At 36.3% G+C, this 144,179-nt stretch overlaps 1 protein-coding gene across 2 annotated transcripts; it reads left to right on the top strand.

The window, feature by feature from the left end:
• Window positions 1-73,681: 73,681 nt before the first annotated feature.
• CDH9 (cadherin 9) lies at window positions 73,682-142,815 on the top strand. Of its 2 annotated transcripts, XM_072851359.1 has the most exons (11): window positions 73,682-73,912; window positions 97,475-97,769; window positions 118,629-118,748; window positions 121,026-121,193; window positions 125,099-125,286; window positions 126,622-126,875; window positions 128,205-128,341; window positions 129,733-129,854; window positions 139,410-139,527; window positions 139,616-139,867; window positions 142,328-142,815. In XM_072851359.1, the coding sequence occupies exons 1-11, from the start codon at window positions 73,682-73,684 to the stop codon at window positions 142,813-142,815; spliced, it is 2,373 nt and encodes a 790-aa protein (XP_072707460.1). The 2 variants fall into 2 exon arrangements, with proteins under 2 accessions (XP_072707460.1, XP_072707461.1); XM_072851360.1 differs by lacking the exon at window positions 118,629-118,748 and having other exon boundaries at window positions 73,844-73,912.
• Window positions 142,816-144,179: the final 1,364 nt, after the last annotated feature.

The raw sequence follows: 144,179 nt of genomic DNA, 5'->3' as shown, positions 1-144,179 counted from the left end.
TGACAAATACTGTCATGCAACTGCCAAAATTCTGATAGCTCCTCTCACTTAAACAGATGTAGCAATTGCTAGAAATTTCCTGAGAGAGACAATTCTCCTGAGATTTTCTACCCTTTTGCCAATTAATATAGATAGTTGGAGAACCAGCCAAATTTTTGTGATGTTTATCTGAAGCAAATCACTGAGCATGTGGTGGTTCATCCATTGCTAATGAGAGAATTAAATTTAAGCTTGTGTATGTATACTGTTGAGAATATTATGCATAAAATCTGTACCCCTCAGAAGTCAGGGTCCAATTTATCTTTGATTTCAATGGGACCAGAATTTAATCCATTGTACAAAAGCACTGTATAAAGGAAGTGGTTCAAAATGACACTACAGTCTGTTGCCTGTACTAGAATTCTGCAATTATGCAAGAAGATAAAGTACACAAAAGGAACACAGCAGTAAAGTATATGGAATTCTATATTCCCTTACACATTGGGGAAGTTGTATATAACATGTAGAGTTGACAACTGGAGAGAAATTCTGTTCTACTCAAATAATGTCAACAGCAGGTATAAAGAAAACCCAGATTTGGACCTGCCAAGTAATAAATTATAAGCAAAGTTTTTTCTTTATTCTTCCCCCATCAGTAATTTTTTATCATTTGTCATAAAGATACAAGCCCCATTATCCAAGTCTTTGGCATTTTGATCCACTTGTCCTTATTCAGCTTCTACATATTAATTAATGTAACCAGCTGCTATCCAGGTTTTCCTAAACTTCCCAAAATTTCATCTGGGGCATTTAAGCTATTTCATTAACTTGGCCTTGGAGATTTTTTGGTCCTATTTTTGCTCATATAAATTTATATTCACTATACTGCAGATTCATATAGCCTATTCTCATTATGTAGTGATAATGTTGCTTCGTCTTCAAATCTCTTCCTCCTAACCAGCTTGATTCCACTAGTTCAAAGACTTTCAACTACCGCTTGCCTTTGCAATGTCCTTCCACACGAGATCATGAGCAGTGGGTAGACTGTATTTTCCAGTCAAAATTAAAAACCCATTCGTTCAGCTTGACTTATGCTTAGTGACAGCTCTGTGTATTTCTCCCTGTGATGTGAATACATGAAGGACACAGTATAAAGATGCACTGAATTATATTGCATTGTGTGGTAAATGTGATTGGAGTAATTACCAGTGTCCAAGTTTCTATCCTTTTATTAAAGTCACTATTATGCCAATGACAGAGATAAATAATAAAACTGTTTTGTTAGTGTCTGTCTTGCCTAAAATGTGAATGACAAAAAATCAATAAAGAAGACAGTAAAAATATAACATTAAAAAAATATCACTTCTTAACAATGCAAGTGTAAATGTCACTAATGAAGTAAGATGTCACTAATTGCACTTACTCAAGTGCAAATCAGAATATAAAAAGTGGAAGATGCTTGTAAAAAAGATAATCAGACAAGTTAACCATTATATTATATCATGCACTCTGTTGAATACTACATTCATTTTCCTCTACAGTGTAGCAATTTAAAGCATGTTACACTGCATGGACCAACTTTGACTAAAACATTCCAAATCTATGTGGGATTTTTTTTTTCCTATGGTGTTTACAGAAGGTATGTTTTCAAACCAACCTGTCTGAACCAGTCCCAGAGAAACTATGGGTATTCTTAGGTTGTATATCACATTGCAACAATCATTATTATTATTATTTACTATTCATTACCATTATTTTTAGTATCGTTAATATTTTTTCCCAATAATATTTTATTGGTGTAACATTATTTCTGGTTTACTCCTTGCATCTCTGGAGGAACTATAACATTATCGTGTACTCGTCATTGACCATAGTACTTCTCCAGCTGTTGGGTGAATCTCAAAGTTTGGACTATAATTTCAACTATAGACTCATTATTCCAGTCTGGGAATGTAATGTTCTTTTAAGGGGGATGCAACTATAGTTCATAACCAAGCACAGATCACAAAGCTTCATTAAATGCTCTGTCCACTGATGGGCTGGGTCACCTTGTTATTTATGAATGTAGCTATTTCGACATCTTCTACATGTCATGTTTGAAAAATTGTAATTCCTGAATTTTTTCTTTACACAGAAGTCATGATTCAATAGTTTGTTCTGATTCAACAAAATGTTTAAATGCGTTCTTTTAGACTTTTTGAAATTTAGACTAGTGTGAAGTTTAAGTTAGTTTTTAACTGGTCTACCTCTATGGAAGTGAGTGGAGCTAGGCTAATTTACACCAGCTCAGAACATGTCCATAATACTTATGGTCTCATTCACTAAATTATCATCATAGCTTGTTGATTTTGAGAGTGATTAAAATTACATGTTAAGAAATTTTGACAAGAAAGGGAGAAAAGAAGCTTTTGAAAGTTTGAAATCATCATTTTACTTAAAAAAAAACTCAGCAAGGACCACCTGCTGCAAGAAATCACCAAGAGCAGCTCTTATATAAACTCATTTTCTGAGATGCACAAAGAGTCAATATTTAAAGTCTATTGTTCGTTACTGTCATTGTTTAATGAAGGTGGCAATAATGACCCATGTGGAACGCCCTTCACACTGAATGGCAGGAGTGATAGAAGAGTCACAGCACAAAATACTAATACTATCAAAATACTCAGGTTCTTATCTAACTGGAAATAACACTGGCAGAGATGTTATTAGAACATTGTGCTCTGGGAGTGCTGTATTTGGAAATAAACATTTCTTAGACCAATATCACAGCATAATTGATTCATTTTTTCCCTATGTCCAAAATAAGTTTAATTTCTAAGGAAAATAATTATATTTTAAAAGTAGGAAAGCAATGATTTAATACTGCTATATTTAGTTAACATTCTTTGGCTTATTTCTCACTACCTTTGTAGAAAAAAAATCTTCAATTTAATATCTCTCAACTATTTCATGGAATCACCTAACAGGATTTCAATAGCCACATTTAAGCAACTGTTCACATAGGTTGATTTGCATAGGTGTGAAACATTCAAAAGCGCCCTTAGAGTGGTGCAATCATTCAATAACACGACTCCAAGATCATTCATATAGGTTAAATACAGACTTAATTGCCAAATTAAGCATTGGTCATACAGAACTCCAAGACACTGACAATGAAGTGCCAAAACAGTCAGAAATTACTTGCTTATGCTCCCAGTGTTCTAAAAATAATATCCCAGCTGTTTAAATTGTAAAATATCAATAACATTTTTCCATTAACACTTTTTTTTTGATGGGAAGAAACACTCATGAAAACAAACTAAAAGCATTCTTTTCATTTCATAGGAAATGCATGAAAAAGTAAAAAGAACACAATTCTCAGAAATAATAAACAATGTAGAACAATATTTTAAATATATCTAAATTATGCTAAAATAAAAAAGGTAAATTATTTATAATCACTCCAGTGAGTGGGGTGAGTATTGAGACACTCAGAAGCTTTAATCCCTTGAGCCTTTGAGAGTTTCATAGCTTCTTAGGTGTCTAAATCACATCTGCAAACTTCCCTTACCTTTAAGTCTGTTAATGAAGGTGAAAGTTGGTTTCATTTCTAAATCATTTAGGTGTGTTTGAAAATGTTACCTCTGGCTAAAGAAATTACTGGAGCTGTTTCATTACAAGGAATTCTTCTTTAACTGTTTCTTTTTTATGGTGTTCTCAGGTAGTAACAAAAGAGCAGAGGGAAGATGTAAGTCTCCAAGGTCATTTCAATGTTAAAAGGTAGATTTTCTTTCTGTTCCTTATCAGCCAGACACAAAAATTTCTGCTGATCTTTGACAATGTGTTTCTTTGAAGTATATTGTCTGTTATTGTCTTCATTCATAGTAAAAACAGAAAAGTACATTAACTGGTGCTTTCATTTTCAGTATGTGATTCTGAGTGCAGAACTCAGCCTTAAAAAGACCTGTAGTTGCTGACAAGAAATAACAGTGTGAAAGATATTCTTGGCCTACAGTTACATAGCCTTTTATATTTCATATAACAGACAAGAATATACATCTATTTCATATATATATTTCATAATATATATACTATATATGTATAACATATGTATATATAATATATGTTTAATATACATATTTCATATACAGACAAGAATGCTGAATGTTCATTTAAGTATTTGATTGCTAGGCTGAAAAGCTGTTTACTTTAATATGGAAGGTAAATGATAAGATTCAGACCTTCACAGTGAACAGAGGAAAAGGATGAATCAAAACAAACAGAAGGCTGCACATTTCTCCAAATGGAACCAAAAGGAAAAAAAGTCACATCTATGTTAATCCAAATACAATGTAGGCTGATAAACATGTAACCCCAGTAGACAAGATATAACCTTTATTTTAGGGTTAAGGATGCAGAGGAGGGAAGAAAATAACAATAACATAGATTAGGTGGTGTTTATCATCTTTAGATATACATAGCTGGAGTTAAGCAAAGCAAATGTGGCTAAAAGCTATTCTTTCTTTTGTGGCAGGCATATTTTCTTTGCTGATTTCAGACAAGGGAATCTTGTACTATCTGAAACTGCAAAAACTACTCCAGAAATTCAGTTCACCAGAGCCTAGACGATTAAGTAGGACTGAAATGTGATCGCCAAAAGGAAGGTCTGAAGAAAGATTAAAAAAAAAAAAAAAAAAAAGACAAAATAAATTGGTTGATGTTTAAAACATAATTAAGTTGATTCCTCTCTTCTTTTCCCAGAAAGTAAAAACAACCTCTGCCCAAACATTGTAAAATACTTTTTTAAGTGACTCAATCCCTTTGAATGTTAGAATTTATTTTCTTTCCCACTGATCTGCATGGAAGACCAGATTTAAATGATAGATAATCACAGAACTACTAGTAGGCCAGTACACATGACGATGTACTGTCCAGCTCTCAGCCCCTTCCCAGGCATACCATTGGACTGAACACATGCTCAGTGTTACTGTAAAAACCTTAATCTGGTACAATTTCCTACTTTCTGAAAGCCGGGGCTGTGTCTCCAGAAAGTAAACACAGTGTCATTCCTGCAGTTGAACAGTTGAGGCAATGGAAAGAGGAAGGTCATATATATGGCTGTCTTGACTAGTTATAGAAAAGATGATGCCCCAAAGGAAAGCTGCAAAGTTTCTCAGGTGCTTCTTGTCTGGAGAAGCCAAACTGATTAGAAATTTTGGGCCATAGGGAGAAGGTCAATACTGGAAGACAACTTAATCAAATCTGGACAGGTAGCTGACAAGGGCATAGTTCTCTTGTTTCAGAAGAACATCAAACAAGCGCCGAAGGAAAGATAAATGGAAAAGTTTGAGATATGTAAGGAAGTCTTATATTCTTCTGTGTTTGTATTAATAACCTGCCTTAATCTTAAGATTTTCCCTCCCAATTTCCAAAGCTTTTCTATGTATTCAAGACAAACAGGTGTGCTGTGGCTTGGCAGCTCATGCTTTCCAATGACAAATGGAGTGGAGGTGGAGAAACATGTTTTGTAATTAAATAAAGTTCTGACATATGGTCAAACATACTTGCACACAGGCACATAAAGTACAAAAGAGAAAATCATAGAATTATAGAATAGTTTGGGTTGGAAGGGACCGTTAAAGGTCATCTAGTCAAACTCCCCTGCAATGAGCAGAGACATCTTTAACTAGATCAGGTTGCTCAGAGCCCTGACCAACCTGACCTTGAATGTTTCCAGGGATGGGGCATCTCCCACGTCTCTGGGCAACCTGTTCCAGTGTTTCACCACCCTCATCGTAAAAAAAGTCTTCCTTATATCTAGGCTGAATCTACCCTCTTTTAGTTTAAAACTCTTACCCTATTACCCCTTGGCCTGTCGCAACAAGCCCTGCTAAAAAGTTTGTCCACATGTTTCTTATAAACCCCCTTTAAGCACTGAAATGCCACAATAAGGTCTCCCCGGAGCCTTCTCTTCTCCAGGGTGAACAACCCCAACTCTCTCAGCCTGTCCTCATAGGAGAGGTGCTCGAGCCCTCTGATCATTTTTGTGGTCCTCCTCTGGACCTGCTCCAACAGGTCCATGTCTTTCCTGTGCTGAGGGCTCCAGAGCTGGATGCAGTACTCCAGGTGAGGTCTCTCCAGAGCAGAGTAGAGGGGCAGAATCACCTCCCTCAACCTGTTGGCCACGCTTCTTTTGATGCAGCCCAGGATATGGTTGGCTTTCTGGGCTGCAAGTGCACATTGTTGGCTCATGTCCAGCTTTTCGTCCATCAGTACCCCCAAGTCCTTTTCCGCAGGGCTGCTCTCAATCACATCATCCCCCAGCCTGTATTGAAACCAAGGATTGCCCTGACCCAGGTGTAGGACCCTGCACTTGGCCTTGTTGAACCTCATGAGGTTCACACAGGCCCACTTCTCGAGCTTGTCCAGGTCCCTCTGGATGGCATCCCATCCCTCAGGCGTGTCAACCACAGCACTCAACTTGGTGTCATCTGCAAACTTGCTGATGGTGCACTCAATCCCACTGTCTATGTTGTTGATGAAGATATTAAAGCACTGGTCCCAGTACAGACCCCTGAGAAAGACCACTTGTCACTGATCTCTATCTGGACATTGAGCCTTTGACCACTACCCTCTCGATGTGACCATCCAACCAATTCCTTATCCACCAAACAGTCCACCCATCAGATCCATATCTCTCCAATTTAGAGAGAAGGATGTTGTGGGGGACTGTGTCAATGGCCTTACAGAAGTCCAGATAGATGACATCTGTAATTCTTCCCTTGTACACTGATGCAGTTGCTCCATCATAGAAGGCCACTAGGTTGGTCAGGCAGGACTTGCCCTTGGTGAAGCCATGCTGGCTGTCTCAAATCACCTCCCTGTCCTCCATGTGCCTTAGCATAGCTTCTAGGAGGATCCGTTCCATGATCTTCCCAGGCACAGAGGTGAGGCTGACAGGTCGGTAGTTCCCAGGCTGCTCCTTTCTACCCTTTTTAAAAATGGGTGCAATGTTTCCCTTTTTCCAGTCACCAGGGACTTCACCTGACTGCCATGACTTTTCAAATATCATGGAGAGTGGCTTGGCAGCTACATCAGCCAATTCCCTCAGGACTCTGGGATGCATCTCCTCAGGTCCCATAGACTCATGTATGTTCAGGTTCCTCAGGTGGTCATGAACTTGATCTTCTCTTACAGTGGGAGGGACTTTGCTCCCCCAGTCCCCATCTTGCAGTCCATCCACTCAAGAGGTGTGCGAAGAGAGGTTGCCAGTGAAGACTGAGGCAAAAAAGTTGTTGAGTACCTCAGCCTTTTCCTCATCCGTTGCTACCAGTTTGCCAGTCTTGCTCATCAGGGTGGGTATGCTTTCTTTGACCTTCCTTTTCTGGCTGACATACCTGTAGACGCTCTTATTATTATTCTTTGCATCCCTTGCCAAGTTCAGCTCCAGCCACGCCTTGGCCTTCCTGACCCCATCCCTACACAACCAGGCAGTGTCCCTATACTCTTCCCAGGATACCTGTCCCTGCTTCCACTGCCTGTGCAGTTCCTTCTTGCCCTTTAGTTTGACCAGCAGCTCTTGACTCATCTATGCCAGTCTCCTGCCTTCCTTTCCTGATTTCTTACACATGGGGATCGAGAGCTCTTGTGCTTTATGGAAAACATCATTAAAGATCGGTCTTTTCTGTTCCCTTGTCCCTGAGGGCAGTTTCCCAGGGGGTCCCATTAACTAACTACTTGAAGAGCTGGAATTTTGCTTTCCTAAAATTCAGGGTGCTGACTTTACTCTTCACCTGACCCACATCCTTCAGGACTGCGAACTCCACCAGTGCATGATCACTGCAGTCCAGGCTGCCTCCAATCTTGATGTCACCTATTACCTCACTTGCGTTGGTGACCATCAGGTCCAGTATCACATCCCCTCTGGTAGGGCTGTCTATTACCTGGCCTAAGAAGTTATCCTCAATGCATTCCAGGAGTCTCCTGGATTGCCTATAGCTCGCTGTGTTACTTTTCCAGCAGATGTCAGGGTAGCTGAAGTTCCCCAGCAGGATGAGAGCCTGCAAGCATGATGCCTCCTGTAACTGGAGTAAGAAGGCTTCATCAGTAGGCTCCCCTTGATCAGACAGCCTGTAGGAGACACCAGACTGAATTTGCCTTCACCTTCTGTCAGTGTTGGAGGATTTTTGACACATTAGGGATCCAAGAAAACCTTCCTCTGGACTGCAGTCATGGCTTAGAACATACATCACAGGAACTCAGTCCTCAATACAGAGGAACTGACTCCTCAATAAAGACCTACAATAGGCCTGTTCATTGCATGAAGCATTCTGTCAGTAGTTTCTGAGGTGCAGATCAAAGGTTTCAAAGCTAATCAGTGAGTGACCAGCCCCTCAAGGTGATGACTTTGAGATACCTGAAAAATCAGATTTTCAGCAGGTGGCAAGCACTCTCCTTTAAAATTCTGGATCCTTCAAGGCTTCTATTTCCTTTCCTTTAAACTAGAAAACCACAAAGAGAGACACACACCATAAATCATTGTCTTAAGTTTGGGGAGATGTGAAAGCTTTGCGGTGGGGTATGACTGGAATAATTTTATTGCTGCATTTTGATATAGAATGTCGTGTCTACATTAGAAAATGAAGCTCAGGAAGGACAAGTATCTTACAAAGTAAGAAAACTGTTGATTAATAGATTGCTAGTGCCTTCCCCACTCCCTCAGCTTTAAACATTATACCGCGTTTCTTTTATGGCTAAAGCAAAGCAATGAAATCATTACGTATTGGAAAAGTAGGAGCCAGCTGTTCATAATTGTTTATGACTGTTATAACCAGAAAAAAAATCCCTGTTGTACTTCTGATTCATTTTCATGATCCATTGACCAGCTGGTATGAGAAGCATCATTAATGAAGCATGAGATTTCATGCAGTTTGGCCACCCAGCAGGAGATATGCTTCACCTTATGCTGATTCTCTTTTTACTAGCTCCTACAACCAGGAAAGTCAACGTGTTAAGGACATATTAAAAGTAAGATATGTATATATTATTCAGTCTTCTTTGGATATCACTGACAACTATCATACTGTTTCTTAGAGTGACAGCTTTCAACAGAGCATTGCCCTGTGAAATAGAGTACAGAGCCGCACACTGTGAAAGGAAAATGTAAAATCAAAGGAGTTTTGTAACAGCTATTATTCAGTAAGGTTTTAGATATTTGTAACAAAAGCAAACCAGGAGTTTTACCCTCTCATAAGAACTCAATACTGGAAACAAATTAGATTTTATGTATCAAGTCAGTAACACCATTAAAAACACATAGAAATATTTTTAAAAGAACAGTATCATATGTATATGACATGAATGCATGGGCATACGTGTAGAGTTTTTTAGGCATGCCATTGTACATACTACTTACCTATATTTTCTTCCTAAACCAATCTCATTATAGGAAAAAAAATCTTTTTGATGTCTTTTTACAAGTATAAAATAATGACCAAGATCCTAAATCTAGTTCAGCCCCCAAGACTCTTTTTAAAGCATGTCACTACTGCCTTCTGTGTATCCTGGTCACTTAAGATGAAGGATGGACCAAGAGTTTTGTTGAACTACATATGAAAATTAACAAATGGTGTCAAAGTAAATTCTTACTTAATTTTGGTATTCATTTCTATTTTAACATCCCAAACTTGAATTTTCAAAATGCTGCTGAATTACTGTACTGAAACTGAAGTAGAAAAATTGACAGAGGAAATCAATGAGATGGGATCAGGCATCTGGAGGACATGGGGCAACAGTTATACCTCCCTAAGCTTACATGTCAGATTGCAAAGTCAGGATGGCATAATTTTATACTCTCTTCATTGCAATGAGAAGAGAGGATGTTCACCACTTTGTAGGATGGGTTTTTAGTGGTTCAAAGAGGAACAGAAAAGTATAATTTGGTTACAAAAAGAGGTACTAAATATAACTTACATTATTAGAGAGATTCTTGTAAATACCTTATGTTATTACAGAGATTCATGTATGAGGGCTTTGGGTGAGCCAAAAGGAATTCAAACAGTAAGCAGCAAGAAACTTTGTAAAATGGTGTTAATAAATAATATGGGAAGATATGCATGGCCTAATAAAAAGTAAATGTATTCTTTATGTTACCGTATGGATATCTGTTATTCTCTGGACTCAGTTTGCTCACTTTATACAAAAAAAAGACCAATCTATTCCTACAGAAACTTTAACTGCTGGAGATAATTTATGCAGGGTCAGATGGTCTAAGGAAAAAAAAAAGACTAAAATTCAAAATAACTCTCCTTTTTCTTTGAGATGCCGAAATTGTGCATATTATGTTCACCTCTTTCAGCTCTGCTGTGAGATACAGAAGAAGCTTAAGGCAAAAGAAAAAGTTGGAAAAAATTTAACATCCCAAATTCTGGCTAGACAGGACAGAAAGACACGAGAAATTTAAAACAACAAAACCAAACCAAACTCAAAAAACAACAACAAAGTTTAATTCACTGAATAACTGAAAACAGAAAAATCTAATCTATTTCCAGAAATTGTTGTATGTGCCTTCTAAAGAATGTTTAACATATTTGAAGCATATGGACTAAATATTACATTAAACCACAGCTGTGTCGTAAGGAAATTATGAGGTCGTATTACCCAAGTAGAATCACAAATGTATGTTACTGAACCACAGAAAATGATGATGGCAATTTATGTCATAATCTCAGCTAAAGATTTCTGAACAGTTTAGTGTTAGTGACAGTACTCCTGTCCCTGATGCAGGTTTGCATTTCTTCCAGTTCCTCTTCCTGCCTAAAAATGCAATGGTGCCAGAAGACTTCTGAGTTCACTACCTTCTGAGTGCAACCCACTCACAGGCTGGCTACAACTTGTCTATTTGTAGGTGTCACTCAGCACTCTAATGTGTTAAACAAACTACTGAATCAGCAGGTATAAAAAGAAAAGTAGTAACTTCTTTTTTTCCACACTGAAATACCAGGGGGAATAAAATGTAGCTTGGAATCTATAAGTGAAATTGGAATTTTCCAGTGTTAGCCTACCTGAACACCCCCATTTTCCTAAAAAGTTTTCTGAGACTTTAAATGACCACAAGTAACCAGTGGCTTGGTTTTCTCATCACTAAAATATGCTAGTTATAGTCTACCCTATATTAGAGTTACCACATTAATTGGTGGATAGTGATTGTTTGGGGTTATTTAAATTTTTTTCAGTAAACCAAAAAAGATCCATCACAGCTATTAGGGTTAAGAAACACCTGCAAGAAACTATATTTTAAGTGCATTGAAATAACTTTATAATAAGAAGACATTAATAGGATATTAGAAAGGAATTCCCTTGGGATTCCAACATTTGTTGGAACAAAAAAAATGCTAAAAGAAAGATGAATAAAACAATTATTAATATGAAATTAAATAATTATGAGATGCCACTTGCTTAACTTGAGATATTAAGTGGGTGTTAAGAAAAAATTATACTATATGGATTTACACATCTAAATAGTAATTAATTTTCCAATAAAAAAGTTAAAAAATAAGAAGAACACAGCATTAATGAATTCAGAGACTTTCTTTGGGACAGCAATGAATGAAACTATCTTCTGCAGTGCTGAAGTGAAGCAATAGCTTTAAAAGTGTGTATAATTATAAAAATAAACTGGACATCTGCAAAAAACTCTTATTTTAAATATCTAATCCTTAAAAATCTACCTCAGTACGTTTTTCAGAACATCTGGCATAAAGCCAAGCATATCAAGTTTAGTGTCATATTGAAAATTATCAAAATTCAGAACTCAATTAATGTAGAAAACTTCTAAACATAAGATTCACTACAGTGCTATTTAGATAACAAAGGCAGGTGTAACAGCTCTGCAAGGTGATGGAATGAGCTATGGAAACTAATTGTGAGTCTGCAAACATAATAAAAAGAGTTCTGTGATTTACAAAATACCCCAGGCAACTCCCTGGAATCTTGAAGTAATCAGGAGAATATTCTGGTTTGTCCTTTTAATTTCAAATGTTTATATTCTGCAGAGAGAATGGAGTTCCACAAATGACATTTTTTAAATGGAACACTCTTTTATCTGAAAAATTTTCAACTAATTCAGTTAATATCTTCATGCAAGGCCACCTTAAAAGACATCTCTGACTGAATCAGGTAAGGAGGAATGAAGGTTGCCCAGTCTATTACTAATCCAGACACAAGTGAAATAATAATGAGACAAACAGTGGAAAATGTTCTGATTCTTTCTTCTGTAAATACAGACAATAAAGAAAAGGAATTTTGGTCTGGTTATTCTTTGAAGGAATAAATGTTTGGGGTGGGGACAGGAGAGAGAAAGGATGCACACTGCTACCAAAGAGCAACAGGGAACTACTCCTAATAAGGATATCTAGACTGACCTTACCATGGAAAAAGAAAAAGGAGAAAGAAATTAGCAGTAGGTAAAAATAGCCAATTATCCCTCTGCATGAAGTTATCCTAGTACATCCGTGACAGATCCTGGAGGAATCCAAATTTTAAAGAGTGCCTTCCCTCCTGTGTGTTCATGCAAGGCTCACTGTTTTGTAGTGACAGAAAGTATTCCACAGCAGCAGTGGGTGCTGTTTAGAAGTTAGCCAAGAGGAAATAACAGTTATATTGTATATTTTCCTAAAATATTCACAGACATTGAGCTGCAGAACATGGAAAGATATTACGGAGATACCCACGTTCCAAATGCCTCTAAAACTTGGCATGTGGAAATGAATGTGTGCCTCTTCAGTGAAACTGCTTTGGCTGCCTATAACAAAGACCCTTGCTTACATCTGAACACAACTCTTTGTTTTTTAGTGACGTGACAAAAGGACAATTAGCTCTACTTGTGTAGCCAAAGCTGGTCAAAACCTTGGGCTCCTGTTTCACTACAAACGTAATTATTATTGGTATTTTTCTAATTTCTGGTAAATGAAAGGCTCCTAGAACTCTCTTCATTGATGACATGAGCATTTTTTCTGTGCTAAGGAAAAATATCTATTTCATTAAACTCTAGGTAAAGGGCTGTAGATCTTCATTTGCTACTATGCCAGAAAACTTTCAGAGGCCTCCTTAAGGGTTGAGAAAAAGTCATCAGATGCAAAACCAGTCAAATAGAAGATTACAAGTTTAATAGACCCACATTGTTTGAACCAAATGTTGTTCCAGTGGATAATTTACAGTCACCTCTATTAATTGAAGACTGAACATCTCAGCCATCACAGATTTAATTTAAAAAAAAAAAAAAGAAGAAAACTTATTGAACAAAAAGTGAATGTAGAAATTTTACATCGTTTTTGTATGATATTTTTCTTGAGAGCTTAGACTAGACACAATATTCAGATGGGATCTCACAAGTGACAAGCAGAGGGCAATAATTCCTCCCTTTGATGTCCTGTCTGTGCCCCTCTGAATATCTCCCAGGGTGCTTTCTGTCTCTGCAGCCACGGCACACTGCTGGCTTATGATGCACTTGTGTCTGCCAAGGCTCCCAGGTCCCCTCACGCAGAGCTGCTCCCAGCCAGGCAGTCCCCAGCCTGTCTCCTTGCACCAGTGCTTCCTGCGCCAGGGGCAGTGCTTGGCTTTATCCTGGTTGAAATTCATGAGGTTCCTGTTGGACTCTTCCTCCAGTCTGTCTAGGTCCCTCTGGATTGCAGCACTGCCCTTGAGTGTCCTCAATGGTGCCTGCCCTCCACTTTGGTGTCATCTCCAAACTTTATCAGAGTACTCTCCCTCACCTTCTTCTCCAGGCCATTGATAGAGATGCTAAACCAAACAGGTTCCAGGCAGACCCTTGCAATAGCTGCTTGCCACAGATCTCCATGTAGAGTAAGAACAATTAACAACTACTCTCTGAGCCTGATCATCCAATCCATTATTTAGCAATCTAGTTCTCTACTCATCCAGAACACAAAGTCTCAACTTGGATACAAGAATATTTGGGAAACAGGTTGCCTTTCAGCTACTAATGGATGGAGACCATTGCATGCTATTTATTTTGACTTTAGCAAGGATTTCAATGCTATTTCATGCTCTGGGATTAGGGAATTTCGGAGTTAACTAATAAGAAATTCAACTTTATTTAAACAATATTCCTTAATCTCTTTGAAAACAAAACTTCAAAGCAAGCTTGTACTGTATCTATTTCAGTGGCACCTCAGTTTAGGAGCAAAGATCTCATAAGAGAGATTTTGAGATCCTTATTTAATATATAACAGTGAGTAAGAACATTGTTTGTAGCAGTTACTAACTTTTCTAGAATGTATTAGTTTCAAACACTCAAAGTTTAGTGACTTTAAATGACAAAACCTTGTTCCCTCTCTTTTTATTTATGCATTATGATGCAATTTTTAAGACTGGATCACAGATTATTTTTTTCCATAGGTAGCTTCCTTACTTCATTCAGAAGGCATGTGTTGGTCACAAGCTATTTGATACTGCTTCACATAGATCAGTAGGTGACCTTAGATCTGTTTGCTAATCAAACCATGCTGGAAGAAATGTCCATGTCTTTCTCTCTGATGTTCATCACAACAGTTAAATAAGTGCTTTCTGAACACACATAAATTTATTTTATTGTGACTCTCATCAGATTACTCATTTTACAAACAGAAAACTGAAAGATTAAGGCCAAATGCAGTCTTTAATTCAAAGTACCCAATCTGAGATGCTTACACTTAGCTTCCGAGGGCAGGTAGCACAATACAGCTTTTTATATGTTCTTACTGATTTTAGCTGCTGTTCGAAGAGTTCTGCTTTTTTGCATGCTAGACTGGAAGGTTTTAAGCATGACAGCTAGAGAAAAAAGGTGCCCTGTGATTCCTCAAAATATTTTGATTTAAATCACTGGTGCAGCTTAATGTATAATCTACACTGTACGGATAAAAACAGAGTTTTTTATGCTGATTTCCATTTACTTGTTCTGTGAGATAATTTTTTATTATTATTTTTAAAATTTTTTCTTTAACCTCATTCAACATACATCTTACATATTAAAGACATGCAAATATGTGAACACACGAAAAAGGCCAATTTGTGTAGTAGTATCAGATAGGAACTGTCTGGATTCTGTCTGGTTTAGCCTACTCTGCTCAGCAATATCATTTCTCCTCTCCTGCTACAGGGCCTCATCACATTTGTCTCACAAACGCCTCTTCCTCTTTTTGTTTCCACTGAGTCATGCTGATGTTTTCGCCCAGGCAGCTTGTGTCATTCCCCACTCAGCTCATACTTGGTCCCTACATTTTCTTCTTCCCCGTTCCCTTTTTCAGTCACAGTCCTGGTCTGCTTTAAAACCCTCATGGACAGTTACAGTGCTTGCTTCCTTTTCTCATGAGCCTCCAGTCAACATAATTTATTTTTATGTCCTCAGGCTTTTTATTGCAATGTAGCTCAATTTTTTCTGCACTCTTCTAAGATTGGCCTTTTTCCTCCATTTGCTTTAGCGGTGGTGCATTCAGCCACAGGAAATATAGTTTTTCTGGCATCACTGAGAGTCTACATCCCAGCAAACAAACAAAACTCAGACATAGGTGCTAAGGAGAACAGACATGTCTGTTGAAAGAGGTGGTTGTGGTTCTACTTAAGTTATATCTCCTCCACCTCCTAAAAAGAATATTACGTCCCTGAAGCAAGAAGGTGATCCAAGAAACCATAGAGAGCTGGCCACGAGAAGACCACACTATTTGTCAAATTATTAAGGCAGGACAGGTCAATTATGTTTTAGAAATGCTTTCTTACCTGTACTAGTTTTACAGGAGAATCTAAGTGACTACACTGACAACATTTACCTGAAAGATGCATCTCCCCTGTAAGGCCACTCTTAGTTCTGGAGAAATGTCTGCATAATTTTAACAGTGTGAGGTTATGTTGCTCTTAACCCTGGGAAGACATGGCATAATCAAACCTTCCTTTGTGCCCTGTGCTTTGAGAAGATTTATTTAGAAGATGTGAGTCAACTTAAACATTTTACATGATGACATAGTGATAGCAACATATGCCACTGTGACCTCAAAGCTTGTTTACTAAGATTTTTTTTTACTGAAGTATTACCAAGACTCATTTGCTGTTTGCAGCTTGTTCAGGATATAGCATCATGATTGCCTATGAGCTTGAAACACTGTGATAATATCCTCTCCAACCTTGAAACAAGTAGTTTTATGAATATTGGAACTAATGTATAAAATTTATGTCTTGAAGTTAATTGACTTTAGTGTCTGAGTTGCAAGTCCTGGTTGAACCTTTTCCTGCTGCTGAGGTGAGCAGAAACATTCACTCTAACAAATACTAAAAATGTTTATAAAACGTGGAAAATTTGGAAGTTGTGTTCTAAAATTCCTTTTTTGAATCTCTGGCTATGTCAGCTGCATTGTCTCTCTACTTAATTTCCTCAAGGATTCACACATCTGAAATTTCTTTCCTTCGGGGATCTGATAGGATGCTGCACTTGTTTTGAGAGTTACACTGTGACACTGATTTATGAAATATTTCAAGGTTTCCTAAACATTTATGCTTATAATTTCTTTCCTCCTGACTTGAATTCATGATATTAAGAACATTTTAGAAACAAAAGAAAACAAACAAAAGAACCTTACCTCTTAACAATTGATTTTAATTTTTTATGTGTTTGTTTGTTATGTGGGCTCTGTGTACTGGGTCTGGTTGGGTTGGAAGTAACTTTCTTCATAGCAGACTGTATGGTCCTGTGTTTAGATCTGTGAGTAACACAGTGTTAATAACACACCTGTGTTTTAGTTATTGCTGAACAGTGCTTGCACAGCATCAAGGCCTTCTCTGTCTCCCACTCTGCCCCCACAGTGAGTAGGCTGGGGGTCAGCAAGAGTTTAGGTCAGAAGACACAGGTGGGACGGTGGACCCAAACTGACCAAAGGGATATTCCATATCATATGACATCATGCTCACTAATAAAACTTGTGGGGAAATTTTTCCAACGTAGCCATTGCTCAGAGACTGGCTGGGCATCGGTCTGTTGGCAAGAGGTGGTGTGTGATTGCCTTTGCATAACTTCTTGGTTTGTTTGTTTGTTTGTTTTCATTCACTCATTAAACTGTCTTTTTCTCAATCCATGAGTTTTTCTTGTATTTGCTTTTCTGATTTTCTCCCCCATCCTGCTGGGAGTGGGGAGTGAGCAAGTGGCTGGTGAGTACTGGTGGGTGCAAGTTGCTAGCAGGGGTCAATCCACCACACTCTGGGATTGAACAAGTTCTGCTTCTGTAAGATGAGATGCGTATTCAAAACAGCAGATGTTATAATTCCACACACAAATATTTTTATGATGCAGCTAGCTTGACTTCTTCTGGATAATTTTGAATGTCGCTTCATTTTTCAGATATAGTCTCATTTTTTTCCATAGTCATAGAGAATATTTTTTGTGTTTCCTAAAGTATCTATGTATTACTTTCAATCACCTATGTAGTCAGAAAAAAATGTACCCTTGATGTCCCAAGTACCATAGTAATTTCTACAAATAGGAGTTATGCTTCAATATCTTGTAGATGTTTTGAAAAGTACTCCAACTATGTAGAAAATGAGTCAATATGTATGACTCTTGATTATGAACTTCTTTCAGCTTCTGGAGAATGGAGTTAACTTTTAAAATAAGACTAAACTTGAAGCCAGAGACCTTTTATAGTTTTATGGTCATTTGAATGGGAAATGAGAAATATTTATTTTCTAGCTTGGAAAAGGTGTCTCACGAGGACATGTACATTTATAAGTGTTCTGAACTTTAGAGGTTTGAAATGTCATGAAAGTAATGGCTATCATAAGCTTTCCACTGGTGGAGAAAATAAGCCTTATGATATTTATTGACATGGGATCTAGCTGTCAGGCAGGATTGAAGTCAGATAAGAACAATTCTCCACATCTAAGTCTTAATCATGCTTTCCATTTGGATTCAAATTTTCTCTGAAGTTTCACATCCCTGACCACAGCTACATGACTGAAATTTAATGATAGATCAAATTATAGAGCTTTCAAAATGAGATTTAAAAAAACTCATGGAACAGTCAAAACACTTTTTGAATGTTTTCCAAGGCTATTGATTACACAAAAGTGACAGATCCCTAGAACACATTTTCAGATCAACCAAATTTTTTAAGACAGCTTGACTTTTGCTTCAGCAATAAGAAGAACAGAAGTTATATGGTAATCTTGTCCATCCTTCTTACCAATGGAATACCCACTTGATCTAAATGCAGGCTAATTTATTCCTCTGTAAACACAATATCCAAATAAATTATATATATATGTCTTCAGACTAGGTTCTTCTCTGTTTAAATTTTGATCTACTTGAATGTTCATTTACATAATTTGCACAGATTTTTGGCAGTTCACTGAATCATCCTGTCTACTTAGCACCATAGTGCAGAGACGTTCCACAGGAAGAGGAATTTTCTTCAAACTCATGCTTTAACATTTAACAACTTCAAGTATGAAACAGTAAGTTGGATCGTTTATCATGAAACTATGTAGTTTTATGAATTAAACAATAACTACCACAAAGCCAAACTAACAGAAGAATTTAACACAGGCTAAAAAAAAAAAGCAAAATTCATCACCCATTTTTTCATGCACATGGCCAAAATCCCAACCTTTTTGAAACCCAGAATTAATCTGTCCTTCAACTGACCCAAATATGGTGCAGAAATATACATTTACAGGAAAAACAAGCAAACAAAGAAATAAATAAAACACTTGTTATTGCATTTTATCATAACAATGTAGCTGCAGGCTTATGCGATTTGTACATGTATGTGTGAGGTTTGCATGCACATCTGTACAAGTGCAGTGAAATCATCCACACTGGGTGCTCTGGGGCTAGAAATGCAAGGGAGAGGAAAGATATAGTATTTCAGCTAGAATCAAAATCTGTTGGTGCATCTACAGATGACAGTTGTGGCCTGGAATCCATTATTGTTAACCTTAGTTAGGGTCACAGAAACAAAGCTAGCTTCTGGGAAGCTGGCTGAAATTACTCCCACGATTTGTTTTTGTCTATTCAGGTGGTATCTTGCTGATACCACCTGACAGAGGAATAATGTTTGTCCAAGTGAGAAGTATTACAGTTTAAAAGACCATATATATCAGCACCAGACTTTTAGGATGATATTGGGAAGTCTTCTCTTCAGAAAGAGGCCATTTTCATAACAACAGATACAGTGTAAAGGAAGGAGACCTCCTGGGCTGAACGGACTGTATCAGAAGGCTTCATCTCACCTGCTAGCAGGTGTTATTGTGGGTTTCAGAGAGGACTGATCCTTCTGAAGATAACCAGGGAAGTGCCTGAAAATAATCCTCACTGACATCTAGAATTCAGAAGATAAAACTGTGAAGCAGTAACAAGCTGGAGTGTGGTGAAGTTCCTATTGATGAAAAGAAATGCATACTGCAGCAGAGTGATGCAATTTGTGCAAGGTAGTCCAGAAGTTGTAAGACATCAGTATCCAGAAGGTAGTTCACAGGAGGCCTTATTAATAAAGACAGAAATAGAACCTCCCCAAAGAAAATAATAACTTTCGTGTTTTAGAGAAAAACATTGTACTGATCTTCCTGAAAACAGTCTAGAACACTATGTATGAAGGGAACAGAACATTTTTGGGTTTGTGTCAAGACAATGGAGAGACGTAAAGATTTCATAACAAATGTGAATCAAAGAAAGCCTAAAGTTTTGGGACCTTTCACCTTCTCCATGCAGAAGGGAATCCTGTTAGCCCTCTCCCCAGTTGGAGAAAAGATAGTGGATTAGATGACCTTTTGGTCTGACCTGTTAGGACTGTTCTAAGGTTCTTATTCTAGGAACTAAAGTCTCTGGGGTTTTGACTTCCTAACAGGTTGGCTACCATAAAGGTCCACCAAGCCTGTTGGTGAGTATAATGCTGTTTTTTTCTGCAGAAAAAATAACTTTGATTTCTGTTGACTGTTTATAATTGTTAATATTACTTTAATGTCACAGTTCTGAACCAGCATCAAGGGATGCAGTGCTGCACAGGTATAAAATAATTAAAAACTTGTGTACCATACAGCTTGCACTCCAGTTATAAAACAAGAAGTATGAGATGAATAAGGCAAAAATTATGGATACGTGTTGCTCTGGAAGGCAGTGCTTTTGAAATATTAACAGCCTAAATGCTGCCAAATTTCCTGTAGAAATTTTTGACAAAAAAAAAGAAAAACAGGGTTTTGATAAGTAAGAATGCAGTACCTGGACTGGTACTTCTCTGAAGTTAGAGGACAAGCATTATAAAGAATTCTGAAGCTGTTTATTTCAATGTTTAGCAAAATAACAATGGGGGATAATGCTTGATCTTATCAGGGGTTCCAGGTAACTTTTCAGTAGAGAATAAAGAATGATAAGCAGAGTGAGAAATTGTGATTGATGGCCTTAAAAGCAATGCCTTTTTAGACAAGATATAGAAAGGTAAGCCAGAGGAAGGAGACAAAAACAAGGAAGCATTTATGGCCTTGACAACAGAGAGTATAAATAAACTTTGCAGCAGGATTTTATATGAATCCCAGAAAAAAGATTTGTTATTTATTTATTTATTTATCAAGGGTAGGTAGTTTGATGCTGTAGTACCTGAGACAGGAGTTTAGCTTTGCTGGCAGCCATCAAAGGAGTTGCCTTAGAGGCATTATACAGAACAAACTGAACAATTTAATATCTAGTAAATTTCTGAATTAATAATGATATCCAGATGGAACTGAGTGCCATTCAGGATGATGATGTTGTCAACAAAAAATAAAAACAGTTGGTAGATAAGAACTCTTGGTAGACAAGAACAGATCAGGGAAACCTTCTGGATAAAGAGGAATGTGAGAAAGTAAGCTCTGAAAAATTCTATGTATCCACTGACTTTAATGGTGGAAGAGCAAATGGAGATGAGAGGGTTATTGGAGAAGCAAAATGATCGCTGGAGGACTTTTAGAGGAGGAAGAATGCATGCTTTTATCATGAAGGAAAAAAGCCAGAAAAGAACTGACTATCAAGAAAATTTAGAGAGCAAAACAAAATGGTCATGAGAGAGATCAGGGGAAGAAAGAGGATGAGGTAAAAGGAGTAAATGAAGGAATTAGAGCAAAGAACAGATGAGTATTAGATGGCTGGATGAATCAGGCTGTACGAGCATTGCAGCAAAAATGATAAAGGCAAAAAAAACCCCTAAGTAAAAAAAAAATTAAATGTGTAAGAGGGTGACTCAATAGATGAATTAGCATTTTTCAAGTGAAAACCTTTCCCAAAACACCTTCCAATTCATTCTATACAAATATGCAACATAAAAACCCCTATTCAGTTTTGGACTCTTACGAAATTTTCCGAATCATGACCTTGAAATTGTGTGATGGGCAATGCTGCCCATTAAATCACTTCCCACAGCACCAAAACATTCCTTTGATGACTCTGTCTGCATAGCTGACCAAACCCTTACTTTTAAGATCATTTTAATAGAGTGGCATTGCTGCTGAAGAGAAGTAAAATTAAAATTCTGGAGGGTAAAGTCCAGCTACAATGAGACCTTAATTAGTCAGGTTCCTAGCCAAGGCTTACTTCAGCTTTCACTGAAGTCAAAAGAAAGCCTGCTACTGATTATAGTGGAATTGGATCAAAGGTGCATGACAAGATGAAGACTCTGCGAGAGTTCTTTGTCCTCAACTCTTTTTTAATAGAGAAGTCAAAAATCATAATTTTTCTTTGAAAGATATATTAAGGTTTGGATTTATGTGCATATATTTTATAAAGCAAAAAATATAAGTAAAATGCAAAATGGTTTGGTTTTCTTTCCTCTGCTTTGTCAATTTTTTCCTTCTTGTTTTTCCAGTAGACTAGAAAAGGCAGAAAGAAAACAATTTAGAGGAGTCTTCAGCAAAGTGATACTTAAATGCCCTTTTTAAAAAATGTTTCCCTCTCCCTTTTATATTTCTCTCCCTCCAGTGAATATTTTTCTGCTCTATCTGCTAGGAAGTTGGTTTAAATTGTTGCAGTACCTTCCCTGCATGTAAAGAATCATGGATATTGTGACCTCCCTGCCCTCCTTGTTGGGTTGAGGAAAAGGAAAAGTCCTCTATTCTCTGCCTATTACTATTTCCTAAAACAGCCTGCTTCTGTAGGTAATTGGATATAAATGAGAGCAGCCTTTTCAATAAATTAGTGTTAACCAGAAAATTAACAGTTACTTGGCAATGTCAGAACTGGTGGCCAGAAAATTTGCCATTTAGGTAGATATACTCCCTGTTCAGCTGTACTAATCTCAGAACCTCAGAAGCCAGTCATATATATCAAGGAACACTTGATTTAAATACAGCTATAGAGAGATGAAATTTAAAGGCTGATACAATAATTGCTGTGTGAAGAAACCACAGCTGCACTACAAGGCTACACATATCTCTAAGGAAATAATTATAAAGAAAAATATCCAGTATTTATGAAATAAAACTTACCTTTAAGTAATACACATTTTATATTTCACAACATTTAAATGAAATCAGGCTGGAAATATTTTTCCACTCCCTAATAAATGAATAGTGTTTCAAATTTCAAAAAAAGATCAACTCCAAGTTTGGAAAATATTTTAAAAACTTAAATTTTTTATTAATTAATCTATTCATTTAAATTTTTCTTCAACTCTGTGAAAAAAAAAGAAAGGAAATATTCTGTTTTGATTTTCAAAATATTCAGTTTCAGATCAATAATTTAATCATGTTTTTTGTTTTGACTAACCTTCAAATCACACTCAAAAGGAAAAATACTGTTCAATCCTAAAAAATATTTTGAAATCATTACAATAGGATTCTTTTGGGCAATTTGTAAAAATATCTTTGTTTCTTCAAAATGGGAAATCCATTTACACGATCCCTTTTACCTATAAATTTCAGTTTCCACAATCATAATTTTGTGGAAAAAAAAATAAATTGAACTCTAGGTTTGACTAAATTTATGAACCACACGTTTGTCAGATGGTCAATCATATCTGTACAGCATTCCAGCTTTCACTTTGTTCTAACATTCCAAAATTTATTTAACATATTCCTTGAATTTATTCCCATAAAACTGATCTTGTACTTATTGAGTTGAAGACAATCTTCTGAAAACACCTCCACTGCCAGCAGAGGATGAATTAAGAATCTCAGTCACCTGAAAGAGAAATATTCTCTAGAAAACACTGTGCATAATAATTAGCAATATGAGGCATAAGTAAACTTTTAACTTTCTTTAGTGGTTTGATAAATAATCATAACAGAATAAGAAGGCACCTGATGTGCCTTTTATCATTAACTTATGTGAGAGACTGAAAGAGTTAATGTCTCAAACCTTGTGGCGAGGCGGGGCGGAGGCGGGGATTAGCTTATAAAATACATGCCCCCCCCCCCCCCCAGGGAAGCGTGCGCGCCCACCACTGGGGGATTGCCACGTCTGTCATCGTCATCGCGGAATCCAAGGGTGGTGATACTTTTTCTTTCTCTTCCCCCCCCCTCCCTCTTTTCCTTTCCTTTTCTTGCTTCTCTCTTCCTCTGCTCTTTCCAATATGTATGCAAGTTTGGGAAAAATTGTGACGGGTTGCCCGGAAAACAGCTCCATTGCCAAACCGCTTTTGTTCATTCGTTAAGCTCGCCAGTTCATTAAGTGTGTCCGTTTGTGGAATTCGGCAGTTAATAAAGTTGCTGTCCAGCCTGTTCCTCTGGGTCATTGTCGTGACTCTACCGACCACACGGCTCTGCGGAGCAGAGATCGGCTTTTGTCGGTACACAAACAGTCGGGGAATCGAAAAGATTCACCCCTCTCGCAACCCACCGAGTGGGACGAGACAACTTACAAAAACAAATTAAAAATAAAGTAACAACAGAGAGAACAATAGCACCGCATTCCCACCTTTGACATATATGTGGAAAATTAATATTCCCATAAGCCATCAATCAGTGTGAAAGCATCCATCACTAGAGAAAGAATCTAAGTAAAGAAGTGGAGAATTTCCTCAATCTGGTTAATATTTTCAAATATACAGGTTTTTTTTTTCCAGATTTTACAGTCACAAAAACAAAAAACACAATGTGGAAAAATATATCCCTATTTCTCACTCTGCAAAAAATACACTTCACCCAGTTCCACCATCCTAAATTGTTCACTTCTTGTATAGCCCTGATATAAGGATTTAAAAATATATAGGTGTGAAGCATTCAAGCAAGTTCAAAATTAGACCTGTCAGTAAGACCTACCAAAACAAGACCTTCCAGAAGACTTCCTTACCTACAGTCTGTTGTTATTAACTTCAAAATCTGGAGCTAAGGAAACAGAGATGTAGTTAAAACAGTGATGAGCAATATCAGTTCATTGTAGAGTCCTACAACACTGTTGACAAAGTAATCTGCCAGCCTCATACTATTTACCCTAGAGCTCTTGGGAAGCCTTTATAGTTTACCCACTACTGAAACAAGCTTCTTAGATGGAAACTGAGCCTTGCCCTTAAAACACCAAAAGCAATAACTGGTGAAGTAGCAGCCTGAGGATCAAATTCAAAATATTTCAATTCCACTGAAATTATATACCTAATTTTTTTGTGTGTTTTTTGTTTTTAAATGAGCAAAAGGGGATTTTCAAGAATCTGAAGACTGTCTGGTTTTATTGGTTACTGAAAGTGTTCATTTTTTCTTCTTGTTTCAGGTTCTGCATTGTAGCGGATTGATGCACGGACTCCGATCGAGGGGTAAATCAAAGACCCTTTATTGAACTATTACATGGCTTATATACTTTCTAATTGTTTGTACATGCACTACTGAGAGAACTCTTATTGGTTTATATGTCTTGTTCACGTGTCCTTCATGCGTTCCTTCAGCTAATACAATTGGCTATCTTTTTGCAACTTTGCAGTTCCTTTCTTCACAACAAAAAATCACGAGCTCGCCTTATCTCTCTCCAATGCTATCCACTCCTACTCCTGACACACAGCCTCCTTCCCTCAGGCATAACCCAAACTCTCAGTACTTCAATCTTGTTAAACCTTTCACTCCTGCTATGCCTAATTCCTCCTCACTGCATGACCAACTTAAAAAAATAATTAAAAGGAAACAAGACCATCAGGTATATTCTTGGATTGTTCCTTTTCCTCAAGCTATGGTGATCAAGAATTACATAAAATGTTACCTTACAATGAGTTTTTACTCATGGCTTTTGTGACACGTAAGAAGGCCCTCTGGACTCCTGGTTGGATTCATGGAAGTTTAAATAAATAAATAAATAAATAAAAGATGTGAATACTGAAGATGCCTATGGGCAAAAGCAATTAGCAAGTGGATTGTTGGAAATGGTCAAAGTAGGCTATTTAAACTGAAGTTTCTTGCTTATTCTTTAACTGCCTAAGAACCTACTGTTTCATTCTCCCTGAAAGCCAAAGACACTAGAAGAAAAATCAGTTGGAAAACCAGGTAGCCAATTTGCTAGAGTTACTTCTTCTAGCTCAAAAATAGAAAAAACTCACAAAGCTATTAAATATGAGGAGACCTTGGATCTGTAGGATGAACTGAGCATAACTGTGGAAGCATAGGCATCTCAAAATGCCAAACCTAAAAAATCCTTCATTTCCCTCCAGCAGGCTTGCTATTGGCTGCATCATTCTTTCTATAGCTCACAAGCAACTTTTTTTTTAAGCAAAAAAACTTATTTCACTAAATTATTTTCAAATGAGAATAGAGTGTAATGTGAAGAATAACTGGATCTTACTGTATCCTTGCTTGCCTTCCAGCAAGCACTATGTGGCTTCATTTCAGGGTTCAACTGATGTGAGTACAAAACAAGCTAACTTGTAATTTTCACATGAGTAAACATGTCAAAGTAAACTCTTGTCTCCTTCCAGACTTTAACTTGCACTAGTAAGTCAGATTAAAACAACAAACCACTTTGTTTTCACTGAATTTTTGTTGTAGCTTGATTCCTTCAAACTGAAAAAGAAACATTTTATATTAGTTATGTGAAGGTTAGACTTATTCTAAGGGAGAGCTTCAGCACTGTCTTAAAGAGAAGAAAGTATTCCTGGGTAACCTGTTTCTTGACTTTTATTGTGCTTCCAGGCAGTATTTATCTCCTTCTCTCAAAAAAAATAGAATCATTTACTGCCACCCAAACAATCATAACCCTAAGTTAAGCATTACACCTTTGCTCAAATAACAGCTGAAATGAGCAGAAAATACTACTATAAAACATATTCAGTTATGAGATAGTGCTTTACAAAGGGCAGGTTGTCAACTCTGTCCCTTAGCCACATTTGAATTTGAAAAGAACTCAGAAGAAGAAATGAGAAGGATGAGGGAAAAGCAGGTTACGATAGGAACAAATAGAATGCAATCTAGGATTATATAGGACCAAATAATTTCTATGCAAGCAAATTATTTTTTTTTAATATATATAAAATAATTCAGCATAGGAGAGTAGTTTCTTAAAACCCTTTTGTCAAGTGACAGTAAAGTCTTAAACCCTGGCAGTAGATGATAATAATGCCCCATACTTATTTAAATAAATAGGATTCTTTCTCTAATCATCCTGACCTGAGACAACTAATAGCTGTAAACTCTTCTAATTACTTCCTGAACAGTATTACTTTCACCTGACTGAGTAAACTGGCATTTTAAATTCCTTTTTACAATATAACAGGATGTGTTCTGCTCAGTGCTGCATTTCTAATGTCCCAGTGTCTGGCAGAAGCATATTGTGAATTTCATTCAAAATACCAAGGCAGGTGTTTAAATAGATATCCCAAGCTCCAAAGAAGACACAACAAAAGCCAGCATTTAACTTTCAATGAGGAAGGAAAGGCAAGGAAACATGTCAACTTGTGCAATCCTTAAGAAACAGAATGAGCCAGAAGCTATTTAGACTTGCATCAAATTAATCTACCTGGTATGCAAACCTTGTCCCAAAGTAATTTTATTTCCTTAGAGTCACATTTTGTATGAAAAATCACACACTGACTGCAGGTATTGGCTCTGCTGAATGAACGTGCTCAGATGCAAATCCTGATGTTACTGGAGTGGTAACAGTTAAAGTCAGTAAAAAATAGAAGGACCAGACATCGTGACATACGAAACAGTTGTTTATAGCCAGATATGATGTAGATGAGCAAAATAGAAAACTTTTTACATATTTCTCAACAATGTGACTCAATTACAATAATTGAAATTGCCCTTGAAATTTAGAATTTAGTCTGCTTGCTCAAATATGTAAAGATAATGACTTTTCCCACCAAATTCTTATTGAAGAATGGATGGATCTTATTGAAGAATTTGGAATATAAAGTAGAGAAATCCTTTGGCAAGGATACATGTGACTAACTTTAAACAGCTGAGTCATCTCACAAAGTCAAAGGAACAATTTATCTTAGCAGCTTAACGTTTGAGATTAGTCATATGTAATTTAGCCAATTTCCCTCCTATAGTTCCTCATCCAAAAATTTATTTCAAAATCTTTTCTGGGGGAGCTTTTGTAGAAACTCCAACTTCTTTCAGTGAAACCCATTGGCTACACAAGATTGACTCCAGAGAAAAAAACAGAAGGAAAGAAAAAAAAATTGAAAATAAAAAATTATCTTCAGATGAGAATAGACTACACTAAATATATTCCCAAACCCAGATAACATGTCCTGTGGTGACAGATGATCCACATGTTTAAAGAGTGTTAAAACGAGTTAAAAGTGCTGATCAGTAATCTGGGATTTAAGTGAAAAAAACACCAAAGCATCCTCAAAGATTGGAGGTTAATACAGCAGAAAGAGGTGAAAGCTTGGCTCCGTAGTAGTCATTATAAGATTTGTCATGAGCTCCAATGGATGCAGGATTTCGGTCAGGAAGTTTGAATGTCCTTCAGAAGATTTTCATAATTAAATGTGACCTTAAAAAAATGAAACACATTATTACATAAAAAGGTATAATCAAGGCCACTAAACAACATTAACTTTTTTTTTTAATTATACAACTGGAAACACAATTAGGAGTAATGAGTAAGTTTGTTAGGGTCTTTTCATGAGACATTCATTACAATTTTTTCTCTCTAGCGTCATTGCAAAAAAGACTTTTGACAGTTTGAGTCTTGATTTACATATTTTAGCACCAGTTTGTGCTTCTTTTGAAATAAATCTTAGTACTAAATTTTCTAAATGCGTAGTGCTTGATTTTGTGATAATTATATCACTATAATACTTTCTGCTCTGGAAGTATAAATATGTACTTCTAACTTTTCCTACTTTTCTTTGAGAACCTCCCATGAAAATATTTTAATCATAGACAAATGCAAATCGAAGACATTCTGGAAGAAAATGTTGTTGTAAAATGTTTATGGCAATTTAAGGATTTGTATTATAAAACTTTAAGCTAAACTGAACATCAAAAAAGACCTTGCTGCTTTTGGGGTTTGGTTTACCTGTATTATCTGTATCTGTTTAGCTCAGAATAATGGAAAACAATGAAAGCATGCTGACCAAATTAAAATGCATTTTCAGCTGACTTAGATTTCCAAGTGTATCTGTCAGTTCAAGGCTGAAAAATCTAATATACTGCACTAGAAAAAAGGTATATCACAAAGGTGTATTTCTTCAAGCAAGGGAGATTGGATCACAATGGATCACAATGGACCACAATGGATCACAAAGGTGTATTTCTTCAAACAATGCAGATTGCACTATATGGCTTTTATAAGGTGATTTACATTGTAAACACAGGTAACAGGAACACCTCCCTCTGTTTATCTAAAATCTGGGATATTACATGTAATTCAGACAAAGAGGTGGTCTCCTCTACAGAGACATTCAGTTCTGTGAGTTCAGCAATGCCATCTCAGTTATGAGCAATTGTCTCATGAAGTAGATGGAGTTTTCCATGGAGAGAGCATCAGCTGATTTCCAGATTTATTATAGAGTAGCTGGACTAATGAAATGGTTGCTGAAGACAGTGTCACAGATGCTGTGAGAAGAACAGAAGAGAAAAAATGGTTTGCTAGTGAGATGGGAACATATATGCCTCTTGTATCACAGATAATTGGATTAATCAGTTCTATTGTCAGCAGAGCCCCATATCCCTACCTCTTGATTCATCTGTCAAAGACACTGGTAAACAGTGGCCCACGGGGATGTCACACCAGAGGGAAAGGAAGCATCAGTGCAAAGGCATCATGGCATTTGATAGTATGTGTAGGGAATCTGACATATCTGTAAGAAAGTTATTTATATATTTGTGAAGAGGTTAACTATTGAATTGTTTAGCTAACCTAACCAAAACTTTGAAATATTGTGAAGGTAAATGGTTCGTATAATCAGGATCTTGAAAACATTCTATGTTAGCATAGACTCTGGGATGTCTTCTTGCTATGGACAACTGAAATTTTTCTGTCAGTTTTGCCTGACATACAAAATTTGTTTTGAATCAAAAGTAGTTTCCATGGAGAGTTTATGCCTTCTGGATTCTTATTTTAGTTTTAAAGAAATTAAAAGCTAGGAAACATAAAGGAGCTTCAGAAAAATAACAGTATTGCTTTGTTAAACTGTTTTCAAATTTTAAATTAAAGGAAAAAAGTTCTTGTTTGGCTTGTCACTTAAATCTTCCGTCAAAACGTAAGTTTCAGACTGCTTTTTGATGGTGCTATTTTTCACTCAAAAATGACTTATTTAGGTAACTTTTTTGTAGAAAGGAGTAGTATAAGTTCTCTTACCTAAATGAATAAGACTCCCATATTTTTGGTTGTGATTAGGAAACCCTGCTGTCTAACGCATGTGCTGTACACCCAGCTCTTGCGCACATAGCGTAACTGATACACATGACATATCGTCCATATTCAGACATGCAATTCACCATACATCAGCAGTTCAGATGCATCTGGAAAGCCTTGGAACCAGTGTGCACATACTGTACTGTTTAACTACTTGTGAAGAATAAGACTGGAGCATCCAACCAAGCTATAGCAGGCATGCCTACCCCAACTGGCTTCAGGACGTCAAGAAACCATGGACAAGTGACTTAACTTCTCCAATTTTCCATATTTTTTAATAGCCAAAAACACAGACAAACCTTGATACACTATTGTCCTGCATGCAATTGTCCTAATGTATTTATAAACTAAAATAAAACATGCATCAGCTTATTTAGAAAAAATTGTAAGATGTGAAATCCAATCATGTACAATGGATCATATGCATATATTTTGTTCTGAATAAGTTAAGGTTGTTATATGCATAGTTTATTTCAGAAAGCAAAAGCAAGGAAATAAATTTAAATAAAAGAAACATAGATATCTGGCTCTCTCCAACAAAGAGGCACCAAATTTCCCATTATCAAAAATATCATGCACTCTAGATCAGTCATTGACACTTGAACTGCTATCATTATAGTTTATCAGGCTTTATATTCCTAACATTAGGAACGTTATAGATGAGTTGCTCCAGTGTTTAGTAAAAAGAAAGGGTGGTTTGAACAAGGATTCATTACAGGAATGTGATTACAGATGGAAAGGAGCAGGCTGCAACACTGGTATTTCAAGGAATCTGGAACTGCTCTGCACATTGCAGTCCAGAGTACACATCTGAGCATTTGAGATAGTTTCTACCTTTTCTGTTGGGGAATGCACTTCTTGTATTGTCCTATAATCCAAGGCAATGCTACAAGGTGTAAATATGCTTAGGTGCTAAAGCATTAACCAGTAAGTATTCAAGAAAGAATTGGGTGTCATGTTGCCTCTTTAAAGTTTAGTGAGTAAGTATCAAGTTTTCACTAATTCATAAATAAATTAATGGTTCTTGAAGTGCACGGACTGCTTTCTTTGCCCAGTGTGAAAGATGGCCTCTTCTGGCACTTCTCTGTTCATTCTGTTTGCTGTATTTGCAGTGTGATCTTGCTGAGTTATTTGGTTTCCTTCTTTTTTTTTATACAGGTTTGCCATTCTTGAGGGGTGTTCTCACCATGAGCATCCTGAAAGCCAAATCGTGTAGTATGCACCACAACATGATATCTTCAGACACCTCCCCAGATGCTGTTTGAAACATGCCACCTGATTTGCTGAAGTACTAGAAGACTGAAAAAACACAGAAAAACAAACAACCCCCCTATACACCCATTCCAAAGCTTTTGAATTTTCTCACCGAGAGATCTGAAAGTATGATGTGCTTGCTCACCACACAGAACACTGCTCAATCTTCACTAGCATGCATTATTTCCTCTTTTGAAGCTCGTGCTGTGTTAAAAGGTTGTTTTGTGTGTAAAAAGGCAATAATTCATAATATATTCGTATGAGAACACAGTTCTATTATTATCTTGAACAAGTAATTAGATGGAAAGCAATGATAATGACACACTGACAACACTAGTACGTATGAAAAGGAGAATGAGCTAATCTTTCAGTGGCAAAGAAAAACCTGTCATTGTATTGCCTTATCCAGTAGGCTTAAATAACAACATTATCATGACATGAAGTTTATATTCAATTTTAAAGATATACTTTACTTAAAATATCATATTCATTTGGTATGAATATACTTACTCTTTTTCCATGCTACTTTGAAAAATATTCTATCATATTCTGCCATGCATCAGTTTCAAAAAGTTGGAATGATATCTTAATTTATAGCCTGAAGCTATACAAACTTGATCATATTAGTACAGCTGTCAGGAAACAATTTTCCTGTCCTATGAGAATTTTTGACATATCAAAAATTTTCCCATCTAAAATGAGGCCAGAAAAGTCAAAATCCCCAAAATAAAAGTGAGAGCTGACTAATCCTTCAGTCCATACCCAGTTTAGTTTCACATACTGTGTTTTGCATAGGCAACAACAACAAAAAAACACTGGTTGCTTTAAAATACATTGGTTTACTTTGTGCTGTACAACCAGCTCTTGCGCACATAGCATAACTGATGCACATGATACATACCATCCATATTCAGACATACAATTCACCGTATATCAGCAGTTCAGATGCATCTGGAAAGCCTTGGAACCAGTGTGCACATACTGTACTGTTTAACTACTTGTGAAGAATAAGACTGGTAATTTTCTTTTAAACTATTCATTGGCTTTTAATTAAGATATTTTTGATACAAAAAAAAGTAGTTAAAAATATTAGAGTCAGCTGTATTTACTAGATCCCCAAATCTACACAGAGAACAGCCATGGCAAACTGATTTCTCCTCAGTAGGATCAGAAGCATACATCTGTCAATATGGTTAAAGGCAATTTTTTAACTTAAGAAACATCACACACAAACTAAAGATACAAGGCTTCCCCAGAAAACTAAGAAAAAAAGAAAATCAGAAGATTAGTAAATTCTTGTCTGATTATTAAAACTCTGCTTTGACTACACTTTTTTGAAGCCCAACTCATATTTATATCCTTGGGTTTGTAATTCTAAAAAAAACATTCATTCTGAGAAAGATGGGAGAAGAGATACTATATATTCAGTACATGACTAGGAAACACTAATCATGGTAATATAATAAATCCTAAACAGACAGTTCCTTAAGTGTGTTTTAGACAAACAAAACCATGTTATTTTTTGAAAAATGTGGACATCTGTTGATAGTTATTTGCATGTTTACGCCATGTTTATTATTTACATTTTGTACATTAAAAATCTAATTGTTTATTAAAAATGAATTAATGAAAGCAAGCCTTATGGCAACAGAGGAACACACCAGAATGAAACAAACTGTCAGAATAAAGCAAATTTGCCCTGAAGCCCTATTAATCTGAGGCTTTATGATTGCCTGCTGCTTGTGCTAAGATGTCAACAACTGAAGTGTTGCAGGTTTGGGATATTTTTAATCTCTAAATGCAACAACCGTCAGTCAGAGGAGAAATTACATTTGAGTAAATGAGTGTGGCTCTCCTTTGGGGTAAAGGGAAATGTGTCAGAATTATCTTAGAGAGGCTGGCATAGCGTCTGAGCTGAATTAATCTATCACAGAGGTCTTTAAAGTCTCCGGAACACTAGTGCACACAGACCACATGCTTCTTCTGACACATCGAGCAATTTCCCAGGAGACCTCGCTTTGGTCTACAGTACCACAAACAATTTTAGGCAGCTTGACACAGACTGAGTTTCAGCAGTGGTCTAATTTCTCTAGGATTTACATTCCCCTTAATGCAAACAACAGTGTTTGTCCTTGGGGAAAGTTACACATAGATGGATTTTTTTTTTCCCCTTTTTTCATTAGGATTATGAATGGCACTATGGTTAAAAACAGTGATAATACATAGTTTAAAGCTAATCAGTGACATGTAGAATATAACCAAATTCTTTTCTCACTCTCACTACATCCCTAACTTGAAAGGGGAGCAAATTCAGTTTAATCTTTTAAGAAGCTTGGCAGAAGGTATGTAAACTGAAAGGCAACAAGACAAATAATTTAGAACTTATAAAAGAGAAAGGAGTTTTGAAAAAAATCCCAGAGGGTAGTTTTAAAAAGAATGCAACTTACACTCAAGTAAATCCAGCAGCCACTGGTAAGCTAGTCCCTGTATCGATTCTGACCACAGGTCTGAGGGATAAAAGATCATTGCATCTTCCCTGACATGAAGGACCCTTTGGCTGCACTAGTTTTGTAGCTTAGCAGGAGAGAATGAATTTTATAATACAAGCTCTTCAGAGTCATACTGCAAGAGGAAATTCTTTTAATTCAGAGCCCCCTTTTTAACAGCCCTCCAACTGTTTGTGTGCTATAAAACATCCAGTTTCAAGCTAAAGGGCAGCAAAGTGGCGCTCAGGGCTCAGACACTGGGGAGGAGCATGAAAATCCTGTCGTTACTTCTCAGACGAAGGAGGAAAAGAGCAGAGCAGTAACAGGAAAGCAAGTGTTGAGGCAGCATCACACTAGGGCTCTGGTTTGAAGGGGCCAACAAAAGGGTGGCTGCTCCTTTTTGGTCTTCCCAGCAGGGCCCATATCAGTCCCTGAAGAGAAGAACTGTGACTGGCAATATGGTAAGATCAGGTTGGTGACTGAATCTTCGTATTTTATACCAAGAGAATTGTTAATGGTACACTGTGGCTGAAGCTGAATGCACTGAGAATAAAACACAGGCATTTCTTCTATTCTGCTGAGTTCTTACACTTAAACTAAGTATTACTCAGAGTCATTTTTCTAAACAACTGGATAAGCTTGCAAAATTACAGTTGCAATAGGAAAGTCGTCAAACCCTATGTTAAAACAGTAAAATGACACCACTATAGTAAAGACATTTATTCATTGTTATCTATTTGATCAGCTATGAGGGCCTCTAACCTGCATATTTCCTTACTACAGTGGCGTCAGCTCTCTGCTTGACTTGGCTTGAGAGAACAGAAGAGAATTCACTGTTATTAACAACAGGTACACTAAGTAGCTCAAGGTAATACAATAATTTTTATGCATACAATGAAGATGGTTTCTTGGTTGCAACTGAACAACATTGTCACTGAAGCTTTATAACAAAAATCCTTATTGAAATTTGAGCGACAATAATTCTTACTCAAAAGTCTTAATATTTGAATTGACCACAATATATTTCTACAATCAAAATTAGAGACTCAGTACTCAGAAATAACTAAGGCTATTGGAAAATGATGTCCTCTTACTTATAGGATATATAAATTATTTGCTAACAAAATGTGGAAAAATTGAGGATAAAATGTTACTGGCAGCTTAATTATTGCAACACATCATTTTGGGTTTGTATTGCTTATTCCCATACTTTACCTCAGGCTTTTGAGAAAGGTGGTTTGATTTGGTTTGGGTTTTTAATTTTCTCTACTGTGACAGCTGATGTAGCTATGATTTTAAATTTTCTTCTTTATTTGTTCCAAAGCAAAGTTTTAAAAGTGATGTGCACAACAGCTAAGCTCAGAAATACTACCAATTAATTTGCCTGGCTCATCTTTTCAGAGTGATTTCTTTGGACGTGTTTTATGTTAATTCTAGTATCTGGCTTCATGAGTTTTGATCTTGGGGGGTGGGAGTGCTTCTGAGCACTCTTTTAATTCAATAATAAATAATTGTCTCTAAGAGAGAAGGGCTCCAAAGGGAAAGAAATTAGAAGCTGGTAGGATTTGAATATATTCATGTGGGTGCTATGATTTGCAACTGGCCAAAATGTGCAAGCAGATGGAGCTGTGTTATCACTACTTTAGCTTCCTGAATAATGTGTGTCATAGTCATTTGGCCACTGAATGCAGTGGTTACAGCAGAGAAATACTGAATGTCTCCTGACAAGATGGAAGATAGCTCAACATTGTCAAAGGTATGCTACATTTTTGCAGATGGTGGTCTGACAATCTACGACCATTTGAGGAAAAAAACCCTCATGTAGGTGCAGGTGGTCCATTGGATTGTACTACAAAAAGACCACACACAAACACCTCCGCCCCCCCCAACAACAATAACAACAACAAAACCCCCCAAAACCCCAGAAAAATCCAAAAGCTATCCATGGCAAAACTGCTGCTGCTCAACTGGCAGGCAGTGCACTGCTGAAGTGCTGACTGACGTGTTAGAGAGCAGAAGGTGCATATTCCATTCCCACTAACCAGGGCAATGCGGCCACAATTATGCTTTGAACAAGTTCCTGTAAAGTGGTCTGAAATCAGCATATTGGTTTATGGGAGACAGAGCACTCAAGGGGGAATGTGGAGTGCTGAGTCCTCCCATCCCTTCCCTAAGCTGCTATATGACTGAGAGGAGTCCTTTCAACATAGTTTTGTGTGTGGTGTTCCTTCACATCCCTTCCACTCACATTAAGAGGTCTTTGGCTATTTAAACAGTACATTCAATAATGTAGAAACACTGTCTTACAGCATGCTTTCAAAGCATCTAGCATATTATGTTCCTGAGTTCTACAAAAGCCCTCTATTCACCACAAAAATAGAAATAGATAATAATAATAAAAACTGACTGTCACAACATAGTGTTGGAGACTCATTCAAACACAAGTGTATAAAGCTGGCTACATCTAAACCACTTTGTTGTCCATCTGCTGAAGTAGCCTGACTATTTTGCTGTTTGGGGTGACTCAGTAACAAAGTACTCCACTACTCCGTCTGGCCTTCATCCTAAGAGGATACCTATTCACTCCAGTATAATATTTTGAAACTTGAGCTGTTCTGTACCTCTTAGGATAATGCATTTTTGGAGCACTGTATATTGTTTTTCACTAACATGCAAATATCTTTTGGATTTTGAATAAATTCTGATTCTGAATAAATTTTGTGTGCTATACTAGACAACAAAATAACCAGGTGATCGGGTCTCACATTTGGATGCATTTATCTAATATATTTTCCTCTCATCTCTCTCCTTTCTTTTTATCCTTATTGTGAGCTATCCTCCCTCCTGCTATTTTTTTCCCATCTCCATACCTAACTTAAGATGTGTAGAAAACAGCAGAAAACAGTCACTGATTTCAGGTCACGTAAAAACTATAAGTAAATAAAAAGTATAGCATTTTTATGCTAACTTCTATAAGTTCAAGTGTCACTGTGTGCACACTTACAAAATATGGTTATGGGTTTTCTGTTAACCTCCTGGTAATATCCAGGAATTCAATATAATCTAGACAGTATTGCTTCTGGTATTTATAAAGAATGGTTGATCTTACACAGAGCCCCCCATAAGGGGCTCTCCTTTTAAATTATCCTGCTGTGGTTAGAGTAACATTTACCAAAAACATGTGTTGTTTAGAGAAAACTGATTATGTGGGACTTGAAGCCACATAATTTTTCTAGATAAGACAAATTCACATTAAATCAATCACAGCTTTATGAAAATAAAGGCCAGGAAACTAAGCACTGTGTAGATCATAGTCCCATAAAACGGGGTGTAGGGTTTCACATAATAAAAGAAGAGGCATACAAACATGAGAGCACAATATTAGTTCTCTCTCTTCCTCTCCTATTAGAGAGACTAATGCTATTAGAGTTGTCTGAAACAGAATTTGTTAAGTAGTTTAGGGTGGAGTTTTTTTCAAATCAAAATTAAAGGCAGAAGTGGTAATAATTAAAAAAAATAAAAAAGATGAAATATTCTGAAAAAAACCCAGACTCTTCAGAATATCAATATGGCCTGATTTCTTCAAAAGACATGAGCCAAGTTGTTTCTTCATGTACTTTAAACTATCTTCCCATTGGGGAAGCCTACACAAGGAACCAGGAAGAGTTGCCTGCAGAGAATACTGCCTGTCACTGAAGCCCCATATCCCAGCTCAAGGCATGGACGCTGGCTTCCCTCAGCACCGCAGCTCCAGCCTGGGGCTCTTAGGCCCTTCTGTCTCCAAGACCATTGCTGAGTTCTCAAATCTGAATCAACTACCAAAGCCCAGAAACTCCCTGATTGCCCTAAGAACTACCCAAAAGGCCAAATCAGATTTCATTAACTTCCTGATTGTGCTTTGGTGAAATCTTGAACAATTCAAAATGCTTCCTTGAAATCTGCTGGTATTGCCAAACTGGTTTTGTTGTACTTTGCTTGTTTTTCTACTCTAAAATATTTTTAATCAGAAAAATCTTAATCATCTGTGTACTTCCTATGCACTCATGAGTAGTAGAATCTATCTGTGGATCCATTAAATCTAATTGGTTTGACCAGGTCAAAATGGTCAATAGCACTGCTTATTCTCTCATTGCTACATTTGTATGATCTATATAGATACCATTTTGTAATTGAGCATCATGGCAAAGCCAAGCTCTGAGAAAACTGTGAGAGGCCATCATATTTTTGAACAAATAATAACATGCTAAAATCTTATTTCTTGCCCTCTTTTTCAGTTGCACTTTCATTCTTTCCTGCCAATCATGATGACTAGAAACCTACTTTAACAGCAAGTTAGGGGAAAAGATGAATCTTGAGTAATTGGCATTATGAATCATAGATATTGCAGAACTGCAGGACCTGGAACCTGAGGACAGGATTCATCTCACCTATCATCAGCAGTTGAAAGTTAGACAAACAGTTGAGCTTCTCAGCAGGGTTCCCTCCATAGTCAGCTGAGAGAAAAAAAAAAAATACAGATGAGGTTGCTTAGCAACTCCAATTTTCTTCAAATATCTTAGATAGCTGTCTTAAAATGGGATAATTCTTCCTCTGGAGACCTCTTTCTCCTTCCAATGATTATAGAGGAAATAACTTAAAATGGCTGCCTAACTTCTGGACCAGTAAAATAGGTGAAATTAATTCCATCTCAAGATCCAATTACAGCTCGATTATAGATTTTGGTTATACTCAAAGGACTGTAGTGGAAGGGAACTTGAGCATTACCACACAGAAGGTGAAGCAATTCATCTAAATAACCTGATGTAAACAGAGTAGAGATTTGCCAAATTGATGGAGGACAGCAATGGCATGTGCTGTGAAGATCATGCATTTATGCATTGGTTTACATCCATAAGCAGAGAGCAACATGGGAGAGGTCTGGGAATATTCTACAGAGGTGGACTAAGATTCCTGGTAATAGACTTATTTATGCATGTATATTTATCCCAATATAGAAAGAATGAAAGTTAATTTATTCAGTTTTAGGATCATTCTTTACCTTTCTCATATCAGAGGCAAAACATATCAGACAGAGCTTTGTTTCTTTTTTTAAAAAAACTGCTGCTTCTGCTATTTTTTTATTCTAAATCAGCTTCTTCTTCAATGTTAGAGGAAAACAACTCTCCTCCCACGATTTTTTTTCAGTAACTCTTCACAACTCTCATATGTCACACACTGTAAGCAAAGAATTTAGGGATCAAGTTTATGAAGCAATGGCAGCTGAAGGGTTAGCAGTTCATCTCAATAAGTTTTTGAACACACATACAAAGCTCATATGGACTTTAGCTATGGAATTAAGGATGGAGATTTCATGTGAAGCTAAAGTGCTTTCTAGCTGTTCCTTAGCAAGTCAGAAATATCACCGCACTTACTTTTATTCAGAAAATAAAGTGTTTTTTTAAAAAACACCACTAATTTTACTGACATACTAAAATTTCACTCAAATTCATTCTTTTTTAATTTTTTCAATATTATAATTTTTATGGGTCATATTTGCAAATTAATTTTAATAATTTAAGATATACCTCTACAAATAATTACAGAGTCCAAATACCATAGACATGTACACTTACACTGCCTAGGGTTTATTGTTTCTGTAGCGAGAAGGTGGCATTCACACTGCAGAGCACTTTGCTTGTGTCTTGTCTGAACCACAAGGACAGTCATTGTTGCCCTGAAACAGGTAGTTAGTTAATTAGTTAGGGCTTTTTTGTTGTTGTTTGTGTGTGTACACATGAATGAGGGTGGGAGCAGTTTCAGATCAATGTGTCTGATCTAAGATGGGGGCTTTGCTGCGGCCCATCACAGTGTTGTTTGTATAATATGAAAGTAAGGGTGGGTTATGTCTGCCCATGGGAGTGGCACAGTTTCTAAGAGGAATTACATGCTTTGCTTTATATACTTATTTTCTCTAGAAGGTGCTTAAATACCATAGTAGATCTAGTCTTCTGTTCTGTAAGTAGTGTATGTGGAGGCCCACCCTGTGCTGGAACATATGCTCTGTTGGGCTGGTCAGGAGTCTTGCATATTTTTATTAATATTTAAGAAGCCTTATTTTCTTAATGTTTGGAGGTAAGGATGATGCTGTTTTGAGTAGAAAGTGGATTCAGGATACCCAAATCAAATTATTGCCTTAACTTTATTTCGTGTACCAAAAGAATATTTAACTTGATTATTTCACCCCTGCAGCTGAAGTTAATTTTTTTTGCAAGTACATCTTATAAAAGTGTATTGCTATTGCAATTAATTAGATAATTACTGTAGGGAGGTCAAGAAATTTTTCATTTAAGGTGATTTTTCAAATTTCTGAGAATTAAGAAATCCTATCCCCAAGTAAAACAGTTTCAAAATATTTTGCAGATTGAGATGCAAAAAAAAAACCCTACAAAAAATCTATTTGGATTAGGTCAATCAAAATAATGCATTTATATAATTTTGAAAGGTTTAATTTCATGCAGGAATCATATGCTCACAATTTTTTCCCCAAATAATTGATAAAATAAATAAACAAGAAGCAACCAGTATCTGTCAATGGTTTCAGTAAACCAACATTTCCAAGAAAAAAATCTGTGTTAAAGATTGTGACCCGGTCTAATTATCCATGTAAAAATTGTTTGTATAAGACTGAAAAATAAAGTGCTAAATAAATCAGTTTATAAAAGAGTTAAGACTTGAAACTCAGACTGGCACTCACTCTTTCAGGTACATGACTTAATTTTCACTTTATCTTCATGTATTAGTATCTTCTATCCAATATTTATTGTTTCTGGTTAAGTATACTGCACTTTATTTTTTGTGTATGCAGTGATCATGCTTCTATGATCATTTTGGTAAACTGATTGAAAATTAAAACATTATAACTTTTATATGTAGTTACATTGGTTACTATGTACTTTCAGAATCTTCACCAGCTTTGAACTGATTAAATGCTAACAAAACATTAAAGCCTTGCTGCTGTAAAATCTGGCCTGATGTTTTAAAACTTCAGTTCAGCAAAACCTAACCCAGATTTATCTTAATTTAATATTTTGAAACAGTATATCTGCAGACGAAGGAAAGAAAGCAAGATAGAAGTATCGATACCACTGATTTATGGATGACAAGAAAAAATTAATTCAAAACAAATTAATAAATTTGAAACTGCTAGGAATTTCTAAAAATGTTTTCCTACCTGTTTAACCCATGAAATCAAGTTAATTTAATATTACTTTTGAATCTTGACTTATTGAAATAAACACTTTCTCATAGAAATAAATGGAGAAGGTGTGCATGTATGTAAATACACATATGCATGTGTATGCATGTGTGTAGGCAAATAACTCCAATCATTTTGTGCCAGCTATCTAAAAACAATCACTGGGTTTTTACGAAGCTGGGAAAAATTCAAATTTAGGGATTTAATTTACTTAAAAGTGCTGTAAACAGAGCATACAGATTAAGCTACGAAACTGATTATTGCATATATTCTTAACTAAGGCTTTTACTACTGTATTTCTCAAAACAGAAACACAAATAAGTCTGGAAATATGTTAGCCTAATCCAACAGTCTGTGTGGCCCAGGATTGCCTTATATATGTGTTTCAAATATGTTTTTTTTTAATCAGCTTGAAGTTTAGCAATGTCTAATTGTTCTTACCATGTTTTGGTCTTGTTACATGTTCTTTTCCCCTCCCATGCACATGTCTTCCCTCCTCTCATGTCTTTTTTGGGAACTTTGAACCATATACAGAAACGTAATTCTCCTTCAGACAAGACAGAGTGGCTGTTCCTTGCATAATTGTACCAAAAGAAGAGGTTCAAAAGTGGGAAAGGAGCAGAAAATTTCTTATTCTTTCTCTTACATTCTATCCTATGTATATCAAAGGGGGGTGCATCCAAAATCTAGTGCTTGTCAGGTCCTATTTAGTAATGTTCTGACAATCTTTCAAAGTCATACACTTCATCATATTCTTTAATAAATGAATAATTTAAAGTCTTTCACAGAAAGAGAGAAGAAAGCTTGGAGAAAAGCTGGAAAAGAAGTTAATAGCATTCCTTTGAAATGATTGACTAAGTGAAAATACAGATGTGTTTAGAACTCATTTTTCAACTAGTGGTAATTGTTTGATCCAGTTTCTTTATGTTTCAGAATCTTAAAGGCTCCGGTGAAAATGAACAGAGCTGAAGTTCCACAACTGTTAGCTTTGTTCTTGTGAATCTCGGGGAGCTTTTCTTATTTATGCGCTTCTTGATTGTTCCATTCTCTTCAGCTCTGTTCTTTTTTGGTATCACATAGAGTGTCTTATTTGAGAAGGATTAAATACATATTTAACATTTCTGACAATGGAAATCTCATATAAGTGGCATATTGAAGGGAAGTTGTTACTACTGAACCTCAGACCAATTTTTCGTTACAGACCCTAGGACATCTGTGGTAACACAGATTTGTGAGAATTCAGGCCTGCCTTGGCTTATCAGAAACATGGAAAGAGATTGCATGACATATCAAAGTCCCACTGGCAGATTTCTAGACATCATCTGCTGACTGGGTATAGGGGGAAAAACCTAGGGATAAAAATAGATTACTCCTTTCCTCTTCTGAAGTTTTATTTGCATTACTTTTGCCTAAACAAGTTAAGTGTAAACATGTCAGGAAAAGAAAAAAATATGGGAACTAGGGATTGAACTCAGAATGATTTAACATGGCAACCAGCCCAACTCTGTGCCCTGCTGAGTGATCTTAGCCTCTGTGAAATAAGGAAATGCTCAGAATTTCAACAAAGATTGGGTATGTAATCACTGCTTCCCATGCATGCTAGCAGACAAATCTTTAGGAAGGTAAAGAAAGGAAGATGAATAGGGGTCAAAAGAGAAGAGACTCAATTCCAAAAAAGACTTCATAAAACATAAAACTGAGGTACAGCCTGTCTAGCAATAAAAACAATCCTGCCTTACCCTTTTGGTGCACTTTCTGCTTTTCCATATCTCTTTCCACTGCCCACTCTTTTTCAGAAGAAGCATTTTGTTTTCCTCCCCTATATGGAGTAGCCTTCTGTGTGTTAGAGCACAGCCTCAGATTTCCACCCATCTCTCCCTATTTGCTGTCACACCTACGCTTTTTCCTTTTTGGCCTACTTTTGATGTATATTGCATTTACAGTGTATATTGCAAAACTTTTTACCCCCATCATGCAACACTGCATTAGAAGTGCCTCTTGTTTGTGAATGTATAGCACGTAATTTCAATTTTTTCCCCTGTAGTAGTTACTGAGTGCCTTATTTACAACACCATGAAAAATATATGTGAGAGAGCAGGCATTATGCTGTCTAATATAAATAATGTTGCTTGTTTTACTGCAAACTTGTAGATGGCATCAACAGAAACAGAGCCATTCCCATTTATCTGAGTGTCCTTTACCTGGTATTGAATAGATCTATGCCTGTCTTTAAAGCAGAGGCCAGTCCCCCAGCTGCCACTGAATAATGCTTTCTAAAGCTCAAGGAAGTATTGTGCAAAGATGTTTTGTACATCTCTCCAGTTTCAAGGATTCCTCTGTACCTGGATGGTCTCCTAATATTGATTAGAGTAGCCACAATGTTCCCAAAGAGCAGCCAAAAGAGTGAAAAAAAAGCCAGTACAGTGAAAAAAGTAGAGCCATTACTCATGCCTTTTTATCATCCAGACATCTTCCTATTAAGAAAATATCTTCTAGGATCCCCAAGATTTAAGGCTGCACTGAGACCAAAGGGCATCAGAGATATACACTTGTCTGTAGTTTTTCAGTTTACTCTCCCATGTAATTACTGAGACAAAAATTGTACTAAATATTTTTTTCCAGTAGTTCCACTGCTAAAGTGGACCGACTTTTGGATGAAAATTTTGATTAAAACTTTGCTTTATACATTTTAGCTGAGGTACAGTAATGGATTTGTTCTGGGTCTGGACTTTGTTTTTTGATTTTCAAAATATTAGACCAAATTCTGCACTCTGTTACACATATGCAAATATTGTTTTAATGGATGTGTAGCATTCTCAGAGAAGACTTAGTTCGTTCAAGGCCCAATTTAACTGCCACTGAAATCAATGGAAAGGCTCTGACTGATGTCTATACAAATTGTATCAATCCCTTAATCATTTCAAATTGGATCTAATGGTGAAATGGTTCATATTAAAAACAGTGTACTGTGAATATGGCCTGCTGAGTTCATCAATGGTAGTATTAAAGCAATAATAAAAGCATAAAGAAAAAGGAATAATCTACTTAGGTTTCTCAGTTGGCTATTTGATGGAAACATTCCTTTTGTTATATTAAAGTTTCTCTGCCAGAATAAACAGATTCCTCCTTTCACCCCAGTTACTGAACCCATAGCCCTAATGATATTTCATAATTACAAACTAGCCTCATGATCCATCTTTCTAAAAGGAAATGTTGGCACTAAATTAATTATGCTACAAACCCAGAGAACTACACTTTGCAGCATTTCATGTTATTCTGTTGGTGCGCACAACAGACATCTGAGAAAAGCTATCTTCAGGATTTGTTGGTAGAGAAAGTGAGTGCAAAGTACCCATTCCTAGAAGTCCCATTGCAAATGTTTATCTTATGTCAGTGGCTGCAATAGTCATTAGTACCCAGAAACCCACACAAATGCAGAAATAGCAGATCCAAAACCAGAACTTATAATACTCCAGTTCTCCCATTTTAACAAGCAACATCTTATTCTTCAGTTGAAGATGTTAGTGCAAGCAAACCGCAATATTCTGTAATAGTGCACATCTGGCGACATAGTAGAGAGGAGTGATTACTTGCACCCACACAAGCTGCACCAGGAAACAGGAAATTCATTACTGGTGTTGGCAAAGCCATATATTTCTGTGAATGACCTGAACATTATTAGCCACAATTCCTGAAACATCCTTTACAACTTTGTATTGTGTCCACTTTCAGGTACAGTGACAAGCCCATCATTATCAATAGCAGTAAGTGGCATTAGTGCTGTAAACCTATTGAGTACAGGGGGAAATCTCGCAGACCTTGCTTTCTTTCAACTTAAAATCATTTATCACTGTAGTGTTACAGGATAATTTTACACTATTCAATGGGTGTGTGCACACAAATAACACTGTACTGCTAGTGTAGATAATTAGAATAAATTTTTTCTCCACATAATTCACAGGTTATGAGCATGCCTTTACCCTTACTATTAAAACTAAAAACAGATCAAACTGAGGTGGTAGCACGAGTCTCTGTATTTAAGCTTCAGTTAATAAGAGGGTCCTTAACAAAGCCCTCCTCTCTGAACCCTCCCACTGCATTCACTTGCAAATCACTGTATGGCTGGCAAAGCCTGCGTCCTGTCCCCCCCAGCCCCAAACCTTCTCATGTTGAGCACTGCGGCTCTATCAGCAGCAACATCTCTCTCAGTGAGAGACGTTTCTTATTAATCAGGGGCACTGAATGGAAAGCAATCAGATAGAGAGTCCCTTTGGCTTCAGCTCCCTGCCTGCCTGACTTAAAAGTGACGCTGGGAGAGAGAGGGAGCCCTAGTTAGATGCAAGTACATACGGCGCTGGAGATACAGTAACAGGCAGAAGGGAGGAAGCAGGTAGAGAAACAGCACTGGACAGACGGAGCTGGGCTCACACTGGCAGACAAGGTGAGTAGATTAACTTTCTTTAGCATTGAAATTGCTGACAGCAAAAGAGCAGATGCTTTCTTAAAAACTGTCTAAAACGTTAAAGATGCCTTACAGATACTTTTTAGGGAGTGGGGGTGAGAGGCAGGATCAGCAGAGCACCTTGGGGAGATTTCTTTTATACAGTTCAGAAAGAAAATAATTGTACTGCATTGCTGAAATCTAAACTTCTGTTGCTGTATATATGACAACTGCTTGTGCATATTAGAAAGCTGGCAGTGTGTATGCTATTTGGCAATACTATTAGACATTATTCAGTTTTTACTGCAATACACCAGTAACAATATAGCCTAACTTTTGTGCAGGATGCTTTTTCACCTGTCCAGATAGAAGCTATCTTCCTTTTCTTTCTTTCACATTTGTTTTTATCTAAAACGTCTAATTAAAACAAACCCAGTTAAGAAGGATGAAAAAGGAGGAGGTCTTTACTACTAATAAGAATGAAGTACCGATGCTTTGTTTTGTTTTTCTTCAGTGGGAGTAGCAAAATTAGTATTTTTTTTATACGTGTTACAGGGGGAAGTGGCAGCTCAGGGTTCAGAAAGATTGAGAGCTGAGGGAGATGTCCCTTTGGATATTCATAGCAGTAAGTCAAAGTCAACAGGCTTAAAGTGTAAGACTGTTTTCCAGAAGTGCTACCAGACAACCTTATCAGCCCAATATGTATCTAATCAGAAACTAGCACAGAAAGCAAGGCAGAAAGCATAAAAGGTCAAACTGACCACTTGATTTTGAAGTAACCAGCAGAAACCAATTGCCCAATGAATGACATTTTGCTTTTTCTTTTCACATGCAAGATACTTGTAGTCACATCCGTTCAATTTCACTGTATGAGCTTCAAACAAAGAATGATGCATATGAACTATAAAGAAATGGATATCCCTTGCAGTTGTATGGCAATGTGCACACAGTAGCCTCTCGCCTTCTCACAGACTTTAGTAGGTCAGAAAATAGAGTGGTATTTTCTTAGGTTAATTTCCATTTTCAGTAGACAAATTTACAACCAATGTATCAGTCTTGCTCTGATTAAAGTCAGTGACAAAACTCATGTTTTACTTAAATCACAGCAGGATTATGCTTCATTGCTGAGTATTAAACTAGTTTCTCATGGTAAGGACAAATATGGATAAAAAGGCAAGTCTAATACTTGCAATAGTTTCTCTAATGGGATCAAAAGCTTTGCTTAATAATAATATTGGTGGTAATGATAGGAATTGCTAATGACAGATCTTTAAAAATCATTGTTTCCAAGTCATTTTCCACATCTAAAATGATAATTTCTATTCAAAAAATTGAGAATGACTAATTAAATACTTAGAAGTCTTGTGTTATATTTTTTCCATGATCATTAAGAACTCTATAGAAGAACTATGTTAGTTTTAGAAAAGGTGTACTGTTAGCTGTATGTCAGTTTGACAGGTAAAATACATTGTCCTGTTATTTGTCCTTCACTATATACTAATATAAATTCAAGATAGAATTAAATATGTTTACAGCTAATGTGATTTTCTATTAGCAAAAATATAAAACTTTTACAAGGTCACGTTATACAATCAAATGCCTATGAAAGAAACAATTCTTGTTTTGTTTTTTTTAAGTTAGATAAACAATATTAATTTTAAATGAGGAAATATAACTGTACCAGTACTACATACTAAACTTGTACTTAAAATAGTTGTCAAGTTTTTTAAACTTGATGGAGTGATTTCAACAATCAAAGTTTTTCATATGTTTATTTGTGTGAACAAAGTAGCATATTTCATTTCAGAGGCTGTCTTGCAGCCGTTATTGTGAAAAATTATGTTGTATAAGTAACCAGTACATCTCACCTAAACAGAAAAAGCAGTTTGGAGATGCAGTTTGGAGAGAAAATGTGGAGAGAAACAGCTCTGCCATATGCTTTGTAGAGATCCATGGTGAAAGTGCTTCAGGTTTTCAGCATTTTCACACTTCTCTGCAGAAGTGACCATTCTGAAAAGGCTGTCCTCCCCTCCAGACAGCAGCCCATTATGCAGGGATCTGTGCTTTCCCCTCACCTGGCTGCTGCTCCACAAGCATGCTGATCTCAGCGGCAGTTTCATGGCGTTGGCAGAGACACCCTCTCATCATTGGATCAGCCAATGAGGATTATTGCATTCCCCGACTCACCTGCCAAACAAAATGTACTAACCTAAATCCACTAGTTTAAATGTTATCACCCACAGTGCTGCAGAAAGAACTGTACAACTTAATTCTGACGTTTGCTTATGTCCTGGCATCAGGACATGGTTTCTGAAGCTGCACAACACGGGTTACAGGGAATCTACTGGCAGAAGCGTTGAGAAGTAGAGCTAGAAAGTACCAGGACTGACAATTTCCTCTGAGAATGAGTTTGTTCAGGAGACAAAACAAGGTAGACTGATGTCTCCCGTTGGCTGTCCAAAGCCTGATGATAACAGGATACATGCAGGAACACTTGTTACTTCAGAATTTTCATTTATTATAGGGTAACACACACACACACACACAGAATCTTGCACCTATTTTCAGACATAAACAGAAACACAGAACTGTTCTCCTTTTCTTCCTGCTCCTTCTCTTCCCAATCTTGCAAACTGTTCTGGACATACAGCAAGACTGTACTGAAAATCAAAATTCAGTAATGACCACTGTTTAAAAATTCTCCCAATTCCTGCACAAATCTTGTGCTTATAAGAAAACTGGACTATATAGACCTGAATATAAGACAATATAGAGATATAATTTTATATGTTTTTTTCATGCAGTCAGTGCTATTTAACTGCATAAGGCAACTGGAGGAAAAGCCTAGACAAAAATGCCTCTCCCGCTCATATCAGAATATCTTCTGAATTTCTAAGGCTTGCAGCAGGTGTTACATGCAAATGCTATCTGCAGAAGCACAAATATTTGAACATGAATAGGGATGTCTGAGTGAAAGCTAACTGCATTCTGCATGTGAGTGAGAGAGTTTATGAAAAGTCATTTGTAGGAATAAATTAAAATTTTGCTGAAGGGGGGGAGGAGAAAGAAAATAAAGCAAAGGGAAATGATTCTCAGCTATGAACAAGAAGAATCTTTGTAAAAGCAGTCAAGCGTCATTTTAATAACTTTCTCCTTTTGCCTTTTAAACAAATAGGAGATCGCTGAATGGCAAAAGGCAAGTTACTGTCCTGATTTTCAGCGACTTATAATGATTTAAAAAAAACCCAGTGGCATTGAGGCCTACTTTCTGAGCATGACTGAACAGGAGAGACATATCTTGATCAGATCATACTATGTGTTTGCAGTAGGGAATGTATGTACTACTGCAAACTACTAGAGATCATACTATGTAGGGGATAAGGGTGAAGTTAATCCCATTACTTCTGTTTTGAAAGAAAAAGTAGGCATAGTACAAATGAAAATTAACATTTTAAAATCCAGTGGTTATACGCTATGCATGATTAGAAGGTATCAGTAAACTACTCATACCTGAATTTAACAAATCAAATTAGCCCCAGTTCATGAATAGAATTCTTCATATATATATATACACACACACATACATTCATACATATATATGTATGTATACAGACACAAACCCGAGTATAAATCAGGCAAATTGTATGAAGAATGATAAAATATTTTAAAAAGGAATAGATTAAAATGGGTTTGCTTAAGTTAGCAGTACTACTTTCTGGCTGAATTTGTTTGCCTGTTTACTTTGTTGTTTACCATAATACTTTCACATGATTTGCATTATTCTTTATCATAATAGTTCATAATATCAAGTTTCGTAGTGAGAAACTATTGAAAACAAGTTCATTCTTCTCATTTTTAAGGCATAGGTGTTGGTTGTGGGAAATCTCATGGAAATGAATCTGCTTGTGTAGTAACAGAAAAAAAAATCAGGAAAACTTAGTTATTTCAAAAGGAAATTCTTGCAGTTGTTTAAAATACTTGTCAGGAGAGCTCTTTGTGCTTGTGCCATATGCTGGAACACCTATTCAGAATGACTAACATTTTGCAATAAGACTAGTCCCACTGAAGCCAGTGAAATTACTTTTGTGCATTTCCCTTACCCAGAGTAAAAATGAGTGCTGAATCTGTGTTTTTATAATGATTCTATCTGATAAAAATATATATTTTCCTCAGAGTAAAAATAAAAATATTATGTTACAGAAAATATTTTCTCATTTCCTGCAAGATTTGCAATAATCCTTACATTTGCTTCCCAAACGTAAAAGGAAATTTCACCTCTAATGAGAATTTAGACTTGTTGAAAAATGGAAATGTATTTAAAAATTAATGTAGACTCTTCATTCCTTGCTGTTATCTCCATCCAATGAATTACCAGCAATTGAGCCAGATCTTGCTCCTAATGGTTTTAAATTTGTGTGATACATGCTTTCTTTCCTAATCAAGACAAATTTTTGGATTGTATTTATATCTTTCCTAGGGGTAAGATACTAAGTAGTAAAACCGTTGTGTTCTAAAGAAAATTAATTAGCCTCTTCATTTTCCTTCATGGAGATAGAATTTCTTTTATCTATGATACTGAAGGTATTGTTCTTTGCTTAGTAGTAGTAGTAGTAGTAAATAGTAGTAGTAGTAGTAGTAGTAGTAGTAAATAGTAGTAGTAGTAGTATCAAGGCCAAGAACTCACGTATCACTTCAAGTAAGGGTTTTGTAATGTTTTCATAGTATTTGTCACATTTTAATAAAATGCAAGTTTTTGTTGCTGCCTGCTCTTCCAGTCATAGTCCTACTGAAAAATCCTGACTACTCATGATGGCAAACCATCCCTGCAGCAGACAACAGGATTTTCAAAACAGAAAAGTATGTCACGTATTTAATATACTTCTAGCTACTTTTTAAGGCAATTAAAGAGAAGAAACTCTCCAAAAAGTTGGTATAGCTACTCTCAGCTACAAGTGGCCAAAAAACCTACTGGAACCTTTCCCTGAAGCTTTCATTCAGGAAAGGGGAAAATAACACTACAGAAGTAAAAAAGGGGAGTAAATTAGGAAGTGGCTAGACTGTAGTATACATTGATGTATTTGGCAAAGAAAGAAACAAAAAGTAAAATAAAAGATCCTAATTCATACTGTCTGACACAGATCTGAAAAGGTTGAATCTAATAGATAATGGTTTAGGAACGTACCCAGTGTTGCACATTCAGAAACATAACTGTTAGCACTGCTAGAAGGAAAGATTTAGCACTCCTGCCAATGGTACTCGCTCTAATTATTTATTTGCCATTTGACTTTACACTCATCCAATTCACATTTACATTTTAGAGCAAATTTGTCTAACAGTCCCTTACAATATAGATCCGCAAAGAATAAACTTCTCAAATATACAAAGGTCCTCTATGTTTTTTTCTGTCCCCAACATGTTCAGATTCTAGTTCATAATACTTTCCCAAACTAGAAGCCTACAGGTGGAATAGATATATTTTTTAAACTACTTTAAGGATTATGTTTACTAAGCATTTGTTTGATTAAACAGTGAACTGCACTGCTGTGCACAGACACAGGACCATGGTTACCTTTGATTACTCAAGAGACATACTCAGTAATAACAAGTAATACAGAAATTATTATTCCAAAGAAACATACATCTGAAAATTTCCTAACAATTGCAGATGAGACCAGATAGTTCTTGTGTACTTTGTGTACAGATCTGTGTGTGTAACACACTAGGAGTAGCATATATTCACAGCTTGAGTGTTGAATGGAACTAAAATGGGTCTTAAGGATTAATCAGCACAGGATTAAAGTTCCTGGTCTCATGACATATAGAGGATCTCAACTTCTCTTAAAAAAAAAATTACTACTTTTTAACTGGCTGAAAATTGTATAAACTCAGGATAAATATTTAAGTGATATTTTTCTGAAAGTGCAGGTAATTTGAAACAGTAGGTATGTCCCATGCATGTCACTGGGAACTTTCCTAAGACCTACACATGAGGGTCCCAAACAATACAAAGCCAGGGTAGAAACACACATTGAGTAACCCAATGTAACTGTTAAAGGACATGCCTAGAGCTACTAAGAAGAAACCCTGCCAACGTAGTAGAAAGAATCATTAGTTCTCTGGAGAAGGAGAGAAGGAAGGAAGGAAAGAAGGAAGGAAGGAAGAAAGGAAGGAAGGAAGGAGGGAAGGAAGGCAGGCAGACGGGCAGACAGGCAAGCAGGTAGGCTGACTTCCTCTCCAAAGCTTCAAAAGTGGATTCACAAAGCTGAAGCAGCATAAAGATTTGTGTAAACCAGCATAAGGTTCTGGATTACTTGATTTGAGCTCTTTTTAAATGCAGTACTGTGGGCAGCTACAATACAAACAGGACTAAAATGAATGTTGTAGTTTATCTACATCCTTTCTGTGCAAATAGCCTCAGAATCATTAATTTGTACAGACTGAAAGCTGAAATCTGAAAAAACATGCTTTTAAGGAACATAAATAGGGGGACAGTGCTGTAGAATGGAAAATAAATGAGTCATTAATTTTCTGCTTCCTTCACCTCAAGTTGATTAGCACTAATTAAATTTCAAGCTAGTCAGCCTGTGAGTTTAGTAGGCAATAAAAAAATCCTGAAATTTCATTGCTTGTGGTCAAAACACACGCATATGTATGTGTGCATACATGTGTCTATATCTATAACTATTGATATTGATACAATTTTAGAGATAGAGGTGATAAAGAGATCTCTAGTTCTCTGTATCTGTATCTATAACTATATCAATGTAGATATATGTAGAGAGAGAGATACATATACAGTTTTTATGTGCACAGCATCAGTCTCATGAAAGCCATGCATGTACTTGCATTGTAAGGTCTCCAGTGGTATGTGTTTTAGTCAATATCTGGTAAGGTAAGATGCTTATGCACTCTGAATGTGCTCTGCAGGCCATTTCAAGTTTCTATTCTTTAACAGTAGACCCAGACCGGCAAATATCAGAGGAACACAGCAAAACAGCTGCTCTGCCTACACCATCAATCCAGAATCATAGAATCATAGAATGGTTTGGGTCAGAAGGGACATTTAAAGATCACCTAGTTCAACCCCCCTGCCATGGGCAGGGACATCTTTCACTAGATCAGGTTGCTCAAAGCCCTGTCCAAGCTGACCTTGAACACTTCCAATGATGGGGCATCTACAACCTCTCTAGGCATCCTGTTCCAGTGTCTCACCACCTTCACTGTAAAATATTTCTTCCTTCTGTCCAATCTAAACCTGCCCTCTTTCAGTTTAAAGTCGTTGGCTCATGTCCAATTTTTCCATCCACCACTATCCCCAAGTCCTTCTCCACAGGGCTGCTTTCAATCCCTTCATCCCCTAGCCTGTATTGATAATGGGGATTACCCCAACCCAGGTGCAGGACCTCGCACTTGGCTTTGTTGAATTTCGTGAGATTCACACGGGCCCATTCCGCAAGCCTGTCAAGGTCCCTCTGGATGGCATCCCTTTCCTCAAGCATATCAGCTGCACCACCCAGCTTGGTGTCATCTGCAAACTTGCCGAGGATGCACTCAATCCCACTGTCTATGTCATTAATGAAGATCTTACACAGTACTGGTCCCAGTATGGACCCTTGAGGGACACCACTCATTACTGGTTTCCACCTGAACATTGAGCCATTGACTGTAACTCTTTGGACACATCCATCCAGCCAACTACTTATCCATCTAACAGTCCAACCATCAAACCCATATCTCTCCAATTTAGTATCAAGAATGTTGTGGGGGATCATATCAAAGGTCTTACAGAAGTCTAGGTAGATGACATCTGTAGCTCCTCCCTTGTCCACTGATGCAGTCAGTCCATCGTAGAAGGCCACTAGGTTAGCCAGGAGGGATTTACCCTTAGTGAAGCCATGTTGGCTGTCTCGAATCACCTCCCTGACTTGCATACGTTTTGACCTGTCTTCTATGATCATACCAGGCACAGAGGTGAAACTGACTGACAGGTAGTTCCCAGGGTCCACTGACCAGTCAGCCTCAGTTTATTCTTTCAAGATTTTCAGGAAACAATTTCCACTTCATTCAATAACTTTGCCTTGAGGCAAGAATTCCCTGGAAGAGGAACTGATGACTAAACCACCTTAATACAGTTATATGGCATGACTGATTACTTTCAGTGAAATATTGGTATTTACTCTAATACCCATACAATTTCTACCTGATTACCTGTATTGACAAAATTCTTACCTTCAGAAAAATTAAGCGCATATTTCAAAATGGGGTTTTCAGCTTGTCTCACTGTTTCTCACCTCAAGGGTGAAGATTCAGGAAACCTGGAATTTTGTTACTACAATGCAGTTTTCAGAATATCTTCAGCTCTACTGTATGGTCATCTAAATCATCAGCCCCAAGGCAGACAAAGCAATACCTCTGATAACTTTCATTTAAATACCCCTTTATAGTGCAAATACAAAGTTGACTTCTTATTCCTACTTTACTTAATCACTCCTGAAGTTTAGCTTTATCCTCATAATTGACAGGTCAAGTGATGTGAGCATGCTCCTTTTAAACAGAAATTTCTATCCCAGTGGCCACTATCAGGTATCTGAAGGACAGGAAGGACAAGGAAGATACAGACATGTTCTCTCTCCTTTCCAGGTGGTCTGTAGTGGTTAATTTTAAGGCACACTGAATGAAGTACGAGGTTTTTAGGATTGCCACAGAGCATCCAAAATTTCTTATCCCATTTATAAAAAAGAGAATTGTAGATGTTAAGATTTAAATAAAAAGATAGTCACAGGACAAAACTACCACCTCCATTTACAAGCAAGTGTTTTCTCAGGCATGGATGACAAACAACAGCACCTATCCTATTCAAAAGATGAAGAACTGTTATTTGCCCTGAAATATAATGGTGTTCATCTTTGGAGGCAGCATGTATTGCAATTTTTTTTCCTCAATAAATGGAATGTTACCATATGGTATGTTAAACTGTTGTTTCTGAGAATTGATATATGTTAATACTTTGCCAGCCATATTCATTAATGCTAGGAATAGATGTTAAAACTTGCAGTCTATCTCGCTCAGAATTTAATAAGAAGTATTCGTCAGTGTTCAATTGGTTTATTGTCCACAGTTCTACAAAATTACATGTGAAAGAAATTTAAACATAATCAGTGTAAAAAACCCTCACTATTTAAATGCAAGAACATATGTATGCTTTACTTATGTATATATATGTATTTATGGGCATAAATAAGTGTAATTAAAAAGTTGGAGTTGACTTACTAGTGAGAGTCACATGCGTTATAATTTCATAGAGTGCATCTGCTAGTGAGCAGGAATACCTCAAGATCCCAGTAGAATCTTAATTTATATGATGCCAATTACCAAAATTATTAGCTGCCAGAATGACAGCAGTATCATAACATTTCCAACATTTATTTCTTCTCATACTCTGTACCTCTCCCTAGGGCCTGGCGTCACTGCCTTCTGGAGCAACTGGTCTTGCTGTGTCCTTGCTGCGGTTTGAGCTGGAGGACTATTGAGTTTTGTGGGGTCAGAGAGACTTGTTGGTTTGAAGACAGGACAGTGGAGGGGACAGAGGTTTCTGATTGGTCCTCATTCTGAGGGAAGTGAGGAAAAAGACAGTGGCACCCTCCACCATGGGGTGATGTGTCCGTGAAAAAGTCCTTTCCCTTTGCTCTGGAGACCAAACTAATTTAACAAGTGGAGGAAAAGATCCTTCCCCTCAATCCAAGTCTCACTGACCTCTTGTCCAAAATAATTAATGTCACCATCATGTTTATCTTAACACTTTACTGATATTCAAACAAAGAAAGATTCAGAAGGTCTTAACAACCACTAATGTCTGTACTCCGTCATTAAGAGACCTCCGGGAAAGGCTGGGGACTGGGCTAAAGCACAGGATCCAATCTGGCCTAAGTACATGCACCCACATGGACATCCATAGTTTGTCATCCTGTTAGGGCAGTCATTGATCAGGCCACCTGCAAGTTATATGCTCTTGTATTGTATTTATGTCCACTGACAGTGACTGCCTGGCAAAAATTGTAATCATTAACTAATAGAAATATTAATAATATTTCTGCATTCCCTCAACATGGAAAATATTGCCTATTACTTAAGTGAAAGTCAGTTTATCATTTGTAAATTAAAGACACTGAACCCAGTTCTCATAGAACAACACAACACTACCTAGCTCACTAGGGTTACACTGTTCTAAGTGAGGTTTTTTTACCCTGTGAGTCTGCAGACTTTTAAGGAGCCTATTTCTAAGAGACCCATACAAAAATATATATGCCAATTACATGCAGGTTTAAATTTGTCATACAGAATCCCACTTTTCTGATGGAAAATATTTAGTGTCTGTAAACAATAATCAAAAAGGAAACAACTTAGAACAATATTTGTCTGCTGCATTTTCAACAGATTTGAGGTTTATAAAAAAAGATACGTGGCCTAAGTAACCTTGTGTTCATATACTGCAAATACTGGAGGTACACGAAGGGAGAGGTTGTGAAAGGACTTGAGAGTGGAGAATTTTTTATTCATTCTTTGTTGTGATTTTGATATCACTAATAGATATGAAGGACAGGAGAACATACAGTAAGGCACGGACAGTGAAGGTTTAAAAATGAGAAGTTTTAACCATTCTAGTTTTAATATGCTGTTAACAAGTTCAGAAACTTGCATGGATATAAGTCTGCACTGCTTAAGTTCAAGTTTTGTCTTCGACTTCAGCTGAGATAAGAATAAACAAACAATTTTACTACTGAATTCGAAGTCCTGTTAAACTACTGGTACAACAGGAGAGTACGAACAGTCATAGCTTACTATTCAGTAAAAAAGCTATACTGACTTGAATAACAGGTTTTCTCATTGAGCACAGAATAAAATACTGAAATTAAATCTCGAGAAAGAAATACTAGAACCTGAGAAAATGATACAAATAATATTAGTGCATTGTATGTAATATCTTTTTAACGATATGGTTCTATCTCATTGTGACTGAACTGAAAGAAGATCAGCGTTGTATTAGAGACCAAGTAAATTGATATTCATGTGGTGCCCCTCAGAAATTACCAATTACCAGTCAGTAATTACAACAAAGTATTTCAAAGTGTTCTATGAAAGCAGTTAAGTATAAGGTCCAGGTAAACAACAGAAGTGCACATAGTCCTGATGGAAAGCTCAATATTGTCTAGCTGAATATTCCCATGGACATCGGTAACATTTAGATTCAATCTTTATAAAGGGAGGAAATACTGTCACGGTCATTAATAAGCAGAGCAGAAGACCTGAGAGCTGCAAAGGGACAGGAAGGACAGAATTCACTGCGCAGCTGAGCACCAGCTTGTTCAGGAACTCATGAAGTGCCTGACCCACACCAGAGCCCGCAGTCTGGGCAATAGCAACCAAACTAGGGGGGAAATGGTCAACTATTGTGTAATCGGGACTAATGCTAAATGATAAGAATTTTTTCTTTCCAGCCTTTTCACATCCTTCCTCCTGCACAGGGGTTGGCATGTGTGCAGAATCCACAGTAATTTGTATAATGTGCATGTAAATATAATGTGAGCAGATAGATAATATTACACGACAAAGCCAATTTACACAAAATATGTGGAAAAAAAAATTTGGATAATTAATTTAAAAAATTCATGATCTTCTGCAAATAAGTCATCAGTATTCAAACAAATAAGTGGAATAACTCCATGTTCTGTGCAAGGTAAATGTCAGAGAAAACAGTACTTCAAAATGCCAACAAATACTGATTTCTGATACATCAGAGGGTAAAGTTAGAGGAAAATCCAGATAGTGTAAAGAGGCTTCTTTCTGCAAAGGTGGGAGAGAAAGGGAAATTATAGCTTGTTTAGCTATCAAAACAAGATTGAAATATAATTTCAGTATAGCTCAAAACAGGATAAATAGACTACTGTGAACATATTGTTCATAAAAGTAATAAATTCTTTTATTAGATAAAATAAACAGTTACACTTGAGTACTGCATAATTAGAACAATAGATAAACACACAGTACAGATTTTAAAATTATACACAGGGCTAAGAAATCTTTGGTTTAAAAAATCAAAATCAAATGTATACATTAGTAACATGTGTTGAAGAAGCAATTGCTTTAGAAAGCATTAGAAGGTATATATCATTACAGAAAATTGCATTAAAAGACAGAGACACTAAGTGACTAATGCCAGACAAAAAGCAGAAAAACTACAGAAATGCAACGAAAATGTAACTGTAAGCCACTGAAGTTAGCAGAATCTTTTTACTGACTTACATGACTTGGAAGAAAGTTCTAAAATTTCCTGCAAAGACTAGAACAGCAAAAAATATGAACAATATTATGCACACCTGAGCAGAACAAATACAGTGCATGTAGGAAAGAGGAAAAAACCACCCCTACAAAGATTAATTGCTTATTGAAATAATGTCTTGTGTAAGTGATGGAGGAAAGAAGAATGGAAATAAAGAGTGCCTTACCACACTTAAACTTTGAATGCATGCCAAAATAAAGATGATTCTGAAATAAACACATCAGAAAAATCCAGAAGACATCAGCTTTCAGAAAGAAAAAAATAATTATAATTGTATGTGTCATAGAGAAATCACCAGAAATTGGGAATTCCAACTATGAAGTAACTACCTAAATTCTTATTAAGACCACCTTTTTTAGTGTAGGTGCAGATACAAACTGCACTAAAAACAAACAGTAATTAAGTATTAGTCATCATTCACTGTATGACAGAGGACTTACATGATTGAAACAAAACAATAAATTGAAAGTCTGAATCTTTTTGACTTGGTAATGGAGTATTCAAAGTAAGCCTGATGGCACATAAAAGAACTTCAGTGAATGTAATTGGAGAAAACATGAACATATTTTCAAATGCCAACAGGGTAAACAGAAAGTAAAAATGTGGCTGGAGTAAGCACTTTTATTTTTAATTACATTCACAAGGCTCACATCCATATGAGGAAAGTTTCACACATAGTATATTTTTCAGTGCATTGTCTGTTATAATTTCAACACTCACAAGCTGGTGTTAACAAACGTATTTTCTTATTTATTCATCAAGACCAAAAGGGAAAGCTAAAGATCAAGAAATAGATTTAACCTGAAGCTTATAATTTATTTTATGAAGACTTAATGGCAGCTGATAACAATATTTTTTTATTTTATGAAATTAACTTCTGTGCAAAATTACTTTCATTATAACACAAGTGGAATGGGGGGTTCAATCTGGAAGTTAAAATAAAGTATTTAATTTTGTATTAGATAACAAGGCCTTCAATAAACAACAGAAGTGATGAAGTGGAAAGCTGTTTACATATTGTGAGGCAATATAACAAAAGCTCATGAAATATTGATACTAAAACTGAAAAGCATATATTTTAAAACATACCAACTAAAGAAGTTCTCTTTTACAGGAAATTTGGAAAAATACTGGTAATGAGAGTAAGTTATGAAAGGTGAACAACTCCTAACACATAATAATAACTTGTTGAACAAAAATAGCTGTAAATGATCTTTTCTTTTTCCAAGTTTTGAGTTCAAATATATTGTTGGAGGAAATTATTGGGAGGGCAAGTCACAAGCTGTTTCAACAAGGCACATCATAGGCTGATTGACCTTATGTGATAAAGAGATATGTGGTAAGCGAAAACTATCTGAAGAATTTCAGAGTGAAGAAGAAACTGCCTAGATGCTTTGTTCGGCTAAACTATTTTAAGGTGGAATGTTTATTCTGTCGTGCTTTATTGAGTTGATTGCTTTTCTCAAAAAAATCTGCAGTCCTACTTGTCTACTTTGCACTGGAGTCACTCTTAAAATTTATCATAACCCCAATAACATGGAAGTTTTCCTAAAACTTATCTATATATTATATTGCAGTAGAAACTGTTAGGTGACTTCAGATACCACTGTGGTAAATACTGATTTCTGTGAACAATGTTTATTCCCAGGCATGTGTATCTTTGAAGTTCCACAAAGAGTAGCAGAGGCTCTTAAAACACATGGAGAAAGAACTACTATTACATATGTCCCCAGTGAGGAAAAAGCTAGGGATGGAAAAATTTAGTGGATCTCAAAATAAATGAAACAATAGACCCAGGGTAACATAGACTGTTTTCAGAGTTGCTAAACATTTATAAAACAAATTTAATTCCTGGACGTGCTGATACTCAACAGCTCTGAAAAAGTCAGATCCATGTTTCTTGAACTGAGTAACTGAAAACAGTGATTCTAATGGACAGCCAAGCTTTATCTAACAAATATATGTTATGAATGGAATGCTCACATTTAACTTTATACACTTCTCTGAAGAACACTTATCATCCTTTCCTGTAGGTTTTTTGTTTTCAAATGTTTTTGTCCTCTCTCTTCTCCTCTTTCCTCTCCTCCTCAGTACACTTGTTCTTTCTCTACACGTGCCTTCCTCTCATTTACTCAGCATTCATTTCACTAAAAAAAAAAAAAAAAAAAAGAAAAGATATAATGGTTTCGATTATATAGCGTATGTAGGCTATGAAGTTTAATTTTACTTAGGAATAAGAAAGAAAAATACCAGAGCAATCAATTAAAAAAAATCACATTCCATACAAGGGGTAACATGTTTTCACATAAGTTTCATATATTTCATATATATTTGAGCATATGTGCTTTCAACCACAGAATTTGTATTTGGACTTGCATCTCTGGGGTTTTAACTTGGCCTTTCTTTTCTTGTTTACCAAATAGGTCTATAATACCAACATTAACACTACTTTCTGCCACCTGCATCGCTACCAAATAATGAGATATGATCATAGCCAAACCAGCAAGAGAGCTTTTTAGTAAAGCAACAGGCAAATCAAACCTATACTTTAGTTCAAAAATATTAGAAAGGCATTAAACAACTATCAATGCTCCTCTGATGCCAAAAATACCAAAAGTCCCTCCTCACGTAGGCTTACTGGGGTGTGCTGGACTCCCCATGTGGTACACAAAACTATCAGGAAGAAGCAAAGAGAAGGCTCTAAAGAAATTACAAAAGTAAAACAAGTGTTATTGATCAGTCTGTGTTTTTCTATTCTACTCCTTCAGATACATCCTAGTCCACTGATGTTTCAGGTATGAAGGCAATCCAGTCCATGCTTTCCAAAATATGGATAATGCCTTTATGAGTACTGTGTTCCTCCAAGCAAAGGTTTCATAGAACTGGACTTCTCATCAGTTATTAAGAGTGATATTTTATGTTGATCTCACTTTTTACAGATGAAAACAATCAAAGTATGTTTAGGAAATACATCAAGCACTGTTCTCTGATAGTTATTTTCCATTTCATAATGTGGGAAATGAGTACAGAGAGATTAATCTTTTTGCTCAAAATTGGTAAAAAGGCATGTGGTGGACTCAAGAACAAGGGAAATTACTCTGGCTTTTTTTTAATGACAGGAAGTTTTTCTCTTGTTTAACCATATTTGACTTTAGTACAACCATTTCACTCAGGTCCAATAAGATTATTAGCATGTATTATCTAGTTCTGAACTATATTGCTTATTCATATAAAACAAAAAAAAACCTCAGAGCAAACATCATCCTTAAGTACAATTAAGAAAAAGGGATAAAAGAATGTATGCAGTTTCACTGTCTCATAAAGTGGAAAGATATAGTATAATGTTATGGCTCCCTCTTTTGGATAGCACATATCTAGTATTCAATAATAAGAAAACTCATCATGTCCTTAACACCAAAAAAATAACACAAGCCTCTCTGTTTTTCCCCCAGACCCTGCTTCACAGTGATAAATGAAGCCAATAAAACCAAGCTTTTTATAAGTTTCTTGCAAAATGCAATTATTTTGCAGATCTCTACATTCTACAAAAATAGATGTGCATTTCCCAGCTAGGGCTGTAGCTAGAGTATTTTTGAAATATGTATAAACATTAGTCTATCAAGTACCTATACATACTGGAACATAAAATTCTCTCATGGATTGCTCCTTATTTTAGCAGTGCTGTTCATACAAAATGAAAAAGAATAAACAGAAGATTGATGAAAATCACTTAAGCTAACTTACTCTCTGGACAAATGACCAGAAAGGAACAAATTTTATTCCTACACTATTATAACTTCATTAGGAACTGTGAGTGAAAAATAAAATAAACCGTCATTTGGATTGCTCTTTTAAAACCTTCAGCATGACTGTGACCCAGCTGAAAGTCCACAGACTTATATGCATTGGCTTCAGGAAATTTTTCAACATAATCTTGAAGAATTAAAAGACATATAACATTTTTAGAAGAAAAAAAAAATTTTGTAAAATAAAAGGTGTTTTATTAGATGGGAAAAGTGAGGAAATAGTAAAACTGTTAAAAGGTATCAGTCAACACAAAATAGTGAATCCTGACAGAGCCTAAAGTCCTGTGGTTTAAGATTTTTTCCTAATGTAAGACTAGTAATCAAAAAACGTTGGCTTTATAGATATAGTTATATTTAATTCTGAATTTGGATTTTGCTTTCCCAAGTATTGGAGGCATACCGCCATTCTTCTACATTAATATCTAGGCATAATCCCACATTACACAACAGGTTCAATTTTCTCCATGTGTCCATGTATGCTGCTGTGAGACAACCAGAAATAAACTTTTTGGCAAAAAATGTTCATGAAAAATTCAGTAGCACTATTCAGTGACTTCAGCTGTGTTAGCTAGAAGACAGACTTTATTCCACTCAAAAATCCTTCCTATTGCTTTCTTATTACCTTTATATAAAATATGGATGTTAGACAGGTATATATAAATGAATTGTTCTACAGGCTTTGTTTAGCACTTTCTACTACTAAAAATAGCCATTGCTCAACATTCATTAAGATGTTGTGCTATACAATTAAAAAATTAGTTGGATTTATATCAGCTAACTTAAAATTGTTATATCATGATACCCATCTTAATTATACCATTGCAGCATGTTTTCCTTTCACAGCGTCCAGAATTGCAATAGAACAATTGCATTTGACTATGCTGGATCATTATTATTCACTCTATTTATTAGTCACTATAAAATGTTTATTTTAAAATCAACACTGTACTAATGAGATTTAGATGAAGGTACATTCTTTTCCATGAAGAACTGCCTGTGGATAGTTCATATAATGACAGTTCTTCTGTTCTGATAGTTCATTATATGACAGAAGAGGGCAATTTAGCATGCTTTATTTACAGTAGTAATCAAACTGTTTCACTAACTGATACTGTGCACCCCCAGCCATACTACTAAAAATTGACATCAAAATTTGGCTGTAATAATGATTGTAGAATCACAAAGATAAAAAGAAGGGAGGAAATTCACTTGTAGGAAGTATAACTTTGATATTTTTTATCTATTTCTACATAAACCAAGAAAAGATCAAAAAAAGTGACTGACATACACATCCCTATATACAGATTAACTATGCACTTTCTTTTTTCCTGTTATGTGTTTGAGTTATTTTTTTTTCTCTGAAGCCAGATATTTTACAAGTTGTCTTAGCAATCTGGAGTCCAAACATAGCTATGGTCCCTCATAGAACCTTTTCCCTCATCTTTTAAGAATGTGACAAGGAAGGGAGACAGTCACGGGCATTTGAGTTTATGCGAGAAAGTTTTACAGCTTGACTATGCCCTGCCATTTTGGGCAAAGCTAGACAAAGAATACTAGAGCAGTCAACATAAAGCAAATGCTTTGTTATATCAACTTTTTTCAGGCATATTTCTACTCTTTTTTCACTCTGAAACTGGAACCATATACATGGTTTCTTGCAGTTATATTTTTTGCTTCTTACTGAGTTTTAATTAAAAAGGCAGGAAAATATAGGGGGTAATTCTGAAATGTTACTTGAAAGGTATTATGTGTGTTTTGAATTAATCCAAATAAATCACATGAAAATCTGCATGCTCTGGGAATTCATACTGAGATATAGACTTAAACTCTTAAGTCTGGCTCAGATTTTACTAAAGAAAACTTGTCATATGTCATTTGAAAACTAACTGGCATGTTAAGAGAAATAAACTAGTTATGTCTGTCTCTGATTGCTAGAATCAAAGGTACCAAATAGTAAAACAGTTAGTATCAGCAATTACAACTGCAGTCTCATCAGAGCATGATTAAATGATTAAATGCATATGTAGGTGACATATTTCCCCATCTTTAGACTCAGTTCCAGATGGGTCTGAAGTCTTCTGAAGTTGCCTATCATGGTAGCAACTATACACCACATATAAAGTCTGCACTGAGGGTAGAAATTTGAGGAGGGCAAATTCAGGAAATACTATAGGAAATCTTGAAACCTCAACAGGGGGAAAAAAAAAAGATTAATTTTTATAGGATTTCTTTCCCCAGAGGGCTTTAAAATTTGAAGTAATCAGAGTTTGAATATGAAATTGAGCATGGAAGCCAAACTCTGAGCTACTGATTAGAGTGCTTGGTGGGCTTCTCTGCAGGATCGTTAAGAAGCAGAAGGAGTTTGGCCACATCTAGGCTACTAGCTCTTGGGAGAGAGCATAAACCTTGAGGAAACAAATAGCAGAAAGTGGTTTCACTAGAACAGCATTTACACCCAACATCTAGTGCCATATATCTGTGTGACACCCTTTCTGTCATTTCACGAGAGGCTGGGGAAACATTTTGATGTGGCTACCCACTGTTCTGTGGTTCATATGTCACAGTTTTCAGGACAAAACAGAGAGTTATAAACCCTTAAGGATTAAATGCCACCTTATTTTATTATTTTTTTTATTCATTTAATCTGGGACTCATCAGATGATCTAATTTCACTAAAGTGGGATTTCAAGTCATAGCAAATGGCAGCGACTTCATGCATACTGTCACAGGAATCTTAAAAATCTCAGTGATGAAACTGCTGAAATATTCATTATTTTCTTTAACTTTTCACTTCGTCTTCCTTGATACTTGAGGGCTTCAAGGTATCAAATGCGATGCCAACTTTTAAAAAGTTTCAGTTCTACCAGGGACAAGTCGCAGGGACAAAGTCTGAGGCCCAAACCAGTGAAATTGTTAGCAACTCTTATAAAGAATACAGTTGTTAGACACATGACATACTGGGGAAAAGTCAGTATAATTTTTGGAAAGGAAAGTCCTGCCTCACAGACCTATTCGAGTCCTCTGAAAGAGTTATCAAGCATATGGATAGCTTTGACCTCTTTGATAGTTGTGCTTCTAGAAGGCTTTTGACAGGGTCACTCACCAAAGTCTCTTAAGCAGCCATGAGCTAGAAGTGAAGGTCCTTGCATGTATCAGTAATTGATTAAATGACAGGAACCAGCAGGAAGAAGTAAATAATGAGTTTTCATACTGAAGTAAGGTCTGTTGTAGTGTTCCACAGGGATCTGTACTAGGGCTAGCATTGTTCAACATACTCATAAATAAACTGAAAACAGGTTTGAATATCAAGGTGAAAAACTTTGCAAGTGACATTCAGCATAATAAAGCCAAGGGGCCTTTGCAAAAGCTTGCAAAAGGATCTTATGACTATGAGTATACTAATATACTTCACCTGGCAAGGAAACTGGCTTTTGCAATGTAATTGTCCATACCATTTCACTGTTATTACAGTCCCTGACATCAGTTTAGCCTGTACCAAATTGTACTCTCCCACAAAATTCCTGACAGTGTTTGAGAACCAAGCCCAGGGTGATTTCTCATAGGTGATACGGACACGGTAACCCTGCTTTGAAGGGAGGCAGTGGAGAGAAGAAGAGAGTTTAGCCATATGGATTTGAGCCTTGCCATGACAACCAGTCTCTACCTTACAATTGTTTAATAACTATAGTAGTTTGCTATATATATACATTTGTAGTCTATGCAATACAGTGAATGAACACCAAAATGATGGATGGTGAAATTGTTATGAAATTACGTAAAGCCACACAGATGGTAAACCCCAGATTTTATGCTTAAAATAATAAAGTCTGACTATTGCCATTGGGAAATAACACCATAATGTAACAATAGATAATAACAGGAAAACATTAGCCCAGAGCTCTGCAGCGGTCAAAAAAAGCAAACAATGCCATGTATCATGATGAAATTAAATATAGAATGTGATTAAGCTGCTGTCTATAGATGCATGAAGCTCCTGCAGCTTGAATACTGCAACAAATTATTATCTCCAATCTCAAAAGATACACTAAAAAAATGGAAGAGATTCAGAGGAGGGCTACAGGTGCAATCAAAAGTATGGCAAAGCTTCCAGACAAGGAACGATTAAGCAGACAGTCCCAGACTTTTCATCTTGGAAAAGAGACAACTGAAGAAGTTGATTTAAGTCTATACATTCATCAGTGGCAAAGAGAGTAAAGAGGAAATGACTATTTACTGTGGCTTTCAATGACAGCACTAGTTGTCTAATGAAGCTGTCAGTTACAATGTTCAAGAACAAACAAAAAGAGCTGGTACTTTTCACAAGATTGTTAAACTATGAGTCTCCTTGCAGAATGTTGTGGCTCCTTGAAGCTTACATGGTTTTAAAGCAAAAGTGGAGAAAGTCATGACAAAGAGGACTTTCATGACAAAGAGCATTGTGGATTATTAAATACCTAATATTTGGAGACTTAGAAAACATACCGGATAAAAATCATTATATGCTTCTCCATGCTTGTACACTATCATGGATGTCTGCTTGTTGAAGACATCCTCATCTTGGACTATCAGGATACTAACAGAATAAGAAATACTTTATTACACTTATTTAGAATTTGTTAATGTTTTGCATTTGTCTTTCATTAGTGAAGTCAAATGAGAGGCAAGTGAAGGGCTTTTTTGGTTGTTTGGGGGGATGTTTTTTGTTTTTAAGGAGGAGATTCAGACCAAGAAATAAGAAAAAGGAAAGTCATTGTACTTTATATTTCTGAGATCTATATTATTCCTGTAAGTGGCAGAATTATCACTTGTAGGTATTTTAGGGTGTTTATTATGGAAATAAAGGCTGAAGCCTCAGCTGCATCAGACTCAGATTAACTGAGTAACAAATAGCAAAAAATTATGTTAAACCTATGCACTGTTTCTGTACACAAATTCCTATGCTTGCAAGGGGCCTGCTCAGCTCTGAGGATGAGACTTTTCTTGATTTTGTGATCCCCTTGGAGACAGCAGAAGGGCATAAAGGGGGTTGAGCTCTAATAAATGACATCATTCAGCAGCTGCTCAGTTCCTTCAGGAAGGAAGCAGCAACAACAGGCTTCAATTACCAGTCCAAATCTAACTACCTTTAATTGGTCAGCAACTGAGCTTTTCCAGTCCAGAGAACTGAATGTATATTCCCTTGCAGGCAGTAATTGAGTCTGATGTTCACGATCCTTCTCTATAGGAACAAGATTTCTAATGACTCAGATGTACATGAGCAAAAAAAAAAGGAGGATGGAAGAGATTAATGGTTTTTTAAAATCTGGGAAATACTAGCTTGAAGATGTCTTTAATCTGAGAAATTCTGGCTTGTAACCACCTCTTGGACCATTGTTAAAACTGTAGACTCAGAAAGTTTAGCAAGCTCTCATCTTGGTACATGCTATGCTCAGGAGATATGCAGAGGTAGGAGGCACCTGACATGGAATCTCAGACTTCTTCATTAGGACCTACCTGTGTGACCAGAGTGGACTGCTGCATAATAAAGCAGCAACAAAGAGGCATTTGCCAAAAATACATAGTCCCAGTTATCAGGAGAACTGGTAAGTATGTCCTGTCATTAACAGTGCCACCATAGGTGAATCTCATCTGCTTCATGCAGAGAGGCTGATGAGAATCGACGTGTCTGGAAAACAGGAACCTACACCTCCAGATACTGCTTTGTTCTGTATCGGGTGGGCTATGCTGTTTATGAAAAAAAAAAAAAACACCACCCCCCCCCACACACACACACAAACCCCCCGAAAATGCCTTAAATGTTGCAGGGTATCAATATCAAAAGTACAGCCAACCAGTTTATGAGTGACAGAACTTGAGACAATCTTAAAGGGGAAGCAAAGAGAAGACTATTTCTTTGATGACAGCATTTATTTTTCCTCCTGTCTCTGAAGACTATTCTTTAAAAACCATGAATGTGATGAATGTGTTGCGTTTGTAAATAAGGTGTGGTATAAAAACATATAATGCAGCTTCATTATATGATAAGAGTGAAATGTGTTCCCTGTGGAGAAAAATCGATACTAAAGATCAAAGGAATATCTTCAAAAGGCCTTGCATTAAGGGTTTACAAGTGCTATATTTCCTAGGTCCCCTCATGTTGATGAAAAGCAGATCCTGTAAAAAGCTTCATTATTGAAGAAAAAAGGTCTTCTTTTTTTTTTTAATGTGAAAATACACATTTTGCTTTTGTAATGCAGTGAGCTGCTGCCTCAGGAGTAGATATTTTAAAAGTTTCTTTTTAGCTTCATTGAATACCATCGCTAACAAGTGAGAGAACCTTATACAGGATGGGTTGGAAGTGCTGCAGGCTTCATTCACTAGCTGACGGAAGGATGGCTGGTGGAGAAAGAGTCCAGAAGTAGTTTCATCTGTACCTTGGAAGAGACTTGCTCCAGAGAAGGGCAGATGGTATTTTCACCACCCAGGGACAGTTGCTTTAAATCACAGCTGTGTCTCTGCATGAGTCTTTGCCAGTGAGGATTGTCCAAACACGAATCAACACACTCTTTTGCCAGATCTACCCACCTGGGGGACTGGCATTACTCACTGTGAGTGCTATAGAGAGGGTGACTCAAGCCATGTTGAGTTGAATTTGGACCAGTGTCTCCAATGTACATGCCCAAGAGGCTGGCAAAACTTTAAAATAAATGCTAACTCTCTCTTGACACAACAAGATGTTTTTTATAATGCACCTACAAACCATAGATTTGTTTGCCTAAAGACATTAATTCAACAGACATTCCAATACAAATTGCTATTAGTTCACATTCCCTAAAACTTTATTTATATTTGTGTGACTCTTTGACTCATGTAGCTAAGGGAACCTGCACTGGTGTTCCAGACATAAAGAACTTCCTTCAGCTGTTTCCTGGCAAAATTTTCAGCTGACCTTATCTCCACTGTATATACTGCTGAACAGATCAGCAACCCGATGGGCAAAAAGCAGTTCTGAAAATCTGTTCCAAAAGGTTTGCAGCAGGAGCTGCTGAGTGGGGAAGTGTTTCTTTTTTAGCGTGGCCCCTGTTTCTGTGCCTGAATGGGATCCGAGTACTTGTACTCAAAGAATGGGTGTTCATCAGTCAAAAATCTGTCCCTTAAGTTTTGGGGATCCCTCAAAAGCTACTTCAGGTCTCATAGAAGTAAATGAAAACAACTTTCTTGATTCTCCCAGGTTCAGCATGGGAGGTCAGTCAGGATGCACATTGGCTGTTTTCTCTTCATCCTTTCAATGTTACCCCCAGCCCCATCTTTACTTATGAGGAGGGGAGAGGGAAGGAAAAAATTAGGAAGATGAAAACAAAAGGAGCTTGCTTTTTGAAAGTCAGCCATCAATGATACATCCACAGTCTATATTCATCTTCGTAGGATGTCTGCACTCAGAGAATATTTGAGTGCTGCAGTCAGAGGGAAGCATGTGTATGCATACCTGGGATATCTTTAATTAGTTAGGGAAGTAGTAAAAGTGAACCTACAGTGGCACAGACCCAGCCTCTATCTAAGTCTTGGTATTATTGGTGGCAGAATGCAGTTTATAACACAGCCTTCTGTTGCTACAGCTTCACTATTCTTAGTATTCAGGCTAGGTAGATTAAAGCTACATTCAGATATTTTGTTTTAAAAGAAACACAGCCAACGTCAATGAAACTGCTTCCATGCATGCAGGTTACACAAGATTTATTCTTACTATATCCTGTTAAAATACATATTTTAGTTTTACAGACTTTTTGGATCATCCTGAACATCAGTTGCATCCTTTCTATTTAAAGATTAGTGAGTGCAATATGAAGCACTGCTATTTTTAGCTGTACATGAGCATTACAGCCTTTTTCTTTTAGAATAGAATCTTACTTCACTATTAACAAATGAAACAAACTAATGTGGGATACATTAAGTTGCCGAAGGTTAGCCTTTCTTCATGTCATGGTTGTGAGTGACTGTGCTGCACTAATTAAAAACATTGCCATGGCAATTGCTATAGAAAAATTTAAATTGGCATCATTGCTAACAAATCCTTGCTATTGATCCCAGCAGGGCTTATTTCACACTACACCTGAAGAATCTAAATAGATTAGTTTACATTCAAAAGAACTTTAAAAGATACATTTTTCCAGTTGCTAATGTGCTCAGGAGAATAACGTTGTTCATACAGAGATAATTCATTGACCTGGAACTGTTGTCGGATTTTGATATCAGAGTCCTTGCAAGGAAAGACTGTAATGGTTCTAGGGTACCACCACAGATCCCTCTAAAATGTTTAAAAATATTTATTACCTCCACTCAGATCCTCTGATTTGCGAAGTGAGGAAAGAATGCAGGTTCTCCACAATTTAGGGCATTAAAATATTTAATACATTAACACCTCATCTTAAAAGAAGTTTCCAGTGCAACTAGGAAGAAAACCATTTTCCATTGTTTGACAAGAACAATAAATTGACCGTTGTACTGAGTAAACGGTGGAAGCAGAAGTGAAGCGAGAGAGATTGAGTATATAATTTTGATCAGATACTTAGAACAAAACCCATTAAAGTTCTCTTCTCTGTGGTTTCAGACTTAAGATTTTTGCTCCTCCTAGAAGAAATCAAATTATATGTTTACCATAATGTTCAGTAGATCCAGACTGATCCAGACTAATAACTCTCTCTTTACACCTAATATGTCCAACGATTGTAAAAATCAAAAGCGGGAAATAAGGGCTATATATTTTTCCTTTTTTTTTTTTTTTTTCCCCCTCTGTCATTCCAAAACTGAGTCTTATCCTTCTTGACATGAAGGATATTGCCTTTCCTCTCAGTAGTAGTAAAGGCCTTCTGTTAATTAGCAAGGAAATCAGTAGAGGGCAGCACTACACAGAAAACCACACATTTTAAGCACTCTCATTCTGCGCTGGCAGGGATATGATATGGGAACCTAGATTCCTCCAAAAAAAAAGCTCTGTTAAAAAATTGGTGTTTGCACAGAAATAATTTATTATAGCAGGCTCAGACCATCTGTGCACAGTGCATTGTGGTCCCTTGAATAGCTGCTCTTACTTTTCCAGACTACACCAGAATCCTTTGTTTCAAAATACACCTTCTGAGTCTACCAAATGCAACTCCTGACCCACTTGAACAGCTGATTATAAGACAAGATGCGTAAGCCAATGACCACCTTGAAGTATTTCCCTGAGTACAAAAAAAAAGAGCAGTACAAACATCTTATGCATTTGAATAAGTATGGCAAATAGTGTTTGGACAGAAAGGAATGAGGGCAATTTCAGGAAATTAAAAATGTATAGTTCTGAAAAAGCAAAAGTGAAGTTTTTGAAATTTGAAATTTAATTTCCATTTGAAATTATCACAAAACTGAACATGCAATCACACATCTCCAAATGGCCAAATGAAAATATATCGATGTCCTCTATCCTTCCCCCATTTCAAAACAGTAAAAATAAACCAGACTGAATCATCTGAGTGTTAGATTTGTCTAAGTTTTGAAATAAGGAAATTTTGAAGAGAAAATTTAAACTGTTTGACATTTTTGGATAAATTATTTTTCACGGAAGTCTTCCAAGGCTTAGCGGTTTTGTAAAATATATTTTTAGGATTTTTAGTAGTTTCATAGATTCACTATGTGTTAAAATTTTACCAAATACATGTGTAGTTTTCAGAGCTTTCTGTTTGTTTGTTTGTGGTTTGTTCTGTTTTAATGCAGAAGAGCTGATATGTTCCAAGAAATTAGAGAAATAAATTAGTCATGACCTTAAACATATAAAAACATAAAATCTATTGGAATAATTAAGTAGCAACAAATCACTCATACACAAAGCAAAAGCAATCAAATCCAAAATTCAATCATTCATGTTAAATGAATGAATTTAACATGAATGAATTTAACATGTTAAATGAATTCATGCTACATGAATCATTCATGTTAAATGAACATGTTATCATTCAGAATGTATGTAAGATGAATTCTTGAACTACAGTTCAACAAAAAGTGCTGTAATGCAGCTGTGAAAGAGCGCTATTTGAGGACACATCGAGCAGAGTACCTCAAGAAGAGATAAGAGACTTCAGAGCCATTGGACAAACTTGTAATCTGCCTTTTGAATACAGTATTTTCAAAAGTAGTTCCTGCTGCTGTTTACTTTCATTCTATAATACCTTAACTGGGGTCTAATTTACAAAGTCTGAAGAGGCCCTGCAATCTGCCTCAGATGGTGCAGTGGGCTGGATTTGAGGATCTGGATGATCATATCTTATGATCTACATTGATAAATAGTTTTTTTCAGTGGTAAAAAATACTTCCGTCTATAATATACTGGGAATTAGAATAATCAAATTTAGACATTGATAAAAGATTGGCTGAGGTTTTTTTTTTTCTTTTGATCTGTATCCAGTAAGTTTCAATCACAAGGCAAGATCATCATGATCGCAGCGTGTTTTCCAGTTAAAGTCAAAATTTACTAGTGTTAAATTAGCCACAGGAGACTTCCCCTTTGCCCCTCTGCATGCAATAGGAACATATTGAGCTTTACAAGGGAGAAAACAAGGTTTTGAGTATACCTACAGAATTCAAAGAAAATACATCCACTAATGTATGCCAAGATCTATGTACACACATGATTTTATGCAAAAAGAGTTAATTTACTTTGTGCTTTGATTCTTCAATTAAAATAAAGTAAAAGAAAATAAGAGTTTTCCTGCATTATATCCATGATCTTCTGCATAAATTTGACACCTATGAAATTGTTTTCTTTTTGTTTTTGAACATGATGTTAGAAAGTGATAAATATTCCAGCCTTCACTTCTTGCTCAGCTAAAACTCTGTTTGAAGTTACTAAAATGCTAAGACTTTGATCCTCCTTCAGGATTGCTAGTTAAGATCCTGAGACCTTACAGATCATCATTTTAAGGAAAACTTCACACAAGGGCACAATTCTATCAATTTAATCATTAAAGCCTTTACAGTACAATTCAGTGAATGTTTTCCGTTAAACTCTTTTGGTTCTCAAATGACTAATCATGTTCACAAAAAGCATCTTATTTCCAAAAATTTCTGTATTTTTATACAGAAAAAGACTCCCTTCTCCTCCCCTAAAAAAACAGTGAAAGTAGCTGCTGGTAATGTTGGGTTGTGGGAGGAAGGAGGATAGGTATGTATGTTTTTTTTAAATTTCAAAATTTCAGTATTCTAAAATTTCTGGGTGTTGTAGCTTCATGCTACTATCACTGTTCATGGACTAGGATTCCCAAAGAAAACTATACTTTTGCTGAATTGTTTTCCTATGTTCTCTGTAATATACAATGACAGCTCAGCTAACGATATCCTAAAGCAAAAGCAGGCTTGACAGGAAACCCAGGTTATGGAAAGACTGGGATATCAGGCACCTCAGTTGTACTGCCAAATAAAGAGTATGTTTTTTTTTTAAAAAAAAATCTTTGGTTTCCATTAAATGTTGTTTACACACTCCTACACAAAACATCAGTGCCAGTTTCAGAAAAATAATAACAACAATAAGATTCTGTACCATGAAAATTCCCATTCATTTAGGAGGGGAAAAAATAAAATACACTCCAAATGCAGAATTCTATCCCAAATGCTGAATTTTGTTAACCCCAGCAGGATTCCTCTGAACCAAAACTTATCTAACAAGTACTTTGTCTTTCTTGAATAAGGAATCTGTTGAAGACATCAATAATACTTTAAATTTAATCTTATATTATGAGTTTGTTTCTGCAGAAACAGAAGCTGATCCTCTGGACAATTGGGGGCTAGAAAAGGGAAAAAAGGGGTTGTATTAATCATGAAGTAAAAGAAAATTCAGATTTGCAGACAATTCTGAAACAGATAGTAAGAGAGGATAGCATCAGGCTGAACTGGGAGAGATTAAGTTGGAAGGTTTCGTACTATTTGGGCTGTTTCGTTGTGTCAGGATGCTGCTGGTAGCTAAAGTTTTCAGATGAAGAAGTATTTTACTCAGAGTGTGTTTTAAATTAATGTCTATATACAGTGTGAGAGAGTGAAATAGAAGAAGATGAAGAAGACATTAAAGAACTGGAATTAAAACTTTCTGAGTAATTCTTGCATGTAGTTGTCTCAAGAAAATGTTCTGACATACAACTGGTCTTTATTTTTATGGTTATATGTAGTTTCCATGGGTTATTGCCATGATCATAGGCTATTGGTATTCCTGTTTCTCTAAGGCTATGGCCTTAGGGAAATAAAATTATTGCAACTTACTCAAATACTTTTCTCCATCCTCTAGGTCCTACTTACAAGAGGAATATAACATTTGAAAAATTTGTTCTGGTGAATTAATAGAGGAGTGGAGGCTAACAGCATCACTGTAAATGATGAGGACTTATTCCTTCTTGACAGTTTTGCTTTGGAGCTGTATGTTTCATGCGATTCATATGATGCCATCCCAAAAAAGGACTAACAAGCACTCACGCAGTGAAAGGATAACAGGACTGTCAGAGAATGGTGGAAAAACACTGCACCGCACCAAGCGTGGTTGGATGTGGAATCAATTTTTCTTGCTGGAGGAGTATACAGGTCCAGATACTCAATATGTGGGCAAGGTAAGCCTTGTGTTTAAAGGATTCTTTAGAGATGACGCATCTGATACCCTTGGTATTTTCCCTCTTTCTCCACAGTTGTTCTGCTTTTTATACAGCAATGGTCCCAGTTTCTCACTTAAGTCAAATAAAGCACATCATGGACCACCTGAGGCTTCCATGATTTTTCAAAGTCATGCGAGAAAAGAAGTAGTTTAGTGAAAAAAACAATAGGAAACTGTTCAGACTAAAATGTTCCAATTTCTTATTACATATGCCCATGTAAGTTTTATCACTGAATCATTTCCAGTTTTCAACTGTTAAACATAAATATTAGATAAGGGAATAGAGAAGTTATGCCTTCATTCATCTGCCTCATGGCATTTGCCAGTATACTGGGATGTGTACTTCCTCAAGTGAAATATAGAATTCTATTTATTAATAATAAAATTTCTGTCTATGGATGATTCTAAGTATTGATAAAGTGTTCGAGGAGAAAAAAATCTGGTTTTCATAATTTCTGCAATAAACTGAGATCTTTACTTAATGGCTTGAGAGACTTTCCATTCTTTGAGACCTACCTACATCAGCTATTGCCGACAACAGAACCTCTGAATTCTAGCTGTCTGCAGTCCTACTTTTTCTGATAACACACAACTCAAAGATTTCCAGATTTTTAGCCCTTTGTGGTGTCTCACCATCCACGGATCCGTCTTGTGGTCTGGTATAACTAAGCAATCTTGGTAGACACCTAGAATACACACAGCAACCACCCAGAATGACTTACAAATTAAGGAAATGTTTATCTTAATATCTTAAATTAATAAATGTCCATTCCAGCTTCTGTCATTCATCCACAATGCTGTTACTAGCTCGGATTGTCAGGTAGCTCTCTCACTTTCTGGTGCCTAACTACCAAATGGATTGAGGAATTTTTAATTAAAAGACCCAAAAATGTTTTTGAACATTTGCTAATATCTATGGTCATGGGATGCATGGTCATCTGGAAAATATGGAAATTCTTCTTGAGAAGGATCTCTTCTTCTTGACCAAAGAAACAAATGTCAAAGAAGCCACCCATGGTAACTATGAACTTGATTCTGACCTTGTTTATACTAACACTACACCCATACAATTCTGTTTTCAGTGAAATTAATTCTGACTTGCAGTAGTGGAAATAAAATGAGAGCCAATAATCCTATAGCTAGATCTGTTTATCAGTTTGTAAAATAGGAAGGTTTGTTGTAGGCAAGCGGATCTTCAATAAAGAGTGAACTAACTGCATAGAGAGATTGCTGAACACAATTTGGTTGGAAGTATCTTTTAGTACTGAGTAAACTTGCAAAGAAAACATACAATAAGGTACACAATAATATAGATCTCCATAGCCCTAAGTTCTACCTAGACTCACAGAAATGTTTTTTGGTAAAAATAGAAAGCTGTTATAGAGGAGAAGTAAGTATCAAACATAAGAGTTGATTCCAGTTTCAGTTCCACTGCTATAGATGAATGGACTCCAAACCATCTATACAATTCTAAACCTCTAATAAGTTAAGCTTACATCAAGACTGTCATAACCATCTCTGTTTCACACAAGGAATGCCTACATGGTATATTGCAACAGATGCAAACTTACTCTGCACTTATTCCAGACTAACTAAAAGCCATTGTACCTTATTACCATGCAGCTAAGTCCAGGAAGGAAAACAAATGGCTGTACAGCAGTTGGATCTGAGATGATTCTTTTCTTACAACTCAGATAACATGTTGAGATTTTTCACATTTAACTGCAAAATATTGTACAGAGGCCCTGAGGGAGGGGTTTACATTACTGATTCTCTAAACAGATGGAAATCACCCCAAATATTACCCCATGTTCCAAAGAGATGGAGTTGAATTGAACTGATCGACTCCATATGGTTGCATTAACTTTAGAACAGTTTATGACATGACAAAATTATCATAGTTCTGTCCTCAGTGGTATAAAACCACAGTAAATCCATTTGAGTTAGCTCAAATTATTCTAGGTACATGTGGCATACAGCACAAAGAGGGAGCTGCTACAACAAGAAGTCAACTAAAGAATTTTATTTTTTTTTTAAAGCAACAACTTTTTTGAGCAATATTATTCTGAGAAAGGCTTAAATCTCAGGTTTAGTATTCTCCTGCTCAAAGTGATGTAATTAGCAAACTGGTATGTGTGAAGAGAGAGCACTTTTATTCCAACCCATGGGGACTAGTTCACAGCCAGTATTCTTATCCAGTCCCTCTTTAATATGGATATGCACAGGCAGATGGATTAATGGGGTAGAATAATAAATGTTGTACTAAAAATTAAATAAAATTAAAAAACTTTATCAGGAAATAAACTTATAAGGGATCAAAGCCATAATACTAAAAAATTAGTTTTCCCTCCCTAGTTCAATTTTCAAACAATTTTAATCTGTTAGGTCATTGTTTGTGTTTTGTTAGTGATGCTACTTTGTTGAAGCTTTATTTTGTTATGAGTGCATTCTGTTATTGGCAGTGAGGTAGGATCACTGGGTATGACATAAAGGGATAAAATTTATTTACTAAGAAGGATGGGTACATGGGATGGAGAGCTATTCTGTGACATCCACACACCTTTCACTCCCACCACTCAGCCCCCCAGGCCAGTTTAGACCAGCAGCAGGGATCCAGGGTAACCGGACACTTGCTTTGACTGCTGGACTTTCCAAGTCCTGGCTGGCAGTCTGGCCCCTACGAGGGCACTTCTGCCTTGGGCTCAGGCCCCACTCAATGTCAGAGGTCCCTGGAAGGAAGATTTCCTCCCCCATATCTGAGGTGTTATCATCTTAAATAACGCTTTTTAAAATTAGATTGTTGGCAGCCAATAGCCTTACTAGCCAAGCAGCCCTAGGATGATCTCTTTCCCCATATCTAAGGCCAAATAGCAGTTGTTACTGGGGTTACTCTCACCCTCTGGTCTCAGAATCACAGGATCGTATAGGTTGGAAAACACCTTTAAGACCATCAAGTCCAACCGTAAACCTAACACTACCAAGACCACCACTACACCATGGCCCTAAGCACTTCATCCAAATGTCTTTTAAATACCTCCAGGGATGGCAACTCAACCACTTCCCTGGGCAGCCTGCTCCAATGCTTGATAACCCTTTCAGTGAAGTAAAATTTCCTAATATCCAGTCTAAACCTCCCCTGGCACAACTTGAGGCCATTTCCTCTTGTCCTATCACTTGTTACCTGGGAGAAGAGACCGACCCCCACCTCTCTACAACCTCCTTTCAGGTAGTTGTAGAGAGCGAGAAGGTCTCCCCTCAGCCTCCTTTCCTCCAAGCTAAACAACCCCAGTTCCCTCAGCCACTCCTCATAAGACTTGTGCTCTAGACCCTTCACCAGCTTCGTTGCCCTTCTCTGGACACACTCCAGCACCTCATTGTCCTTCTTGTAGTGAGGGGCCCAAAACTGAACACAGTATTCGAGGTGCAGCCTCACCAGTGCCGAGTACAGGGGCACGATCACTTCCCTAGTCCTGCTGGCCATGCTATTTTTGATACAAGCGAGGATGCTGTTGGCCTTCTTGGACACCTGGGCACACTGCTGGCTCATATTCAGGCGGCTGCTAACCAACACGCCCAGGTCCTTTTCTGCCAGGCAGCTTTCCAGCCACTCCTCCCCAAGCCTGTAGCGTTGCATGGGGTTGTTGTGGCCCAAGTGCAGGACCTTGCACTTAGCCTTGTTGAACCTCATACAATTGACCTCGGCCCATCGATCCAGCCTGTCCAGATCCCTCTGCAGAGCCTTCCTACCCTCAAGCAGATCAACACTCCCGCACAACTTGGTGTCATCTCCAAACTTACTGAGAGTGCACTCGATCCCTTCGTCCAGATCATTGATAAAGATATTAAACAGGACTGACCCCAACACAGAGCCCTGGGGGACACCACTTGTGACCAGCTGCCAACTGGAGTAAACTCCATTCACCATCACTCTTTGGGCCCAGCCATCCAGCCAGTTCTTTACCCAGCGAAGAGTACATCAGGCCCCATAGACTTGTGAGTGTCTAAGTGGTGCAGCAGGTCACTAACCATTTCCCCCTGGATTATGGGGGCTTCATTCTGGTCCCCGTCCCTATCTTCCAACTCAGGGGGCTGGGTACCCAGAGAACAATCAGCCCTGCTATTAAAGACTGAGGCAAAGAAGGCATTAAGTACCTCAGCCTTTTCCTCATCCTTGGTCACTATGTTCCCTCCCCCATCTGCTAGGGGCTGGAGATTCTCCTTAGCTCTCCTTTTGCTGCTAATGTATTTGAAGAAGTATTTTTTGTTGTCTTTTACAGCAGTAGACACATTGAGCTCTAGCTTAGCTTTGGCCCTTCTAATTTTCTCCCTGCACAACCTTGCTACACCTTTGTAGTCCTCCTGAGTTGCCTGCCCCTTCTTCCAAAGGTCGTAGACTCTCCTCTTTTTCCTGAGTTCTAGCCAAAGCTCTCTATTCAGCCAGGCCAGTCTTCTTCCCCACAGGCTCATCTTTTGACACCTGGGGACAGCCTGCTCTTGTGCTTTTAGGACTTCCTCCTTGAAGAATGTCCAGCCTTCCTGGATTCCTTTGCCCTTTAGAGCTGCCTCCCAGGGGACTCTGTCAACCAGTCTCCTAAATAGGCCAAAGTCTGTCCTCTGGAAGTCTAAGGTGGCAGTTCTGCTGACCCCCGTCCTCACTTCTCCAAGAATTGAAAAATCTATCATTTCATGATCACTATGCCCAAGACGGTCTCCTTGACAAATATCTTCCAAGAATGGAAAGTCATTAACAGCTCCATCATCCCTGATTTTTTGTTTCTTTCCTGCACATACCAGACTAATCTAAGCAGTTAGAGCTGGCAGATGCAATCATGGTCTCATTTATCTGAGTGGTGCTTGTGGGTAGGCTTCACCCTGTGACAAGAAGTAACTAAAGAAGAGGTCTGGTGTACTTGTAAGGTAGATGAAAAACCCAGCTCTACAAAAGCCTGCCACATGGCTTCCAGACTGCTAACAGGGGTAACACAGTGTTAATGGACTCTGAAGAGCTAGAACAGAGCTTATTTTCCCAATTATAGTTAGATAGCTTTTAGACAAAGGCAGTGGTAGTGATGATAGGTGACATCAAATGGATACCAGTAAGTGCATCTAATGCACTTAGCAGAAATAGAAAATATTGTTTGATGAGCAAAGGAAGTTAGCATTCAACAGCTGCAAAAAGGCTTGATGGCTAGAACGATTGTCGTAAGGAAATTACTCAACGAACAGACCTAAATCACCAACCACCTTTCAGGGACAGGGCATATTAGGCAGAACAATTGCCTTGTGAATGTGATGGGAGTCAAGGTAAATCCAGGCAACCTACAGTATATCAATCAAACATCTTTCTTTCCTTCTCTTAACTCAGAGGACCTATCTGTCTCATATACTGGTGCACATGTGAAAAATAATTGCATAGGAAGTCTTTAAATTTGTTAGGTCCTATTACTCATACCTGCAACAATGCAAGAACTGCTTGTGATGTCCTTGGATTTCTTATCCTTTTAAATTATATTCAGGAAATATTTAGAGAAACTGGTAGCTCCATCATGCTAGGTGTTGCATAAAATATGCATAGGGAGATAGACTTTGCTCTGGAGACTTTGCAACTGAAAAATTCAGTCAGACACAGGTAAGGTAAGCAGTATCACAGAGTCCTGCTTAAAAATCTAGCCAAGAAAAAAAAAATTTCTAAAACATGAAAATAACCATATTCTTTCAAAATGCTTGTTGCCTAGTTTGAATGTTGAATATCTCAATGAGATCATCAGTGTGAGGAATTTTCAGAGGATGTACTGAGGGGAAGTGTAAAACTCATTCTGCCTACTAAGAATTTACAAAAAAGAAAAAGAAAAAATGGGTTACAATATAACATTCAGAGTTAAATGTCTGAGAGAAGTTTATTTTTAAAGGAAAAGAAACAACTGGCAATTTTTTGTGAAATATGAAGGGGTTGAGAAATTAAAACACCTGACTGTAGCATTCCTTGGTTCCTGGGATCTCCTTTTCTTTCACTAGGGAGGGGACATAGATCAAAATTCTCTGCTGCTAGTAACTTTAAGCCCCATGCAGACCCTAAGAAATGGAATCTAAAACACTGACATTCTGTGAGAAAAAAGTCTACCAAATTTACTTACTTCCTAAACAAACAACCCAAAGAGATAATAATCTAAAAAAAGGGACATGTAATTTAGGAAGTATTAAAATATTGATGAGGATGATGTTCATTAATTAAATCAAAAGCTAATAAAATTCACAGAAGGCTCTAACAAAGTAGCCCTTTAGGGATAATTAGTTTTATTTTCCAAAGTTAACACCGATTTTATGTGCCTCCGTTTTTAAATAACTTACCTGATACCCAGTTCAGTTGTGCAAAATGCCAAATATCCCACCTCTTTAACTCAGCGCTTATGAAATATCCCTAGGCAGGAAGAAATAGGCCTAATCAAAATTGTAAACCATTTTGGAAAATGCAGTCCTTTATGCTTTGCAACAATATACTTAAGTGACTTCAAGAGATAAGAGATTTTCCCTCCTTTTAAGTCACTCAATTACTTTTTTTACATGAAAGCTAATCTCTCCCTATATCAAACAGGCACTTTGCTAATCAAAGGCTACTAATCTTGATGGGCAGATAATGTGTGAAATTCCATGCAATGTATGTTAGACCAATCATAAACTGTACAAACACCTGTCATATCCCAGAATTTAAAAACAAAGAAACGACAACAATAAAAACATTTTTGTACACTACCTGTAAGCTTTCTTTTTCATATTAAGGGGGGAAATACAAAATCAAATTAAAAAGAACTGGCACTGCTCAAAACTAGCTGCTCCATGAATAACCTCCTGTTTAATAACTTCCATGAAAATAAATGAAATAGGCTTTGCATGTCATAAGCGTAATTTAAATTGGATGCAAACTGAAGAAAAATGTCTGTTCTACCTCCAGTTAACCAGTGAGTTTGATTCATGACATTTGCCTGTGTGTCTTATTAAAAAATATAAAGTGAAAAGAAAAATATTCAGAGGGTGGGGTTTGGGGTTTTTTTTTGTTTGTTTGTTTTTTTTGGTTTGGGTTTTTTTGGGCGGGGAGGGCTGCAACATATATTCAGATGCAATCATTTATTTCTTGCAGTCTGCGCTTACAGATATTCAGACATCTACAAGTGAGGTTGCCTACTATAGCAGTCTGCCTTATAAGAAAAGACAGAGACAAGACCAAAACAACTTCATGTAACAATTCAAGGAGTCTCACTGAATTACCAACCTCACCAGACTTGCTGTTATTTAATACAAAACTTCACTCAATTGCCCTATTATACTGTACGTTTTTTTCTTATTTAATGGAATTGGATAGTATTTCCTTGTAAATATAGACCAAAAATGTACTAATGCCTGGAAATATTATTTCACATTACTTTGCTGGCTGCCTTTGGAACACCAAAAAAGTCCAGAGTAGGCTCCCTCTTAATATGCGAAGCAGCAGAGAAGTCAGAAAATGGGATCAGTAAAGCCCTTACTACATTAGCGTGTAGGCATTAGGATCCCAGTTCATCCATGTCCTCTCAACCATGTTGCCAAGGCCTTGACCATTCTCAACCTCTGCTCTGAGGAGTCTGGGAGGAAAAAGCTTATGGCCCATATGGGTGACCCACTGAGCTGGCGCTTGACAATACTGCAGTGCCAAAGTCTGCAGCAACCTTATTTTCTCCATCTTGAAGCATAATTTTCTCATCCACAGGAAAAATATTTTTTTATTAATTACCTAATATTGTTTTCTTTATGTATTGAACTTCATCTTAATCTTGCCTTTATAGTATGTGAGAGAACTTACTTTTTCACTTGTACCTTTAATCAATATATGCAATGAATCCAAAAGGATTTCTTTATAGCATTTGTCATTTTCCCTCCATTGAGTCAGTTTAAGAACCACCTATTCTTAGGATGAAAGAACATACAGGTGTGCTATCCTTTCACTGTTTCGAGTGTGCCCTCCACTTTGTTATAGATGCATCCCACTTGTCTCATTTGAAAAACTGTTGCATTCAGTACAGTACCTAAATGCTACTAAAACCAGCATGTTTCGTTGCCATCTTTTGACTTAGCGGTATGATAAGTTTCAAAAAAACAACAGAATCATAAACAATCATATGTTGCTGACATATAAACATTTAGAAGTGTAATTCAACTGGGGAAAGATTTCATCACATTCTTTTAATGTTCCATCTAGCGTGTGCTGTAACCCAAAGCCATCTTTTAAAACACAACTTCTGAAGAAGATTTAATAATGTATTTCCATTAGAATCTTGGTTCTTAAAGTAAAATCAGTATTTTAAGATTAAATAAAAGAATAAAAAATAGTGGTGTCTCCTGGATCTCCTCCTTTTGTCTTTACTTTCCTCTCTCAGACCTTAACTTTTTCTTTATCTTTGAATGAATACTGCAGAAATAATGATGTATCAAAAAAGAAAGGAAAAAAATCATAAGGAGAGAAAAGACCAAAGAAATAAGAAAAAGAATCTGACCAATATTTTAAAAAATAAGAAATAGAAAACCTATTTGATTCTAAAATTAATAAATTAATAAATTATCTCCACTTACATTGCATTCTTCAGTTAGCACATTTTTTCAACAGACATTTGATCTATTTTCAAGCCGCCTTATCTCTAGGCAGATGAATCCCCAAAATAAAACTAAGATAGAAATAGGCAAACCAAGAAAAAAAAGGTTAAAAAACCCCCCATAACAAGTCCCTGTCTCCAGGTACATGCATAACTTACCTACAAATACCAATGAAGAACTGTAGCTTTACTTGTTTAAAAATAATTTATTTTCTGAAGGCTTCCAGAATAAACTTTATCAAAAAATTGCTGGAAGTAAAATTAATTTTTCTCAAAAAATAGTAAAAAACTAAAAGTTTTCAATAAAATTTGATTGCTTCTTTTAAAAAGAAGTCTGGAAGGCCAAGGAAGAAAATGGTGAAAGACAAATTCTTAGTCTTCCAAAACCAATAGGACTTTTTTCTTTTGGAGAAAGGACAGCTGCTCGTTTCTGACAACCTAAATACATTTTTAATTGAAGTTTCAAAAATAGTGAAGAGATCTAATCACATCATAGATAACCCAAGTATAAACTGTTTAAATGTGAAATATCTTGAATGTTACATTGCACTGATAGGCTTAAACTGAAATTTTGCAATCAAATTTGGACATCATGTTTCACAAAATAGAGAATCATTTCTGAAAACAACTGCAATGATCAGAGACTTCAAATATGTGAATAAGAACAGTAAGTTGGCATTGCTTGGTACAAATAGAGCAGCTGCCATGAGATCTGACAGCTTCTGTTTCTTCAACTACATAAAAGACTGCTAAAAAAATAATCTCAAGTTCTTGTCATGTTCAGGGCAAGAAGTTGGGTTCGTATTGTCATAAGGTTGATTTACATTCAACATCAGGAAAAGGTTTTTGATGGTATATACAGTCAATACAGTGAAGTACTAGGAAAAGATAACTCAGAGAGACAGGATTATCTTGATACTGGAGGTTTTAATGACAAACTAAAAAACCACATGCCGGAAGGTCCACACTGATCCTACCTGGAGGCAGGAGGATGGCACAGATTATCTCTTTAGGTCCGTGTCTGTTCTGTTTTCAAGGATTCTGTGTGTGTTTTCCAAGTTCAAATGCTAAATCAGATAAACTGCTTGTGAAAAACAAAACTAAACCAAGAATAAACTTGAATACACAAGAAATGAAGAAATCCTAACTGTCTATTCCCAATTCTTCCCTTTCCCTTTTCCGTCACTTTTCCCTCACCCTCCCGTCCCCTATCCTCTCCCAAGACAGAACATTTAGTATGCAATGACTTTCAAGTTAAAAAAAAAGCAGAAAGCTGCCAACTATGTGCTTTTATAGAGCCTTTGTGCTTAATAGAAAAAGGAGAATTTGCAAGATAATTTTTGGAAATTTAGCAAGGCTAAGTGACAACTTCATCCATAGCATAAATACAGTCATCTGAAAAATAACCCAACTACTTTTAAAGCCAAAGCCAACATAAGAAAATGCAATAAAGGCAAAACAATAATAATTCCCAATTCTTTTCCCTTCTTCCTCTCTCCCTTCATGTTCCTCCTCTTAGGTGTGGAAGAATTACCCCATACCCAACATAGCAGCAAAGGCCACTATGTGGAGTCTAGTTTATTGTTCACTGCAGTGCTTGCTCTTTGCTTAGTCACAGCTCCCTTTCCCTGGGGATCTCCTGAGTGTGCTCAGAGCACCCATGGGGTGGGCCAGGGCAACAGTAACTGGGGTCTGGGGCCTGCACAGTGGAAGCACCCCACTATGGAGTTTGCTGGGATTTAGGGTGTTGACAAGCTAAGGAAAACCAAGGCTTAAAGTAAAAAAGCCTGATTTAAAGACAAAATGGGCATGGAGAATGAAGTTCTCTTCTGTCTCCAGTGGTAACTTACAGTTGCCATTTAAAATACCATTTTAATTTTAATAAAAACTGGCTTTTCTGAGTTTAAAAGCCTCTTGGTCTTGGCAAGCTCCTTATGCTAAAAGGCCTAAGCAGGTCTGCCTCAAAGATCTGGCTGGCTCAGGAACCTGCCACAATAGATAATTGTTATTTGTAGAATAGCCCTAGCTTCTTATTACAACTTTCTAGGCTGGTATTTCTCAGCCTTGCAGCTTTAAGCCTGTGGGAAGAGAAGATTAGGCTAGTGGCAATCTGCAGACCTATCATTAGCTGTTATCAGGCAATCCTTTATTGTGCATGAAAAGGTGGGAGGGTGAGGAAAATATATTTCACAAGATACTTTTAATGATGTTGTATATTTATTACATTGATTCCATTATGGGAGCGATTCTGAAAAGGGGAAGTGTTTTGACTATATTGTGGTTTACTGCTACCTGCCAGCCTGGTGATAAAGAGTGCAAAACCCATCAGAGCAAATCAATATATGACTACTTAGAAAGGGCAATTTGACTTCATCAGAGGGTGGTATTGTGCAACATCTCATCTGTCAGAGAAAAGTTTATGAATAGTCTTCTTGAAGACAAACAGAGGAGCTGTCAACAAGCAACTGTCAAGGACAGCAAGTCTTTTTTTCCTTTATGTGTCTGGTATATCAAATCCTGTCCATTGCAAGAATCATCACACGTTTCAGCATTCTAGAAACCAAAAAATATGTTAGTCTAGCCAATGTAATCAGTCAATTTAACACTATGCTGGGTCTCAATCAAAGGAGGAATCTGTGATCTCTTATCAGTTATACAAATACATAAGTACGGTCAAATCCTTGCTGTATGTACTGCCGTAGCAACACAAACACACTGGGCTAACTCCTGCTCTCTCTCATATCAATCTATGTTCAGGAAACTCTGATGCAATCTCTCTTTTCTGTTTTTGCACAACAGAGTGTAATAAAAAGAGTGAGAAAACATTGTGGCCTCCATGAACATTTCAGAAGTTATAAATTCCTCCCTGTCTTCCTTCACATTTCAGGGCCAAGCATGCCCATTTCAAATGAAAGCCATCATACCATTTTGGTGAAATTGGGAGTGTGAAGGAATGACAATCAGGCTGATAATCTCAAATGAGTTTTAACCTTAACTGAAGAGCAATTGGTTTTATGTATTCTCCATTTCCTTAGAGGGAACCTAAGGAGAAATGACATCAATTCACCTCTGTTTAAGTTGTAGAACTCTTAACAAAATCTCAAAGAGATCTTTGGAATGGTTGATTCAGCTACAAGGATAAAGTTTTAGCCCAAACCCTGCCATAAAAATAATTGGTGATGCTGGAAATAATTATTAATAAAATTTGATTGAATATTTGCTTTAAGTACATTTTGCTTTATTTTTTCCATCTCTAAAATGTAATTGCCAGCACTTATTCTAATGAAGCTTTTCCTCAGAACATGTCTATGTATGAGATGTTCCCACACAATATTACAAAAAAAAAGCACTGGAATATAATGAAAACAGCCATGAATCAGCCATTTGATTGAAAGCAGAGCTTGGAAATATTGGGTTGAATAAGATATCAGGGCACACTATGAAAAGGAGGAAAAAAACAAAACTAAATATTTAATAGCTACCTACCTGGTGAACAGTGCTTGAATGCTTGAATTTGTGATATAAATGATTGCTTTAACTTTTCCTAATGCATAAAAAAGACAAACACAGAAGTATTAAGTGGGATATTGTTATACTTCTGCTCAAGTGTTCATAAAATGTATTTACCTAACTTAAAATTTGTGATCGTTGTCACCACCTGTAGTCATTTTTGCACCTGGAACTTTTAGCTGTTGCTACATATTTCTGATTAAGAGCTGAAATAGATTTAGTTTCTAAATATTGAGAACAAATTTAGTTCTTATAAAAAAGTTCTGATTTACAACTTCTATGCAGCTTAAGTGGAATAACACTACTATATCACACTGGTAAAAATGTTGCAACTACTGATGCAAGCTTTAAAAATGGTGCTTTTCTGATAGTTCAGTCTTACAGGGATTGTGGAAGTAAGCATATTTTTCTTTTTAATAAGCATTTGTGATTAATAAACACTGTCAAATACCAGGAGGTAACAGAGCATTAAAAGCTCAAATATAACTGGGTCAGGTATCTGACTGATAGGACTGAATTAACAAATGAAGAATAAAATAGGGAAAGTATTTGCTTACCTTGTTTCTCTACCCCTGCAGCATTTGCATTTAAAATGCTGAGAGTAAAGATCCTTTAAATCAATGATTAAAAAAAAAAAAAAGGAAGAATTTACTGTATGTTCTGTGTAACACAAGTGACTAAAAGAAATAACCATATATATTTATCTTTAATTTTAAACCTATATTAATTAGAATGATGTAAAGATGAATTTGGCATGCAAGCAAGTATTCCTGTATATGTTGTTGCTGAAGTAAATGGAAGCGGGGTTGTTACATAAAGGATAAAGAAAAGATTTATTTCGATCTCTTTGATGAGGATAAAAGAGAAAAGGATAAATAAAACCTTATAATGATTATGCTATGATTATTAATAATAATTTCCACTTCTGTAAGTACCATTCAACAAAATATATCAAAGTAATTTATATTAAATGAACAGTACCTATGGTGAGGCAGGCAATGACATAATATCTGTTCTGAGGAGAAAACTGCAGCAGAGTTGCTAAAACAGTGATTTGAGGTCACAGAGCCAGTCAATGACAACAATTAGATGCAGAACTGAATAGCCACTGCACAGGGACAAATTCAGCATAATGGCAAGGCTTATCTATTTGAAGAGAAAATAAAGGCAGAAAGGACAGCACACATCAAGAGTGAAAACCATTTAAAAACCAAGTACTCCTGATCCCTCATTTTGAATATTAGCAAAATCTCAAGTTCTGTCTTAAAACCTACCTGTCTCCAAATTGTCAACAAGACCATGGTCAACATTTTACTCAAGATGAACTCATAGGATAATTAGTAAAACAATCAGTTTTACTTTGTGTGCTGTGTGCTTCTCCAAAGTACAGAGTAACTCTTTAGACAAAAATGGATTTCAGCAAAGGATGCAGTCAGCACTGAAGAATCCAGTTTCCAAAAAAATCTTCCTTTTTCATAAAGTTAATAAAAATTAGCATTGATACATTCCGATTTTTATCTGCTTTAACCAGATGCAAACGCTTTGACTATCCATGCTGTTAAACTAAAATTAGTTTAACTCATCCTTTACGCACCTCCCTCTGGGCTTCTTTTTCATTAATATTTGCTCTGACAATCTAAAAAAAAAAATATTCCCTCTTAAATAACTCCTGCATTGTCTAATGTCTCCATATTAATCTCACTTCATCTGATCAGCTTGCAGATTCAGATATTAAATTAAATATACCCTTGATGAAGCAACACTGTTGGTCTGCAGGGCTTTATGCCTGGTTTGGGCCTTATGCTTTGGATTCTCTAGGCACTATTTCTCTTTCATGGAGTTTTCATCTGAAGCCCCAGGCAGCCTTATCCTGGCTCTCCTCTAAGCCACAGTCTTCATGCTTAATCAGACAGGTACAATCAGCCTGCAGTTTAAGTGGAACCTGAAGCCCATCTCAGGCTCCCTCCAAATGACATTACACTTATCAAGTTCTGTTGCGCCAGGAAAACAATTAAGTTGTTTTGATAACTATTCCAGCCACCACCTTGTCTTTGCCATCATTACAGTGATGACCTTCCAAAGATGGTATTTTGAAACAAGAATTAAAAGAACCACACAAGTAGGTAATGCAAATTTCGATAAATATAAAATCAGTGACAAACAAGAAAAAGAAAAAAAAAAAAAAGACCCTCAATATTTATTTCCTAACTACTGGTTTTCAGCACACTCTTCTTGAAACAATAGCTTCACTTAGGAAGCTACATTATCACAAGACAGATTTGAGACTTGGTGTTTATTATGCCCCGTCCTGATTTCAAACCTTATGTTTTGGTATACCTACCCTTGAGAATCTGCTTCTCAGATTTTACCAAGACTTGGGCATGCACCTATGTGTCTTGGAGCAGGCACAAGGCAGGGGAATTGCACTCAGGAAGGTACGAGATGGTTAACTCTACAGTAAACTTTCACAGAGTACCCTTCGGTTGCTATGGCAGTTTACATTTCCAATACGGTCTGCAGAACAGAGAAACAGTATAGTACTTTAAATTAATTTCAGCCTGTGTTTTTCTTTTTTGTTTGGTTAACTTTGCCAATAAATAAGCAGTAGCAAAGGACCTTAGTGATGCTTTAATTCAAGCAATGACCTTACCTACCTTCCACTACTGTTCATTTGAAAGTTTAGTTTTAGACAAACATTTAAGGTATTTAAAGAGTCACCATTTAACAACCACATTATAAAATGAGTATTGAGACATGAACAAATATCTTCTTATGAGGTGTGTACAGTGTCCACTAAATATTTAGCTTATCAGTTTGCAAAGTAGGATCTTAGAAAAAATACACCTTTTAAAGTTGTGATTTGAGGCTTCGTGATAGACATCATTGTGAATCAATAAGTGTGGAACTCAAAATCATCACTTTTTTAGGTTTGAAATGCATTCATATAAAAGTAAACATGTTTTAAGGATAGTAAATAACTTAAAATATTTTGAATATTTCTGGAAACAACATATAGTTGAACAGTAGAATAGTAGGAAAAAATGTTCATTTTGGGATCCGCTTCCTGTGAGTCAGCAGGCCTAGAGTCTGGTTTTGTTTGTTTGGTGCTACAAACCTGGAAGCCTGTTTACATATTCTAGGCCAAAAAAGATTCTTTGATCATATTGCCCCACATCTCAGCATCTTACTCTATTACCCTTGAATTATGCTGTATGACTTTCTGAAAAACATTCAGTCTTGATCTGTAGACATCTGTCTACAAGTATACATACATACATGTATATATACACATAAAATTGTGATTAAAAGTAGTAAAATACTCCTGTTATTGATGTATTCTTCAGATCATTGTGGATGACCCACAACTGGAAACAGTATAACATCAGTCAGTTCAGTATAACTTCAGTAAATGCAGTACTTTTCCAAAGTTAGGGCAATGGGTAACTAAACAAGTTCAAGGACATCAGATTCATAAACCAAACCAAAATAAAATAAAACATAAATACACCGCCACAGGTCCCTCTAACATCCCTGTTCTAATCTGACAGTTGTAGATGCTAGGGCCGGGACAGGGACGGAGAGAGTAAAAGAAGAAAAATTTACAGCGGCCAGACTTGCATGCTCTCTCAAACAAGCATCTCCTATTGCCACTGAGATAAAGTACTTGGCTAGACAAACCATTGGTCTCCCCTCCTAGAATATTTCTTATATGCTTATTAGTGTAGAGCTGAGCCCAGATCAATTAGTTCTGTGGAGGGTAAGGGATAATCCATCCATATGACAAACTCATGTTGCTTCCAGGGCCAGAGCTTTTATTCCTGCCTATCTCTGTGCACATGTTTTGGAACAACAGTACATTTTGAGTGTCTCTGAAACAGCAAGAGATATCACACACAGAGACAGATTTCACTGAGAAGTTTCTGGTGAGAGAAAAATGTATGAGAAAAATATTCTTTATTATTGTGAAGCCTTTAAAATAATGATGGATTTACCACCTGTTCCAGGGATTGATTAAAGTGACAGTGCTTGATGTTGCGATGTGATAATTTCTGACCTGTGCACATAACTGATGACTATATTCACTTCCTGTAAACCTGTATCTCATGTTATGCAAAAGTCAAATGGCAGAGTATGGGAAACCATAAAAAAACAGTTTGGCTCTTTTCATCAGGCTGAAAACCTGCAACCCAGCTGTTGATTTGGAGAACAGAGAGAGGAGAACAAACAAATTCTGTGTGCTCTGAAATCCAATTCTTTGTGCAGAAGTAAGAATGCAACCACTTTTCCAGATTTGACTACAACCTAGCACATAAGGCACAGGAGGTGTAGAAGGTATGCAGGGGAAGGAGGCACTTGAGAAAACAGCTCTGGTTTCCAGGACTCCCCCTAGGTATGGGGAAATGTACGTGAAGGGAATGAATTTGCCCATATTGTGTTTGTATCAGCAGAACCAAAAGACTACTAAGAATTCTGCTGAACCCTTCCTGAATGAAAACCAGATTTACCCTTACCTACTAAGTCAAAATCAACACCTGCAGCTGATGTCAGCAGTGTTTTTCACAATATCATTCTCTAGAGAATTTGTAACAATAGACAGCTGAACATAAGAACCAGATGCTGGAAAACAGAAGATAAGAAAAGTAAATGTCATTTGCCTTGTTTAATATACAGTCACTTAGGTTACCATCACGCACAGAGTTTGGTTGTTTAATTAAGAAGTTTGTGCTGATGTCACAAATTCAAGTCAGGTAAATACATTGCCATTTAGCATATACATAAAACTTTTGATTAAACACACATAAATAGAAAATTAAAGCAATGCAGATCCTGCTACTGCAATCCACACTGAAGAACTACTGCAGTTATTATGACACCTTTAGAGTTTTTAATTAGTTAAAATGCTAATGAAGGAGAATATTGGCTGAGCTGCTGTTAGTGCTGTATCCTAGCTGCTGTAAATCTCACAAAGGTCTGAAATCAGACAGTGGGGGCACTGTTTAATATCCTGCCTGTCACTAGCACTCAACATATTTTCTGTGAGATTTCAGGGTTGGCTGGGATGCTACAAGTTCTTATTTCAAGTACACTTCTGACATTTTTGGTATGAATTTATTTTGTTTTAGGTAATACTTATCCGTCCTCCTTCACAAATACTGTCTTCTTTCCCACCTCTATATGCATAACCTTCTTTACTTGGAGTGGGCTTAGAGTGCTAATTACAGTCAAGTTTCCTGGGGTCAAATCAATTTGTGCTTTAATACATACTGTGCTTTAATACATACTGAAAACTCAATCTTTTTCTGTGCCACAGCTTCAGAATAAATAGCATAGTACAATCACCATATATGAATAGAAATTGGATGAGAATAGGCATATGGCTTTGTAAAAGTAACATACACATGAGCTTGTGTTTTCCTGTATTTTACATGTTTCTTTCCCCAAGCCCAACAGCTTTAGCTAGAAACTGTGATTAAAAGATGTTTGAGGAATCCTAAAAGTACAAAAACTTTATTTTTCTCCTGTCATTTCTGAAAGGGTCACTTTGGACACACCTGAATAGCTTATGCTTCCCTGTTCCTTCCCATTGCTTACTATTTATGCTTATTGCTTTCACATTTAAGAAGACATAAGCATATTAGAAAGAATCATGCTAAAGCTGACAACTAATGATACTTTGCCAAGTTGATCATTTATGCCATGTACAGTCTATTATAGTTTCCCTATAAATTTTCCAGAGTCAGTAGGTCTGGATATATTACAGCCAAAACTCAACATTTTCTAGCTGTCAAACTATTAATATAATGCTTCCTTATGTTTATTTTATGGAAAAGTTTTGCAATCTGAAGTTATACATGGCTTGAGTCTTTGGCCTTAAGCCATAAAGAAAGCAATGTTATGAAAGGTAAACTCAAGGAAAAGACTTTGTAGTAAAGGCAAAGTTGTGACTGGCGTGTGGAAAGCATCTTAACTGTATCAAGAACTAAGAGGCTGAATATACAGCATTTTTGGGGGGAGCAGGAATGTTTTCCATCTGAAGCATAAATTGCACATGAAATATAAAAAGAACAGAGATGTGTTTGGACAGCTGTGTTATGGTTTAGCAAAACCTTAAATAGAAATACATTTAGTATAAAAAGACAATACCAATGTTACTCTTGGTTCCGCTTTCATTTTCATAAGGGGAAAAAATATTTGTCTTCTATAGCTTCCAAGTTTCCCCTGCTGACTTGTGATAGCCTCAAACCAAAATAACTCACCATTTACACTTTACGTTTTTATTGTTATGCCTCCAGCAACTGGAAGAAAAAAAAACAGCAAGCAAACCCTAATTTCCTCCTTTAAGAACGGCCTTTGGATTACACGCATTGAAACAAAACCCCATTCCAGCCAAAATTAACAAAAAGCATGCAATAGGCTACTGCTCCAAACATTTAAAATACATATACAGGCATACACAAACTTACTATTAGCATTTTCAATATTTTGTGTAAATATAAATACAGTCTAACTTTACTGTTGAAGGTGGAAAGAAATAACAGAGAAGACTGCAGTAAAGTAGATTCCATAGAAATTTCTTCATGTAACTATAATATGAAAGAGGAATTAAGCCCTTTAGATTATCAAAGCAAATTTACAGAAATTATGAAAATACCTTCATAATTCTACAGGATGAATTTAAGATTACTGTAAGGAAATTAAAATTGTCTAATGTAATTTGTAGGATTTTTGCTCAAAGAACTTCTACTTGTACACAACAGTAAATAGCTAGTAAGGATGAACACCCAAGTGCAGTATTGCACAGTATACAAGGCAACATTGTTGATAGGGAACACAGAAAGAAAGGTAACATGCCATAGATCTATCTATCTAACCTGTGGGACCCAGAACTGCTTCCCCATGCCAAGAAAAGACTCAGTTTTGCATCCTTCTCCCATTCCTCCCTGACCTGGTTGGAGGAGAGTAAATAAAAATAGCCGAGACAGGTTGGAGCCTCATGTCTCTCTAATGTGTTACCAGGATCTTAGAGAGTTTGTAGTTTCAGGCATTCAGGCCTGGGACTGGGCATGCCCATGAATTCACTAGTCCTCCCGGTCAGATATCAATCACCTGTCTATCTATCTGGTAAGTTTATGACACATCTGAAAAAAAAAGATTTCTGACTTTAAAACTCTGTATTTGTGCCCTTTGTTCCTCCCGTGTCCATCTACATTCTAGCTGTGATTGCAGCTCCATGCAATCCTGTATCCTTGATATTCCCTTTAAGAGGTTCACTTGTGTTCTGGTACTAGTTTCATCACAACAATGTGGAAATCAGGAAATCAATGTAGGAATCAACAATGTGGAAATCAATGTAGGCGAATTTGTATAGGCTCTCTGTAGAACAATTAAAATTTGAAAAGCTGAAATTATATTTTATATTACAAATTCAAATTATTTAAGCAGTTTATAGAAAATTACCAGTCATAAAGAAACACAATATAGATTGGTCAATATTACGTTGCAGTACTGTTTTACAAATGTATATGTCCCTATACGTATTTTGCACAAACATCTACAATCTTATGTGGAGTTACTTTGTCTCATAAATTAAAAGCATGTGTTGTAATTATATAATTCTAATATAGTGAGAGAATGGTTGGATTGTTCTGTTTTACACAACTAATATTTTATTTCTATAAGATGCTGGATAATGTTTTGCTTTATTTAGTTACCCTTACATATGAAAATGGTATCTTTTTTTTTCCACAAACTATGATGTTGCAAAATTATTTCACAGATTAATGACGATTCCTCAAATGCAAAGTGCAAAACAAAACATACATAGGAAGTTGAAATTTTTACATGTAGAATAAGTGATAGTTTGCACCTGTACTTCAAATGATCTTGCTAATAGAAAATTGGCAATAGGAGGTGGAACTCTTCATTGCTAGGAAATCACATTCTATTCCCAAATTTATCATGCTTGAAAATTCTGTTTATCATTTGGTAGAAACATGAGATAAGTAGGAAGCTTAAAATACTCATCGCAGTTTGAGCTACCTGACATCTTTGGAGATAGCTTGAACAGAGAGATAAAATAAATGTACCTATTCTCTGAGGATCTAGGTATAGTTGAGGAGCAGGGTAAGGGAATGGCAATGGACAGATGGGATTTTTTTCCAGAACCACTTAGTGCAGAAAAGATCACTGCTCCCACTACTCGCTCATTGCCACCCTGTTTCAAGAGGTTATCGACCCTGAATTACCAGCAGAGTTGCTCATATGAGCAATCAAAATGAGGTTGGCAAGCTAACACTACTTACAATCACAGCCTGGATCTCTGCTACTCATCTGCATCTGTCTTCTTTTAGTATATAGGACCTCTTTTCAGCAGATGACCAGCTCTCCCAGTCTAGAAAGAGTTTATAGGAATAAAAAATGTCAAATAGCAAAATTTGCAATCTTAGTAAGTAAAGTGCTAACTTTAAGTCAGTTTATAGTCTCTGAAAGATTCTTTAGGTAGCAGAACTGCCTGGGAAAAGCATTTAGCAGGTTTCAAATAAGAACTACATTATTACCACAGTTTCAAATAAAACTATATTAAAACAACTTTCCAGATATAATTACCATAAAATGCATATTATATATTTATTATTTCTGATAAAATTCCACATTTACAATATATTTCTATTTAAACAAATTTTGTTTTCTATTCCAAATTAAAACAAACAATATAAAAATCTCATTCTACCCGCTGCCTTCTTCTTTCTTTTATTTTCCAGTTCAGACCTGTGTGAGATTTTGTTTCAGTAGTGGCTGCTTGTTTTTAAAGTGGGAAACTTCTAGTGTCTCTGGATATATTCCATTCTTCCCGTGCATAGCAGTCCTGACAATTAAAGACCGGGGCTCCTGGAAATTAAGTCTCTTTCTTTGCAGTCTGCCAGGCAGGCTGCTATGGAGATAATACCTGTGGGCCAGAGTCCAGTTTAATTCACATAACAATAAGCAAGTTAAATAAATTTCTGTGAATAACAATGTGTGTTGGAGTATATACCTGTGCAGGAAAAAAAAGCAAAAGTTCCAGGGAGATTGATGGAAATTATTTCAAAAATACAAAAAAGTAACTTTGTAAATACAGGACAAAATGTGCAGCTACTCAACTTTTGAGAACTTACATGTCTAATGTAAGCACTTACATGACTAATGTTAGTACTATAAACAGTTTAACAAATTACTAATTAGTCAGTGATGACTTATTGTGTGAGAATCAAGAAGTACTTCCTTATATTCAGTGTTGAGAAGGGATGTTAGCTTTATGGAGTCTCCAGCCTCCCTAATGCCTGTGTTAAGTGATTTCCCTTCTCCTGACCCATGGGAACGATCCCTTACCAAGCTCCCAGACACAGCTCTTGCTCTGGCTGCTCCCCCAGCCGGCTGGCTGAGGATGTTAAGGAGGCACGTAACAACACAGGGCATTGTAACAGGCACTTGAACGTTTTAAAGACTCAAAAATAAGCTGGCCTGTCTTCATGAGAAAATTAGGTTCAGGTGCTAGTCATCATTTCTGAGATCTGATTCTTATTTGGCATATTTTAAAAAAGCTTCTACCTCAAGAAAAAAGGAGAAAGCTGTATTTATGCCACAAGGTGAGGAATATCTCAACAGGAATGAATGTGCACTGTTTTTTAGGTACAGGAAATTGTCCTGTTTGGCACAAGACAAAATCATCTGACCGAAAGAAATACGCTATATTTTGTACTTGGCATACAAATAAGTCTACTCTTTTTTCCCTGAAGATAAGAATCAAATATGAAAATAAGAATAAAATATTTTTAATTAACTTTGTATACTGATTACATAGTGCTCCACATTCTGTGTCAAGACACCCATAAAATATTTAAGTTTATTTTCTCTATATTACCTGTAGAGTTGGCAAGTTGACAGGGGGTTTTTTTGAGTGCTGTATGCATGTTGTATATAATTCTTTCAACTCATTGTATGCGATCCTTAAGAATTTTCACAGATATTTATTACAGATATACAGTGAATATATTAAGTGCTAAAACTGTTTGGATTCTCATCTCATCCAGTCTTACCTCTAGAAGACCATAACAATAATCAGATCACATTTGGTGGCTAGTGTTAGGCTACAGTGTTAAACTAGAGGAAAAAATCAAAGTGAAAAAATTTAACAAAATCCACCACAATCACCCTTCATACATGTGGACAAATAAAAAGATGCAATGGCTCAGCTACAAAACATGGAGATAAACACTGGCAGGAGTACAGAAACAAGCAAACAGAGAAAGAAGTGGCATAAAACAACTTTTCTGGCTCTAGTGACTATCTAGAGTAAGACTTTTACTGATACTGAACAATATTTCCTCAGGAGGATGATATACTATATTTTTGTACTCTGAGAAATCAAAAAAATGCAGGGATAAGATTCTTTCTGTTCACATTTTAAAAACACTCAGGTCACCGATCTGTGGCCAGATATGACTATAAGCATATATCTGAGGAAAATATACTGCAGATGCTCATAAAAAGGAACTGTGGGTCCCTGTAAATGAAATTAGAGGAATAGACTTCCCAAAAAGAGTATTATGTGAGAATTTCCAGTGCCTGGGTCAGCTTCAATGGCTTGCTTTGGCTTTGGTTTTAGGTACTTTTTCATAATGGTGCTATATGGCAAACTAATCAGTACCTGTAAGTTCACAGGAATACAGTTTTGAACGCTTATGAACACTTATGAAAAGGACTGTTAAACCCTACTTGATTCTTTGAAAATTTACCTCCTAGTGTTCTTGAAAATTATTTCTCCTGCATGGAGAGAACTAGAAGGAAGGAAGTAATTAACTGAGGTAAGATGTTCCTAAAAAAAAAAAAAAACAACCAACAACCACAACTAGAAACACGAGTTGCTTAAATCAGAACATTTATAGCTGATTTTGGCAAGTTCAGAAGCTGTAATCCTTAAAACCCACTTCTATGTTGTTACAAGGTAACTGGTTGCTTTATCAGCAATCAATAAATAGGAAGACAAGTGTTATTTTGCAAATAGAAACTTGGGAGTTTTACACCCCCTGTCATCTTCAAAAAAGGAGACTTCTGGTAGTTTCTAGACAGAATATTCAAAGAAATATATTTTTTTGTTTTAAATTGCTCATTTTAAATACTACTCCAATATCTTCTACATCCTCCTGTGTCCTTATGAGTTTGTTTAGAGCAATTTTTTGTGTATGACTGAGTCTCAAATTTGCAATTTTTCCAACAGTGAAACAGAAGATAACCACTGCTGATCCCAATTACAGTCAAGATTGTACAGACTTATTCATATATACTGAATGATTTGGTCTGTAATAACAATACATATATTTATAAAATTCTTCTTTTCTACCTCCCTGAAGCTACATACTGACCAAGATAAAGGAGATGGAAATTTAAAATACATATTAACAGGAGATGGGGCTGGCAGTCTGTTCATTATAGATGAAAATACAGGAGATATTCATGCTGCAAAGAAATTGGACAGAGAAGAAAAGTCCCTGTATGTGCTACGTGCCAAGGCTATAGACAGAAAAACTGGAAGACAAGTGGAGCCGGAGTCTGAATTTATCATTAAAATCCACGATATCAATGACAATGAACCAAAATTCACCAAGGACATGTACACCGCCAGTATTCCGGAGATGTCTGGAGTTGGTAGGTAAAAACTTATCCTTATGTAAAATACAAATGCTTTTGAATTGATTTGGAACTTATAAGTAATTTATTATTTGAGGCACTTAATACTAGTTTCTGTGAATAACCATGGAACAGTTTTTGTTGCCAGTAATGTATCATAAATGATTGGTTCCTGCTTTTATTTATTTGTTTCATCTTCATCCACTTTTTAATCCTTTTTCCACACTATAAGCTACTCTCTACTCTTTTAAGCCCACAGGAACCATCAAGGAATGTAGCATATATGGTTGTCTTATCAGTTACTACATAGTTTTACCACAGCTGAGAATATCACTTGCATAAATTGTGTCCCCTTTGTATTTGTAAAGTCTAATTTACCAAATCTTTCTGTGCCCTTATACACAAATGGCTTTAAGCACGTAAGTATATAAATCAATTAATGTATCAAAATGATGCCAAATATGTTCCTACAAATACCTAAAAATTTGGGGTTTTTTGTTTGTTTGTTTGTTTTTCTTAATTATTTTTTCTCTTTGGTATCAATATTAGTAGTTGTTGTTGGTTTTTTTAATATGGACTTGTCTGTTTGGGGTTTTTTTAAGATACCAAACATATGAACACCTTCCCCAAAGAAATAAATATTTTTGTTTAAAAAATATTTTTCTTCATGGATAAAAACTTACAGCTGTTCACAACTGCTGCACTGAAAAGTAAAAATGTGGAGTGACAGTAGAAGACAGGTGAGAAATATAGCATCAAAGGAAAATAATTATCTTAGTTTTGTTCAAATAATATAAAGTGATAGATAATATACACCAGCGCACATTCATCAGAAGTTATCATGATTACCTAAGTGCTCCACTCTTTTACAGTAGAGACAGTCACTCTGATAAGATGAGTCAGCATAAAATACATAGGCTATGGGACACAACTGACAGATAAATTCTCAAGAGTTATTTACTTATCCTGAATTACTGTAATGGTTTTCAAAATCAGCCCTGGATGATGGCATTGCTAAGAGAGACAATAAAATACCAATCAACATTTGTGACTAATATGTATCTTTGCAAAATAATTTCCAGAAGCTAATAATAATCTCTGAGAGCAGTAGCAGAAGTATAATGGAACAGGACTCTATTTTATAATTCTCTTTTATAATCATGAGAAGGGAATAACTATACTACTATGTATAATGCGAAGAGTCCAAGAATGGTTCTTTTGAAGATACTTAGAAAATAGAGAATTCCTGTCCATTCAGAATTTACTTTGCTGATAATCTACGAAGGAAAAATGTTGGTAGTGCACCTGTCATATTTAATTTGAAATATATTTGTACGGAAGGAACTCTATAGGAATAGATAGGATAAAAAGCATGATGTCCATGTTTAACCTTATCACTTAGTCCAACGTCATTAGAGTTGATGCAGAAGCATGAATAACAAAGAACAGAATAAGATCCAGTGCTTTGGTATTGCCTGTGAAATTTTGTCATTGAAATGTCTATATTTGATGAGGATGATGATAGTGTAAGTACCAAGCTGAGAAAGTGTCCATAAAAGACAGAAGTAAAGGTGAGGTTTACTGTGAAGAAAGAATTAGAGGAAAAGCATTTAAACAGTAAAAAAAAGCCCCTTAGCTTCCAATATGAAGGCAAAAAAAGGGATCCAAGTTACTCTTTGCTCTGTTGACATTTGCATTTGGGGATATAAAAACTACACTGGAACGGCAATTTTTAGCATTTTAATTCAAATGAGTAAAAGTAGTTTTATATTTTCTTAAAATAGCAGAGAATAAGAACCCAAATCCAGATCAGTCCATTCAAGAAGCAGAAATTCTATATTCTAAAGTCAGTTATAAGAATGCTAATTCAACAGTCAGGATGTACATATAGGTAAATAAGGAATACACAGATATATTCCTTCTTGGAGTCCCTTTGTTATCCTCCAGATAAAGAAGCAGATGCCATAACTGGAGAAAATTACTTGGGAGTGAAAAGGTGAGATTCTTGCCATAAGTGGAATACAACTTACAGATGAGCAAGAGGTACTCTTGTAAACCTTCCCATAAAGCACACAAGAGAACACATAAAATACAGAATGAAGATAGTGTAGTTATTGAAATATCTAGACAAAAGAAAGCTATATGAATGTAAGCCAGCAAATATGCACTAGGCAGCACGTACAATAAAATGCAGGGAAAAGAAGAAAAAAGAGTGACAAAAATTAAACTCAAAACTGACACAGTGTGGGAATGAGCTGTGTAAGTAGCTCCTGCCAGGACATCCATTTAAAAATCTCCAATGCATTATGAAAATGGCATTTAAGCAGTTGTAGTTATTCTTCATTCAATAGGTATGATTTAATGAACAACTACTAGCTTTTCTTTTGTCTGGATATGCAGTCCAAAGAATTTTTTCCTAAACATAGTGTTTATTGCAGAACATCACAAATTTACAGAATTGTCAATTATGCAAGTAGGTTCATTACACCTCAACACTTAATCTCTTCAGTGGTTTTGGTATATATTGCTGTTTGCAGGTTAGATAGGTGTCAAACAGAAATCTAAAAGTTAAATTTGGTAAGTAAGTAAGGCCAAACATTTTTGCTGGTTCTGAACTGTAGAATTTAAAATGGAATTTGAGGTTGGAGCATTGTGTAAAATAAGTCATGGAGGAAGAATAAACTGAGGAATTATTGAGTGAGCAATGAGTATTAGCACTATTGCTGCTGTGAAAGAAAGTGCATCTGAAATAAAAGGGCAGAAAATATACTGAAAATGAAAAGAAAGAAAAAAGACAGAGATCACAAAAGTGCATTCCAGAAAACCAGAAGACTTCAGAATAAAAAATGAAGTGTCCCTTAATTCTATATGTTCTTCTATAACAAATGGAAGAAAGTAAGACTAATAAAATAAAAGCAAGAATCCCTGAAATAGTGTGATCATCTTTACTAAGTCTACATCAAATGAAAAATTCAGTGTAGTCCTGCATTACCTGCATAAATACTTAAGATGATGATGGTTATTTGTTATAACTATATACGCACAGATTCTTACATATCTAACCAAATAACTTCTCTGACTGGAAAGAACTATACAATTACACTATATATATTTTAAGAAATAGATATACTCACGATGAGTAGGTAAAAAATTGGTGGGAAAATCTCAGTTTCTTCCCATCCTTCACTTCCTCCCAATTTTGTGTCTTAAAATGTAATTTTTTTTCTTAACTATTACATTTATTATGTTTGCCAAGTTCAACAAATGACAGCAGATATTTATGAAAGCTCAGGAAAATGTCACTAAGATTGAGAAATTGAAGATGAATCATCACTAGCAATGTTTCCAGCTGCATGTGTATCTGTTATTCAAATGACATATCATACTACATATTTCTCACTGTGTTACTGACTGTCTCTTGGAATAACTAGATCTAGAGCAAACAAGGGAAAATGATAAGTCAACACCCCTGACAGAATGTGTGATTTTCAGTACCAACAGGCAAACCTCACTCATGTTTATCTAGCTTGATAGTAAGAACAGTGAAAACGTAACATGGATTTTCAGCACAACCTCTCCAAGTCCAGGGGGAAGTATGAATGCTTATTTGTGCACTAGTTTGTGCTAATTCTATGTTGTAATATCTACACTGCAGCCATCAAGCTACACTTAAATTAGCCTTGCTATGCCTAAATGGGATCCAGTCATATCTCCAACAGCATTATGGGTATACCTAAAATACTGTGTAGCAAAGTTAGTATTGGAAGCAATCAAAACCACTGAAGTGAGCCGACTGCAGTGTCATTTCAGATAGCTTTTATGGAAATGATCATGTTAAATGCTCACAGTGATATTAACTTAAAAAATTAAATGAGAAACTTAGTTTAAGAGATTCTAAAACTCAATAACAAGGAATTTCTCATTAAAATCAGCTACTATACTGAAGAACTGGAGGAAAATAACTGCTGTAGCTATATATTTAGAGTGCTAGACTTGATTGGAAGAATCCTGAGATTTATGTCAGACTAGGTAAATTGATTCAATAAAAATTAGTTCAAAAAAAGGAGAAAAAGATGCTAGACAGACCCATAAAGGTTAATCAAAACATAATATAGAAAGTAAAGGAACAAAAGATGTTAAACATTTTAAATTGATGGAATGCTAAAGCTGTAAGGTACACTCTTGGTCTCAATGAAGAGCAGGTGGATTTGAAGCATGGCCTGTTCTGATTTGGCTATATTTTAGAAATACTGTAAGAGGAAACTCCAGAGAAGCTAAATACATATTATGCATCTTGAGAATAATATTTTCATTTCATCTTCATGCAGAAGGAAAAGTACAACCCTGATCATATTTAAAATCTACTCATTTCATCTTCAAGGCTTACATGAGTAGAAGCTATGATCCAAGTATTTTTCCAAGTGAAAGTTGATTGCTAAAAAACTAAAATAAAATGAAATCAAAACTAAACCTACACCTCACTGTGAAAACCACTTTTCTCAGGATATAAATAAAGTTATTAAGAAATTTTTAAAAAGGGAAGTTAGCAATGAGGTGTCCTGTGGAGTTCAATCCCTTTTGACTCCTGGGTCAATATTATTACATCCTCCTGTACCTGCCTTGCTAATTTTAATGAGTAAGGCTTACCATTTTTTCTCATTAAACATCTTTATCATACAGCTGATGAGTATTTCATATATTTTTAATCTTTGAATTAATCCTATTAAGAGATGGGATAATGCCTAATTTAATTTAGCATTTCTAAATTAATTCTAGCACTCATTTCTTCATACTTAACTGCTGCTTTCTAGATTTTATGGATCTAACCAAAGGCACCTTCTGGTTCAGAATTTCTACATAATATTTGTATAATGTACAAGTATAGAGGGCCATATTTTAAATGGCTAAATTTAAAATTTATAATTTTTCCATTAAATTACTTTTATTGCAAATACAGTCAGAATAAAAGAGTTTTTCTTTAGCTGAACAGTGAATTTGATAGAAGGACATTATATATGAAATATAGTTATGGCCATTTTCAACTCAGGCACACAGGATTACAGCATGCCTAAACTTGCCTTGTATTTAACAGCTACTCTAAATAAAATATATATATAAAATACATACATACAAAGAGAAAGATTAAAAAAAGAGAGATGAAATTGCAGTAAAACACACAGGCTAATATGCATTAATCCTACCATTTTTATTACTGTGCTATTGTCTGTGAGTGCAGTAGTATATACTGCAACATCAATTACACAATGATTGTATTAGAAGTTCCATTATCATTGTTCACTATTTCTGTAGTATCTCTTGGGAATCTATAAGCATTACAACTACTACTGGATTTAAGTGAGACTGTATTCTGATATTTAGTTTTAGTTACATCATATTTTCAGCATCACATAATCATAAACACTTACTTCTCAAGAACAGGTTGTTATTTTGTATAGGAAGCTCTTAGAAGAACAAGTAAGCCTTATGGTAAAAAAAAAAAAAGAAACTGAACCAAATACAGTAACCATCACATTTTCTATTTTTGAATTTGCTTATGTCAGTAAGCATTAATCTACAGATTTGTGTAAATGACTAAATGGAGGCAGCTCTCATCTTTCATGTTTCACCAGGAAATAATTATATTTTCTCCTCTGCGTGTTTTCCCTGGGTTTAGATGCATATTAAAAAAAAAAAAGCTATGAATGACTGTCTTGACTTTGCCACAAGCTTATGAAAACTACTTTGCTAACTTGCAAAATTTCAGAATGCTAATTGTTAACATATACTCTATTTTAAAATGAATTATTGAGTTAGCTTTAAGAGAAAGATATATTTCAAATAAATATTTTATCTGCAAGTTCATATTTTACATTCTGCAGTTAAAATATAGTATTAAAATTCCTTTTAGTCAAACTAAGCACGATGGCAGAAATCCTGTAGCTAGAATACTTCCTATATTTCTGTTTGCATTTGCCACTATAACTAAAGAATATAAACTAAGAGTACAATGCCTCATAATACTTTCTTAAAATAAACCATAAAGGTGAAAAAGGCAAAAACCTCTTTTTGTTAAACAGTTAAAAATATAAATTTAGTTTTCCAAGAAATTTGGGGTATTTTGGGGTTTTGTCTGTTTTGGACATGCATTCTGTTAGATACATGTATAGCATTTTTATTAACAATAAGCTTGCACTATATTTTTATTAGCAAAGTATATAGAATGCTTTATAAATATTTTGTATCTGGCATGAGGTGGAACTTTTTCAGAAGAGTATGAGGGGGTGTTTTAAAACTTTGCATTTTCAGTTAAAAAAAGAAAACCACTGGAACGCCAAAGGAATGTTATTTAGATAATGATTATTTTTTTCCTTAAATTATTCTATCATTTTTATAGTTATGTGTATAATATGGGTAGCATTTTCCCAGCAAAAAGGAGATCTACTCTGCAAGGAACTTACTTGCTAGAGCTCTGATACTATAAACAGGTTATTTTGAATTTGTACAGCTCCATTGACTTCAAGGTGGATGTTATGTGTTAGGATCTCCCTGCATGTACTCTATTTCATGATTAATGTATATAATTTCTGTAAAAGTTAAATGTCTGTGTACAACTACTATTTTTTTCCTGAAGTTTCTCTTATGTTTAGTTAGAGAAACAAAATCATATACAATGTAGATGTTTTGGCTCTTCAAGAAACAGACTGAAACCTTCCTCAGAGGAAAATCTGTGAGTTTACAACACTCACAAATAGTTGTGTGATCTCAAGAAACAAACAAAAATACACTCTGATCCAAATGAAAAGCAATAGTTTCCTTTTAGGATCCAAACAAGCAATGTAACTAATTTTTAACAATAACATTTTGGGATGATTATCATTGTACAGCTGTGTTCAACATCCAAACATAACATATGGAATTAAAAGTAAATACTGAATTTATATATTATTTTTTCTCCTGCAGAGCTTTGTTAATTTTATCTTTACATAGACCATTTTATCCATTAGTGATACTGCATTATTCTTTCTTACTGGCTGAAGAAAAGATAAACACTTAAAAAATAATATAAGCAATCACATAAAAATTAACATGTATATATTATGTATATAAATATGAAGGTAAGGAGGAAACTTAAATAAATCATGTTTATAAAATTTGGGAAATACCTCATAAGTCATCAGAAATACCATAGTTCCTTTAAAGTTTATGCAGAAATTATTAATGTCACACTTGAAAGAATTAAGAGACACTGCACATTCAGAAAAATGAGGAACAAAAACCAGCCTTAAGAAGATTCAAACCAATGCTTCTGAAGAATTCAAATCATTCACAAATTTAAGATTTACAGAACATTTTAGCATTACAGATAAGCAGATCTCAAGCTACAGCCAGGAGTGGCTCTCTTTTTCTTCGTTTGGTCTCTCTGCTCCTAGTTGTGCCGTCTTATGCCTTACCCACTGTCCCTCTAAACCCAAAAGAAGAAAGTTTAAGGAGCTAAATCATCAGAAAAATGGATTGTTCAAGGTCAATATTATTTTTCTGCTACTTTTGACCCCGGGTCAGATCACATGAGGTTAGATGCCAGAGCTGATGCTAGGGAAGTGACAGGAGCATGCAAAGTATAGCAGGTAAAAGTAGGAGAGACTGTTTCATCCAGCAGTAGCTAACCTCAGCTAAAAATCACTTGACATATTTATTTTTCTTCAGCTACAAAATCCTCATATCTTCTAAACAGGACTCCTCACTTCCTTTCTCATCTTTTTTGGGGGGGCAAGTTTGGTTTCTTATTAAGACACCACAAGTCTGAGGCAGCACAATGGGAAAACCAGAACCATCTGTTCACCCCCTGTGAGTAACTGCTCACTCCTGGTGCTAGAAGAAATTGGGGGTTTATAGAATTGCTTTCAGCAAGTAAAGGTAGCTAGCACTTGCTGTAAACACAGAAAAGTATAAATAATTTTCCATATTTCTGTCCCATGGGAACTGAGCCACTGTCAATCCATGGTTAGAAGTTTGCCACCTCCTCTGAGCTCCCATAAACCTCCACCTGCTGACCCTTCATGATATGCTGGTCTAAACTATTTCCTGTAGGAAGAAATAAGATGACAGCAGTTTGAATGCAGCAATTAGTAAGCAGAATGGATGACTTTTAAAGCACTATATGGGGCTTTTGGCTTTGTAAACTCGGCCTAAACTTTGGAGATGTAGTATTAAGATGACTAAAAGCTCATTTAATCTGTGTGTCTCAATTTCCCATCAATTAGTGGAAGACTAGAACAGCTCTACTCCATAGATATGTTGAAATGTGTTCAGCTGCTGCAGCACCGGACATCACAGGGCCCTTGGAATGACAGTCTTCTTGCCAAGTGGAATTTTCAGGCCTGGGTTGTGTTAAATGTGGCTCCCCTTTATATGTCTCTCAAATAATTCAGTGCAATACTGTTTGCCTGCCTACTTTATTGCAACAAATTTGTAATTTCCCATTATCTGTGTACATTGAAAAAAACCAAAAGAAAACAAAAAAACCCAGAGGTCTGGACCTCTCTAGATTAGAGCTTGAAATTAACATTAAAAGTGCCTGCATCATACTTACATTAAAAATTGTTTGATGTATCCATATTCCTTCCTTTTATTTCAGTAGATTTTCAGCTATAACACTATAATCTCTGAACAAAAGCATAATGGGTCTGAATTCTTTACATCAGCACTTTTGCTCACACTGCAGTGCAGTACAATGGGATCTGTTCTGCATTGTTAGAGATGCTGTCCTTCAGATAGGATGTTAAACCAAGGTCTTTTCATCTTTCATGGCTTCACATCTAAAAAGTAAAAATCTCATTGATATTCTGAAAATATTAAGGAAAAGTCATGTTGCTTCAGCCAGTATATATACCTCTTGATATGAACATACACCTTTTATACATCCTTTGATATAAACATGTGCTACAATTCACAGCAATATGCAACCTGTTTTCTGAGCCGCTGTAAATACGGAGTTCCTATGCATGATACCAGTTTACAGGCACCTAATTTATTCCCTTATGAGCTCTTGCAGCTACCAGCCACCAAATAATTTTGCTTCTTTTAAGACAGGCTACAGTATAACAGGTGTGGTGAGCCCCTTCTCACATTTATGTGACCATATTAGAGCCTGCAGCAATTGAACTGCTGGTACTAAGGACTGGAATAGCTGGGACTAATTAACATTACTAATATTAGGAACACCTGCACCTTTATCAGAAGGAACATGTCAAATAGATGCATATATGTGTTATATCCTTTATTAAAACTAAAACATGTCAGATATTAAAATCAGCAAGCTAATAGTGGGGAGGAGGTAATCTGTTGTCTAAGGGCAGATCTTGCTCTTAAAGTGCTAACATTAATGTCTCTATTTGTGTCATGCTAATGCACAGGGTTCTTTCCTGACACCATGTAGTTAAGTTATTCGTGTAGTTTTAGATGTCTGAAAAAAATCCTTTTCTTCATTTAAATGATTTTTGAGAATGGAATTTCTCAAATGTTGGATCTGTAGTACGCTGGGAAGACTGGACACTCATATCTAAGTCAGGAATTGTAATTAACTAGATATAAGTTAAATCTGTTTGAGAATTGGTTATATGTAGCCATAAAATAAAGTATTATATAATTTTTTAAAATCTGTTAAATCAAAGCACATCTGGGATGCTTACTTAGTCTAACCTTCTGAACACAGAAGCTTTTCAGTTGTTTTTAAAAGCAAAGACAGCTTTCTGAATGCCTGAATATACATTTTAGTTGCTAACATTATGCAGTTGAGTGTAAAATGTCAGGTGTGTTTTTTAAAATCAGGCTAACACATGCATGCATCTATTTTGAAAATAAAACACAAAAGCAGGGTGGTTTGTGGGTTTTTTTCCACCAAATTTCTCTGTAACTTCCAAGTGTTTCCAAACTGCATAAATAAGACACAAAGGATCATATCTGGGTGTAAGATAAAACACAACTTTTTTTTCTAATATAATATAAATTAAAGTAACTAAGCATCACACACAGTAGAATGTGCATAAAGATGCTTTGACATAATTTTCAGTCTTCCGCAGAGGTAACAGTCTCATCAAACAGATCAATCTGTCACAAAACGAAGGTCCAGACTCCTACATCTTTCTTTATCCTGTGTAGCTCATTTATGAGCTATCCCCCTCCACTCCTAACCGTCAGTTTTAGTAGAGCTACTGAGAAATGGAAACTTTATCTCATGTGAATCTGGATGATCAGGACTACTTCTATTACAAATGATTTAGCTGCAGCATACCACCAGCCTAAGAGTAGCAAGCTCAGGAAAAGACCATTGGTCCCCGAAAAGAAGTCCACTATTCTCCCTAAAAGAGACCATCAAGTGACTCTCTACTGAGGTAGAAGGACTATGAATGTCTGCCCATAATGGATACAGTATTGTTAAATAAGTAAATTTCTCACTTAAAATGTGCCCATACAAATATATATGTATATATAATAGATACGTATGTTTAAATATATTGTAAAAATAAAATATTACATTTCTTTCAATTAAATAATGAAAATAGGTATGAGAATTCATAACAAGTTTCTAGCAATACAGAAGATGAATTATAGAAATGGCAGTTACTGCGTGTTTTCTCTGGTCAATTAACAATTCAGCTTGAATTCTATTCTACATCACCATTTTTCCTTCTTGCCAATCATACAGCCATTTCAGAAATTTTCTGTTATACACAGCCTTCACAGAGTCAGGAAAATGAAGGTAAGAAAAGGCTTATCCTGGACTATCTTGACTAACTCCTGCTTATTTGAAAACTCCTCTGTGTTATTCTCAGTGATACTCATCTTTTACTAAGTACATGGAACAAGATAGCTTACAGCACTTCTCATGGCAATCACTGTATTTTTCTTAATATCTAGCAAAAGGCACATCTGCAAGTTTTCACAATACCAGCAACCCTGATGCTCACATTTACTTTATTATCTGCTATCTAACCAGATGCCTCAAAAGACTCCAGAATAGCTTTTTCCTACAACCTCATAGATATGTGACACTGTGAAATTAAGATCAAACATGATTAAGATCTGTGCAAATATCAATTTTATTCCTTATGAAAGTTGTTCATATCTTCATATTTAAAACACATATTGCTCACAACTAATTGGTAATTAAAAAAAAAAAAACAAAAAAAAACCAAAAAACCCCAACTTAACTTGCTGTCCACTGAAGTTTGTACACGCGTGTGAATATCCCGCATTTAACAGAGTTGCTGCCAATAAACCACAAATTCTCATCAAAGCTTCCTGTCAGAAAGCCAATTCAATAGCAGTTACTTCACTCTGCTCCAAGGCAAATGATAAATAGCCTGTGATAAATAAGGGTATGTACACAGTATACTGGAGACGTACACAAAAAATCGAAAGGTTTATTTCCTCATAAAGTCAAAATATGTGACAGTTGTGAAAAAAACCCACCTAAATAATAACCACCTCTTTAGCGCACTGAGGTGGTTAAGAGAGAAGACAGTAAAAAAAAGTCTTATATTTCATGGTCTGGAAGACCAATACTTACTCACTTTATGAATAGGATTTTAAAAGATACCTTGGCTATCAGGAACATGTATCTACCTGAGGAAGATAAACAAAGTATTTAAGAGCATATGTCCAACTAATTTTCACTGAGACCTAGACACCCTAGTGTCTAAACATTTGGAAATCAGCTCAGGCATTTCTAAGACTATTTCTCAAACAAGCAATTTGGAATCAATACCTTAATCTTTTTCCACCAGAAGTTTTCATATCTATGAGATTTGTCCAAATGAGATAGTCCTCATGATGTGCATCATTTACTGTGACCGTAACCTTGAAATCAATAGCCAATGCACCTGTGATCAATTTGCAAACATAGTCAAAACTCAGCAGTCTTTAGCAGAACACCGCTGCATGTGAATCATTTGACAGATTATACTCAAGACATTTGAACACTTTTGAAGATAAATGAAATGTCTAGAAATAATAACAGAAAAGTCCCTAGAGCAATCCTACTTAATATTCTAGGGGGGTCGTCTACATGTACAAACACACACACATGTGTATATACTTACATCTATATTTACTTATATATACCCATGCAAGCTCCAGAAGTGTTTTGCTTTTGTCTAAAAAATACTACTCTAACTAATGTAATTTTTAAAAAGCCCATGACTAAGATAACCCTGGAATTTGTTTCATTTTCTCTACTTTAGACTCCATTTAATTTCCAAATTACAGGTCTTCATTGTGATTTCCACAGACAACATCCACGGTATCTAAACACCACAGAAGCAAGAGGCTTTCATGAATCACATCTTACAAACTAATGTAAATTTGAGTTTACCAATAATATATTCATTTACTGCATTTTCATAGAAAATTATTATTTTCCACATCTGTATTAATGTTTAAAGAGACAGACTTTATCACCACCCAAACAGGAGTTCCCACAGATGATGAAAATGCCCCCAAATAAAATAAATGAGGCCAGCATGTTGTCTTAATAGTAATGTACTACATTCTCATGGTCATAATAGAGATTCACATATGGTTTCAAATTGCACCTGTTTGCAGAGCTGGCAAAAGGTAGAAACTCTGTAAAGATTTCTATTTACTTGTATTACAGAAGAATTTTGAAGATGCAAATAAGAGTGAGGTTCTAGTTCCCAGTCATAGATAGAAATCCATAGCAAAGAGACTCTTCAAAATCTAATAAAGAGATACAAAAGCCGAGCTCAAAAAAAGAGGTAATGAAAAATAGGTACAGAAAGATAATTTTTTCCTTCCCAAAAAATTCATAAACCTGTCTGTGTTGCATTGTAAAATATAGAAGTGCAAAGGCATGTACATCAGAAATTCAAAGTTTACTCCTAAAAAGTGGCAATTATTGAAAACTGTTTCTTTAAGCTTGCTTTTTTGCTCTTAAGTGAAACCTTTAGAGATTGTATGGAGGATTCCAGGTAACTTCTCTTGAGAAAAGAAAAGGGCAAAGCAGAAAGGTTTTAAAGGTGTGCTACATGAACAAAGGGCCCTGAGAGTAGTGAAGAAATAACATCCCTATGATTGCTTCACTATTTTATAAATTAAAAATTATAAATAGAACTAAAAACTTGGTTGGAACTGTTGGCTAGGAATTGGAATTTTTTAATCAATAGATAACCATGTTGCAGCCTTTACAAACTACTATTTCTCCTGGTAGAATCAATGGGACAAGCTCTTCCTAAGTTTATCATAAAAACAGCTGAAAGCTGTTTCTCTCTTTTGGAGTATTCCAGAAATTAAGATGGAGTAAAGGGCCAAGATCGCCAGCTCTCATCTTTAAAAAGGAAATAAGCCTTCAAGGCTTCTTAAGTGGTGGAGTTCTTGTTACTGACCTGCTATGGACGACAGCTGTCAGTCCATAAAGCTGGCCTATTTCCACATACTCCATAAAAGCATTGTGGTCAGAGAAAGAGTAACCAAGGTAATTAACTGCCATATTATGGCATTACTTGTTGCTCCTTCAACATATTGCTTTCATTAGCAACTAATTCTAGTTGGAACAACCTTGCCATATGCATAGCAGCTCCAGGCCTAGAAACATGCTATTGGTGAGTTTCATCATTATTTTGAATAGAAATTTTGAGGATAATTTTGTGATTCATTCTTTTCATTTTTAGTTTTAATTTCTTTTTGAATATAGACTGCAGATACTTGCTCTGCCTAAAAGAAGTGTGTTTTCTAATTGTAAGTATGTACAGCATGTTGAACAAAATGAAAAAGGTTTCTAAGCTGCAGTTCATTTATTACGGATGGTAGATCACTTTCTACTATACCTCTTTAGTCACTAGGAAATGCAATGTAAAAGTTAGTCAACATTAACACTTGAAAGAGTCTGACTACTTTTTCCTCTATCTTATCACTGCCATTTGATGGCACCAGTATTGCTGTTTCAGAAGTGACTTTCTTTACGGTGAGAAGGGGAAAAAGAAGCTTTCCAAAAGAATAAACATACACAGAGTTGTTCACCCACCAATACTTCAAATTACTTCTCATTCTTTTTACTGTTTCACACTTGTTATTGCATCCATAATGCTTTTCAAATTCTCAAGCAGGGCATCTGATGCACTTCACAGTTACAATTACTGCCAAAGGAAAACTAAAGTTACTGTATCGAGGTATTGAACAGCAGGAGGGCAAGGGCTAGAGGCTTTGTTCATCTTTAGCCATTCTCTTCCATTTCAGTTTCAGACATTATGTTACAATGATGTATGTATTGTATTCACTGGCAAAAGCCTCTACCCTGCACAGCATTTCAGGCAGATTAAAGACAGGGTAGTTTAGTCACATTGCATCTTTCTATGTGGTGAGACAATCATTAGCCCATACTTACTTCTTTAATGCAAGTTCTGATAACACAATCTAAAATGTTACTTCATTTTGTCATAGAAAAGGAAGCATCGAACAAAACCCCAAAACATCAAAACACAACACACACAAGAAATGATGAGAATTATTTCCCGAACATATTTATAAAATACAAGGGACTGTTTCCAGAGTAAAGCTGCATAAAAATAGCATCTCGTATTTCCAGAATGGGTGGTAAGGTCCATCTGTTTTTACTGGTATGGAGTGCAATGGAGAGGAAAAAGTAGTTCTGAGGGAGGAAGTAAGGCTATACCACAAAGCATAGCTTGGTTTTCTTGCATCTCTCATAAATTATTTTTAGTCACATTAGCAGGGATTACAGTGACTGTTTATGTACACCACAGCGTTGCAAAGTTTGTGATTCCTGGGTGGGAGATCAGTGGGCAGCCAAAACAAAGGTACAGTACCCATCTACAGGAGCTACCACATCAATGACTTCTTGATCAGCCATTATGTGAGACTATATACACAAAAATAAGAGACAGCATGTTTTCAAGTGAAATTAAGTTTCACCTCACACCTATATGGCAGACTATTAAAAATCATCAACTTGGTAAAATGTAATTGATGAAATATTGCATCTCCTGTTTTATGCCACCTTTTTGCCTCCTCTCTTTTTTCTTTTTTGTACATTTCTGCTCAATATATATGGCTGAACTACATTTTAAGTTCCTTCTTAAGTTTCCAGTGTCATGTTATTGCTCCTTTAAGTCTGGTTCCTCAGGTTCCTTGTTTGTTCTAAGTTGGCTTTATTTGTTTTTCTCAGTCATGCCCATTTATTCCTCTTCCAGCTTGGTTCATTTATCTATTTACCTGTTGACACTTGCTCCTTTTCTGCTTTTACTCTTCCTTTTCTTTTGCTTTTACAAATCTTTCATGCTACCAACCTTCTGGCCTTTTCTGCATCAAAGAAAAAGCAGTCTAGTTAAATCTCCACTAATTGTGGTCATGTACAAAAGAGCAAAGTGCACATTGCAGTTCCCTATTCCTTCAGCTTTCTAGGTAGAGTTTTCTTCCAGTCAAACCATAAGAGTTATATCTCAACCTTATTTAGCCCTCTCTTTGTATAGAAAGCAGTCTGAAATGATGTAGTCCAACTGATGCGGTAATGAGATCCTTGGTGGTGAATTCCAGGTGTTCCTAAACTTTTTACACTTGTGTAGTGTCATATGACTGCTCCTAGTTCATAATTTCTCCAGTTCATTGCCTAAGCACAGACTCCTATCCCAAGGGAACAACCTGTTCTCAGAAACAAAAGTGGTTTAATACCTCACAATATTTCTGTAGCTTACTTAAAATTTCACTCATGTCTTCAGCAGGGGCATCTCTATAGTATGTCGGCATGAAAATAATCCTTGGAGCCATGCTGTCTAGGCAAACTATCTGTCCACTTATCTTCTTTAGGCTTTTAGCCAAACAAAATTCCTAATTTTGCCTCCAGAGGTTTTCCAGAGCTCTCCCAAATCCTTTCAGCTTGTAAAAGTAATCCACTTCTAAAATCTTCCCTCCATGAATAAACTTGATGAACAGCAGATTGTCATTGTGCTTGAAAACAGGAAGCAAGCACAAGAGCTTCTCCCTCAGGGACACAAAGTCCTTCCTGCCTCTCCACTTACCCCAGCTGGTCTTCTATTTCTGAAAATGAAACAGCCTTTCTGCTTTGAGTGGAGCTCTCTCTTAAACAGAGCTAGATATACACACACACACACACACATAAGTTCTCTGTAAAAATCAGAACTTTTCAATAATTGCCAATTTTGGCAGAAGTTGACTTGAGAAAAAATAGAAAGGAAGCTGTCTAGTAATGTAAAAAACATCCTGTTTCAGCATTTTCAGACTTTTTTATTTCCAAATTACTTTTTGAAAACTTTATATTAGAAGGCCAAAGTCTAAACCAAACATCTTATTTTTTCTTAAAATCAAAAGTTTGAATTGATCTGAAATCCTACTTTTATAAAAAAAAGTCAGACTCAAACTCAAAATGCATTTTGAAGTTACAAAATTCCCTTTGGAAAAGAAATGCTATGGTTCTGAATGATATTTAAATCACTGTCTGTCATTTTTTGATCCAGTGTTCATGGTGGGATCTTGAAGCATACTATGCTAACAACAAAATCTATTCATTTTCTTTACCCAAGCTGGAGACTACTGTTCAAAATTAAGGTTACAGAAAAAGTTATCAGTAAAAATAGCATTTTCAAATAGACGCAGATATGTTCTTCTGACTCGCAGAAGCTGTTTTAATTCATGTTAACCAAAGAAGCCAAGTAGGAACAAGAATTGCATGCTGAAGACTATGTCTTTACATGAAAAAGTAGCAAAACGTGTGCCTATCTCATCTAGTGGAAGACCTCTTTTGCACTACAGCAATCCTCTGCAGGCTATTTACATCAGCTTTGCAATGCACTCTGGTATTGTGCTAGGACACCTAATCATACGAGAGGGACTCTTTCAAAGACTGAATAGCTCAAAAAAATATATTCTCATTTCAAATGCTTTTTCAAATTTATGTCTCACTCTTCATGAGTTCTGGAAATCTGTGTCAGTGGGACCCAGTTCTGACAATGAGTTATACTGTCCTAGATCTGGAGTGATGCCCTCTCTAATGCAGTTTTCCTTTTTGGACTCTACATTCTTCATGCACATACATGCATACATATGCACACAAAGACACTACTTACACAGATTTAGTCTGGATTTGTCTCCTCTCAGGTTACCTTCATAATTATCCTTTTGCATTTTTCTACCCTTACATTAGGACCCCATCCATCACCTATGTGTTGTCAAAGTGCTTAAGCTTCCAGACTCAAATGTACATCTAAGCAAACAAGAAAAGGAAAAATATTAATGCTGATGTTATAGCACTCATAAAGCTTGGCAAATTCAACACATTCAGCAAACTGCTATTCCTTTCTTATTGTATGCAGACGTAGAGAGAATCTTTGAGAGATAAAGCCAGCAAAACAATCTGCAAGCTGTGTGAAAGAAGTATTGAGAATTCATCAAAACGAAACAAAATGAATAAGGAAAAAAAAAAAGAAAACAAAAGGAAAAGAAAATAAGACATACCTCTTGAAAACTGACATTTAATTCCCATCCTGAGATGGGACAGGCTTGCTGGGTAGGATTGGGTTGAAGTTCACTTTGTTTTGCAGAAGAGTGATGTTATTACTCCTTAGACTGCTGTTACAGTCATTCTCACATTTTCTCTGTCATCTTTCACACCAGTTTGTTCATGTGGTGTGTTAGATCTTGGCTGGCTGCCAGAGGCCCACCCAGCTGCTCTCTCACTCCTCCTCCTTAACAGTACAGGAGGAGAAAATAAGATGGAAACACTCATGGGTTGAAATAAAGACCAATTACCATCAGGGGCAAAACAGACTCGACTTGGGAAAATGAATTTAATTTATAGCCCATTAAAAATAGTGTTGGATGGTGAGAAACAAAGACAAAAACTAAAACACCTTCCTCCCACCCTCAATGCTTCCCAGGGTCTACTTCAATCCTTCATTCTTGCTCATGTTGGCAGCTGTGGAAGTATCTCAGAAAGCTTCTAGTTTCTAACCAAGCAGCCTGATTCGTATTTTAAATCATGCTGACTTCTGCTAACAAATGTGGGCAAAAGGCTGCTTGTGAGGTAATTTAGACTATAAATAAACAAATGAATAAATACATCCACATTCTGTGGGTACGATTCAGGTGGGGGTGAGGATAGGGCATAGTTGTCTTTAATTAAAAAGTTCCAAACCAGTTTTGCCTCATTACCAATTACTTCATAATTAGTGCTGAGTTCCTTTCCTCATTTAATTTTGGACCCCAAAAGCTAAGAGACGTTTCTTTCCTCATAAAAAAAAGCTGCACAAGCATTGCCTATCATATGTGAGGATCTTCCTTTATGACACAGCAGACTGTTGGCAGAAAAGAGAGTGAACTGCATGCTGACAATAAATTTTCTGAGGGTATACTTTTGTTAATCATTTTTCACAATTGTACTATTAGTTTACTAGGAAGAAGCAGCTGTTATAACACTATTTTTTCACCACTCTATAGAATTCAACAAATAAAAGAAAACATTGATATTTTGCAAACTATAATGAGATTTCATTCTGTATAAGATTCATTTGAATTATCTGGTGGTGACCTCCAAAGTTTCTGTAGGGTTACAGCTTCTGTACTCTCCTCAGCAACTATAATTATATGGCACTTGAGCCTCAGGTAACAAAGATATACATGCCAATAAGACAAAGACAGACATTTCCCAAAGACTTCCCTGAGCTCTGAAATGCCTTTCTTAAAAAAAAAAAAAAAAAACAAACAAAACAAAAAACCCCCACAATATTCCCAAAACAGGCTTCAGCATTCTTCTTTTCATCAAAACAGTACGCTACGAAAAGAAAGTTAATCTTCATTCAGTTGTTATGATCATACTCAAAGTTCTGTGTCAATCCCAAGACAGTGCCTAGATCAGGAGGCCACAGCAATAAGTTTTCCTGATGAAGATAGTTTGGGTTTTTTTGGGGGGAGGGTGGGATGGACATATACATTTCCCCTGATTCTTAACTTCTAGATACTACAGTGGTACACAGTATAAGCATATGATTCTACTGATGACTTTTACATTTTTTATAGGCTAGCAAGTGATATTGACTCTCCCTATTAGTCTTGAGGAGGCATGGGATTTAACTTATTTGCTTTTTTGAAAACAGGTAGGACTCGTGAAACTTTACATTTCTCAAAAAACTCTCTTCATTTTTTGTCCAGATGAGCAGTTCTGCTGGACACTTAGTGATAGAATTGTCCTTAAATATTCACTTCTTCAGGATTATCTTTACAGCTCAGCTTGGCACACAGATGATCTCTGATGAACTGTTTAACCAGGCAAAAAGTAATCTAGATTGCTGATGGCAAAAATCCTCTTCAGAATTTGATGAATTGTGACAAAGCATTTTTACAACTTTTTTCTGTTGGTTTGTTGCAGAGAAAGAAGTATCCCTCCCCTGCTGTCATGCTATTGAGATACCCTGAAATAGTGGGAATTGTTACTATTATGTGGGTGAAACTATTATGTGTAAAGTGGTAGTATGTACGATGAGAAAACAGATGCATCTAACAGGACCTAATAATAACATGTGCTGTCATAAATCTGTTTTGATTACTCTGGATTTATACTTTCCCCAATCCCTTGTATACACTGAAGAGCGACAGTAGAGATGATTCACTTCAATTCCATTAGTCACAGGTAAATGAGCATCTTCTAAACTTATAGTCAAGACAGATACTTGACTGCAAGTTATCTGGGTGAACTTTAATCTAGAGAGGCTGAGGGTGAAGAAAAAAGGAATAGGAAATGATATCACTCATGTGGACAGTGCTCACTAGACCTTTTTCTTCTAAGGAAAGTGAGATACATAAAAATTACCCAGCCAAAAACAGGGTAAAGAGCTTCTTCTCAGTCAGGCCTCTGCCCTTGGCAAGGAGTTAAGGACCTTTACACTTCTATCTATTGGACTGCCTGCATTTATCCAGATATTTGTCAGCTCTAGATTGTGTTAGCAAAATGTATCCTGACGTCTTGAAAATTGCTTAGAAATAAAAGCTTGTGAACAACAGTTTTGTCCTTTTATATATCTTATAAGAAAGCCTTTGCAGAATTTTTCATTTGCTTCTAATCCGTAAACTACACCAAATGTATTGGCTCACAGTGCTCTTAATCCCATATAGCCTATATTCTCCTCATTGTGATCACAGGACATGAGTAAGCCATTTTAATTCAAAATAAGTCAATGCTGAAAAAATGTAGTTATCGTTTAAAGGCAATTATTTGCCAAATAGGTGGATAATTTTGATCAAGAGAGAAAAAAAACCCCAGAATTTTCTATTGCAAAACCAAATTAATTTTTTAAAAGCATCTTAAAAATTAGTTAGGATGAGACAAAATTTCTTATTCAGTCTGACTTCAGATATTTGCAGGTTGTCATCTAAGTAGAAAATGAGTATGGGGAAATTTGCTAATTTAAATTAAAAAGTTAATTTACTGATTAAGCCAAACTTAGGAATAATAATGGTATCTTTCACACAACAGCTACCTATCTTTAAAGTGAACACTTTCAACTGAGGTCCTGTTATTACCAGAGAACAATCTTCAAACCTGTTTGATCACCGAAAAACCTAATGCTGTGTTGGGTTTCAAAGATGTGTAAATCCCTATGCATTTACTCATGTTTAACTGAAGCATGAAACTTCAGTGATAATGATTTTAGTTTTAGTCATGAGGAAGATTAGACTTTATTTTACTGTTTGCTTAGGTAGGATAACACTGGATTTGTCCACCAGATGCTGTTCAATTTTTTAGTGAATTCAATACTGAAACCACTGCATGTGGTTTACAAGAAGTAGGCGCCTTCTTAAAATCTGCTGATTCCTTGTTTGGTACCCATTTAGGTACATCTGTTATTCAAGTGACAGCCACAGATGCTGATGATGCCAACTATGGAAACAGTGCCAAAGTGGTGTACAGCATTCTCCAGGGACAGCCATATTTCTCAGTGGATCCAGAAACAGGTTAGCAATTCATTCAGTCTTACTTTTTGCAATGATAGAGACCGGATGCAGGGATCAAGATACTTTTCACTTGCACTTAAATATTGGAACAGGCGTATGGCATCATCTGACTTGACACGAAGCTGATACACTTTTAAATGGAAACCGGAATCACAATAAAAGTATGCCTATTTTTGTTAAAATAATATTATTCCAGAAGAAAACTGCTATATTTGGTATGAATAAGACTTCTAGAAGATGACTGTTAACTGTAAAGGTCAACAGTTCAGAAAGAGTGTAGAATATTGTAAAGGGTCCAAAGAACCATGAAAGTATTAAAGTTTATTTTACACCAATTTCTGGGAATTTCATCTGTTTGTCTTTAAGAAAAGAAAAAAGGAGCTGAAAAATTTCAGACTATAAGGTAAAAAAAAACAAACCCAAAGGTAAATTAATTATTTCTAAAAGTTTGTGATAGATTCTTGACCATCGACAATTTTTAACTCAAGATGCTTTTTGAAACTGTACTCTGATTCCAACAGCTATTAGTATTGAAGCAAGAAGCATTAATGCTTTTAAGTTGTAAAACATGAATGGAAGCCTTTTCACTGTTATGCAGGAAATCAGATAAGAGACAAAGAAGAAAAACTTGTGTGAACTTTGGATCCAAAATTGGGGTTCAAAAAAGAAATAAAGAACAATACCCTCCCCCCCCTCCAGATACCTCATCCTAATGTACCTAAGACTTAGCAGGCATTGCATTAGCTTGTTCCTGCATGTTATCAAAATTGTTCTGGTTTGAAAATCCAGAATTTAAGTTCAATTGTGCCCAGAATTCCTGAAGTTCCTAATCCATTGAGCATGCTCAGATGATGGCTAGTTTCCTTTTGAAACAATTTCTTTTTTAAATACAGCAAGGGCCTTATATCAAAAAGATAATAAGAGTCACATGACTACAGTTTTAAAAGGGAGCATAACGATTTTGCCTAGGATTAAAGTGTTTGGGTTTTTCCACCTTTTCCTATCTCTCTTCTTTTTCTCTTTTCTCCAATCCCCTACTCAAAACATCTTTACCAGGCATCAGCAGGGAAACAGGACCAATACCACACAGTCACTAACTGATGGCAGTAGGTGGTTAGGCAGGCAGACAGTTTGGGGGAGACCTGGGCTCTCATCTTTGGTTCTGGGACTATCTTTCATTTTTATCCAATTTGCTTTTTAATGTTACATATATTAACAAGCTTAGGTACAGTAATCAGAACCTGGTAATCCTGGATCAGATGTAAATACCATAACCACTAGACTACAGATTTTTTTTCATTTCACTCTCTTTCTAGGAGTAGGATTTTTCCAGGGTTGCTTTTTTTACATAATAGGACAGCTTCCATATCAAGCCAAGCATGTAATGAGAGCCTTCTTCTGAGAAAGGAAAGGCAGGGGTGTGAATCCTCCAAGCAAAAAAGCACACTGTATTTAAACTCTCCCACTTTACAAGAGAAAGCTCTCATGACTTCAACCTTCAAAGCCACCACCCCTCTAAATACAAAAAAAAAAAAAAGCTCTGCTTGGTTTTCTAAAAGAAAACATGTGTGCATCCACTTTAATGAAAATGTCTTTTGGGGTCTGGATCCCAGGAGGATTGAGGTCACTTCTCTGTTCAGGCTATGACATTTTTGGTTTTCTCACCTGAGGTCCCTGCTCTTTTTGTGTGCTGTACAAGAGTCTGAGACATTTAAATTACATTTATGAAATTCTTGAGATCGGACACCCCAAAAAAATTTTCCAACACTAATTTTACAGTCTTGTCCAATTCTTGTATTAGCTATACCCCTAGCTGACTTACAGTGGCCATCACTGTACATTAAAATCTATGATCTATTACAGTCCAAAAGAATGAATCCAGGGCATGTTAGAATTTGGCCTTGTGCTATAATGTCAAAACCTCACCAGGGCTGGAGATTACATAATGTATTAAAATAATAACTGGGGATAGTAGCTGAAAAACTTCATTAATTCAACAAATATATTTATATTTTTATCATTGAAAGTATAATTAAATTGATTTAGCACATCACAAACAATGAATAACATCTCTGTTACATTTATTTCTCTTTTCTCTTAAAATCACATTAAATCAGCCATAGATTGAAAGGCTTATTGCAGTATACCTTGTTTTGATTGCTATGGATTAACATCTGCACAGTATCTTACATGAACCATTTAAAAACTCTGAGATTAACGTCGGTGGTGGTTCATCTCCTTCACCCCTCTTTCTCTCCTTTTTCTCTCTTCTCCAAGGCATAATCAAGACTGCTTTACCAGACATGAGCAGAGAAAACAGGGAACAGTATCAAGTGGTCATCCAGGCCAAAGACATGGGAGGCCAGATGGGAGGACTATCGGGGACCACCACCGTGAACATCACGCTGACTGATGTCAACGACAATCCACCTCGCTTCCCCCAGAGTATGGAGCATCTAATACTTCTGTTGTTTTCCAAAGAACGTCTCTAAAATCAGCTGTTTCACTGTGACCATCTGGGATCTTCTTTTTTTCTCCCTTTTTTGTTTAGTCTAAATACTGGCCCACTGCTGTGTCTGTTTATGTTGCAGCATTATTAAGGCAAATGGGAATCTCCGCCCCCATTCTTTTAATAGCAAAATACTTCTTGGAATGATAAACTTACTTCCCATTCTTACTCTGCTTACAGGAATGTGAGCTGTAACAATAACCTAGGCTAACTGCAGGGACTTGAAAGCTTTTAGAGGAATTTAATTACAAAATATAGCGTTCAGTTTTTGGAGACACTTGTAGTTCCACATGTTTAGGCAAGCAAATAGGTCAGCAAATTTTCTTAAGTACAACATTGCACAGGCAGAGTTGGTCAGGTGGTATGCTCTGCTGGAAGTCTAAGCATTTGGTTTAGGTACTTGTAACCTGTGTTCAGCTCTTGGTGTTGAATGATTTTGATAATCTAGACCAGTTTGACACAATTAAGTTTTTAAAAAACATCTCTGTAGAATAAAACAACAGAACAGCTGCACAATACAGAAAGCTTCACAGCATACTACAGATCCTTTCATCCCAGGCCACTGGTTTAAATCCAACCCCAAGTTGTTATAATCAGCATCTGATAACTGTTTGATAGGCTGCAGACAGAAGAAATGTACAGCCTCAGTTCAGGGCCTGCTGGAAAAATGTCCACATTATAAAATTTGAATTGCTTGTTGGCACTGATTAGGGACCTGATTGGCTCTCTTTACGGATTCACCAAGGACTGAACAAACAGAGCTGATTTAGAAAACTCTCTCCTGGACGTGAAGAAACTTGAAAAGCACTTCAGTACCATGGCAATAAGTACACTCAGAATAGTATAAACAGGTCAACCTAGAACAGATTTTTAAAAATATTAGAAAACTCTGATAGTGTGGGAGAAAGGATTCTTGAAATTGCATATAACTTTTTTTATCTCTATTCATGATAACAGATTGTTTTTTAAAAAGAGAGGGGAGGGGAAGTACTGCAGTCCTCATAAAGAAAATATAATTTGAATTCACACTCGGAGTTCACTTGCTGAGAATCACCTTCACATGGCAAACTCAAACAGCAATTTTTAACCAACCTTCCTATTTGACTTCAGGAGGGCATACTGCTTAAACATGTATAGCATGATATAGCCCATAATATTTTGGCAAATAGGAATTCTTGAACCTAACTTAAATGTGGTGTAGCACATTTCATTGTAAGCTTTGTTGCTGAATTAAATTAAATTAAAGTGAATTAAAGTAAATTAAAAAAAGAATGAAGAATGCATAGAACTGCAAAATAACTTAGGGTTTTTCAGTCTCCTTAGCCTTTGTTCCTTATGATGCTCTTTTTTCAAGATTAGCTGAAGACTGAAGTCTATGCAAGTTCTTCTGATTATTTCAATGAGTTTTGGGTTTGGTACTTAATTACAGAGAAATTTACACAATTTAGTACAATACTCATACAATATTCTCTGTAGCTTTCTACTTTGAACATCACTGAAACACATTGAATGGGCTATAGAAGTCCTGCTGTGGGATCTATTCAATGGTACAATTTTTGTTTTGCTGATGACCCTTCCCTCTCATTTTCTTTCTCCTCAGCAAGGTGGTTTTCAATACTTCCTAGGAAATCAAACATAGAGAAACATCTGGAGGTTTTTATTTCTTCTTAGATAGTTATGAAGAGGGGCATACCTTCAAATAACTATTTAGTTCTGGAAGTCTGCTCCTTCCAAAAAACATTATCTTCTGTTTTCTCTTATGTGAGGCAACAATAAGTGAAAATGTGGCCTGAAGAAGAGGATGAATTGCAAATGGAAGCAACAGAAGTTAATGGCAAGATATTGAAGAACTAAAGATTGATTTCTTACAGGGACAGAAGAAACGGCAGAGTGCACTGTGAAGTACTGGTTGTTCAGAATGCATTAAGAAGGAACAGGCTTTCTGTTTTGTTTTGTTTCCTGAAAGGAATCCTGGACAGTTAAAAGGCATAGACCTAAACTGAATTTAAATGGCACCATAATGAAAATCTTACACATTTTGAATCCAATTGTACTCTAAACCAAATTAGCCATCTTGCATGCCGATAATGCGTAGTACTCACACAGCACCACAAAAATAAGGAATGCTTTCAGATGGAAAAGCACTCAAGGGAGTTATTTATTCTGGAAGAAGTCATAAGTAGCATGATTAAATCTGTTCTTACAGTATTTCTGGCTCACCTGCCAAACCCTTGAATTTGAGCAAGCCTTCAAACTTATGGTTAGCTGCCAGGAATCCTAACTTTCATCCCATTTTCAGCCTGGTTTAAGGGAATAACATGCATTTTAGTCTGTGTGGATTGCAGCCAAACAGTCTACTGCTGAGTTTTCACTTACAACCTTGAATTCGTGACAGCAAATACAATTTAGCATCAAGCATTAGCTTACATCTTGTTACACATCTATATAAATATAGGGTATTTGCAGTGACACTCTTTTGTACTTAGTCTGTACATTTGGGGATAGAAACTCATTCTGCACTCAGACGCTCGGTATAGTCCTTGTACTTAAAAGGAACCTTCAAGACTCTTTAAGTGTCTTGAAAGAAAGCAAAGGACATGTAAATATAGGAAATAGGCTAGTTGCAAGAAAGATACTTGACTGTACTGTACTACAAGTAAATACAATTTAAACAGGTTCTTATTCCTATTGGACCCTTCAAATAAGGATTTTGCATTTTATCAAGTGCTAATTTTGTCAGGTCCAGACTCTTAAGGTATTTTTCCAATGCTACTACTTCACTCAGTAAATTAATATTAATTTACATGTGAAAACAGATCAAAAGAAACATCAGATTCTGGAATGTCACATGTAAAATGTTGAATATATCAATATTTTTTTACATTTTCTTGGTAGCAAATAACTGAAAATACTGATTTAGAAACATTTGTGTCTTGCTAGTGATGAAAGGTCTTCATTGTCTAGTTCTGACTGGTTAAGAAAATCATCTGATTACTACTTTTTCTGCAACTACATGTCTTTATAATTAGATTTTTACTGCAAATGTTGTCAGAAAATACATATAAATTCACTTTTCATACACGTAGGCAAGATAAAAATGTCTGTGTAATCAGAATTCTTTCTAGCAAACCCTGATTATAAAAACATTAAATGAAACCAACCATTGAAAGAGCACAAAAAGTATATGCAGAGTAAATTAAAGAAAATCTGAATGTATCTGCATTTCAATTAACTATAGCAATTAACATGAACATCCATCCAAATGCTCTTTACCATGACTCTTTAGTATGTATTACCAATAACGGATGAATGAATTACTTTCACACGGAACACCTACAAATCTTAAATATATTTTTCAAAAGAATAAAAAAAGAAGCCTAGTATATTTTAGTCTCTTTCCAAAATCCACACTGGTTTCTACAACTCTTGTGCCTTGCGAAAACAAAACAAAATCCCCTACTACTTCTAAATATGTCTAGGAACTTTTCTAGAAAACTGAGATAAAAAAATATATTTACTGTTAAATAATCAAGGTTAGAACTGGTGCCTTATTGTTGAGCTTCTCTGTTCCTTATAGCTGAAGAAAAAAGAAAAAAAAAAAAAGAAAAAAGCATTAAAAGCAAAGTACTAAATAGCTTTGACGAATCACTTGAAATTTTTGTGACAGTTTGTCAATCAACTCCAAAACCTGTTTTAAAGTTTAGTATGATGACTAACAGCATTTTTCTTAAAGTGTTTCAAACTTCAAGTTACTTAAAAAATCCAGGTGAAATTGAAGATGTTTATTATTCAGAAGAACAAAGCTTCTCAAAATAATAAATACTTGATTTTGCTCTTCCAGGCACCTACCAGTTCAGCTCTCCTGAGTCTGCACCACCTGGGACTCCTCTTGGCAGAATTAAAGCCAATGACCCCGATGTGGGTGAAAATGCAGAGATTGAGTATAGCATCTCCAATGGGGATGGATCAGACATGTTTGATATCGTCACTGACAAGGACACACAGGAAGGGATTATAACTGTCAAAAAGGTTTATTTTTTCTCCCTCTCTTTTATATGTACTTAGCTCTCCAGGTGTTATGGTTATTTTTCTTTTTCCAGGGGAAGGGAGGGTAGATCTCACAAGGGGTCAGGCTGCCAAGGAGTTGTTGTATTGGTTTTGTTCTTCCCTTTCTTCAGCAGATATCTGTTATTTTCAAGTCTCGAGGGAAATTTACTGGCATGTCGCTTCACATAAAGCAATATTTCAGTGGCTGCTGTCTGTTCAGTATATATACTCTCACACATAGTACTTTTGAATTAGGGCTGTGAAAACCTGGAGGGGTTCAGTTCACAGTAGGTTTTGTCAGCTGAATGCTGCAGTAAGGCTCACAAGGGTTGGAGGCTCACCTGGAGTTTGATGAACTTACACCTCCAAGGCTAAACTGTCCCTCTCTAATCTGTCCAACAGCTAGGTATCTCCAGTACCTAAAATATATCTTGGTTTAAGTCCAACCTTGGTGCAACTTAAGTTTTTACATATTATGTCAATAGAAGTCCAAAGAGCAAAGACATGGGCAGATATTTAATTCAAAATGCTATCTCTGACAGATTTATTGGTTGCTTTTTAGTGTTCAGACTGTTAAACTCTGAAGACTATTTTCAGTTCTATTCTTACTGAACATATCAGTAACAATTAATTGATATATACTTGTATATAAAATATAGATCTATACACATATATTTGGAAACATACATATATTTAGGTATGTGCATGCATGTATATGTGTACTTATATGAATGTATATATGCATATGCATATATGGATATGTATAATATAAATGTCACATAAATTGGAAGTCAGACTTCATGGGTTTTCTTTTCACTCTGGAATATGGAGGCCAGGGACAGGTCTGGGTTGCTCCTGATGCAAAGTAGGCAAGGGTAGATGATAATGGGAGAGGAGTAAGGAAAAACAAAATAGGACAAAGAGCATTTAAGAGCTGGGATAATTGTTCTTGTTCCTACAAATGAGATGAGACAAGTAAGATCTTTAGCAATCCCTACTTGTAGATTGAGTCCAACATCCCTGTTGGATTTTCTTTTTCTATTTTTCTATTTTTCTATAGATTGACCCCTCCTGGTTTTCCAGGAATCTGAGCAAGTAATAGGCAGAGGGATCATAATTCCCTTGTTGCCCTATAATACTCCTTATTTGTCTTATAACTAGAATAAGCCCTAATATACTCCATCTTCTCCAAGATGCATTAAATTTTAGAGCTTTTGTTCCTAAAAATGCCTACACTTCTAATTCAGCATTATAAAACTGACTCACATTTCTTGTAAAGTGACACAATTTTCTTTATTACTACTATTTGCTCCCCAGCGTCTGGATTTTGAAAACAAGATGTTATACACCTTAAGAGTGGAAGCAACCAACACTCATCCTGATCCTCGTTTTCTTCAGCTGGGGCCATTCAAAGACACGGCTTTGGTCAAAATTTCTGTGGAAGACATAGATGAACCTCCAGTGTTCAGCAGACCCTGGTATTTAATAGAGGTAGATGAAGATGCCAAGGAAGGAAGCATTATTGGGCACGTTGTAGCTCAAGATCCGGATGTAACAAAGAATGCAATAAAGTAAGCCATTATACAATATAGAGTGCTTTAGATGCGGGTCAAGTCTCATGCACAAAGTGTGATGAGAGTGCAATGGAATAAGGGGCCACTTGAGTAATGAAGCCTATAGGGGCTACTGAAAAGTGTCAAGCAGAGAAATATCTATGGGAGCTTGTGAAGGCAAACACAGTTAGCAGTACAGGGTATGCTTCTGAAGGACAGCCTATAGGCACCAGGTAAAAAGAAAGGAGAGGTCAGCACTTAACTGGCATCATGTTCTAGTACTTTCACCAAACTGTTCATAAGATCATGCTTTTATACCATGTTTCAAGGGGCAAACTTATGTAAAGTACTCAAAATGGTGTATTTCTACACTCCCTGTTGGTTGATAGCAGCCAGCCTTCTGTACCTTCATAATCCCCTAGACATAACACTGTCTACCATGTTCCATAGCTTAACTATTTAATGATCACATTATATTAAATAAGAAATGATTGCGAGAAAGTAATAAGAATTAGAGGAAAGAGTTCAGTGCTGTGAAATTGCTGTAATTGTTAGCCATCTGCTATTATTATCTGCAGTGACAAACATAGCATTGAAATTTGTGTATTTACTATGCAACTGATTAAGAAACCTGATTTCTGCATTCCTGAACAAGCCTGTTATGTCCTGCAGCAGTACAGTTTGGGGTAGGAAGTGTGGGAGCAGGAAGAAAAAATATTTTTAAGTAATATATGTATAAAATCTCAGTTTAACCTGACAGTGACTGGTAACTACTAGACTAATTAAAAACCACCTGTAAAATAAGTTTTTCCTTGCTGGGAAAGAACAAAGCAAAAACAAGTGTCATAAAATAAGATTTTTAAGAACTTTCATCTTAAACAGCAACTAATCCAAAGATTTTTCTGGTGATTTTGATGGTCCTTGTGACATCTCAAAAATATCTTGTTATAAATTGATACTTAATTATATCTGCTATGTGTGTCCTTTGATGACTGAGTTCTCCAAGAAACAATTAATTTGCAAAAATATTATCTAAGAATGTTCACTTTTAGTTGTTATCCCAACATTCACTTTATACGCTAAAATGTAATTTCAAATATTAATCTAACAATCTGCCCACATAAATAGTTTGCTGTTCATCCCACTCACTAGTCTTAAAAAAATTGTTTCTCAGTATTTGTAACATGCTGCACTCCTCAGGAAGCTACAGAAAAGCTTAGTTTAATTGTAAAGAAAACATTATTGATTAACCACAGTTAAAATTAGAAAACTTTTAGAGGTAGCTGTGAGCTAAACTAGAGACTGTAATAGGAGACAGTGATGCTCAGTTTTACTGTATCTCGACAGATATTCTGTGGATCGACACACTGACCTTGACAGAATATTCAACATCTATTCAGGAAACGGATCCTTATTCATCTCAAAGCCACTTGACCGGGAAGAAACTCCCTGGCACAACATCACAGTCATAGCAACTGAAATCAGTAAGTTGGAGATCATTTATCTCAGAACATTAGAACTGAGAAAAGACTGAAATTCTACAGTATCTATGATTAATCTTGTTTCATTAGTTTTGCCCTTATTCAGATATTATCAATAGACAGTATCTTTAAATGCACATCTAAAAGTTCTATTTACTACTTTAGGATTATCTTTGCCCATTTGTGAAAAGACAATTTGAAATTCTCAGGCTCAGCAAAACTGTGTACAGTATATATTAGACAAGTTAACTGGTTCCCTGAGAATTCCCAGCAAATAATTTGGTGCAGGTGTGATGCACTGGCTTTATCCTAAACTAAGTCTTTGGGAAAATCATTGGAAAAAAAGATGTCCATGACAGACAAATAACACATTGTCAGAATGACCACTGTAAATAGGGGAAGAAATTATGCTTTACCTCAACTGCTTTAACTTATCTCAGGAAATGGCTTCATTGGAAGCCAAGACTAGAGGAAAATCTTTCCTGTCCATGTCTGAAGCAAACCATGGCCTTCAGTCTTTCACCTGGATTCTTTACTATTCTGTTGGAGCCTTTTAGATCTGGATGTGTCTTGCCTGCCCTTTTTTTCCAGCCAACTGATAACAGTCATCAGATGGGAAACAGAGACACTGATTTTAGGGAACAACTTTTCTCCCTTCCTTCATTCTCCCTATAGATTCCCCAGGAGTCTATGTGCTTAGCAGTCTGGGAGTAGGTTAATCTGGACAGATGAATTATATCCCCATTTTCAGAAAGACTGATACCTTTTCCTCATAAATGCTTTGTCATTGTTTGGTCAAATATAGTCTCCATTTTCAATATGTGTACTGTGAGATTCATCTCCTGCAACAACTTGACCTTGGAGGTCAAGTTTGTGAAGACCACTTGATGATAACATCTACACATATCCTTTTTTTTTTGGTTTGTTTTTTACATTTTTGGGTAGAAAGGACAACTTTGGGTTGGTTTGGTTTTTTTTAATGTTGTTGTTGTTGTTGACTGACACTGTTTAACTGCTTTACTCATTTGAACAAGTAAATGTTCTTGACAGCTTGACCTCAGGAAACAGGTTTTGCAATAAATCATTTGCTGCACTGATGTATGGAATACAAGTCAATAATAACTCAGTGGTCTGTTTTTAATGCAAATCAATTTAAGTATACTTTGTATTATTTCAAAATACATATACTATAATAGAATAATTTGTTTCAAATATAAATAGGGCTTTTATGCATATGAAAGGTATGTCAGCAGAAAATGAAATATAATTGTTTTAATATAGTCAAGATACATGAACATTTCTAATGTCTATTGGAAAAAATATATTAGATAATTTCAGGTCTTTCCATAGACTGTGAATCTTTGCATTGTAATATAAATAATTTCTTGTTTCAGATAATCCTAAACAAAGTAGCCAGATACCTGTCTTCATCCGGATTTTAGACATAAATGATCATGCACCAGAATTTGCCAAATACTATGAAACATTTGTTTGTGAAAACGCAAAAGCAGGACAGGTAAACAAATACTTATGTTACTGAAGAATTTACAATGTGACTATCCTGGAATACCATCATGAAAACTTCAGCATTTCTTAATTTGAACAACTGCAAACGAACCCAGCCTCTTTATTCCCTACCTTCTACAGAAACTACCAGTTGATTCAAAAAAGGTTTGAGGAGATAAAAGATGCAGGATTTTACACTAGTATAATAACATAGCATATAACACAAAATCGTACTTTAAGGTGTTTTTTCATTCCTAATATCAGAAAATATTTTTCATAATTTGTTATGCACAATGCTACAAAACTCTTTATATGGTTTGATAATTCCATTTCTTTCTGGATTTTTTCCAAAGGCTCAGTTAATGTAGCCACACCTTCAAGTACACAAAGCAGGAAAATCTTTTATTATGCTTCAGTAAAGGAGACATGAAAATTAAAATTTTACCAAAAAAACCCCCCAGATAACGCAACTCTTTCCACTGTAAGTTAAACTTCAATTTGGAATTGAGTTGAATTTGGTCAAAGCTCATGTATATCCCTTTCTAAACTATCTCAGCAATTCTGTTATAATCTGAAAGGACAATAACAAGATTTGTAGGGAAAATAAAGTGGTAAATGGGAACTGAGAAAGGAGGCAGATCAACAGAACTCAGAGCCAGGATGTTACAGAAATCTTTTAATATTACTGCTGCTACAACCAAAATCTATTTTTGCTAATGCCAGTCAGCCTTTCAGTTTTAAATCCTGTGAAGAAAGATGTATGTTTTGCTGGTTTTTAATTCTGAAAGTATTTACCAAAGAATTTGATTTAATAGCAGATTGGGTACCTCAAGACTCTTTCAAGCATGAGTCTCTTCTCTAGACTTCACAGAAAGTATGTGGAAAGGATCAGAATGTAGGATATTTTGTTCGTCCTTAGAGCACAGTGACCATACAACACTCAAAGACTTTACAGAGCTGGGGAATATGGATACACATCAGGAAGCATGCTCATGTTTTTGGTCGCTGCCCAGTGTTGTATTTAACATAGCCATGGGAGCTGCAATGAAAGTAGCATAGATGGTACCTGAGATGAGTCTAGAATTTTATGTCCTGCAGAACTCTAGACAGAGCAAGAACATGCAATTTACCAGTTGCAATTCAAATTATGTTTTATGAATGGTTTAACAGATGAAAAAAAAAAATAGAAGAGACTAAAAAAGGGAGAAAAAGAGGATACGGGGATTGCTGGAGTTTGCATTCAGTTCTACTTACTTTTCATTCATTGCACCTAATACTGGAATTTAGGTAAGTGGGTTAAAAATACAGAGGATACTTTGAGTGAAATCACTTGGCTTTGAAGAGGTACTTGACCATTATTTTAATTCTTTTTCAAGAAATGACATAAATAGAGGAATATACATATCAAAGACAGTGATGAATTAAATTAAAACAGTGGAAGGAATTATAATATAAAAAAATGAACAAGGAGCACCTTTTGAAACACCTGAGGTTTATGATCAGAACATTGTGTCTTAACCAGTGACTTAAATTGTCACAGAAGAATATGGTTCAAGCCTTAGAGAATGAGCAAAAATTCCCTAAACTTCTGGTTATTGTACCCTCATAGTTTTGTTTTATGATTTATAAGCTGTTTTTCCAGGTGGAATACATTCAAATAATTCTAGCCATTAATTTCAAACAGCTAGCATATGACCTAAATTCCATCTGTGCAACAAAATCTCTTTGCACAATATGAAATTGAGACAAATAAATCTAAAATCTCAGTATAATCACTGATAGCAAAGTGAGTCATTTACTTTAATTGCATAACACAAAGAAAGGTTCCAAAGCTTACAAATGAAGATTTCATTGAAATTAATCATGTGCAATTTTATCAACCAGCAAACACACGTTTTGTCATATATTTGAACCAAGTTCAATCCAGGCATACTGCTTGTCAGTTTCCTTAACCCAGTTTCCATCTAGTCTAGCATACTTGATGAAATATCCATTAATGTATAAAATTTAATTTACCTTTCTGGTAAATTCCATGTTTTTCTAACAACAGAGATGACAGAGACCCATTAGATAGGCATACTGTTATTCAGACTTCCCTTCCATCTAGTGTACCAATGTAATTCCAGGAATTATTTCCCCTAATTGGAAAAATCCACAAAAATACTAGCAAGACAGTATGCACCAAGTGTAGCTGCAGAGGAATGAGAGATCCAGACTATTCTCCTATTTGTTAACAATTGGGTTCCTCAAGACAGGCATTGAGTTCATATCTGGACATTTACATATAGTTGACGTAGTATTTCAGAAACCAAATTACCTTCAGTACATGAAACTAGTTTTATTTTGGTGCCTAAAAATACCAATGAATATAGAGATACACACTTGAATATTTTTGGCCAAGGATGCTAAGTTCCAGATAGACTGTATTGCTCGTGTTTAGCAATCCCCCTATAATACAATAAAGATATAGAATCACGTTGTGTTCATTCAGGCTACTCCACCTTACTTTAGAGATCACCTAAAGCAGCTGTCTTAGAACTATTATTGCTACTTGACACATCACAGCAGTGCTTCTACCCCTGGTGCCCATAGCAGGAGAGCCAGACTGAGAAGATAAATATATTTAGTTAATTTTTATATTTCTTTTTAATTGGGCCCAGCTATTAATCACACTGCTCTCTAAATCTCAGTTGCATCAGGAAGCAGTCAGAATGATCAAATATTGCTCTCTGTCACCAAGTGACATTACTCATTCTCAACATCAGCAGATATTAGAGGCTGCATTCGCTGTGTTTTTCAGATAGCCTTAGGAGGGTCAGAGGAAAGAAAATCCTACAGAGTCTCTCCTCCTCCCCCGCCACTCTTTTGTCTCCAAACAACAACGGTCTGACTGGGGAGAAATATTATCACTAGAGGTGCATAAACAACTACATTCATTAGGCTGGAACAGATTTGCCACCATGCGAGTACCATTCCACTGTCTAATACCCAGGCTAAATAAAAGCATGACGCAGCCTTCCTCTTGTACAATTTAGAAATCCCTACTCCTTTGATGGCATGCTAGAGCCCCAGGGCCTGTTGTGGGGAAGGCTCTGGTACAAGATCTCTCATGCCCTTGTCAGGGGAATTAATTGGGTCTTTTTAGCTGGATTAGAGGATGAGTCCTCTCCATGGAAACCAGGAAAATTTACTTGAAAAGGAGAGTGATTTAAGTGAACTATTTGCTAGTAACAATTTAGCTAATTTCAACCGCCATCAATAATACTACTTAAGAAAATAACCTGAGTCGCTTTTTTTGCACTGATTATATATTCTTTCCTGACATTCAGGGGCTCTCAGATGTCAGAACCAAGAAAGAGTTTGTTTCCTCTTTCAGAAAGCTGGCAGATTGATCTTTTCATTAGTCTCTATACCCCCCTCCCTGTTTCAGATGGAGCAGACGGACATCACATTTTTCATGTGGCCATTGCTAACTATCAGTCACGAGTTGTTTATACATTGTAGTTGCCTTCTCCAGGTAGATACCTATTGGCTTGATTTAGTGAGAGACCCATGCTAACAGTCTGTCTCTCTTTTGAAGTAAGAATTGGAGTTCAAGGGAGAATTTTCCAACTTCTGATAATTATTCAACCCTGCTTTAAAACTGCCAACACATTTGTGGAACAGAGCCAAGACTTGAAAACCAAACTGTTTTGCATTGCCAAACATGAAGCTTTGTTAAGTGGCAGGCATTTTAGAATATTTCTTAAGCATCAGGATCAAAGGTCTATTCAAGCTTACACGCATGTGATGGAGACTGCTTTCTGCAGCTAGCACCATACAGGTGTATAGGCTAGAATTATGCCTGAACATGTGTGATCACTCAAGCCACAAAATGACAAGATGGGCATCCACTGACAGCTGGATTGATTTTGAAACACTTCTATGTGGGGACATTTGAACTATATTATTACTTCACTCATAGAGAAATGTAGCCACTTTGAAATCTTCTAAAAAATCTTAATCCCACCCATTTACACTATGCTGTGTTATTAATACATTCAAGATTAGTTAATGATTGGCCCTGCCAGATCGTACAGGCAGGAAAAGGGGCAATAGAAAGAAAGGACAGGAGAAACACAAAGTTGCTCTTCCACCATTCCCCCATAGCATCTGCACACTACTATGTTCTGATGATTGTCAAAAGCACAGTCTCTCTCACAGTACGTTTTTTCATAGTTTATTGCAGACACAGTGGTGGGATCTTTCCAGATTCCTTGAGAAATATTTGCAGCACAAAACAAGTTTAATAGATTTCAAGAATGACAAAGCCAGTGCTCCAAGATCCAGGATTTGTTCTGTTCTCTCCTATACCACTTCTCAAAAAAGTGTCAGACAAAACCAAACAGCAAAATGTCCCAAACGTTCCTTTCTCAAGTGCCTAGTGATGTTTTTTAATCTCAGAAGCAGCTGAAAGTAGATAAATGACATTTGAGAAATTTCTCTGTTGTACAATATCCAGGTTTAACTAAGAGCATAATATAACAAGAACAAAAGTCCAAATTATTCAAGTGGACTGAAGGCCTAGACCTCTTGTCGTGGTTTAGCCCCAGCCAGCAACTAAGCACCACGCAGCCGCTCGCTCACTCCCCCCTGGTGGGATGGGGGAGAGAATTGGAAGAGCAAAAGTAAGAAAACTCGAGGGTTGAGATAAAGACAGTTTAATAGGGAAAGCAAAAGCCGCGCACGCAAGCAAAGCAAAGCAAGGAATTCCTTCACTACTTCCCATGGGCAGGCAGGTGTTCAGCCATCTCCAGGAAAGCAGGGCTCCATCACGCGTAATGGTTACTTGGGAAGACAAACGCCATCACTCCAAATGTCCCCCCTTCCTTCTTCTTCCCCAGCTTTATATACTGAGCATGATGTCATGTGGTATGGAATAGCCCTTTGGTCAGTTTGAATCAACTATCCTGGCTGTGTCCCCTCCCAGCTTCTTGTGCACCTGGCAGAGCATGGGAAGCTGAAAAGTCCTTGGCTAGTGCAGCAACAACTAAAACATCTCTGTATTATCAACACTGTTTTCAGCACAAATCCAAAACATAGCCCCATACCAGCCACTCTAAAGAAAATTAACTCAATCTCAGCTGAAACCAGGACACCTCTGCATATCTATAATACCACACAAGAAACACCAAAATTCAGCAGCTGTTACTGTACCTCTAGCTTAACAATGTCTGTCTCCAGTGGCCTTACTTCCCTGAGACTGGAAGTACAATTTTCATGCTATATGACAATTACATTGTTTTAAAACTTCAGAAAGGCACTGTCTACAACAGCAGACCATCTTTAAATTCATGTGAAAGTGACATTATTTTTCACTGTCATTTATAGTGACTTTTAAAAGAAGGAATTTTGAAAAAAAGGTTTAAAAATACGATAGCAACCACAAATATGCTGCTGTTTTGAAAAGAAGCGGACATTCTATTTGTCTCAAATTTTGTTTTATTAGTAGAAATTTTTAACCTGGAAATATATTGTATCTGTCCACGCATAGACCTCATCTTGTTCAACTTTCTTCAATGAACCTTTCAAGAATCTGCCTGAAGCATGTTGCTGTATTTTTAAAGTGTGTACCCTGGAGCCAATGTGCAACTGTGGTTTATTCGCATGACATGCCAAGCCAGCACAGGCTGAAAAGCCCATCTAAAAAATGGCTAGCTGGTGCTGACCTCTATACTGTTAAAGATGCACTACTAGCTTAATGTTTGCTTTAATGGTTCCTATATGCCTTTTAGAGGCAGTCCCAAGGCTGAGCCCACAAAACAAGTCTCCTACTTGTGCAGCTCTCCGTGTCCAAAAATGCAGCCTCAGGAACAGTAAGGGCATGCTCTGAAGTGCGCAGGGTCCCTTGTTATTGCAGAATGCCCCCACCTAGCTTTTACTCACTTTCTGTCTTTAAAACAACTTGAAGAAAACTGGAGAACAAGCTACCTCTAAGGATGTACCAGATATACATAAGGAATCGGTTAATAGTCAGTCTATTCATCCCCAATCACTTTTTCAGAGATGAGTATGAATAGCTATAAAATCGCCTGAACATAAACTACAATCACAATTTTGACTATGGTGTAAGTCATGGCCTTAAAAACACAGTACCCAGGAGAAAAAGCCCCACAAAACAATATTATAATGAAATAATTTCCACATTTGAAACAATGATGCCAATGGGAAATAGGTCCAAACCCTTTAACAGAACTCTGGCTTCATCATGAAAGAAAATCTTCAATAAATTTTTCCAGTGGGAATAATTCCTCATTCACAAGTCATCTTACATTGTCAAGCTGCTACAACCACTTCATCCTCAGTGTAAAAAGAAACTTTATGTCAATGCCTAAGTTAAATTTTCAGTACCCTTAAAGACAAGTGTGCCCTAAAAACTTGAATTTACCTAATAAGATCCACTGAAGAGTAGAAGACTGCTTCTTTAAACACACACAAGTGCACATGCACATGCACCCACAACCCTCAAAACAATGACAATAATGCCGTATTTTCCAAATTGTGCTCATTCACATGGGAAACTATGCACAAAAGAAAAAAAATTGGAATACTTTTGATCTCTAAGCCTGATATGCTTGAAACATATTTGAGTAAAAGTCATTTTCTTGAAATAACAGTTACCTCATAAACCTTACAGTGTCAGAGATCTTTCTCTGAATTTCTGGTGAAGAGTGATCATAACTCAATGTTCATAACTGCTTCAAAATGGAAGAATACTTTTCCAACATGAAATTACAAGATGTACGTGAAACAGTACTAAATTTTTGCATATAATTGTGATACTTAAAAATAACCACATCTCTTTCATTTCTGCAGTGATTATCATGAACATCATTCTCTTTTATTTACAGCTGTATAACTGAAAAAAACCTTAATTAGATAACATTTCTAATTTCCTTCCACCTATTCATCATTTGGAAAAGTTCACCTGCAATCATCCTTTCTCATTGTTCTTTTATTCTCCCATCTTTCCTGGTGGAAGAACAGCTGGTTCTCAATTTATGCAGCCAATAGTTAGAGCAGGTAATAAGTGCTTTTTTTTTTTTTTCTTTTTCAGCCTTACCCTCAACAATAAGTTTTCAATGTAATTAGGTTCCTCTATGCCTGGCACAATTGTCCTCCTCCATGTGATTTGCACATGAAGGGAATCAAATCCAGATCCTACAAACATCCCACTGATTACATCTCAAAAAGCCCCAAGATACTCAACTGCAATTTCTAGTAGCTATTATATCAGGATATCTTCTCCTTGAGTTTTTCAGCAAGTAATTGAACAAATATTATCACTTATTCTAATTCTCTCTCTTCCCTCTGGTACTTTTACACTTTTTTTGTCTTTTCAATCTAGTAAAAATGTGAGGAAAATTTTCTCATTTCAATTTGGTATTTCAGTTCTATCAGAAGGAATTTTTTTTTTTGTAGCAATATTACATTTTTGCATTAAACAATGCAAAACTAAAATTAAGCACCATCCTGGTCTTGCTCTCTGTATTGCCACTCTCAGAGGCAGATTGTGGCAAAGAGAAAAACAATGGGACATTGGAAAAATGTTGGCATAATCAGAGACTGAGCAACATACTGAACAGGATACTTTGCCATAAACAGGGATTTGGCTAATCTTGGGAAACAGCTAAAACTTAAAAAATATTACAAATCTAAAGAGCAATGATCACCAAATGCTTTAAAAGTGAAAAAACCTTAATATGTAGTTATTATTGTAATCACACTTAGAAAAACTGCATAACCCTGCCTTCAGCCTAGTCACGTCTTCTCGTATGAGGCTGATGTTCACAAAATACCTTTCAAGTTCCTTAATATGCCTCAAAAATAAAAAGAAAATTATATTTTAAAAAAATCTTGTGGTTGTTTTAGAAGGAGCTGCTAGGAAGTGAATGAGCCAAACTCAGACTTTCTCTACTGTTTTTTTTAATAACAACTTAATATTATTAGCTTCAATAAAAGTATCTCAAAATTAACTAGAAAAAAAATGGCTAAATACTCATTGTGCAGTACAGCACTAGCAGGTTTCTGAATGATACAGTAAGAAAAACACTTTTGTATTTTTGGTAGTCCTATAATTATATTTGTCTAATACAGTCTTCCATCCTGAGAGATGCTAAATACCTTCCAAAATTTAATTGTATCCTCAAGTCCCACTCAAGCTAATGTTCAGAGAAAGTACACAAGAAAAAGCCATTCCTTACTTGATTGCTGCAAAGCTTAAAAGTCGTATCAGTGTAACTTGTCAATTACTGTATTCCTTGAAGAAGTCATGCTGTACTTTCCCGGGAAATATCACAAAAACAAGCCATGAAGTAAATCTTTGATAACAAGTGGCTTTGATGTCTGTGGGATTTCAGGACACCCTACACACTAGAAACACTTGAAAACCTCAAGACAGGCATTGGCTCCCTCATGGCTTTGAAAGAAACAAGTCTGACTGCTGAGCTCTTTCTGCCTTTAAGTTTAGGTGCCATGGGAACTTGCATGTACTGAGTTGCAGCATCCTCAGTTGAAGATTACTCCCATTCTCGTGCCACCAAGCTTTGCCATCTTGTGATTGAACTCAAACAAGCTCTTGCAAGGCAAGGTGGAGTATGGGTCACTCTCCAGTGTGATACCCACTAGGGAGTGCAAAGACATTCATATGGCTCACTGGAGTTAATACGATTCATGCAACCTGGCATGGTGTTAACTATTGCAAGTCATTTCACAAACCACAGTTATTCCCAGGTAGCTTTTCTTTCCTCAGTTCTGCAGCTGCTTTCCCTAGCCTCTATCTATCAGTCTAGCAGCACATAGAAAAAGAGTCAAATTGCTAGCGTATATGTGTGACTATATATACATGAGTACACATATTTGCACATGTTTTGATGCAACAGGAAAGCCTGTGCAATCCAGAGGTACTGCTGAAGCCTCTCTTTTTTTAGTCCACTCTACTCTGACCCTATGTTGGCACTATTATCACTCCTTCCCAGAAGGGCTCGAGTGGCCTTGTTAAGGCAGCTATAAAGGTCCACAGCCAGAGTTTTCAATTTAGGATGGAGTAAAGCATCTTTTTTTATTACCTCAGCAGAACCGATCATCCTGCCAGTGCAGTACTCCAATTTATCGCCAGGAGCGGATGAGGTGGACTGGGGATTAGACCCACTTAACAACTAGTTTACACACTACTCTGTGTCATTGCTACATGAGGCCAAAGGAGGTTTATGGCTTATTCAGAAGGCAACTGTTTCTGTATCACTGCAAGATACTGAGTACAAATCAAAGCACACGGCTGTCTTGTAGTGAGGACTGGCCCCTTTTTCATCCTCTGTTATATGTTTAAACAATAAAACAACAATTTTCTCACAACAATTTTCTCACTGTAACCTCTCCTGTGTTTATGAGGGGAACATTTGGCTTAGGACATCAGTTTGTGTCTTCAAATAGAGATTCATTGGATTTTTACTGGACATGAAAAGCAGAGAACTTTATTTCAAACACAAGACTTCTGAAATAGCATGAAATACTGTTTTCTTTATAGCTGATCCAGACTGTGAGTGCAGTTGACAAAGATGAGCCTCCTCAAGGACACAAATTTTTCTTTGAGTTGGTGCCAGAATTTGCTGTTCATCCAAACTTCTCCGTTATAGACAACAAAGGTAACTGCTGACCAGTACCACACACCCCCCCCCATACCATATAAAACTTCATCCAGCAACATTTATTTATTCTGCTTTTCCATTCTAGATAACACAGCAGGAATTGTGACTAGAAGAAATGGATACAGCCGTAGTAAGATGAGTACTTATCTCCTGCCAATCATAATATTTGACAATGACTACCCGATCCAGAGCAGCACTGGCACGCTGACCATTCGAGCGTGTGCCTGCGACAGCTGGGGGAACATGCAGTCCTGCAACGCTGAGGCCTTGCTCCTCCCTGCTGGCCTCAGCACAGGGGCTCTGGTTGCCATTCTCCTCTGCATCATTATCCTGCTAGGCAAGTACCTGTGATGAGATGTTTAATTGACTAGGCAAAGGTCTGGTCAGTTCTAGACCCCTGATATTCTTCAACCCCTTATTCACATGACCCTGCAGAACAATATTTCATACCTGATGTGGTCTTTTTTTTTTTTTTTACCAACTGTTTTCTAAGATGGAAAAGGAGCTGGGAAAGTGGGAGAGGGAGCTACTATGGGCTGTTTGTCATCATTACTATTCAGAAGAATGTGTGAAAAGAATGAGACCATCAATGTTATTTAGATGAAATAAATTTGAAATCTAGGGTCAGTTTTAGATACCATGCTCATTTGAGTAATGTTTTATGTTATAAACAGATCTTCATTTAGATCCAGGACTTTAAAATCGTACTCCTGAAGCTGAGTGATAAGTTTCTCAGTGATTAAAAAAATATCAATTATACTAGCTATTTAATCATTAATAATTTGTAATATTTATACTCAGGAAATATTTAGCTCAAAAGCATAGAAGAGAAATGTTCAATTGCTTGCAAGTGGTAGCAAGAGTAGCTGACTAAATAAAGTGTGAGCACAAAAGTTAGATGGGTGGTTGGAGAGCAGAAGCATTAGAAAGATGAGGTGATTAGAAAGATGAGCAGAAGCATTAGAAAGCTAGCTCATAACCTGGTGTTAAGAACATAAAACCTGCAACTTGCCTGTTTTGCTTACCAGAGAAGTGCCTCCTTAAAAGTGCCATCATCTCTACTTTCCAGTCAAACTCTGTGGAAAACCTCTTTCCCTTTCCACCTGTGCTAGCAAACACAGCTTGCCAAGGGGGCGGTGACAAGCTTACAGGTGTCAGTTTATATAATTCTAAGGAGATCACTTTTTTCAGTTTTTAGACTGGATTCAAGCTACCTTCAGTAAATATTCAGAGGACCACAGAGGTTGTTAGGAGAGGAGCAATATGTAGGAACTATATCCGTAGTGTTGGGCATAGGGAAGGGAGGGTACACAGGCTCTGACAAACTGATTGTCCATACTGCTTAGGTTCAAGCATTGCCTCTGGCCTCATTTCAGCATGAGCCAGCTTGGATTCCCCAGGACACTGCCCAGGCATAGTCTGAGCAGTAGAAGTTGCAGGGCACCACTTTCAACAGACAATTATGGTTCAAACTCTGCCAGATCTTGCTCTCCACCTTGCACAGTTCACCTTGTCAACAGGCTCTGCGTCTTCAAAGCCACCCTTCATGCTCCAACATAGAGCACGAAATGCGTACCATGAAACACGTACCCTTACTCACTCACTATGAAAACATCACTCTGATCGGTTGCAATGCTTTAGTACAGAAACATTGAACTAAAAACAAAAAGCAAAGTGTGTCTTAGGACCACAGTGATAGCACATGAGACTCAGAACAGGCTCAGGGACCAGTGCTGTGTAAAACAAGTGTGACTACTTTGTGTCTTTTGGCCCCAGGGTCAAGAGACCGTGCTCAACTTAGTACTACAGACATAGCTGAAGCCAGAGTAGCATAACGCCAAAGAGCATCGAAACAGAATTGTTAGTCTACAGCTGGTGTTGTTCTCAGCACCTTATTTAATTGTTCAACAAGATGTAGTGTGTTAGGATAGTAGACTGGTGTCATCATCCCCAAAATAGGAGACACATATTAAGTATCTGGCTGTGAAAGACACTTCATAATAACCTTTTAGTGATCTGCCCTACTCTTGCACATGAAGTTCTTAAACGTACTTAAGTGGGCTACTACTTGTCTAGCATTACGAAAACTTGAAAAGAATGGCTCCTGTACAGATACAAAACCACAAACAAAACAGAATACAACAGCTTTTACATTCACAGCTTCGTACAATGCAATGTGTAAGATCTCGGTTCCCCTCTCCCTACCCACAACTTGTCCAGTCTTCCCTTTTATTCACCAGTACTCAAGTCATTCAAAGTAAAAACTTTGCTCCTAAGACTCAACAAAAGTTCTCAGCACTGCTGTAATGTGTGGTTCAGCAACCACTGTTATGCCTCATTGACAGATGATCTTGCTGGCCTCTCCTATTTACTCCAGCTACTGGAGCTAGGGTCAAATTTTTAAATGCATTTAAGCATTGACTTCCTACTGAAATCAATATAATTTAGGCACCAGAATGTACTTACAAATCTTCAGTTTTTCATCTCCCTTTGTAGAGTTTCATTTTTGTGTCAATCCTTACCTCTCCAATAGGAAGTTATTCAACTAACATTTCTTAAACTAGGGGGATCATGTTTTTAAAAAGAAACATTTAGTAGCAAAGATTGGATTTCAATTCCTGCAGCCACTGAAGCCAAAAATAGTTTTGACAATAATATTGATAGCTGAAGGTCTTCAGGTTCTTAAAATCCCATCCCAGCCTTAAAACTTTTCCAGTTCAGCAGATAATGCAAAATAGTTGCTCATTTATGTAATTTCTAACTACCCATTTCTTCATACAACTTTGTTTCCTTTCAGTATTAGTTGTCTTGTTTACGGCTCTCAAGAGACAGAGGAAGAAAGAACCCTTGATCATCTCAAAGGATGATGTGCGGGACAACATTGTGACCTACAATGATGAAGGAGGTGGGGAAGAAGACACACAGGCTTTTGACATTGGCACACTAAGAAATCCAGAAGCGAGGGAGGAAAGTAAGATGAGAAGAGATGTTATCCCAGAAACTATATTTCAGATAAGACGGACTGCACCTCTTTGGGAAAACATTGATGTCCAAGATTTTATTCATAGAAGGTTAAAGGAAAACGATTTAGACCCAGCTGCCCCTCCTTATGATTCACTAGCAACATATGCCTACGAAGGAAATGATTCCATAGCAAATTCACTCAGCTCCCTGGAATCTCTTACCACAGAGGGCAACCAAGACTATGATTACCTCAGTGACTGGGGACCTCGGTTTAAAAAACTAGCTGATATGTATGGTGGAGAGGACAGTGACCGAGACTGAGAAAGTAATCTGTGACCTGGTCAGTGTTAGTGGAATTCACGTCTATGTTACTAGATAAAGTGGCCTACTCTCTCTTACTTGGGAATAAAAAATTTACAAAAAATAGGTGTTGTCTTAGTAAGGGTTTGCTTAATCAATAAGTCAACGTGAATGAATATGAATTATTTAGATTTTTAAAAATCTACAATTCACCCTCTCTGCCTAGAAACCTCTGATGAAAGGTCTTCATTGACAATGAAAAGACAATAATAGGCTTTTTGTGCCTTTAATAATGAGATGGAAAGTTAATTTTTTTTAATTGCTTTGCATTACTTTTCCTACTAGCTGGGACAGCGTGCACACACATTGTAACATAATCTCAAAAATATACTTTAAAAAATATTAATATTACTGCCATATTTATTGAGTTAAAGAATGTCTGTGTGTTGATTCATCATGATATTTTTATATATGTATATTTATATTTTTGTATTTTTATTAAATAAATTAGTATTTATAAAAACACTACTTAATCACGTACTTTGTTAATCATAAGGAACTGTCCAATCTTTCTGAACAAAGGAAACTGCGTATTGTGCAATGCTTAATTTTTGAATGCATCTTCTTATATTGGATTAGTGGTTGAAATGTACTGTGCAAGAACAATATGGAGAGAGTGCTCTGTAATGGGAATGCAGTGTAGAAAAAAGAAAAATTATTTTGAAAAAGTGATTATAAATAAATGCAGTCTGACTTGCAATGTGTATTACTATATGGCATAATATTACAGTTTCATTGTGAAACTCACCCCCACACACCTTTTTATGTGAACAGGTGACCAGTGAGAGGATTTAACAGATATATGCCTGGGGATTTAAAGAACCATGAAGGTTTATTCTGGTAGATATGAAATCAATTTTATAATATGCCTTTTAAAAAATTTGAATAATTACTCAAACCAATAATGAAAGGAAGGCTTTTGTATTCTAATCTTATTTTTGGGTTTTGAGGCAATTAGGCAAATCAGACATGTTACTAATAGCTTCTTTTTAAATCAAAGCAAGCCAAGCAATAAAAAGTCCAACTAATATTTTATTAAAGATTTTAGTGTTCTATTCTTCAAAGAAGTGCATACATTTGCATATTTTCTAAAGCATTAATGACAATCTTCAAGTATATATTTGTGTTTAAAATCTATTTGCTGGATCAGCTTTTATGCAATGCACATTTTTTTTCACAACACAAGATAGAAGAAATTTACCTGGATCACATGTGACCTAACTGAGAGTTGCAAGGTTTATCCACATGTGTTTAAAAAAGAAAAATAAAAAATTTCAAATGTATGAAAAAGAATCAAAGATGTCAACAAAATAAGATGTACACAA

Source organism: Ciconia boyciana, chromosome 2, assembly GCF_034638445.1.
Source record: "Ciconia boyciana chromosome 2, ASM3463844v1, whole genome shotgun sequence".
Lineage (NCBI taxonomy): Eukaryota > Metazoa > Chordata > Aves > Ciconiiformes > Ciconiidae > Ciconia > Ciconia boyciana.
This window is presented reverse-complemented; position numbering and strand designations above follow the sequence as displayed.

What these genes read in the sequence shown, in the direction of transcription:
- CDH9 (XM_072851359.1), top strand. Translation starts at nt 73,682, where the DNA reads ATGATGAGGACTTATTCCTTCTTGACAGTTTTGCTTTGGAGCTGTATG. An exon ending in TCCGGAGATGTCTGGAGTTG is followed by an intron (nt 97,770 to 118,628) that starts GTAGGTAAAAAC and finishes GTACCCATTTAG; the next exon opens with GTACATCTGTTATTCAAGTG. An exon ending in GTAACAAAGAATGCAATAAA is followed by an intron (nt 126,876 to 128,204) that starts GTAAGCCATTAT and finishes GTATCTCGACAG; the next exon opens with ATATTCTGTGGATCGACACA.